Below are 144,179 nucleotides of genomic sequence, written 5' to 3' on the forward strand. Positions count from 1 at the left end.
GGTAAACATGGCCCTGAGCCACCTGTCCCTCCCTCTTCAATCTGACTCATCCTCTGCCATTGGGCCACTTTGTCATTTGGCCTTAGATAAGAGCAACATTTTAATTGTTTTAGAAAAGCAATGAACTCCACTTCTCATCTCTGATCTTCAACTGGCAATCATTATTTATTGTCCTCTTTTATTATTTTCAATCTCCTCCGTCATGTCTTATTTTTCTATGATCTGTTAGCCAATGGGTATGTAAAAGCCTTTCCACAAAAGTTACATTTTAGTGGATCTATTTACCAAAACTAACATTTAGTCTTTTAGGGGAGAGAAACCACACCATCAGACATAACAGAAATAAAGGCACAGCCTCCAACCAAATGGAATGCACTGTGGTTTCAAGCTTAGTCAAGCTATGTCCTCACAACAGAAGTCTCCAACGTGTTTCCTTAGCTTGTAATTATTTTTATGGAAACCTTTCAATTAATCATAACTAGGGGAGCAACTGTCATAAACACAGATATTGTGATTACACAGAAAGATAGAGAGAGAGAACGAGATCGAGAGAGAGAGAGATCGAGAGACAGAGATTGAGAGACAGAGAGATTGAGAGAGAGATCGAGTGCGAGAGATGCTTTGAGGTAATTATACATCTCTCAGAGAGCTAAGGCTTCGTTCTCTTTGTAATTGCGTCTGCTGACTGGCAGGCCCATCAAGATATATTCCTCCAGCCAAAGCAACACTTAGCAAAGCTATAAAACTGAGGATCCTAACTAATATAACCTCACACCAAACACCAGTCTAGGACTTGGTCAAGTTAAAGCAGACTTCCATATTCACCTGAAATCACCATGTGAGGCAATTCCAAATAGGCTACATGGAAAAGGGATTGAAGCAAAATATGTGTAAAGATATGCAGCTTTGGTAACCTCAACGATCAAAAGTATATCATGGAATGGTGAAAGGGGTTGAAATGAATAGTTGATGGACCAATGAAACTGGAAAAAGAGGATATTCAACAGGACAGAAATTCACACTGGAGAACAGAATGTTATTTTCACAACCTACACTACACTCTCATTCTGCTCACTCCCTCTCCCCTCTGGAAAGTATGAACTTTTCCGGTAGATTTGCCAGTTTGGAAGCGTTTGGAGGATATTAACCAGGGCACTGGCAGAGCTAGTTTCCTGTTACTAAATTGCACCGACTGCACCCAAGAGTGTTGGGACTATGTCAGCTGAGCACAATATAATATTATGGGGCACCTTGCAACAAAAGCTCATAATGCTAAGGGCTAGATGCTAGATGTTGTAGCGGTTGCCATTTAAAGGTAATTTCCAACTGAGCCGACATAGGCAGCTTTTACCGTGAATGTAGTCTCCGCTAACACGGGAATATTGCCTTTAAATGTCAATCACGCTTTACTCGGATATTTCGCGCTACGGATTTAATCTAGGCCTAGGTCATGATAGGTATTGCTAAACTGTACATAGGGTTAGGGTTGAGGCTTCATGTCCACATCCCGGTTCAACCCTAACCCCAGCCTCAACTACAACCCTAACCCTTGCTTCATGTCCACATCCCAGTTCAAGCCTAAACCGATCCTCAACTACAACCCTAACCCTTGCTTCATGTCCACATCCCAGTTCAAGCCTAAACCGATCCTCAACCACAACTCTAACCTTAGCTTCATGTCCACATCTCAGTTCAATCCTAAACCGATCCTCAACCACAACCCTAACCTTAGCTTCATGTCCACATCCCAGTTCAAGCCTAAACCGATCCTCAACCACAACTCTAACCTTAGCTTCATGTCCACATCCCAGTTCAACCCTAAACCGATCCTCAACCACAACNCCTAAACCGATCCTCAACCACAACTCTAACCTTAGCTTCATGTCCACATCCCAGTTCAACCCTAAACCGATCCTCAACCACAACTCTAACCTTAGCTTCATGTCCACATCCCAGTTCAACCCTAAACCGATCCTCAACCACAACTCTAACTTAGCTTCATGTTCCACATCCCAGTTCAATACCTAAACGATCCTCAACCACAACTCTAACCTTAGCTTCATGTCCACATCCAGTTCAACCCTAAACGATCCTCACCACAACCCTAACCTAGCTTCATGTCCACATCCCAGTTTCAACCTAAACGATCCTCAACCACAACTCTACCTTAGCTTCCATGTCCACAATCCCAGTTCAACCCTAAACCGATCCTCAACCACAAACCTAACCTTAGCTTCATGTCCACATCCCAGTTCACCCTAAACGATCCTCAACCACACCTAACCTTAGCTTCATGTCCACATCCCAGTTCAACCTAAACCGATCCTCAACCACAACCTACCTTAGCTTCATGTCCACATCCCAGTTCAACCTAAACCGATCCTCACCACAACTCTAACCTTAGCTTCATGTCCACATCCAGTTTCAACCCTAAACCGATCCTCAACACAACCCTAACCTTAGCTTCATGTCCACATCCCAGTTCAACCCTAAACCGATCCTCAACCACAACCTACCCTTTATGTCACACCCATTTAAACGACCAACTTAACCTTAGCTGTCCACAATCCCAGTTCAACCCTAAAACCGATCCTCAAACCACAACCCCTACACCTTAGCTTCATGTCCACATCCCAGTTCAACCCTAAACCGATCCTCAACCACAACCCTAACCTTAGCTTTCATTGTCCACATCCCAGTTCAACCCTAAACCGATCCTCAACCACAACTCTAACCTTAGCTTCATGTCCACATCCAGTTCAACCTAAACCGATCCTCAACCACAACCCTAACCTTAGCTTCATTGTCCACATCCCAGTTCAACCCTAAACCGATCCTCAACCACAACTCTAACTTAGCTTCATGTCCACATCCCATTCAACCCTAAACCGATCCTCAACCACAAAACCTAACTTAGCTTCATGTCCACATCCCAGTTCAACCCTAAACCGATCCTCAACCACAACCCTAACTTAGCTTCATGTCCACCTCCCAGTTCAACCCTAAACCGATCCTCAACCACAACCCTAACCTTAGCTTCATGTCCACATCCCAGTTCAACCCTAAACCGATCCTCAACCACAACTCTAACCCTAGCTTCATGTCCACACCCCAGTTCAACGCTAACCCTAGTCTCAACCACAACCATAACCCCAACCCTAACACTAGCCTCAACCACAACCCTAACCCTAACCCTTAACACCAACCCAAGCCTTAACACCCTCTTTGTGTGAATACACTGTAACAATGAGTAAATAGAACACAATACTTGTTTCACTGTATTTATATAAATAAGTACACACTAATAACACAGTAATAACAGTAATACCAACAATGCAATGTAAAGTGTGACCAACAATTAACATTTTAAACCCATTTTTGTAGCACTGGCAAACTCATCACTCTTTGCCCTTTGGAATCCATTTGTGATCTTCTACCTGTTTGTGGAATACTATTTTCTGGCTCTTGGTTTTTTCCAATGGTCTTTGCTTTGTACCTCACTTACAGACTCCACTCTCTCTCTTTGCATTGGGGTACTTAGTAACGGCACACCACCACGTCTTATTGATGATGATGTCCTTGGGCTTGTTCCCTCGGCTTGGAGGTGAGAATGGAGAGATAAGGGAAAGGTCATGCTGGAACAGAGGGAACAAAAGGAAAGGAAGGGAAAAGGAATGGAAAGGGAAAGCAAAAGAAAGGAAAGAACAACAAGAAAAGGGAAAGGAAAAACCTCATTCCTTTCTATTATTCCAGGTACAGTGACTTCAGAAAGTTCACACCCCTTGACTTTTTCCACATTTTATTGTGTTAAGCCTGAATTTAACATTTATTAAATCGATATGTTGTGTCACTGGCCACAATGTCAAAGTGGAATAATGTTTTTAGAAATGTTTGCAAATTCATTAAAAATTAAAGCTGAAATGTCTTGAGTCAGTAAGTATTCAATCCCTTTTATTATGACAAGCCTAAATAAATTCAGGAATTAAAAGGTGCTTAACAAGTCACATAATAAGTTGCATGGACTCACTCTGTGAGCAATAATAGTGTTTAACGTGATTTTTGAATGACTACCTCATCTCTTTACCCCACACATACAATTATCTGTAAGGTCCCTCAGTCGAGCAGTGGATTTCAAACACAGATTCAACCACAAAGACCAGGGAGGTTTTCAAATGATTCGCATAGAAGGGCACCTATTGGTAAAAATATAAAAGCATTGAATATCCCTTTGAGCATGGTTAAGTTATTAATTACACTTTGGATGGTCTATCAATACACCCAGTCACTAAAATGCGTCCTTCCTAACTCAGTTGCCGGAGAAGAAGGAAACCTCTCAGGGTTTTCACCATGAGACCAATGGTGACTTTAAAATAGTTACAGAGTTTAATGGCTGTGATAAGAGACAACTGATGATGGATCAACAACATTGTAGTTACTCCACAATACTAACCTAAATGACAGAATGAATAAAAGGAAGCTTGTACAGAATGAAAAATATTCCTAAACATGCATCCTGTTTGTGGCAAATAAATTAACTTCATGTCCTGATTACAAAGCGTTATGTTTGGGGAAAATCCAACACAACAAATCTCTGAGTACCACTCTTTATATTTTCATGCATGGTGGTGGCTGTATCATGTTACGGGTATGCTTGTCATTGGCAAGGCAAGGACTAGGGAGTTTTTTTAGGATAAAAATAAATGGAATAGAGCTGAGCACAGGCAAAATCCTAGAGGAAAACATGGTTCAGTCTGCTTTGCACCAGACACTGGGAGACAAATTCACCTTTTAGCAGGACAATAACCTAGTTGCTTACCAAGACAACATTGAATGTTCCTGAGTGGCCTAGTTACAGTTTTGACTTAAATAGTCTTGAAAATCTATGGCAAGACTTGGAAGTGGCTGTCTAGCAATGATCACCAACCAACTTGACAGAGCTTGAAGAATTTTTAAATAATAATGTGCAACTATTGAACAATAAAGGTGTGTAAAGATCTTAGAGACTTACCCAGAAAGACTCCCAGCTGTAATCACTGCCAAAGGTGATTCTAACATAAGTATTGACTCAGTTCTGTGAATACTTACGTGAATGAGATATTTCTGTATTTAATTTCCAATAAATGTTCAAACATTTCTAAAACATGTTTTTACTTTGTCATTATGGGGAATTGTGTGTAGATGGGTGAGAAAAACAATCAATTTAATCAATTTTGACACAACAAAATGTGGAATAAGTCAAGGGATATGAATACTTTCTGAGGAAATGTAGCCAAGGCTCTCTCAAGTCGGAGACTGTCTGTGATAATAATGAGAGAATCTTTACGGCTCCTCTCTCAGGTATGTTGCTGTAATGATGAAAGGTGCATTGCCATAGAATCATTTACAGCACCTTCTTCAGGCTGGTCTCAGGTGTTCTGCTAATGAACATGTCAACGTGCATGTTTTTGAAACTTCTCAGGTGTGCTGTGGGAAAAAATCAGGTGTGGAAATGAAAACCAACTCAAGCTTTCAATATCAAGTCCTGAACATGGTTTGCACATAAACCAAACCAGGCCACAAAGTGTTAATTGCACTACTTCTGCTATACAATTTTGTTAGCAGCATATTTTGTCAAAATAACCTTGAGTTTACTATGAGGATATTATTGTGATATCACAGAGGAAATGTATTGTATACTACAGCACTACATTATGCTGTGTGCTAAATCCCCAAAGTCACCTTAACCCTTTACTAAGCAGTTCAAAGATAAAACACAGAGAGATGGAAAAGCTGCATTATTTTGAGTTCAAAGCAGCCTTGAGTATCTTTCCCTTTTGTGTATAGTCAATGAGACATAACCCTGACTTCAAAAGCCGGCAGATTAACCTTCTCCCCTTGTTTCAGCGTTGGGGCATTTCTGCAAATATAAAAAAACTACTGGTGAGTTACTGCTCTCTTTAGGAGGAAAAAGAGCCACTGGTTTAACCCCATCTGAATACAAATAAGAAAGACACATCCATTCCCTCTGCAGTCGTACACACAGGCCTACATGAGCAATTCAGTAGCTGCTACCTGCCAACTTCTGACTTCCCTAAATAACATATTTTGCACGTTGAGTGGCTTGGCTTGTGTGAGGTTCACTGGTGGGACCTTGAGCAAACAAAAAAAAGTATATATTTCTACACCCAGGCTAGTCCTTTGTGACCAGCTGATTAGAGACAATGCGGCTGACGCCCTTATATTTAGACTGACACCAAGTCTGCATGGATAAATGGCTTTCCAGAAGGTGTATCCCCACCGCGGCTACCATCACATCAGGCTCACTTGCTGCTTCGCGTCATGGGGAGGGAGTAGAAGAGAAGAGTCCTAAAAATGTTATGATGAGCATCATCCCACAAATCATATAGTCACACTATATGTTATGTCTCTCCAGCTTGCTTTTACACTGGGTAAGGTGACAAACTCCAAACTTCTAGCGCTGAACGTTCTTCATAGCCACTGTGAGAGTTCTTCTCATTCTTCCTCCATTACAGCCATTCACTCAGAGGCGGAGTCCCAAATGGAACCCTATTTCCCACATAGTGCACTACTATTGAGCAGAGCCCTATGGTCAAAAGTAGTTCACTTTATAGAGAAAGGGGTGCAATTTGGGACGCACACTCATTCTGCTATGCTCTGCCACCCGGCTTCCCCCTGCCACTCCTCCACTCTGGGGGCAGGCCACTGTCACTTACCCCCATACGACGGTGCTGCCCATCTGGGCTTGTCAGAGCGCATCTCATCTCTCAGGCTAAGCTGGCAGAAAATAGCCCCGTGGAGAAGAAGGAAGGATGTGAGGGAAGAGAATGAGGGATGCCAGGAGGCGGCTTGTCTTCCAAGGGAAATGCAGGTAGTCTACTTTTCATAGGACAATGTATGATGATGAGACCAAGAGTGCATGCACTCACTTTCTGTCTCAGATGTTTGTTATAATTACATTTTGATGCAGTACAGTTTGTTCTGGGGGGCATGTGTAACAAAAAAACCTGTATGTATGGCCTAAAATATCTTTAGAGCCCAACAAAATGAACCAAGGTAATGCCCTTATTTAGAACCTAAAAATAAGCAGGTAAATACTGCTTTGAGTTTGATTCAGTCTAGGAGTATCAGTTATAGAAGTTATCTAGGTCGCTCTTCTTTTTCATGTGTGCAATTTACTTCTCAATCAAAAATGATTTGATTACATATGTAATATGAATGTAATTGCTTAGAATGATTATTCTCATGAGATGTTTGCCAGAGCTATGAAAAAGTACAAAATATACAGTACCAGACAAAAGTTTGGATACACCTACACATTCAAGAGTTTTTATTTATTTTTACTATTTTCTACATTGTAGAATAATATTGAAGACATTAAAACTATGAAATAACACATATGGAATCGTGTAGTAACCAAAAGTGTTATACATATTTTAGATTTTTCAAAGTAGCCACATTTTGCCTTGATGACAGCTTTGCACACTCTTGGCATTCTCTCAACCAGCTTCACCTGGAATAATTGTCCAACAGTCTTGAAGGAGTTCCCACATATTCTGAGCACTCGTTGGCTGCTTTTCCTTCACTCTTCGGTCCAACTCATTCCGAACCATCTCAATTGGTTTGAGGTCGGGTGATTGTGGAGGCCAAGTCATGTGATGCAGCACTCCATCACTTTCCTTCTTGGTCAAACCAAAAATCTCAAATTTGGACTCATCAGACCAAAGGACAGATTTTCACTGGTCAAATGTCCATTGCTCATGTTTCTTGGCCCAAGCAAGTATTTTATTCTTATTGGTGTCCTTCAGTGGTGGTTTCTTTGCAGCAATTTAACTATGAAGTCTCCTCTGAACAGTTGGATGTTGAGATGTGTCTGTGTGAAGCATTTATTCGGCCTGCAATTTCTGAGGCTGGTAACTCTAATGAACTTATCCTCTGCAGCAGAGGTAACTCTGGGTGTTCCTTTCCTGTGGTGGTCCTCATGAGAGCCAGTTTCATCAGAGCGCTTGATGGTTTTTGTAACTGCACATTTTCTGGATTGACTGACCTTCATCTCTTAAAGTGATGGACTGTCGTTTCACTTTGCTTATTTGAGCTGTTCTTGCCATAATATGGACTTGGTCTTTTACCAAATAGGGCTATCTTCTGTATACCACCCATACCTTGTCACAACACAAGATTGATTGGCTCAAACGCATGAAAAAGTTATAAGTTAATTTGTGGAATTTCTTTCCAAGGCACACCTGTTAATTGAATTGCATTCCAGGTGACTACCTCATGAAGCTGGTTGAGAGAATGCCAAGTGTGCAAAGCTGTCATCAAGGCAAAGGGTGGCTACTTTGAAGAATCTCAAATCTCAAATATATTTTTATTTGTTTAACACTTATTTGGTTAGTACATGATTCCGTATGTGTTATTTCATAGTTTTGATGTCTTCACTATTATTCTACAATGTAGAAAATAGTAAAAAATAAAGAAAAACCCTTGAATGAGTAGGTGTCCAAACTTTTGACTGGTACTGTATATAAAATAATGTTTTATTCAATAACTCACAATTACTCAATGCACATATTTTTTTTTATCATTATAGTAAACATAATACATGTACACTAGTTTCTGACACACTTCAGTCTTAGCAAATATAATTTATTTACTGGAGGTGGTATACACAAACTAACAAGCATTACAAACACACAAAATACAACATCACATTGAACAGTTCAAAATAATCTCTTGAATCCCAACACTGACAGAACTGCATTTGAGAACATATATTTTTTAAACAGTTCAAGTTGACTTTCAAACCGAAACATATCTCAATCAAAAACGGATACATTCCAGTTAATGAGGAATTTAGTTAATCGGTAAGATACCTCAATGGGTACAGCACAATGGGTAGGATATTCACATACTAGCCAGTCAGCACTACATTTAAATCCCTTGATTATTATGACACTATTAATGTCCATTAAATTATGACACCAATACACGCATTGCAAAGTCCATGAATTGACACTGGCAATCTATGTGTCACTCGTGCTGTTTTAAGGGAAGAGAGAAACCCAATCCAATGCTGTTGATTCACAGATTCCTGTCAGATTCCTGTCACCACTCTGTTGCCTCAAAACCGTCAAACTAGTTTCAAACCTGTGACCTCTGCTGAAAACTCAACCCCGGGACAGAAAGATCTGGGGCCGCATGTCAAGTGTCTCAGAGTAGGAGTGCTGATTTAGGACAGTTTAACCTTTTCGATCACAATACAGTGCCTTCAGAAAGTATTCACACCCCTTGACTTTTTCCACATTTTGTTGTGTTACAGCCTGAATTTAAATAAATTAAATTGAGATTTTTCCACTGGCCTACACACAATACAGCATAATGTCAAAGTGGAATAATGATTTTCAAAAAAAATCTAAATTACACTGAACAAAAATATAAATGCAACATGTAAGGTGTTGGTCCCATGTTTCATGAGCTTAAATAAAAGATCCCAGAAATGTTCTTTCCAATTTTGAGCACAACTTTCTTTAAGTCCCTGTTAGAGAGCATTTAACCTTTACCAAGATAATCCATCCACCTGACAGGTGTAGCATATCAAGAAGCTGATTAAACAGCATGATCATTGCACAGGTGCACCTTGTGCTGGGGACAATAAAAGGCCACTAAAATGTGCAGTTTTGTCACAACACAATGCCACAGAGGTTTCAAGTTGAGGGAGCGTGCAATGAGCATTCTGACTGCAGGAATGTCCACCAGAACTGTTGCCAGAGAATTTCATGTTAATTTCTCTACCATAAGCCGCCTCTAACATCATTTCATTTTTCAATTTGGCAGTATGGCCAACCGGCCTCACAACCACAGATCACATGTAACCATGCCAGCCCAGGACCTCCACATCTGGCTTCTTCACCTGCGGGATTGTCTGAGACCAGCCACCCGAACAGCTAATGAAACTGAGGAGTATTTCTGTCTGTGATAAAGCCCTTTTGTGCAGAAAAACTTAATTCTGATTGGCTGAACCTGGCTCCCAAGTGGGTGGGTCTATGCCCTCCCAGGCCCAACCATGGCTGCGCCTCTGCCCAGTCATGTGAAATCCATAGATTAGGGCCTAATGAATTTATTTAAATTTACTGATTTCCTTATAAACTGTACGTCAGTAAAATTATTAATTGTTGCATGTTGTGTTTATATTTTTGTTCAGTATAATTAAAAGTGAAAAGCTGAAATGTCTTGAGTCAATAAGTATTCAACCCCTTTTTTTATGGCAAGCCTAAATACGTTTAAAAAATATATAAATAAAATAAACAGACATTGAATATCCCTTTGAGCAGCTGTGAGAGGTGAAAACTGAGGATGGATCAACAACATTGTAGTTACTCCACAATAGTAACCTAATTGACAGAGTGAAAAGAAGGAAGCCTGTACATAATTAAAATATTCCAAAACATGCATTGTTTGCAACAAGACACTAAAGGAATACTTAAAAAATGTTGCAAAGCAATTAACTTTTTGTCCTAAATACAAGGTTGTATTTGGGCCAAACCCAATACAACACATTACTGAGTACCACTCTCCATATTTTCAAGCATAGCGGTGGCTGCATCATGTTATGTGTTTGCTTGTAATCGCTAAAGACTGGGGAGTTTTTCAGGGTAAAACATAAATGGAATGGAGCTAGGCACAGGCAAAATCCTAGAGGAAAACATGGTTCAGTCTACTTTCCACCAGACACTGGAAGATTAATTCACATTTCAGCTGGACAATAACCTAAAACACAAGTCCAAATCTACAGTCGTGGCCAAAAGTTTTGAGAATAACACAAATATTAATTTTCAAAGTCTGCTACCTCAGTTTGTATGATGGCAATTTGCATATACTCCAGAATGTTAGGAAGAGTGATCAGATGAATTGCAATTAATTGCAAAGTCCCTCTTTGCCATGCAAATGAACTGAATCCCCAAAAAACATTTCCACTGCATTTCAGCCCTGCCACAAAAGGACCAGCTGACATCATGTCAGTGATTCTCTCGTTAACACAGGTGTGAGTGTTGATGAGGACAAGGCTGGAGTTCACTCTGTCATGCTGATTGAGTTCGAATAACAGACTGGAAGCTTCAAAAGGAGGGTGGTGCTTGGAATCATTGTTCTTCCTCTGTCAACCATGGTTACCTGCAAGGAAACACGTGCCATCCTCATTGCTTTGCACAAAAAGGGCTTCACAAGCAAGGATATTGCTGCCAGTAAGATTGCACCTAAATCAACCATTTATCGGATCATCAAGAACTTCAAGGAGAGCGGTTCAATTGTTGTGAAGAAGGCTTCAGGGCACCCAAGAAAGTCCAGCAAGCGCCAGGACCATCTCCTAAAGTTGATTCAGCTGCGGGATCGGGGCACCACCAGTACAGAGCTTGCTCAGGAATCCGTAGCGCATCTGCACGCACAGTGAGGTGAAGACTTTTGGAGGATGGCCTGGTGTCAAGAAGGGCAGCAAAGAAGCCACTTCTCTCCAGGAAAAACATCAGGGACAGACTGATATTCTGCAAAAAGTACAGGGATTGGACTGCTGAGGACTGGGGTAAAGTCATTTGCTCCTTTCGATTGTTTGGGGCATCCGGAAAATAGCTTGTCCGGAGAAGACAAGGTGAGCGCTACCATCAGTCCTGTGTCATGCCAACAGTAAAGCATCCTGAGACCATTCATGTGTGGGGTTGCTTCTCAGCCAAGGGAGTCGGCTCACTCACAATTTTATAAATAAAGAATGGTACCAACACATCCTCAGAGAGCAACTTCTCCCAACCACCCAGGAACAGTTTGGTGACGAACAATGCCTTTTCCAGCATGTTGGAGCACCTTGCCATAGGCAAAAGTGATAACAAGTGGCTCGGGGAACAAAACATCGATATTTTGGGTCCATGGCCAGGAAATCCCCAGACCTTAATCCCATTGAGAACTTGTGGTCAATCCTCAAGAGGCGGGTGGACAAACAAAACCCCACAAAATTCTGACAAACTCCAAGCATTGATTATGCAAGAATGGGCTGCCATCAGTCAGGATGTGGCCCAGAAGTTCATTGACAGCATTCCACGGCGGAGAGGTCTTGAAAAAGAAGGGTCAACACTGCAAATATTGACTCTTTGCATCAACTTCATGTAATTGTCAATAAAAAGCCTTTGACACTTATGAAATGCTTGTAAATATACTTCAGTATTCCATAGTAACATCTGACAAAAATATCTAAAGACACTGAAGCAGCAAACTTTGTGGAAATTAATATTTGTGTAATTCTCAAAACTTTTGGCCACAATTGTACACTGGAGTTGTTTACCAAGTAGACAGTGAATGTTCCTGAGTAGCTGAGTTACAGTTTTGACTTAAATCTGCTTGGCAATGGCAAGACCTGAAAATAGTTGTCTAGCAATGATCAACAACAAATTTGACAGAGCTTGAATAATTTTGAAAATAATAAGGGGCAAATGTTGCACCATCCAGGTGTGAAAAGCTGTTAGAGACTTGCCCAGAAAGACTCACAGCTGTAATCGCTGGCAAAGGTGATTCTAACATGTGTTGACTAAGTGGGTTGAATACTTACGTGATAAAGATATACTGTATTAGTGTTATTTTTTTTTATACAAATGTTAGTATTTTTCTTCCACTTGACATTACAGATTATTTGTAGATGGATTTAATTGTACATTTTTTCAACTATTTTAATCCCACTTTGTAACAACAAAATGTGGAAAAAGTCAAAGGGTGTAAATACCTTCTGAAGGCAATGTACTGTATATACGCTCAGTAGGACAGGAGGGCTGCAGCAAGACCTGATCCTACATCAGCACTCTTTCTCTGGGGGCTTGGTACATACTGGGAAGCTAGTCATTACTTTGGTTTTGCACACCACAAGGCAATGAAAAGTAACAGGCAGCATTGCACACCACCATATAGACTTGGGCTGAGTCCCAAAATGGCACCCTATTCCCTATATAGAGCACTATTTTTAGGCTCTGTTCACCTTTATAGGTCTTGGTCAAAAGTAGTACACTATAAAGGGAAGAGGGTGCCATTTGGGATACAAACCCTACATCACGCATGGTTAGCAGCACTGATGAGCCATAGAATGGGTTATTCCTCCAGCTTGATTTGGGGCAGAGCAGTCATTACCACCCTTTCAAATTAAAAGCATCACAGGCTAATTATAGCACAAGTTTATGCATGCATATAACCTGTGCAAAATGTAAATGATCACAATCAGAAATGGTACCCATTAATAGTAAATAAGGAATTCTGATCATTTTCTGCAACTGTGTGGACTGAATAAAAAAAGAATAGGACAATTGAACTCAGAATTGCTGTAATGGGGACACTGAAGTGACATGAACCTTTTTGTATTTATCTTTTGACACACAGGGCAATGACAAAAAAACTGATTAAAGAAGCTCCAGTTTTTCTGAAAGAAATAGAACTACCCCTTGCATATCTAGTGACCACACCGCATAGCAACAGAACCTTTCACATAAATACATGATAATAGATTCTCTTAATTTTCATTTAGAGGAACCCTGTTCTTAAAAGACTGCTACATTTGAATGAATAATGCATGTTTTAGTCAGCATCTTTAGAAAACTGGCAACATATTTTCCTGGCCACACTCTTTGAAAGTTTTTATCTGCCTTGAATTAATATCTCAAATAATCTAGAAGGGGAAGAATGTATTATCCATGGGCCACAATAGTTCAAAACGGTAAATGGCAAATATTAAAGCCTCAATGAAGCACAAGATAATCCAGATCACAACTAATAACACATACTTAATGGTACTGTAGACTGGTGACCATATTTTCAAATTCACTTTGGTTGCTCTTAAAGGGATACTTCGGGATTTTGGCAATGAGGCCCTTCATCTCCTTCCCCAGGGTCAGATGAACTCATGGATACCCTTTTAATGTCTCTGCGTGTGGTTTGAAGGAAGTTGCTAGCGCTACTAGTGTTAGCGCAATGACTGGAAGTGTATGGGTATCTGCAGCAAGCAGGCCTGGGCAACTCCAGTCCTCGGGGGCCTGATTGGTGTCACACTTTTGCCCCAGCTAACACACCTGACTCCAATAGTCAACTAATCATGAGCTTCAGTTAAAAACGCAATTAGTTTAAATCAGGTGTGTTTGCTAGGGATGGGGGAAAAGTATCACACCAATCAGGTCCCCGAGGACTGGAGTTGCCCAGGCCTGAAGCAGATACCCAGCTAGCAGATACCTATAGACTTCCAGTCATTGTGCTAATGCTAGTTAGAATTGGCTCGCGAAACTACTTCTAACTTCCTTCATACTGCACGCAGAGGCATAAATATGGTACCCACGAGTTCATCTGACTCTGGGTAAGTAGAAAATTGCCAGAATCTCAAAGTATCCCTTTAAGGTTTTGGCAACATTCTGCAATTATGTAAATTGCCAATTATAAAGGCAACATGACAAAGCTACAACTTTGTGCAGGAGGGTAGGCTAAGCCACAAAGGTGTGATTTATCAGATAACTGTATAACAAATCACAAACCAATCAAATAAGTATGAAACCAAGACCAAGTCATCCTGAAGTCCCACCTGGGCTTTGCTGAAAACCTGCATTACATACTTAAATAAGTACAGGTATAGATAGGTTCAGTGTTTAAGACTAATAAAAAAAACATAAATGAATTTATACTATACATTTTTGCTCATAAATAAGTATATTAAGGAAATTCCTATATTTCAAAAAGACATGTTGTATAGCACTTTCTGCAGGTCCATGCATCCTTAAATCGTGACTCATGTATTCCTGCGTCCCATGCTAAATGCCATTGAATTTCTACTGCATTTCACTCTCCTCTGTGTGAGGACATGGTTGTCTCATCAAACAGCACAGTCTCTCATCCTAGATACAGATTACATCATATCAACTATCCTCAAATCGGAGACGATCCTCAATCACAGATGTTCCTTTTAAAAAGAGATTGAACGGGATCTTAAGCACTTACAAATTCGTAACATATCATACGAATTGCAGGAAACATACATTTATCGTGCAGGACGTAACATGTCATACAAAATGAATGACGTCTTATACAATTGTGCACCATTTTCTGGGACCCATATTGGCTCGTGAGCGCTACTTTCAAAACTACTGGCTGAAATTATACAGAACCTTTCTAGCATCACCTTCAATAATCCACAGCCCCAATATCTGATCATCTGGAACAAGCAGTCACATATTTGAAACTGTAAATATCAACTCAAATTATGTCCTGCACGTGAGTACATCTGCAAAGGGCCCCAGGAGGTTTTTGTTAAAGATGCAGCGCACCCACACCAGGTACGTCGTAAAGGGTTTGATGTTTTCAGAGAAGGTATAGTTCTGGTGGGGGAGAATATAAGGCATGTACGTGTTCTCTCCTTGCTCCTGGATCCACACTTCGTACTTCACCTCCCTGACCTTCAGGTACTTGAGGTTCCAGGGGATTTGCCACGACACAGTCAGCTTGGCCTCGTTGGTGGCCTGGACCGACGTCTGGCACTGGGGCTCTCTGACCTGGCCTGGGTGGACCGTGCTGGCAGGCTTGGCCTTCTTCAGGTTGGGCCTGCTTTTCACTGTCGCTCTGAGAGCCTCTAGTAAAGAAGGGATGTCCACTATGGTGTCCTGGTAGATGCGATAGAGCCACTCAGGGTTGCGGCAYCACAGGTGTCTYGGRACTTCCTTACTGGRCAGGATGTGKTCCTGSTCTTCCTTATCCAGGTGGGCTATACCACCCTGCTCCCAGGGCCTCTCTGGGTAGGCCACAGAGTTCTCCTCCACCATGTTCCTCCAGGCCACATACTGCAGGTCCATGCCTGGTAGAGAGGCCAGGGTTTTGTAAGGGGTGTACTGCTCTGGGTTGACCGCATAGGGAAAGAGCTCCACTACGACGGCCCCCCGGGAGAGGAAGAGAGAGGAGACCAGCTGGGCCCCGTGCATGCTGACCAATATGGAGGCCCCGCTGATGACCTTGACGATGCTGGGGAAGGTCTGCTCCTCCAGAGACACCGTCACCGCTCTCATCTGGAACTCCTGCGCTAACGCAAGGATCAGCTCCGCTTCGTTCAGGATGAGTCTGTTGATGGAGCGACTGAACACTACGATGTACTCGTCCTTTTCCTCCGCTGCGCTCTCCTCTCCTCCTCGCGTGGTGATATTGAGCTTCTCCATCAGCGATGAGGAAAACTGCCGGATCTCGTTCCCAGAGACCAGGATGTTGGCTTTGGGGCCCTGTGGTTGGACAAAGCCGTACTGGTACCATGTGGTCATCTTGGACAAGCCCACGTAGGACTTTGTGAAGCACATAAGTTTGCCAAAGTTCCTCAGCTGTTCTTTGAGAAGTGGCTGCTTGCTGCTCAGCAGGCGGTAGAGGTCAAAGTGTGCGCCCTCACCCCAGCCCTCCATGAAGACCAGGCGGGCCTCATCGTCCAGGTCCGAGTACTGCTGCATGGTGTAGAAGATGGGAAGCAGGTCATCGTGGAACACATGCATCAGATTATCCGGATTGAAACGGTTGAGGATGAGGGTGACGTCAGGGACGAACACAGGCTTGGGCATGAACTTGAGGGCAGCTGCGGGCAGCTCCAGGAAGTTGAAGTACTGGGTGTTGTGATCCTCCACAGAGGACAGGTCCAGCAGGGCCGGCTGGAATCGCCGGGGCCCCAGGTTGGGCAGCATGAAGGAGGAGTTGCTGTGGAAGAAGACAAACTCCTCGGCCTCGGTGCAGTAGCACAGGTAGTCGAAGCGGCAGATGCGATCAGTGTGCATCTTGCCGGTGCAGACCATACGGGTGCCATATTCCTGGAGGGCCAGCAGAGCAGCGTGGTAGTCTATCCGGGCCTGGGACAACTCCTGGGACTGGTGGGTCAGCTGCAGCTCCTCCTCCAGTACTGCAGCGTGCTCGCTTAGCCTCACGTACTTCCAGAGCAGTGCTGCCACCACCGACACCAGCAGGCCGTTCAGAATGGCCGCCGCGTTCATCCTGCAGCTCGCCGCACGCATCACAGCTCCACGTCCAATTTGATCTCTGACCTCACACGCATGCTCCGACTCCCACTAGCCAGGCGCCGATACACCTGGAGAGGAGAGAGAGAAGGGGTGGGGGGAGGGGGAGAGATTATTTTTAGCATATTACTGATATCATGTTTCCAACTGAACATAATATATTTCAGAATTTCCAAATTCAAATTACATTCAAACTCAAAGTAATCATATAAATAATATCAAACAAAGTGCAAGCCTATTATTTGGAGTGCTATTGATGAAGGTCTACATACCGGTAGAACAATTTAAATTTTAGGGATCAAAGCATGGCTCAGAGCCCCTTCCCTTTGAGAAGCCTTTGTCTGTGTCCCAAATAAAGGGATTTTGGCAATGAAGCCCTTTACCTACTTCTCCAGAGTCAGATGAACTTGTGGATACCATTTTTTTGTCTCTGCGTGCAGTTTGAAGGAAGTTTCTCACTAGCGTTAGCTCAATGGCTATCTAGCGTTAAGGCAATGACTGGAAGTCTATGGGAACTAACATCACTAGTTAACATTGGCTCGCAATACTAACTCTAACTTCCTTCATACTGGACACAGAGACATACAAATGGTATCCACAAGTTCATCTGACTCTGGGGAAGTAGACAAAGGGCCTCATTGCCAAAACCTCAAAGTATTCATTTTAAGTGCACTACTTTTGCCAAAACCTCAAAGTATTCATTTTAAGTGCACTACTTTTGACCAGGACCCATATGGCTCTGATCAAAAGTAGTGCACTGTATAGGCTAGGGAAAAGTGTGCCATTTGGGACGTATCCTTTGTTTACCTTTGTGGATAAGCACAGGCTTTCCTAGAACCTCAAATCACACTCCCCTCCTGGTTATGTCTTGATGAATGACATTGTGAGGAGAGAAAGGGGAAAAGAAAAGTTCCTCTTAAAACTACACTAATCTGCATATTGAGAGAACAGGTCATGTGGTGAGACAGACTACTGCGTCCTAAATGCTATTCCCTATATAGTGCACTACTTTTGATCAGTCCAGGACCCATAGGGCTGCAGTAAAAAGTAGTGCACTATCTTGGGAATACAGATTTTGGGATCCCAAGCAGCTGCTTCCAGACTATGTGGGTAAATAGTCATCTAAAGGTTGACTGCTACAAGAACAAATGTTTCAGTAGGCTAGCCTCTGCCTGGGATACTATAAATATCACTTTCCATAATAGCGGCTGAGATTAAAATAATATAATTATTCCAGTATAAAAAAGTTGAGTGTGTGTAAATAACAAACAGGTTTGAGACAAAATCAATTAATTTAAAATATGCTTTATATCAGCATAACTTAGCAATACTCAAAAAGAAGAGTCAAGAGAGTTAGCGTAGTCATTGGCATCTATAATATTCATCAGAATCTACGGACTATCTCCCTAACCTTCAACTTTGGGCTGCAGACACTAAATACACTCCCTTCCTCTCCCTGGAGCACGACTGTCTGCAGTAGGCTTGGTCGGTATACTGTATATGCCGTATTCCAGAGTATTTGGTAATAGCTACGGGATGGTTTTTCAATATCATTGAAACTATTTATTTTTAATATAAATTTGAATATTTTTAGCTACTTTAAGTAAATACCTGCAGTCAACTTGTGCAGTAGGTTAGGAAATAAAGCAGATCACGTTCTTCATTTCACCTGTCAGATTATTTTTCATTGTGAAGTTTAGGCCTACCGGTAGTCCCCAGTCACGTTTGTTTAGAAGCACACAAGAGATCGGAGCTTTGTGAGCACGCGCCAGGTGATCAGCACGTGCCAGGTGATCTAGTTAAAGTATGGAATTCACAACTAAATGTTTGCCAGCTAGATATCTTATAACTATTAAAGGAAAACTACACCCCAAAACTATCTTTTGGTATTTGTTTCATTAGTCCATTGTTGATATAGTCCCAAAATGTTTTGCATGTCAGCGATCAAGGTTTCAAGATATGTAACTTTCAAAATACAGAAATCTGGCCCATATGATGAATTTTGCATCATATGATGCTGTGTTTTGCAGCGCTAAATGCTCTACAGTTGTGCATTTGGTTTGCTAATTTAGAGTAGCTAGTTATCTATTAAAATGGAAGTATCAATGAACATGATTGTGGGAAATCAATTAATGCTGTTTGTCAGGCGGGGTACCACATACCGCTAGCAGCATTTTAGCCACAGACTTATGTGCTAGCCATCTAGTCTATGTTTTATAAATGTGCAATGAGCATAAAAATATGCATTTATATAAGGAATTAGCAACTCGTTTTCATTCTGAGAATAAGCATCTTATCCAGGTAGGCCACTTTATTTTTTATTTTTTTTCAACATCTAAACTTAATGAACAAAATGTTGTTCAAACAGTTGGAGGCAGACAGGAGAGTGTATTCATAAAAGTTCAACTGTTCTACCTTGTTAGCAAGCAAATACAGTGCCTTCGGAAAGTATTCAGACCCCTTAACCTTTTCAACAACAAACAAATCCTCATCAATCTACACACAATACCCCATAATGACAAAGCAAAAACACCAGTCTCAACGTCAACAGTGAAGAGGCGACTCCGGGATGCTGGCCTATCCTTCAATCCCAGGTTAAGTAAAATAAGTTTAGCCCTACCTCAATGCCTCTAATGCTTTGAGCAGCAGACATTATGGAGCACAAGATTCATACAGCAGATATCATGGAAACATAATGAAAGGTCACTGCCACTTCCAACACATATTTGCACACACACACACATGCACCTCTGATTTCTTCATTTTCTCCTTGGGTCAAATCACTCTATCCTAAAAACTCCTTGAGAATCCTCCTTTGCCACTAGCATCCCCAGAGAGCAGCCATCCCCCCACGGTCTTCCTGTCTCTCTCTCCTCTCCAGACTAAGCTCATAATGAACTCCAGTATCTCTGGCCTGACTCTGTCTAAATCCCAAATGGCACCCTATTTTCTATTTAGTGCAATACTTTTGACCAGGGCCCATTGGACACAGCCAGCCTTACACTCTCCTAAAGCCCCGGACTATCTCTCCTCTAACAGCCAGCCAAGCCAAGGGCCCTGGAGGAAGAAGCCGGATTGAACAAAGACATAATGGCTCCATCTCTCCCTCCCTGCTCTCTCTTTCACTTTCTCTCTTGCTGCCCTCATTCTCTCTTTCCATATCTGCTCTCATATGCTGCAATAGAGGCAGGCTAAAAAGTCCTCAGGCTATTTTGACATCCAAATACCTAGGCTACAATATGTCAGTGGTAGTAGTAGGCTCAGTCTTTGTGGTAATACCCTGCAGTTTTAGCTAAGTTACAGGAAAAAGATCAGTTACACAAGAGCTTTTTCCACTTGTTTTCATTACGACTTGAGATTTAGTTTACCAAAAGAGCATGATACTAATTCAGGTGAGAAAAGTATTGGGGAAGCCCTTATCTCCATCTATAGATACAATATGATAGCAATGCAGACGTATTTGTACTCATAATACTCATATGTGATATATACTCATATGTGAACTGCACTACATTTACATTTGAAGTTAAACTGAGTGAATCCCATTGTTCATTTGTCATCCAAACCCGGGCCTCCTTTTTTCTCCTCTCCCCAAATGTTTGACTAGGATTGCCATTCGCCAAGGGCACTGGCAGAGGAGACAGGTTTAGTTAACTCACCTTTGCCCACTGATCCATATTGTACTGACAGGGGGCTAAAGCCCATAATTAGACACTGCTGGTGACCTTGACAGCTGGGCCTATAGGCTTCATGACCTGGGTGTCATCAGGAGGACACGGTGTCCCAAATGGCACCCTATCCCCTTTACAGTGCACTACTTTTGATGTGACCTGATCAGAAGTAGTGCACTACAAGGGGAATAGGATGCCATTTGGGAAGCAACTCTGGCTGTCCCTAAAAAAAGATAATTACCTACATGGTTCCTCTGAAGTTTGACCAAGCCCCCTACATGGGATTTAGGTCCAGAAATTACTTCTAAGATTTTAAATGTACCTGTATAGGCAGATTGCACAAACCCCTCAGCTTTCCCCTCAGCTTTCCCTTTTAGCCTACCCATTTAACCAATTCCTACAAGCGGTTAAGTTGGTATGCCATTCAGACAATACCACTTAATTTTACTAATAGGCTAATAGTGCTCAATGCATTGTTTTGCTGCTTAAATGTCACAGCATGAAGACCTAAAGCAGCATTGCCCTCCAATCCATGAGGACAAGGGCAATGGTGCCAGTGCCAGTGGTGAGTGTTAATTCTCCTCGATGCACACAGGCGGCCCACAGGGATGCGTGCAGGGCCTATTGCAATTCCACTGTGCCAAGTACTGAAGGGCATTCCAAAGGTCAGCCTGCCTCTGTGATAAATTAGCAGGCAATTCCATGGCACCATCTTCAGCTAACACTGCACCGAGCCGTTGAGGTTTCAGGCTTGAGATTGAACGTTTTTGTGAGCGAAAATGTGAATCAAACTCCACTGCTCAGCTCTCCAGTGTTCTCCCTACAGAGCAGGGATGCAATCGGGTGAGGGCCATAAAAGGTGATTATTATTTTTTGCACTGCTAGGGGGAAATGCAGGTTTTAACAAATTAAACAACAAAAGAATATGATCTACATGCTCATTCTGTGTGTGTAAAATAAAAAGTGGTTAATGTGAACCTAACTCACAGCAAAAAATGTTAAAGAAAACAATCCAATGTTATTTTTTGACTAGACTTTACTGCAATGACACTCAAGTCTTGAGAAAAAAACAATACACTAATATTGTAGTTAGCCATGACAACCTTTATAATAGGAGGCTTGTGACCACACACATCTAAATATTGCACTTGGGAAAACAACATCTTAAAGTAGAACTAGAATGAAACAAACAGGCATCTATTTTTGCTCAAAAGAATTGCCCACTATAGTAGACATCGATCAAGTGCACAAGGCTACATGTGTGCAAAAATAACGTTCACTGAGTAAAACAAGTAATAATCCCCCTCTCTCACACACACAGACGTGTTACTGTCAAGTTCGTCACAACAAAAGCAATATCTTTGGGCTACACTGCACATTATTACATTTTACACTTTCTGCCTGTGGACATCTGTTCTACAATATGCCAGCAGAGCATAATACCCTTTGTTGGCATAATTGAGCTCTTTCAGGCAGAGTACACCTGCCATACCCCTTTTTATCCACTGTATTGACGAAGTGAGAAAGAGGGAAAGGGTGTGGTGTTCCTTTCACCTCTATAGCAGCATCCAGCTTAAGCCAGGCCCAGCTCCAACTACACTTGATCCCTGAATCCACTGGTTTAACAAGCAACGCCTCATTTTCACCTAATTCTCTCATTCTGAAAATTAACCACATATTGTAGAGGGAAAACATTAGTTCACAGATAGTAGTTAGTTCGTTAGCTTTGCCAGGGTCCAGTAAGCAACTAACGCGTTATAACTTGAGGAACGGTGTGCTGAAAAGCTCCCCCCTGCCAGAATCCCCCCCCCTTCACATGAACACGCACACACTCAATTCTTCATTGCTGCGACTTGCTTGCTAGTTGAGATTTCTGATCACGTTCGGCTGCGTTTCATTAAATTTTTTATGTCGGTTTGATCGCGGGGGAGGTACTAGTAATGTCTGCAGTTTTCAGTTTGACTATTTGTTTCAAGTGTGTTAGTCTATAAATAAATCACTGCCAAAATGTGTCATCTCTCCCATGTCTTATTCGACTAGTAGTTGTTCTGAAATGTTTATTTCTTGCCTACATTTTACTCCCTCCTCTATGTTTAATATAACACACATACAGTGGGGAGAACAAGTATTTGATACACTGCTGATTTTGCAGGTTTTCCTACTTACTAAGCATGTAGAGGTCTGTCATTTTTATCATAGGTACACTTCAACTGTGAGAGTAAGTAATTAATTTGCATTTTATTGCATGACATAAGTATTTGATCACCTACCAACCAGTAAGAATTCCGGCTCTCACAGACCTGTTCGTTTTTCTTTAAGGAGCCCTCCTGTTCTCCACTCATTACCTGTATTAACTGCACCTGTTTGAACTCGTTACCTGTATAAAAGACACCTGTCCACACACTCAATCAAACAGACTCCAACCTCTCCACAATGGCCAAGACTTTGTAAGTAGGAAAACCTGCAAAATCGGCAGTGTTTCAAATACTTGTTCTCCACACTGTACATTCATTATTAATTATTCATTGGGACTGCAAGGCCTGGCACACTTCAGAATCATTTTTGGTGACCTATCATGCCCTCTGATGTGTGCCACAGGAATTATTAGACTAGTCACAAAAGGAAGTGGTTATTTCAGCAATAATAGTTTTCAGAGCCCTCTACTGTTCTCTCTACCCATCCCTCAATCCCCCATCCCATCGTGCTTTTCCCTCTTATGGCTTTTCCTACATTGTTTTAAACTTTTTCTGTTTGAGTTTTTAAGAATGTAGGTAAAGTAGTAATAATAAAATAATAATAATAATACAATTTGTACTCTGCGCAAAAAAGTTCAAATATATAAGTCAACATGAGTACATATCCATAATCACAGTAAACTGTTATAATATAATTTTTTTTTTTAAATAAATAAATGTATAACAATATAATAAACAAAACTATGACAATGTGCCTCCATGAAGAATCCCCTCCCCAATAGGTCCCTTCGCCCTCAATAGGACACCCCCAGCACCTCCACCATCAACCTCCCCCCACCCCTCAACCACAATAATAGAAAAAAGTGTATATATATATATATATATATATATATACACACATACACAGTACATATGCACAGGACACTCAACTTATCTCTTTTCCTACATCAGATATACAGGTGACATTTTCACCTGGATGACAGCACATAATCAGCAAGACGGAGATGCTCTTCATCCAAGGAAATGCCTGCCCATTCTCAGATGTTAGATAATGATTATCACGTCATTTACATTCCAGCCCTTGTCAGCTCCATATTTGACTACTTCAACTCACACCCTGCTGGAATCCCTGCCTTCTCAGATTCCCTTCTGTTATTAATCTCTATATTGTAATCAATAAAGTGTTCCAAAATGCTGTACTTTTATTAACATACATGTTCAGATCATCCCTGAGAGAGAAGGGGTGTAATATCTCCAGATGGGCGTGTGGTACCCTTCCTCACCCATGCCAACAAGATGTCACTTCTTGTGGGGTCTTTGCCTTGAAAGTAAGTATGAGAGTATAAGTAATGTACAATTAACCTACTGAAAGTATACTGACTAAAAGGCAAAACAGAACTGTCATATTATATTATAGCTGTGTCGTTGTATACTTGCGAATTAGAATCTTAAGTGTAACATAATTTTGTTGGGGAAAACTGAAACGCCCATCAGATTTTTCCCCCAGTTTGCTAAATGTGTTCTGAAGGAGGAGTCGATTGTCTTTTCAAATATGGACAAAGATGTTAACATGAGAGAAGAAATAGCAGTCACTCTCCTCCAAAACACCGGTATGTTCAATTTCTAATTTAATATAATTGTAGATAAAAAAAAAAAACATTTATATGGATCTTTCAAGGTTATCTGTGATCCAACTTCTGACTAGACGGCCACTAAAACACATGTATTTAAATAATTATGGTACAAAAAAACTACACTATTCCCTTGTTCCCTGTTTTCTCAGAAAAATACATGTAAAGATATATAGACTACTTGACATTATGTTTTGCTAGATGACCTGAGCCAACTGTGCCACTTCTGTGGGGAGGTGGACAATAATGAGAAAGACACTAACTGGGTAATTGCTTGTTCACTTCTAAAGGCACATTTTTAGGAGTACGAATTAGTATAAGCAGTAATATTTCTAGAGGTAGTTAATGAAATAATTGTAATTCAAGAAAATGTATTGAATGTTTAATATATTTACATTTTTCATCATAAATTTCAGATTGGTTGTGACCGCTGCCCACGATGGTTCCACCAGTCCAAACCAAACCATCACATCATTGGAGGATTATGTCTGTGCTGCCTGTCAGGACTAGGTTAGGCTTGAGTTAAAGTGGACTAAATGTTCAGTCGAGCTGTTGCAGCTTTCCAATATTTGTTTGTTATTTGTCTTTTTATATTTGATTTATTATCATTTTATATCTTATTATTCAAATCGACATTTGTATTTCTTATTTAATGTTTGTTAACAAACTTAACTTTCTGTGATGTTTTTGTGTTATTGTGTGATAATAGTTGTGTATTATCATTATTTTCTTAAACATTACAAAATGTTTCTAAAATAAATGTTTATGTTTCTTTATACTCTAATTTTGTTTTCTGTGGCACACACTACTAGTCAAAATGAGCTACCAAAATGATTCTGAAGTGTGCCAGGCCTCGCAGTCCCAGATAGAAGGGGGGGAGAATTTCGGCAGGCAAGAAAATAGCCTTGCCGAACCCCCCCCCCTCTCATTTCCTTAATTTTGTGGCTAGTCAAATACTTTCTGTGGCACACACATCAGAGTCAAATACTTTCGATAGAACAAACTTCACGTCAGGATAGGCAACCGAAATTAATAATTAATATATGCGTGTTATATTAAACAGAGGAGGGAGTAAAATGTAGGCAAGCAATAAACATTTCAGAACAACTACTAGTCGAATAAGACATGGGAGAGATAACGAATTTTGGTCGAGATTTATGTATAGACTAATACAAATAGCCAAACCGAAAACGGCAGACATTACCGCCATCAAACCAATATAAAAAAATGTAATGAAACGCAGCCGAACGTGACCAGAAATCTCAACTAGCAAGAAAGTCACAGCAATGAAGATTTGAGTGCGTTCACGCGAGCTTTTCTGCACAAGGAGTCGTATGCCAGTTAATACTGTAATGACCTGTAATGACTAGATCATAAAGGAACAAGAGTCCAGACAGAGGTTTGAGTTTACAAATTTACGGTTTATTAACCCAACTTCACACAGGCTACTGTTTGCCCGTAGCCCACGCCAAATAAATGAAGGATACCCTATAAAACAACCGCGACCTTCTCTTGTGACGGCCAGACGTAAGAGAGAGAACAATGTCTAAACCCGGTCTTAAAACACAATGCTCCATCCCCCTGCCCAACCCCCCTCCACGCCACTCCGCCAACCACCAGGATGCCCGGCATGAGAACATTCGAGGTATTCCCGTGATACTTGTTCCACCACACTTTCTCCCTCACCTCAAACTTTCCAAATGCCAGTCGTTTTTCGGTTACAGCTCATGAAGTTCGCTTCCTCACCCCCATCTCCGTGGTCAGGTTTCTCACCTACCTCTTCGTTATCGTTCAAGGCCAGGGACACCCTGCTGTAAATTAACTGGCAAACTGCCATTCCACCCTCCCGCTGTCTTTCCAGAGTGCGCGCTGATGCTGTAACTAGCACATTGGTTGTCTATTCTCTCTTCAGTGGTGTGCTGCATTCTGTTGTTATGTGAATGATTGGCTGAGCCTTGGATACAGCCAGTATTGCTCCAAACGCGCATCACTCGTTCGCATACAGCCAGTAGTCATCCAAAGCCCCCCCACCCCAAAACGTTTCTCATCGGATTGACACGAATCACGTAGGTTCCATATTTTTTATTCAAAACGGCGAATTTCGCCGAAATATGACTAGTTTGCATCCCGGTACAGAGGCGCCCCATGATGCTTTCCATATAAAAATATCCTGTTGTGTAATACCTTATTTCAATTCTAAATGATACAGATGTATAAAAAAGGCTGGTAGGATGTATTTGGAGATGCTAGCACTCAGGACAAAACAGAACACTGTCTCAATTTAAGAAGTGTATTATTAATGATTACATAGCGTAATGGAAAGTCTGCACAGTTTGACAATAAAACCGAACTTTCTAAAAACCGTGACCAGCATGCATAAATTACAGAACAAGTTAAAAAAAGCTTGGTCATCCTGTTACTAGGAACACAGAACTAGAAAAATATTCTATATAAGATTTGTTGCACCACCATTCACTGTCATAACCATTCAGGCACAATGACTTCAATTAGCCTACATTTTGGTGCTCCAGATAATATTGCGGTACACACACTACTAAGAGACGGCCTTGAAGTCCATCAAATGTAGCTAAATACATGTTCTAATGTAAAGTGTAAAGTGTTTTTGTGAACAACAGACGAAGTAGGCTATATCTAATCTAGTTTATCTGACTAAATCAGCGGTTTTCAAAGTGGGGGGAGGGGTCTTTTGGGTGATTTTATGTGAAAAATTATTTTATTAATATTACTAGCTGCAACAGAATACCACCATGGCAGGGTTTCCGTTAGGAGAATGTGGCACCTGACATTTTGACCAGCAGCATTTAAATCTACCGGAAATTTACCAGACCCATATGCATTGGGTGCGTAACCTGATATCAATGCTGAGAATGACAGATCACATTTAGATTATGGTAATTCATATTAACAGAACATGCAAGTCGAGGATGCAGCAATGTGTGGTCCTTCTTACCTAATTCTGTTGCGCACTTTGAAGATGTTAGAATAACTGTCCAGGGCTGATATAAATACTATGCATGCCAGTCTCTCTTGCCTAAGAGTTGAGAGACTGACTGCATCACTTCTTTTTATAAGAAACATTCATGTGTTGAAAATCGCAAATTATTTGCATAGTCAATTTACACACAGCTCTGACACACACACTTAGCCCACCACACATGCCACCAGGGGTCTTTTCACAGTCCCCAAATTCAAGAAAGCGTACAGTATTATATAGAGCCCGTATTGCATGGAACTTTCTTCCATCTCATATTGCTCAAATAAACAGCAAACCTGGTTTCAAAAAGCAGATAAAGCAACACCTCGCGGCACAATGCCTCTCCCCTATTTGACCTAGATAATTTGTGTGTATGCATTGATATGTAGGCTACATGTGCCTTCTAATTTTTTTTATGTAGTTCTGTCCTTGAGCAGTTATTGTCTATTGATGTTCTGTATTATGTCATTCTGTATTGTTTAATGTTTTGTGTGGACCGCAGGAAGAGTAGCTGCTGCTTTTGCACCAGCTAATGGGGATCCTAATAAAATACCAAAATACTACATTTACTTTTCCTCAGCCAACAAGACAAGTAACGAACAGCAAAATCACTAGCCTATGTCAATCTACTATCTCCCATAGTAGAACAGTTTACCTATTCTATTGGTCAGCTTGTTGAGAAAGAAATAGCCTAATAGCGTGAATGTTTGTTCCATAATGCAATTAGCAGGAAAACCTGTCAAAAGCGCACTGCACATCCAAGCGGTTTCCTATGACAGAGATTCAAATATCCATCAGAAATGTAAAAAGAGGGGAGATGTAATATGCAACAACTAGCATGGGTTGCTAATATGACTAGGATTGTGCCTTTGGCTATGGACAATAAAAGAAAGTTGATATAAAATAATTGCCTCCATGGATAGTCTGATTTTGGCTAGGCTACTTTGAAGCAAGGTACGACCTACACGTCATAATATGTATTAAAACTTTCAGGTTTCAAACAATTAAGTATATATGTTTTCAAAATGCATACTGTCTTCTGCTCATTGCAAAGTGGTGTGTGACGCGCTGATGAAGCCTGCCTACCGTTGCCTATGCATTTGCTGTTTGAGATGCTGTAGCAGCAGCTCTCGCGCTGTCTGACAGATTTTCCGCTCAAAGGCTCTGTATATGTATCCTGAACGAGTGTGATAAGATACATAACGTATATACTGTACACGCCAATTTAATTCCACTAAATTATTCAAAATCACAGACTGATAAGCATGACCAGTCAAATGTACACTGAACAAAAATATAAAATGCAACATGTAAAGTGTTGGTCCCACGTTTCCTGAGCTGAAATAAAAAATCCCCCAAATCTTCCATAGGCACAAAAAGCTAATTTCTCTCAAAGTTTGTTCACAATTTTTTTTACATCACTGTAAGTGAGCATTTTTCCTTTACCAAGATAAACCATCCACCTGACAGGTGTGGCATATTAAGAAGCTGATTAAACAGCATTATCATTACACATGTGCACCTTGTGCTGGGGACAATAAAATGCCACTTTAAAATGTGCAGTTGTCACATGACACAGATGTCTCAAGTTTTGAGGTAGCGTACAATTGACACGCTGACTGCAGGAATGTCCACCAGAGCTGTTGCCAGATAATTGAATGTTAATTTCTTTACCATAAGCTGCCTCCAACTCCATTTTACAGAATTTGGCAGTACGTCCAACCGGCTTCAAATCAAATCAAATTTTATTGGTCACATACACATGGTTAGCAGATGTTAATGAGAGTGTAGCGAAATGCTTGTGCTTCTAGTTCCGACTGTGCAGTAATATCTAACAAGTAAACTAACAATTTCACAACAACTACCTTATACACACAAGTGTAAAGGAATGAATATGAATATATAAATATATGGATGAGCGATGGCCGTGCGGCATAGGCAAGATGCAGTAGATGGTATAGAGTACAGTATATACATATGAGATGAGTAATGTAGGTTGTGTAAACATTATATCAAGTAGCATTGTTTAATGTTAGTGATGGCTGTTTAACAGTCTGATGGCCTTGAGATAGAAGCTGTTTTTCAGTCTCTCGGTCCCAGCTTTGATGCACCTGTACTGACCTCGCCATCTGGATGTTAGCGGGGTGAACAGGCAGTGGCTCGGGTGGTTGTTGTCCTTGATAATCTTTTTGGCCTTCCTGTGACATCGGTGGTGTAGGTGTCCTGGAGGGCAGGTAGTTTGCCCCCGGTGATGCGTTGTGCAGACCTCACTACCCTCTGGAGAGCTTTACGGTTGTGGGCGGAGCTGTTGCCGTACCAGGCTGTGATACAGCCCGACAGGATGCTCTCGATTGTGCATCTGTAAAAGTTTGAGAGTGTTTTCGGGGACAAGCCAAATTTCTTCAGCCTCCTGAGGTTGAAGAGGTGCTGTTGCGCCTTCTTCACCATGCTGTCTGTGTGGGTGGACCATTTCAGTTTGTCCATGATGTGTACGCCAAATTGGAGTGGGTCTAGGGTGTCAGGTAGGGTGGAGGTGATATGATCCTTGACTAGTCTCAAAGCACTTCATGATGACGGAAGTGAGTGCTACGGGCGATAGTCGTTTAGCTCAGTTACCTTAGCTTTCTTGGGAAGAGGAACAATGGTGGCCCTCTTGAAGCATGTGGGAACAGCAGACTGGGATAGGGATTGATTGAATTTGTCAGCCAGCAGGTCTGCGCATGCTCTGAGGACGCGGCTAGGGATGCCGGCAGCCCTGCGAGGGTTAACACGTTTAAAGTTTTACTCAGGTTGGCTGCGGTGAAGGAAGCGGGCTGTGTCAGTGGCACTGTATTGTCCTCAAAGCGAGCAAAGAAGTTTAGTTTGTCTGGGAGCAAGACGTCGGTGTCCGCGACGGGCTGGTTTTCTTTTTGTAATCTGTGATTAACTGTAGACCCTGCCACATACGTCTTATGTCTGAGCCGTTGAATTGCGACTCTACTTTGTCTCTATACTGATGCTTAGCTTGTTTGATTGCCTTGCGGAGGGAATATCTACACTGTTTATATTCGGTCAACTGCAGACCATGTGTAACCACGCCAGCCCAAGACCTTCACATCCAGCTTCTTCACTTGCAAGATCACTTGTGCTGGGGAGTATTTCTGTCTGTAATAAAGCCCTTTTGTGGGGAAAAACTAATTCTGATTTGCTGGGCCAGACTCCCCAGTGGGTGCCAGGCCCAGAATTAGTTTTCCCCCACAAAAGTGCATTATTACTTGGCTGCAGGGCCTAATGAATTTATTTCAATTGATTGATATCCTTACATGAACTGTAGAATCTCAGTAAAATCTTTCAAATTGTCGCGTTTATATTCTTGTTCAGTATATTTCCAATGATTGGTATTTCCATCAATGAATAAGCTAAAAAGCATTACTTCGCAATGGGATTTTTTTTAAATTCTTCTCCCGGATAATTGGCCGGCACCAATTTTAATTATCGCTTTTCTATTATGATTTTTTTTTTTTTTTTTTTTTTATCGGCAAAAAGCCAGCCATTAACGGATAATGGAAACCCTGCACCGTGGATACCATTTGTGCCTTAGGAAACTATTCAGACCCCTTGACTTTTTTCACATTTTGCTACGTTACAGCCTTATTCTATAATTTAATACATTTATGTTTTTCCTCAATCTATACACAATACAATATAATGACAAAGCAAAAACAGGTTTTTAGAAATGTTTGCAAATGTCAAAAAAATAAATGAAATACCTTATTTACATAAGTATTCAGACCCTTTTCTATGAGACTCGAAACTGAGCTCAGTTGCATCCTGATTCCATTGATCATCCTTGAGATGTTTCTACAACTGATTGGAGTCAATCTGTGGTAAAATCAACTGATTGGACATGATTTGGAAAGTCTATATAAGGTCACACAGTTGACAAAGCAAGTCAGAGCAAAAACCAAGCCATGAGGTCGAAATAATTGTCGGTAGAGCACCGAGACAGGATTTTGTCAAGGCAAGGTCTAGGGAAGGGTATTACAAAACTGTTTGCAGCATTGAAGGTCCCCAAGAACACAGTGCCCTCCATCATTCTTGAATGAAAGAAGTTTGGAACCACAAAGACTCTTCCTGGAGTTGGCCGAGCAATCGAGGAGAAGGGCATTGGTCAGGGAGGTGACCAAGAACCAGATGGTCACTGACAGAGCTCCTCTGTGGCAATGGGAGAACCTTCCAGAAGGACAACCAGCTCTGCAGCACTCCACCAATCAGACCTTTATGGTAGAGTGGCCAGACGGAAGCCACTCCTCAGTAAAAGGCATGACAGCCCGCTTGGAGTTTGCCAAAAGGCACCTAAAGACTCAGACCATGAGAAACAAGATTCTCTGGTCAGATGAAACCAAGATTGAACTCTTTGGCCTGAATGCCAAGCAACACATCTGGAGGAAACCTGGCACCATCCCTACGGTGAAGCATGGTGGTGGCAGCATCATGATATGGGGATGTTTTTCAGCAGCAGGGACTGGGAGACTAGTCAGGATCGAGGGAAAGATGAACGGCGCAAAGTCCATTGAGATCCTTGATGAAAATCTGCTCCAGAGCGCTCAGGACCTCAGACTGGGATGAAGGTTCAATTTCCAACAAGACAACGACCCTAAGCACACAGCCAAGACAACGCAGGAGTGGCTTCAGGACAAGTCTCTGAATCTCCTTGCGTGGCCCAGCCCGGACTTGAACCCGATCAAACATCTCTGGAGAGACCTGAAAATAGCTGTGCTGCATCGCTCCCCATCCAACCTGAGAGACCTTGAGAGGATCTGCAGAGAAAAATGGGAAAACTCCAAATAAATCAAATCAAATTGTATTTGTCACATGCGCTGAATACAACAGGTGTTGACCTTACAGTGAAATGCTTACTTACAAGCCCTTAACCAACAAAGCAGTTTTAATAAAATACCCCCCCAAAATGTAAAAAAGATAATAACAAAAAATTAAAGAGCAGCAGTAAATAACAATAGCGGGGCTATACACGGGGGTACCGGTACAGAGTCAATGTGTCAATAAGCAGGGCACCGGTGATGTACTGTGACATACGCACTACTCTCTGTAGTGCCTTGCGGTCAGAGGCCGAGCAGTTGCCATACCAAGCAGTGATGCAAACAGTCAGGATGCTCTCGATGGTGCAGCTGTAAAACCTTTTGAGGATGTAGGTGAAGTTATTAAAATGACGATGCATAGATAATAAAAGAGTAGCAGCAATGCAAATAGTCTGGGTAGCCATTTAATTAGCTGTTTAGGAGTCTTATGGCTTGGGGGGGTAGAAGCTATTTAGGACCCTCTTGGATCTAAACTTGGCGCTCCGGTACCGCTTGCCATGCGGTAGCAGAGAGAACAGTCTAAGACTAGGGTGGCTGGAGTCTGCGACAATTTTTAGGGCCTTCCTCTGACACTGCCTGGTATAGAGGTCCTGGATGGCAGGAAGCTTGGCCCCGGTGATGTACTGGGCCATATGCACTACCCTCTGTAGTGCCTTGCGGTCAGAGGCCGAGCAGTTGCCATACCAGGCAGTGATGCAACCAGTCAGGATGCTCTCGATGGTGCAACTGTAAAACCTTTTGAGGATCTGAGGACCCATGCCAAATCTTTTCAGTATCATGAGGGGGAATAGCTTTTGTCGTGCCCTCTTCACGACTGTCTTGGTGTGCTTGGAGCATGTTAGTTTGTTGCTCCACTACAGCCCCGTCGATGAGAATGGTGGCATCCTCCTTTTCCTGTAGTCCACAATCATCTCCTTTGTCTTGATCACGTTGAGGAAGAGGTTATTGTCCTTGCACCACACGGTCAGGTCTCTGACCTCGTCCCTATAGGCTGTCTCATCGTTGTCGGTGATCAGGCCTACCACTGTTGTGTCATCAGCAAACTTAATGGATGGCGTTGGAGTCGCGCCTGGCCGTGCAGTCATGAGTGAACAGGGAGTACAGGAGGGGGCTAAGCACGCACCCCTGAGGGCCCCCCCATGTTGAGGAAAATAGTACAAATAATACAAAAACCTTGAATGAGTGTGTGATATTTATATTTATACACACACATACACACTTTATTTTTTATAATACCATCTTTGAGAACTAACAATAAAAGAAGCTATACTGTCAAGGAGAAAATAAACTGGGCATTCTGGGCATATGCACATTGATTTACTACAGCATTTGCCATTGCAAAATGCATAGAATTGCAGGAAATTAGCTTTAAAACTGCAAAATTGTCTCAGTTCCATGCAAAACTGTGTAGAATGCCTGGAAATTAGCTTCAAAATGTTCTCAGCTCAATGGAAACATGTGTAGAATTGCAGAAAATGTGCCTTACAACTAGAGGTCGACCGATTATGATTTTTCAACGACGATACCGATACCGATTATTGGAGGACAAAAAAAGCCGATACCGATTAATCGGCCGATTTATATATATAAAAAGAAAAATGCTTAATATATATATATCATACACACACACAAATTTTTGTAATAATGACAATTGCAACAATACTGAAAGAACAATGAACACTTATTTTAACTTAATATAATACATAAATACACACACACACACAGCATCTGAAGTGACAATGATACTGAAGAGTCTGCTTAGGAGACAAATACTTTCAACTGTTTGAATAAAAATAGAGAAAAAAAATAGAATTTAAGTTACCTGTGATGAATGTTGAAAACAAAAACTGTCATTTCTATATGCAGGAAATCCTATTTTAATAATGGGCATGGTAAGAATTGACGACCAAAGTGCGAGTCATAATTCCTATGACACCTTCTAGCAAAATCTGAAAAGCGGTTCCTTCATTTATTCCATAGGATATTTTTTAGATTCACTTAAAATAAGGTCTGTGTTTCGTGTAGGCTTACACCACCTTGCCGATTTTTATAACTGTGTAGATATCCATAGGACAAGGTAACTCTGATCAATATTGGCTAAATATAAGGGAAGATAAAAAAAATTGTAGAGTGGATTTATGAAAATATGTTGACAAACGTTACCTTGTCCTAGTGAGATTTACACGGGTATCAAAACATCGAGGCGGTTTAAGCCTGCACGAAACACAGACTTTTATTTGAAGTAGATCAAGACATTCTCTATGGAAGACATGAACGGTAAAATAACGAAGGAACCCCTTTCAAGTTCAGCCGCAAGTTATAACAGGAATTATAACGCGTCGACTATTTCTCTCTAAACCATATACCTTTTGACTAATCCGGAAACTATCACCTCGAAAACAAAACGTTTATTCCGTTCCGTATTTTATCTAACGGGTGGCATCCATGAGTCTAAATATTCCTGTTACATTGCACAACCTTCAATGTTATGTCATAATTACGTAAAATTCTGGCAAATTAGTTCGCAAAGAGCCAGGCGGCCCAAACTGTTGCATATACCCTGACTCTGCGTGCAATGAACGCAAGAGAAATGACACAATTTCACCTGGTTAATATTGCCTGCTAACCTGGATTTCCTTTAGCTAAATATGCAGGTTTAAAAATATATACTTGTGTATTGATTTTAAGAAAGGCATTGATGTTTATGGTTAAGTACACATTGGAGCAATGACAGTCATTGATTGATTGTTTTTTAAGATAAGTTAAGTTTAATGCTAGCTAGCAAATTACCTTAGCATACTACATTCGCAGCACAGGCAGGCTCCTCGTGGAGTGCAATGTAATCAGTGTTAGAGCATTGGACTAGTTAACTGTACGGTTGCAAGATTGGATCCCCCGAGCTGACAAGGTCAAAAATCTGTCGTTCTGCCCGCAGAACGTTCCTGGGCCGTCAATGAAAATAAGAATGTGTTCTTAACTGACTTGCCTAGTTAAATAAAGGTGTAAAAAAAATATATATATATATAAAAAAATAAAAATAAAAGTAATTTTTTAAAATTTTAAATCGGCGCCCAAAAATATCGATTTCCGGTTGTTATGAAAACGTGAAATCGGCCCCGATTAATCGGCCATTTCGATTAATCGGTCGACCTCTACTTACAACAGTAAAATTCTCTACACCGCCAAGATAACTTTCGAGCTAATAGATTATGTTAGTTTACATTTCCTCTTCCAATGAACTGTGGGGATCTGAAAACAATAACTGTCTACCAAATCTCTTCACTTTTAAAATGTTGATTACTTCTACTTGCCATTATCATTCAACTGATAAGACGTGATTTTATATTTTTGCTAACATATGATGAGGGTCCCTGGTTTGCCTGGCCGGGGGTCTCTGGGCAAAAAAAGTTTGAAAACCCCTAGACTAAATAATTTAAAAAATATATACTATAGAACTACACTTCTACTAAACAAATGATTAGGCCTAGATAGACATTGACAGCCTAGGTTGTTTGAAAACCGATGTCCTCACATAGCAATAGAAGTTAGGCTATGGGGAATAACACAATCTGAACGAGGAGTAAACAGAGCGCTTTTTGCTTGACATTTTCCGTGTGAGGAAGTAAATGTTGCCTTAAGAGTAACATGATCCAATTGGAGAAAGGTTAGCATAGTTTCCATCATAATCATATGCATGCATGAACTCGGGCTACAACTGGGAATGCTTCACATTTAAATTATATTTCTGTCTGGCGTAATGTTACTGCTCCAGCCCCACTTCAGTCTCCCTTCAGAGCTCCCACCCACCCACCACGCTTCTCAGTCAACCACCTCGCCCACATCTGCTTTCCCCTAATAGTCCCAAAATCTTTGTTATACTGAATGCTGCTTATAAATAATGAAACAGGCATTAAGAAAAGTAAATATTCCCTTAGAAGGCAGCAGGCAGGCGGTACAGTAAGTAAATATGCTGTGGGTAGAAAAACTGCTAAACAAGCCAGACTGGACAACACATTTCTAGCCTGATGTTTCACCTGACTTCTCTCTATGCTTTTACAGTAAAAAATGGCTTTCTGCTTTTGTCTCTCTGAGAAGACAAAAAGCCTGGAGTAGTTCTGTCTTTTTGAGATGTCCCTGGGTGACCTTGTAATCCCAAGGCTCTTTCTCAATTGTCCTCCTGATTCCTCACATCCTCTCTCTTTACCTCCTCAAAATGCACAGAAGATCCTAGGATCCTTTGTCTAATCTTCTCCTCCAATGCATTTTGAGGAGGCGAAGAGAGAGGACGTGAGGAATCAAGGAAAGACAATTCAAAAAGAGCCCTTGTTTCACGGAAGCTGAAAAGGTCTATGAAATAGTAAAGACAATTCAGCATCTGGGCAACTCCACAGTAGAGCTCAGCAGAGTACAGCACAGCAGAGTGCATTCGAGTACAGTACTATAGTGTATTTAACGTATGTGCTCTACTGAACTATACTCTAGTTATTTACTGAACAGTACAGCCCTGTGCTATACTTTTCTGTACTCTACTTTGCTGTCCAAACTTGTGAACCCAACTCTGGTTTGTGACTATTATGATTTCCCCCATTGTAGCCAATCAACTACAGAAATTCAGTTAGCGAACAAGTTATCGTCACAATAATTCATAAACAAAATTGATATCAGTAAAACACTGACTAATTAATAGATCTACCTTTATTTGTTACTTCTGAACGTTCATTATCCTCCCCTCCTAATGAGGGAGAGCAATTAGAAAATATCTTAAAGATATGTGGGTTTTTGCTAACAGAATTTTAAGGCACAAGGCAATTGTTCTTCAACGTACAGAAGGCAGACAAATATATTCAAAACTAAATATAAAGTGTTGATATTTGTTGGCAAGGGGTCTTTTACTTCAATATGAGTGTTATGTATTTCTAATACCTTTAAACTATTTTTGGTAGATGTTCTCCAAAAAAAGACCCCTTTTCCATCTTTGCTTATTCCTACATTTTAAGATGGAAAATTGTAAAAACAATTATATATCCCTTCATAAAAAAAGACTCAGCTTAAATTTGACATGCTCCTATGAACTTCACATGTTGCTGCTCATGGGTTCTTTTAGATGGAAAACACTATATCCTTTTCACATAGTCACCAATCTCTTTCATCTATACATGATCACACCTCTGACATTTGTAGTGATGGGAGCAGGAGACAGTAGTGTTTCCAAACTGCTCCTATATGGGTTTGGTTACAAAAGGGTGAGCAGTAGCAGCAGTAAACAAGGTAAATGTTATTAAGCCTCTCTCTGATGACATCACAGCTGTAGCAACTGAGCTAAGGCCGAGAGTGCCAGGTCTCTTCTATCAGGACTTGGCTGACAGGCCTTGCACGGCTCCCTAGTGTTTTGTATTGCCGTTTGCCTTGGAGACGATAAGCACCCTGATGATGGGGATGGGAGAAGTAGCGTAGAGCGGAGCAGCCTGGAGATTCTAATGCATTTTAATAAGGCTCCCGCTCCACGATAGGCAAACAGCGCTGTTAGTATCTTACTCTGGCATTTCTCCTCACTGCCTGTCGCTGGCTTGTCCCTTCAGGATCACCTTGGAGATTCCCTCCCTGCCTTGCATCCTCATCCTTCTGAAGGACAACTTGTTCACCTCTCCGCTATCACAAAGAACCACTTAATAGGCCTCTCTTCTCGGCTGCTTTATTGCCTGTGTCCTCCAGGCTTGTCATTTTTATTCCTGGCCCAATTGTGGCATGTCAGGTTGGATCAAGCCTCCTAGCGCTCATGTTAGCTAGAGCTACAGCCCAATGGACAACATTAGTGGCTGTACCATACTCTCCCTCTCTTTCTCACTGCTGGGGACACACTGTCAGCCTGCCACAACAACCCAGATACAGTTAAAGCCACTGTAGTCTGTAGTTTCCAATCATTTAAAATGCACCCCTTGAATTCTAAAATAACTTATAAACCCCTTAATAGCCTAGATTATTCTCCTTTAAAAACATCTTCCAGTTTCCTTAAAGTTAACAGTACTTTGTTTATTTTAGAGGTCAACCAATTAATCGACATAAAGGATTAATTAGGGCCGATTTCAAGTTTTTATAACAATCGGTAAATCTGCTATTTTGGACGCCGATTATGGCCGATTACATTGCATTCCACGAGGAAGCTGCGTGGCAGGCTGACCACCTGTTACGCGAGTGCAGCAAGGAGCCAAGGTAAGTTGCTAGCTAGCATTAAACTTATCTTATAAAAAAACAATCAATCTCCACATAATCACTAGTTAACTACACATGGTTGATGATATTACTAGGTTAACTAGCTTGTCCAGCGTTGCATATAATCAATGCGATTCCATATCATCGAATCTCAGCCTACTTCGCCAAACGGGTGATGATTTAACAAAAGCACAATCGTTGCACGAATGTACCTAACCATAAACATCAATGCCTTTCTTAAAATCAATACACAGAAGTATATTTTGTAAAACCTGCATATTTAGTTAAAAGAAATGCATGTTAGCAGGCAATATTAACTAGGGAAATTGTGTCACTTCTCTTGCGTTCATTGCACGCAGGGTCATGGTATATGCAACCGTTTGGGTCGCCTAGTTCGTTGCGAACTAATTTGCCAGAATTTTACATAATTATGACATAACATTGAAGGTTGTGCAATGTAACAGCAATATTTAGATTTAGGGTTGCCACCCGTTCGATAAAATACGGCACGGTTCCGTATTTCACTGAAAGAATAAACATTTTGTTTTCGAAATTATAGTTTCCGGATTTGACCATTGTGATGACCAAAGGCTCGTATTTCTGTGTTTATTATATTATAATTAAGTCTATGATTTGATATTTGATAGAGCAGTCTGACTGAGCGGTGGTAGGCAGCAGCAGGCTCGTAAGCATTCATTCAAACTTTACTGCGTTTGCCAGCAACTCTTAACAATGCTTGAAGCATAGCGCTGTTAATGACTTCAAGCCTATCAACTCCTGAGATTAGGCTGGCAATACTAAAGTGCCTATTAGAACATCCAATAGTCAAAGGTATATGAAATACAAATGGTATAGAGAGAAATAGTCGACGAGTCATAATTCCTATAATAACTACAAACTAAAACTTCTTGACTATATGTTCTGAGCAAGGAACTTAAATGCTAGCCTTTTTTACATGGCACATATTGCACTTTTACTTTCTTCTCCAACACTGTGTTTTTGCATTATTTAAACCAAATTGAGCATGTTTCATTATTTATTTGAGACTAAATAGATTTGAATTATGTATTATATTAAGTTTAAAAAAAGTGTAATTATATATATATATTCAAAAAAAATCAGCCGATTAATCGCTATCAGCATTTTTTGGTCCTCCAATAATCAGTATCGGCGTTGAAAAATCACAATCGGTCGACCTCTAGATTGTTTCCAGTCGTTGCCAAAGGGCCCATGAGAAATGGGTGTTGATGCATCTATTCTGCAGAGGGTGAGTAGAAATGTCAGACACAAGGGAGGACAGATCATCCTATGGAAACATTGCAGCATAGCACAGAATTCTGCTACATGACAGACTCCTAAAAGGCCAGAAAATTAAATGAAATAGTCCAGAAGAATATAAATAAAATTTACCTTTATTTAACTAGGCAAGTCAGATAAGAACAAATTCTTATTTTCAATGACAACCTAGGAACAGTGGGTTAACTGCCTTGTTCAGGGGCAGAACAGCATTTTTACCTTGTCAGCTCGGGGATTCGATCTTGCAACCTCCCGGTTACTAGTCCAACACTCTAACCACTAGGCTACCTGCAGCCCAATTTACAGGCCTAAGAGGAATTGTGTGCATTACATAGATCTTCCTAAAAAGCAGAAACTGAGTATTGTCAATAACACACCAACGAATTAGCTGATAGCAAATAGGCTACCTTCCTAATATTCAGAGATATATATATATCTCACACACCTCTCATCAACTCCCCCAGACTTCCACTTCATCTACCTCAACTACAGGCTGCCAGCTGAGCTCCCATTCATTATAGATGACCTTCCTAACAGAAGTGTGAAGGCAATGAAAATTAGGCATTCATATTTAGGATAGGTTGGCTATTTGTCACTACCATGCTCCCCCACTACATCATGATATGTAGGCTATAGCAGCACCCACTCATCTGAGACCAAGAGCAACTGGTGAAAGAGGTCCATATTGCAGAAGAAGTCATGATAGCCTACTTTAAAAAAAAGGAATCATTAATATTGTTGGCTAGACCTATTTGTGAAACTATCAACTTCATGTGTATTCAAAAGGGGGATTCAAGTGGGTCTGGGCAGGTGTAATGTTTGTAGGATGTAGTCGTGTGTATGTGTTGTATTGTTTATAAGAGATCAAATAAAATATCATAAAAATAAAGGTAGATTCAAAACCTATATGAGAACCTCAAGTTAATGCTGGTTTTCAATTTTAGTTGGTGGGATTTTCATAAAATTCATCCTCAGTCAACATAGATTTAGGTATTTCTTGAAAATCTAAGGGATTAATTACATGGTTTGTGATTGTCCTAGTGTAGCTAAATCTCTCCAGGATGAATGATTTGAAGGAAAAACATTCAATCCCAGACAATACTACCTGACCAAACTGTGTTAGAAGTTACCATTTAAGTCATCCTGAATTGAGATGAACACACGCAATGACAGATTTAAAGCAAGGACAAATGAGTGTTTACTACTTCAGTCTTGTTTAGGCCTAGACAAAACTGTGTTCATGAACAATCGCGATTGAGAACAATGTCGGGGGTTCAGATTACCATAGTTATGATTGAACACGTATAGCCTAGCCATTGTAGGAATAAGCTTGATTGATATTTATAAAGACTCCATGAGCTACTTAGAAACAACAGGTCCTGTTCATATTTGAAGCCATAACGTAATTTGTCCAGGCAAACTGTTAACGTTACATTCGTGCGTTAAATAAATTGGGTCATGCCCATGAGCAGAATGCATGGGTAGCGTCAAGATAATTCGCCAAGAGCCACAGTGCTTTTGAATTCGAAACTTTGTCCTGAAACTAAAAGTTTTCAAACAAACACCACATTGAAAACATGACATGCACCGATAAAAAACGTCTTTATTATTCTTACCGGGGAGTTTCGATAAAACGGAAAGGTATTTTCTTCACTGTAGCTGAAACGTTTCAGCTAAGGCAGCATTACTAGCTCCAGAGCATACGTTACTCTCCGCAGAAACGTTCCAGAGGATTGACGTGATCGAATGAACCTCCTTAACGATATGCCTCAATGTAGGTGCAACTGTAGGAAATATCAACGCATTCATTCAAGTTGAAAGTTAGACAGTATTTTTTTTAAATGCTGTCAAAAAGGCGATTTCGATTCTACTTGCTATCCTGTCTCCACCCACTGCAAAGTCAAATCCCATATCCAAACCTCGCGAGATGTTATCGGCGCTTTCTCCACACTCCCTGATGATGTGACCATAATGATAACATAAGAGGATATAAATTGAGGTCCCAGAATTTGTACAACGATTTGATTGCATAATTTATGGCGACAAAAGTAAGTAAAATGAATCCTTCTCTCTTGTATTATGTTTATCTTACATAGACCACTAGTTACAATTCACTCACATGCAAACTACTTTGTTTTTCAGGACAAGCTTAATATACACATATCACAAATTGCATGTAAAGTGTTTATATAAGGAAACATTTGCACATACTGCATTTCTCCGCTCTCCTCACAACTCCATAGTACCTTTGGCATTTAATTAATCCTAGCTTGCACCCTTCTGACAGGGGGTTAGGGGACACWAATTTTGCATTAATCATGCTCAATCTCTAAATAAATGGAATCTATGGATTTCACATGACTGGGAATACAGATATGCATCGGTTGGTCACAGATACNAATTTTGCATTAATCATGCTCAATCTCTAAATAAATGGAATCTATGGATTTCACATGACTGGGAATACAGATATGCATCGGTTGGTCACAGATACCTTAAAAAATATAAAAGAGCACACTCTTCCAGCGTGCCAGTGGCCATCAAAGGTGAGCATTTGCCCAATGAAGTTGGTTACAATGCCGAACTGCAGTCAGGTCAAGACCCTGGTGAGGATGATGAGCACGCAGATGAGCTTCCCTGAGACGGTTTCTGACAGTTTATGTAGAAATTATTTGCTTCTGCAAACCCACATTTTCATCAGCTGTCCGGGTGGCTGGTCTTAGACGATCCCACAGGTGAAGAAGCCGGATGTGGAGGTCCTGGGCTGGCGTGGTTAAACATGGTCTGCGTTTATGAGGCCGGTTGGACGTACTGACGAGGGGAGAGTGAAACGAATGCTCAAGTAGGACAGCTTTCCTAATGCCATATAGAAAAATACATTAATCTCTGCCAGAAAAAGATCAATGGAAATAAAATGCAGAAACAAAACAAATCTGTAGTGGTGACATGATCAAATACAACGACATCCACAGTTTTCACACATTCATCTCATATGTCAACATTGGTTGCATTGGTCTCTCAAGCAAGGCCCTTCCCAAGGGGACAAAGCTCCACACACGCCCCAACCCGGCTCCCGATCCAGGCATTGAAGATGTTAATAAAATATCTGTTTGTTATCTGCCCACAGGTGGAACAGTTGGCTACTCGGGCGAATTTCAATGATGTGCTGTCTGTCCATCAAATCGTGCGGCGTTGAATGATCATTGAGAGGCAAAATAACAGTTGTATGTTGTTAATACACACATTGTTTTACTCCAATGCAATGTGTAGACAAGACTGCATGTTAGGCTACACAGGTTGTCGCGGAGGCAGTGTGGTGCTGCTGGAGCACACATCAGCCGGGCCAAAACATATGACCCCTCGAGGAAGGCCCCAGCGTGATCTGAACTCACAACCCCTGATTTACAAGACCAGTGGTCTAACCACTGAGCTATGGAGCCATGACTGATGCCATAAAACCCAGTAACTGGCCACAAAAATGTAACAATAAATATAGATGCTCTTCTGGGTGTTTGTGAGAGAGCTTGCATCAATAATGTAATTTCTGTGCTGGATGTTCTGTTGACACGAGACATAAGCTACTACAACAACATAATTATTCACAAGGTATGTATGTATACATGGGGAGCAGAATTGAACACAAAACGGGATTGTACTGACCTGGATTAAAACATGTGATCCTTTAGTCAAGGCCCCAGCGAGAATTGAACTCGCGACCCCTGGTTTACAAGACCAGTGCTCTAACCACTGAGCTATGGAGCCTTACCTTCTCACACCTTAAGACAACAGGCCATTTACATATTACAACGGATCTTGCCAGTTAAAAGACAGAAGGCCACACCTCATGCCACTCAGCTGTTAGTGCAGTCTGGCCCAACCAGCTAAACAGGTTGTTAGCATATGAAGCAAAGTCAACTACTCTAGGCTTGAGTGTCTGCTGGTTTTCAGTCTTTCTGTTACATCATGATCTACATGAGATTTAGACCAGAGAAACATAATACACATTTTTACATGCCAATTGGACCTGTGCAATAAAACACACACACACACACACATCTGTGGCACTGCCAGGACTTGCCACTAGAGAGCAGCAACAGACCATAAAATCCTTTGCCATTGCCAGAGAACAGCCTACAAATGATCACTGCATTTTATTGTCTGTTGCTGCGCTCTAGTGGTGAGTCCTAGCAGTGCCACAGAGAGTGTTTATTAGTCACATGCGCAGGGTTGCAGATGTAAATGCAGGGTACAGTGAATATCTTAAGCTCCTACAGTGCAGGTCAAAGGGAAGTGAATGAAACAATAGCAACATAATAATAATTACATATTTACAACTAACATGATAAATGTCCATTGGGTGGGGGCAGGTAAAATGTCAGATGAGTTGGTGGGGGGGGCGGTTGGTTAGGGGGAGCATCAATGTATAAACTTTATCTCCACTATAAAAAGCATCTAGACATTATCTCACATTTCTTTTAGACTAGCATTTAGTTCTCAACAGTAGAGATTTGTATAAACTGGTCTGTCTCTCCGGCCTTCTCAATATTGAATTGCGATCTCCACCGTCTCATATAAAGTGAATGTGTCGGAACGAGACAGACAGCAAATTGAGCTGGTTGTCATACAGTAGCAACATACAAAACTTTTTTTCAGTTGGCTGGCTACTTTTTTTCAGTTGGCTGCCAAAACTAAAATGGATGAGTGGAACATTTTTGGCAGCACGACTATGGAATAATTGGGAAAAAGAGATGGCAATAATACACAGGCATACAGATTTGTGGGATACTGAATTGAATGACCTAGAGAAAAGCCGCAACGGGGGAAAAAACACAGTTAAGAATACAAACTGGGCTGTGCGTTGCTTCGAGGGCTGTCTAGCAGAGAAGAAAAAAGTTGTTGACTTCAAAACTGTCACTAAGGAAGAGTTTACCATTGTTCTCCGACAGTTTTATGGAAATGTACGAAATGGGAAGGGGGAAGAGAACAGCATAAGTAGCTACCTGGCACTCTGGAGTGTGCTCAACGGGTTTCTAAATGACCCAACCACCAGTCGCAGCTAGTTCCTTATGAAGGACACTGAATTTACCACCTCGAATCATGCATTTCTGGCCAACATCAAACAGCTAAGGCAAGGAAAATATATCACAAACAGCCACCCTCCCATCACTGATAAGGACATGGCCCAGCTCCAAAACTGCCAGGCTCTGAATCCCGGTACACCAAGGGGTCTGGTCCAGAAAGTATGGTTCGACCTCCAGTTACATCTGGGTCAAAGAAGAAAAGAGGGGAACAGACAACTAAAGCCCAACTCATTCCTTGTAAAAACAGACAAGAACAGTCTAAGGTATGATGTTCATAGCCTGTTTGTTTTATTTCTAAGTTGCACTCGTAATAGGCTACTGGAAAGCAATATTATAACAACGCATTCTCTCTCTCAGATGCGCCACTCTCGCATATAAACGAGGCCACAAAGAATCGTCTGGACCCAAGGGAGAGAGGCAGGGAGTCCAAGAGGGGATTCATGTTCGAGCAGCCAGGGAACCCACTATGCCCGGTGGCATGACTGGAGAAATATCTACTGAAATGCCTGGAGAACAGCCTTGCATTTTATCTCCACCCAAGGAGAGGAGTGTATCGGGGACTCGATCTGGAACATGTCAGTGCCGATGGGCGTGAACTATCTGGCAGCACTTCTACCCAAGATCTGCAGGGCAGCGGGAACAACTACATACACAAATCCCAGCATCAGGACCACGACAGTCCAGAAACTGGCCAATGCTGGTTTAGATGCGACGGAGATTATGTCAGTCAGTGGGCGTCGGTTCCAGTCAATGAGTTCAGCCCCTCGCTACTTGAGTGACAGCTAGCAAGAATCAGAGAAGAGCGAGAGAGAGAGCGCAATGACGTGGTGCACACATCTGATGTAGTACGCAATTGTCGGGGACAAGTTTTGGCTCATGAGTTCTACTTTCAGAACTACTGGCTAAAAAGTATTCAAAAGTACGGGAAAATCCCTTTAAACTATATGTACAGTAGCACCAAATGTTCCAATAGAATAACATTCTAAATGTTGATACTTTCGGTGCTTTTAAAAATATTAAATCTCAATCTAGGTTGCCAAACTCACACAGAAACAAGCCTGGGCAGGATAACGAATAGCTTTAACACGGGAATAGTGTAAAACACAAAAACAAGTTGAATCTTACATTTAATGAAGGAATGAATGAGTCATGGGGGTTCTGGTCCTCAAGGAGGGAGCTGTCGTTTCCCCCCGTGTTGTCACAATTAATTGTCACAAATGTATTAACTCACGGCCTGTTTGCAATTATATGGTGTGGTTTAGTATGGGTATAAGTGATTTTCTGTCTACATTGGTCTGGGTTTAGTTCAGCTGTCCTGTTGCACTTACCCAACATGACCACTAGAGGGTACCAAATATCCACAGGAGTGCCTGCTTTCTCCACCACACACTGAATACAGAAAACACAATGTTTTAGGTCTGAAAAATACAATTTTACCCCTCAGGGAGAGAAAAGTTGGAAACGCTTCCGGTTATGCGTGTCATCCTTGCGCAAGGATGACACGCATAACCGGAAGCGTTTCCAACTTTTCTCTCCCTGAGGGGTAAAATTGTATTTTTCAGACCTAAAACATTGTGTTTTCTGTATTCAGTGTGTGGTGGAGAAAGCAGGCACTCCTGTGGATATTTGGTACCCTCTAGTGGTCATGTTGGGTAAGTGCAACAGGACAGCTGAACTAAACCCAGACCAATGTAGACAGAAAATCACTTATACCCATACTAAACCACACCATATAATTGCAAACAGGCCGTGAGTTAATACATTTGTGACAATTAATTGTGACAACACGGGGGGAAACGACAGCTCCCTCCTTGAGGACCAGAACCCCCATGACTCATTCATTCCTTCATTAAATGTAAGATTCAACTTGTTTTTGTGTTTTACACTATTCCCGTGTTAAAGCTATTCGTTATCCTGCCCAGGCTTGTTTCTGTGTGAGTTTGGCAACCTAGATTGAGATTTAATATTTTTAAAAGCACCGAAAGTATCAACATTTAGAATGTTATTCTATTGGAACATTTGGTGCTACTGTACATATAGTTTAAAGGGATTTTCCCGTACTTTTGAATACTTTTTAGCCAGTAGTTCTGAAAGTAGAACTCATGAGCCAAAACTTGTCCCCGACAATTGCGTACTACATCAGATGTGTGCACCACGTCATTGCGCTCTCTCTCTCGCTCTTCTCTGATTCTTGCTAGCTGTCACTCAAGTAGCGAGGGGCTGAACTCATTGACTGGAACCGACGCCCACTGACTGACATAATCTCCGTCGCATCTAAACCAGCATTGGCCAGTTTCTGGACTGTCGTGGTCCTGATGCTGGGATTTGTGTATGTAGTTGTTCCCGCTGCCCTGCAGATCTTGGGTAGAAGTGCTGCCAGATAGTTCACGCCCATCGGCACTGACATGTTCCAGATCGAGTCCCCGATACACTCCTCTCCTTGGGTGGAGATAAAATGCAAGGCTGTTCTCCAGGCATTTCAGTAGATATTTCTCCAGTCATGCCACCGGGCATAGTGGGTTCCCTGGCTGCTCGAACATGAATCCCCTCTTGGACTCCCTGCCTCTCTCCCTTGGGTCCAGACGATTCTTTGTGGCCTCGTTTATATGCGAGAGTGGCGCATCTGAGAGAGAGAATGCGTTGTTATAATATTGCTTTCCAGTAGCCTATTACGAGTGCAACTTAGAAATAAAACAAACAGGCTATGAACATCATACCTTAGACTGTTCTTGTCTGTTTTTACAAGGAATGAGTTGGGCTTTAGTTGTCTGTTCCCCTCTTTTCTTCTTTGACCCAGATGTAACTGGAGGTCGAACCATACTTTCTGGACCAGACCCCTTGGTGTACCGGGATTCAGAGCCTGGCAGTTTTGGAGCTGGGCCATGTCCTTATCAGTGATGGGAGGGTGGCTGTTTGTGATATATTTTCCTTGCCTTAGCTGTTTGATGTTGGCCAGAAATGCATGATTCGAGGTGGTAAATTCAGTGTCCTTCATAAGGAACTAGCTGCGACTGGTGGTTGGGTCATTTAGAAACCCGTTGAGCACACTCCAGAGTGCCAGGTAGCTACTTATGCTGTTCTCTTCCCCCTTCCCATTTCGTACATTTCCATAAAACTGTCGGAGAACAATGGTAAACTCTTCCTTAGTGACAGTTTTGAAGTCAACAACTTTTTTCTTCTCTGCTAGACAGCCCTCGAAGCAACGCACAGCCCAGTTTGTATTCTTAACTGTGTTTTTTCCCCCGTTGCGGCTTTTCTCTAGGTCATTCAATTCAGTATCCCACAAATCTGTATGCCTGTGTATTATTGCCATCTCTTTTTCCCAATTATTCCATAGTCGTGCTGCCAAAAATGTTCCACTCATCCATTTTAGTTTTGGCAGCCAACTGAAAAAAAGTAGCCAGCCAACTGAAAAAAAGTTTTGTATGTTGCTACTGTATGACAACCAGCTCAATTTGCTGTCTGTCTCGTTCCGACACATTCACTTTATATGAGACGGTGGAGATCGCAATTCAATATTGAGAAGGCCGGAGAGACAGACCAGTTTATACAAATCTCTACTGTTGAGAACTAAATGCTAGTCTAAAAGAAATGTGAGATAATGTCTAGATGCTTTTTATAGTGGAGATAAAGTTTATACATTGATGCTCCCCCTAACCAACCGCCCCCCCCACCAACTCATCTGACATTTTACCTGCCCCCACCCAATGGACATTTATCATGTTAGTTGTAAATATGTAATTATTATTATGTTGCTATTGTTTCATTCACTTCCCTTTGACCTGCACTGTAGGAGCTTAAGATATTCACTGTACCCTGCATTTACATCTGCAACCCTGCGCATGTGACTAATAAACACTCTCTGTGGCACTGCTAGGACTCACCACTAGAGCGCAGCAACAGACAATAAAATGCAGTGATCATTTGTAGGCTGTTCTCTGGCAATGGCAAAGGATTTTATGGTCTGTTGCTGCTCTCTAGTGGCAAGTCCTGGCAGTGCCACAGATGTGTGTGTGTGTGTGTGTTTTATTGCACAGGTCCAATTGGCATGTAAAAATGTGTATTATGTTTCTCTGGTCTAAATCTCATGTAGATCATGATGTAACAGAAAGACTGAAAACCAGCAGACACTCAAGCCTAGAGTAGTTGACTTTGCTTCATATGCTAACAACCTGTTTAGCTGGTTGGGCCAGACTGCACTAACAGCTGAGTGGCATGAGGTGTGGCCTTCTGTCTTTTAACTGGCAAGATCCGTTGTAATATGTAAATGGCCTGTTGTCTTAAGGTGTGAGAAGGTAAGGCTCCATAGCTCAGTGGTTAGAGCACTGGTCTTGTAAACCAGGGGTCGCGAGTTCAATTCTCGCTGGGGCCTTGACTAAAGGATCACATGTTTTAATCCAGGTCAGTACAATCCCGTTTTGTGTTCAATTCTGCTCCCCATGTATACATACATACCTTGTGAATAATTATGTTGTTGTAGTAGCTTATGTCTCGTGTCAACAGAACATCCAGCACAGAAATTACATTATTGATGCAAGCTCTCTCACAAACACCCAGAAGAGCATCTATATTTATTGTTACATTTTTGTGGCCAGTTACTGGGTTTTATGGCATCAGTCATGGCTCCATAGCTCAGTGGTTAGACCACTGGTCTTGTAAATCAGGGGTTGTGAGTTCAGATCACGCTGGGGCCTTCCTCGAGGGGTCATATGTTTTGGCCCGGCTGATGTGTGCTCCAGCAGCACCACACTGCCTCCGCGACAACCTGTGTAGCCTAACATGCAGTCTTGTCTACACATTGCATTGGAGTAAAACAATGTGTGTATTAACAACATACAACTGTTATTTTGCCTCTCAATGATCATTCAACGCCGCACGATTTGATGGACAGACAGCACATCATTGAAATTCGCCCGAGTAGCCAACTGTTCCACCTGTGGGCAGATAACAAACAGATATTTTATTAACATCTTCAATGCCTGGATCGGGAGCCGGGTTGGGGCGTGTGTGGAGCTTTGTCCCCTTGGGAAGGGCCTTGCTTGAGAGACCAATGCAACCAATGTTGACATATGAGATGAATGTGTGAAAACTGTGGATGTCGTTGTATTTGATCATGTCACCACTACAGATTTGTTTTGTTTCTGCATTTTATTTCCATTGATCTTTTTCTGGCAGAGATTAATGTATTTTTCTATATGGCATTAGGAAAGCTGTCCTACTTGAGCATTCGTTTCACTCTCCCCTCGTCAGTACGTCCAACCGGCCTCATAAACGCAGACCATGTTTAACCACGCCAGCCCAGGACCTCCACATCCGGCTTCTTCACCTGTGGGATCGTCTAAGACCAGCCACCCGGACAGCTGATGAAAATGTGGGTTTGCAGAAGCAAATAATTTCTACATAAACTGTCAGAAACCGTCTCAGGGAAGCTCATCTGCGTGCTCATCATCCTCACCAGGGTCTTGACCTGACTGCAGTTCGGCATTGTAACCAACTTCATTGGGCAAATGCTCACCTTTGATGGCCACTGGCACGCTGGAAGAGTGTGCTCTTTTATATTTTTTAAGGTATCTGTGACCAACCGATGCATATCTGTATTCCCAGTCATGTGAAATCCATAGATTCCATTTATTTAGAGATTGAGCATGATTAATGCAAAATTWGTGTCCCCTAACCCCCTGTCAGAAGGGTGCAAGCTAGGATTAATTAAATGCCAAAGGTACTATGGAGTTGTGAGGAGAGCGGAGAAATGCAGTATGTGCAAATGTTTCCTTATATAAACACTTTACATGCAATTTGTGATATGTGTATATTAAGCTTGTCCTGAAAAACAAAGTAGTTTGCATGTGAGTGAATTGTAACTAGTGGTCTATGTAAGATAAACATAATACAAGAGAGAAGGATTCATTTTACTTACTTTTGTCGCCATAAATTATACAATCAAATCGTTGTACAATATCTGGGACCTTATTTTATATCCTCTTATGTTATCATTATGGTCACACCATCAGGGAGTGTGGAGAAAGCGGCAATAACATCTCGCGAGGTTTGGATATGGGATTTGACTTTGCAGTGGGTGGAGGCAGGATAGCAAGTAGAATCGAAATCGCCTTTTTGACAGCTATCATAAAAGAATACTGTCTAACTTAAACTTGAATGAATGCGATGGTATTTCGTACAGTTTCACCTACATCGAGGCATATCGTTAAGGAGGTTTGTTCTATCACGTCAATGATCTGGAGGTAGTAATGCTGCCTTTGCTGAAACATTTCAATACAGTGGAGGGTAGGTTCCATAAGGATAGGTCCCTAGGGGGGGGTATTCCCCTGCGAGGTCTGTAAAAGGGACAAAAGTCCCAGTTGCAGTGAGTTTTTTGTAAGACGAGAGTTCTAGAAGCTAATGAGTTAAAAAAAAAAAAGTGAAAAATAAGATATTTGAACATTGTTTGATTTACGTGTAGTAGCAGTATCGATATGGAGAGAGGTTGGTTTAATGCCCTATGGGGAGGGGGAGCCATGAGAGATGAGTTCAGAAGTTTACATACACTAAGTTGACTGTGCCTTTAAACAGCTTGGAAAATTCCAGAAAATTATGCCATGGCTTTAAAAGCTTCTGATAGGCTAATTGTCATAATTTGAGTCAACTGGAGGTGTACCTGTGGATTTATTTCAAGGCCTACCTTCAAACTAAGTGCGTCTTTGCTTGACATCATGGGAAAATCAAAAGAAATCAGCCAAGACCTCAGAAAAAAATTGTAGACCTCCACAAGTCTGGTTCATCCTTGGGAGCAATTTCCAAACGCCTGAAGGTACCATGTTCATCTGTACAAACAATAGTACGCAAGTATAAACACCATGGGACCACGCAGCCGTCATACCGCTCAGGAAGGAGTTGGGTTCTGTCTCCTAGAGATGAACGTACTTTGGTGAGAAAAGTGCAAATCAATCCCAGAACATTTACATTTTAGTCATTTAGCAGACACTCTTATCCAGAGAAACTTACAGTAGAGTGCATACATTTTATTACATTTTTTACATACTGAGACAAGGATATCCCTACCGGCCAAGAGCAGACGCTCTTATCCAGAGCGACTTACAGTAGAGTGCATACATTTTTTATTACATTTTTACATACTGAGACAAGGATATCCCTACCGGCCAAACCCTCCCTACCGGCCAAACCCTCCCTACCGGCCAAACCCTCCCTAACCACGCTATGCCAATTGTGCTTCGCCCCACGGATCTCCCGGTTGCGGCCGGCTGCGACAGAGCCTGTGCGCGAACCCAGCCCAGCCTGGGCACGAACCCAGAGACTCTGGTGGCGCAGCTGGCGCAGCTAGCACTGCTATGCAGTGCCCTAGACCACTGCGCCACCCGGGAGATATAGAGAACAACAGCAAAGGTCCTTGTGAAGATACTGGAGGAAACAGGTACAAAAGTATGTACATCCACAGTAAAACGAGTCCTATATCGACATAACCTGAAAGGCTGCTCAGCAAGGAAGAAGCCACTGCTCCAAAACCGCCATAACAAAGCCAGACTATGGTTTGCAACTGCACATGGGGACAAAGATTGTACTTTTTGGAGAAATGTCCTCTGGTCTGATGAAACCAAAATAGAACTATTTGGCCATAATGACCATTGTTATGTTTGAAGGACAAAGGGGATGTAACGAGTTTCCTCCTCGAGGAGCAGGGATTTGACCAAAACGCAGCGTTGTGACTTGACATATTATTTATTTAAAGACAAGATGGGAAAAACACGAAAACACTTTAACAAACTACAAAATAACAAACGCAGTCAACAGACCTGGACATGAGAACTTACAAACAACGAAGAACGCACGAACAGGAAAATGACTACATAAACGACGACAAACAACCGAAACAGTCCCGTGTGGCGCGACAACACCAGACACAGAGACAACCACCCACGACAAACAATGTGAAACCACTACCTAAATGGTTCTCAATCAGAGGAGATGAAAACCACCTGCCTCTAATTGAGAACCATATCAGGTCACCCATTTACCAACATGAAACACATAACATAGAAATGCCCACCCACACTCACGCCCTGACCGACTTAACACATACAAACAACAGAAAACAGGTCAGGAACGTGACAGGGGAAGGTAGGCAAGCCGAAGAACACCATCCCAACCGTGAAGCACGGGGGTAGCAGCATCATGTTGTGGGGGTGCTTTGGTGCAGGAGGGACTGGTGCACTTCACAAAATAGATGGCATCATGAGGGAGGAAAATCATGGGTATATATTGAAGCAACATCTCAAGACATCAGTCAGGAAGTTAAAGCTTGGTCGCAAATGGGTCTTCCAAATGGACAATGACCCCAAGCATACTTCCAAAGTTGTGGCAAAATGGCTTAAGGACAACAAAGTCAAGGTATTGGCGTGGCCATCACAAAGCCCTGACCTCAATCCTATAGACAATTTGTGGGCAGAACTGAAAAAGCGTGTGCGAGCAAGGAGGCCTACAAACCTGACCAGTTACACCAGCTCTGTCAGGAGGAATGGGCCAAAATTTACCCAACTCATTGTGGGAAGCTTGTGGAAGGCTACCCGAAACGTTTGTCCCTAGTTAAACAATTTAAAGACAATTAAATGTCAGGAATTGTGAAAAACTGAGTTTAAATGTATTTGGCTAAGGTGTATGTAAACTTCCGACTTCAACTGTATGTATTGCTGCTTTCATTTTGTGTTTTTGTTTCGTTACAAGTTTTACCAGATTGGGATACTTGAGTGTGGGATTATGCGAGGGGTTAGGGTGCTAACTTCATGATCTGGTAACTCTTCAGAGAGGTCACCAGTAGAATAAGGGAGTAATGACTAATGTTGAAAATGGTTTCAGCAATAACAGTATGTTGTTATGCTCTTTGACATTTGTTCGTAGAGATAATGTTATTAAGAAAAGGTAATAATTCTTCATATAGTCAATGCTTGTCTGGATTTCCTGAAACAGAATTGAATTGAACTAAACTGTTGTTCTGATCTGTGCTTTCTTGAGGTTATCGTGGAAGGTGACGTCAGATCATGTCTTAATGCATGGTAGGAATAATTTCACCACAAACAGTATGTGTGAACCCTCCCTGACCGGCTGAAGAAAGAGCGACGAAGGCGTGCAATGCGACAGTGACTTTTTAACACTTCTATCTGAGTCCGAGCCATAAACCAGAGTGCTGAGAACAGCTCAGGTGAGAGATTTGTGTACGTGGGAGAAACAGATGTATCTATTTGGATATTGGCAAGCGTTACATGTGCCGAAGGACGGGGGGACGGGGTCTACACACTGCGAACAATTTAGACTAAGGATCCATTGAGATACTGATCTTTCATTTGCAGGCCATTCGTGACAGGATAACAGGGACAAAGGGGGGCTGTAATGAGAAGAGTTATTACCGGCAATAAAAGGTTTCATTTATAAATGTACATTCTAACAGGGATGATGTGTGCTCAGTTTAGAAGCTGGAATTTGAGCCCTATACTCAAAGTAAGCACTAAGGACTGTAATTTTAAATTTGGGTTGGATAATTTATTAAATATTTTAGTTGTGATTTGGATACAGCGAGAGAGAGTTCTCTGCTCCAGGGGAGAGGTAGAGACAGAAGTGCATTTCCTACTACACTGTGACAAATACTCAGACCTAAGAGCATATTTCTTTCCCAAAATTATAATTCAATACAAAGAATTTGAAACTATAAAAGATGAAGAAAAATTCAAATATTTGTTGGGTGAAAAGCCAAAATGTGCAGTTTTGGCAGCCAAATATGTGTCCTCCTGCCACAGCCTGAGGGACAGCCAGTGAAAAATGCAAAGTAATGTTGATAATATTTCCCATTTAGCTTAGTTTTGTTTTGTCTTTCGTACCAGGTCATGTGTCTTCTCAGTCATGTTGACACTGGTCTACTACTGTTGCTTTAATGTATTGTTGTTCTGATTAATATTGTTGTTGTAGCTGTTATTAATGGTAATCCCATGTCCACTACTACTATTATTATTGCTGTTAGTCCCACCATTTATTTATATATAAATATATATATATTTTGTGTATATATATACATCTATATTTTATTTAAATTTTTCGATATGTATACTTTGACAATGTAAGTAATAATAACTTGCCATGTCAATAAAGTCAATTGAATTGAATTGAATTGAGTTGCTACAAAACGGTGAGGGGTGGATGCTAAAATTTATTTGGCCAAGGGAGGCTCCAGAAACCTTATCTGTAAGTGTCCTCCGACAGGGAGGTTGTTTGTTAGTGAAATCACTGGATGATAACTTTCATGGTTGACCCAAGCTTTTTTGTTCTCTTTTGTTTTACCGTGTAATCAGAATTTGAATGTTAAATGCATTAATGGGTGGTGTGAAATTATTAAACATGTACTTTTTTTCTCTTTCCTTTTCAAGTCAATATGTTTTTAGGTTTCGTGGAGCATGAGTGATCATTGTTCCAGAGAAAGGACTGATGTATATTGACTAATTGATTTGAGGATGTTTTAGTATGTTTATAACTGAAGAAGTGCATTAGGAGTAGTGACAAGTGTGTTATGGGTTAGATGGTAGTGTATGTGCAAATGTATCTGTAGCAGGAGGTGAGGTGTTTGAGACAGAATGTTTACATAGAGTTGTTAAGTGGGAGGGAACGTGACTGCAGGGGAGATCTGTGGGAGCTCATCAATTAAGGTTATGGTGAGAATAGAAGAGATAGTGGTGGCATTTCAGACACTATGGTAAACTTTCAAGAAACTGTGACTCAAGAGTTTTGTTAGGTTGGATATTCTTCCAACTAATTAATATCTTTCCCAATTTCTAACAGCAGGCGAACACTTGACAGATTACATGCAGAAGTTATTCTCACGTCAGTTGCTGTTGGGACCATAATTGAAGGAGTGTCACGATCGTGTGGTTGAGAGACGGACCAAAACGCAGCATGAGGAAAATAAGCCATCTTCTTTTTATTATTGAAGAAGGCAAAACGAAACAAAACACTTACAAACTACCAAAACAACAAACGATCGTGAAGCTAAATAACGTAGTGCACACACACATGCTACAAACGTTCTACATAGACAATTCCCCACAACAAACTAAAGCCTATGGCTACCTTAAATATGGCTCCCAATCAGAGACAACAGAAACCAGCTGTCTCTAATTGGGAACCCATTCAGGCAACCATAGACTTTCCTAGACAACTACACACAACATAGACACAGCTAGACAACTATACTAAACATAAAGCCAACTACTCTAAATAAACCCCCTAAACCTTACAATCACCCTGGACACTACAAAACCCACATAAATACCCATGTCACACCCTGACCTAACTAAAACAAAGAATACTAAGGCCAGGGCGTGACAAGGAGGCAATAGGCATGGGCCATGTTAGTAGTAGCACAGGTTACTTTAGTAGCAGTTGGGATATCAGTTTGAGGACTCGTGCCACATGGCTTAGTAACTGGTAACTGGGAGACCGATGGGAGTACAGAGGGGAGGCTGTTATTCAAATGTCACGAATTAGTGATCTTGCCATAAGAGTAGAGTATGTTGTCAGGAAATGACCCATGGGTTGCAGTTTGTAAATCCTCAGGTGAAAGCAGAGATAACCAAGGGCACGGGCTGAATTCTGGAGATTGAGTGTGCATCAAGATTGACCAGGCGGGGGTGTTGGGACTAGAGGTCGACCGATTATGATTTTAACGCCGATACCGATACTGATTATTGGAGGACCAAAAAAAGCCGATACCGATTAATCGGACGGTTTTATATTTTTATTTATTTATTTATTTGTAGTAATGACAATTACAACAATACTGAATGAACATTTTTATTTTAACTTAATATAATACATCAATAAAATCAATTTAGCCTCAAATAAATAATGACACATGTTCAATTTGGTTTAAATAATGCAAAAACAAAGTGTTGGAGAAGAAAGTAAAAGTGCAATATGTGCCATGTAAAAAAGATAACGTTTAAGTTCCTTGCTCAGAACATGAGAACATATGAAAGCCGGTGGTTCCTTTTAACATGAGTCTTCAATATTCCCAGGTAAGAAGTTTTAGGTTGTAGTTATTATAGGAATTATAGGACTATTTCTTTCTATACCATTTGTATTTCACATACCTTTGACTATTAGATGTTCTTATAGGCACTATAGTATTGCCAGTGTAACAGTATAGCTTCCGTCCCTCTCCTCGCCCCTACCTGGGCTCGAACCAGGGACACATCGACAACAGCCACCCTCGAAGCATCGTTACCCATCGCTCCACAAAAGCCGCGGCCCTTGCAGAGCAAGGGGAACAACTACTTCAAGGACGAGGCGAGTGACGTCACCGATTGAAACGCTATTAGCGCGCACCCCGCTAACTAGCTAGCCATTTCACATCGGTTACAACAGCCTAATCTCGGGAGTTGATCGGCTTGAAGTCATAAACAGCTCAATGCTTGAAGCACAGCGAAGAGCTGCTGGCAAATGCAGGAAAGTACTCTTTGAATGAATGCTTACAAGCCTGCTGCTGCCTACCACCGCTCAGTCAGACTGCTCTATCAAATATCAATTAATTATAACATAATAACACACAGAAATACGAGCCTTAGGTCATTAATATGGTCAAATCCGGAAACTATCATTTCGAAAACAAACGTTTATTCTTTCAGTGAAATACGGAACCTTTCCGTATTTTATCTAAGTCTAAATATTGCTGTTACATTGCACAACCTTCAATGTTATGTCATAATTATGTACAATTCTGGCAAATTAATTACGGTCTTTGTTAGGAAGAAATGGTCTTCACACAGTTCGCAACGAGCCAGACAGCCCAAACTGCTGCATATACCCTGACTCTGCAAGAGAAGTGACACAATTCCCCTAGTTCAAATAAATTCATGTTAGCAGGCAATATTAACTAAATATGCAGGTTTAAAAATATATACTTGTGTATTGATTTAAAGAAAGGCGTTGATGTGTATGGTTAGGTACACATTGGTGCAACGACAGTGCTTTTTTCGCTAATGCAATGCGCTTGTTAAATCATCACCCGTTTGGCGAAGTAGGCTGTGATTCAATGATAAATTAACAGGCACCGCATCGATTATATGCAACGCAGGACAAGCTAGATAAACTAGTAATATCATCAACCATGTGTAGTTAACTAGAGATTATGTTAAGATTGATTGTTTTTTATAAGATAAGTTTAATGCTAGCTAGCAACTTGCCTTGGCTTCTTGCTGCACTCGCGTAACAGGTAGTCAGCCTGCCAGTCTCCTCGTGGAGTGCAATGTAATCGGCCATGACCGGTGTCCAAAAATGCCAATTACCGATTGTTATGAAAACTTGAAATCGGCCCTAATTAGTCGGCCATTCCGATTAATCGGTCGACCTCTAGTTGGGACAGCGTTGGTTTGGTCCACACACAGTACTCCTTACAGCACCTGCAGCGGTAAAGATCGTCATGTCTCTCCTTGATGGGTCACAGTAAATTTGAAAGTGTTAAATCAACACTAAGTGTTAAATTTAACACTGTCAGCGAGTACATTTGGTCCCACTCTACACAGAGTAAAAAGTCCACTGATCAAAGTGTTACATTTCTAGTGTTGATTTAACACTGAGGAGTGCAAAAAGTTAACACTGCACTACACTGGCCAGTGTTGATAAAATGTAACACTAAGAGATAATCAACACTGAGTGTTATAGTGACACTCACTTGTGTTGATCTAGGGTGACTCCTATTAGAGTAAAAATGTGTTTACTCTATTCAGTGTTAATTTATTTACTCTTCCCCCATGTAAATGGAAATTATATTTTGTAAAAGCACTTGGAATTTCACAATAAACTCAAGCAAAGCTGTTTCAACATTAAAACATGTTTATTATGACCAAACCATAAGTCCCAGCCCTGGCTTAAACTGTTATCAAGTGAGAGTCGAATGTAGTCAAAGAATCCCTTGCTCCATATGACATGAGCAAATCAATAAGTTTGTTGGAAAATGCTGACATTTACACTAAAAACAAATATGTTTCTCACAACCTAACCATAAGTCCCAGCCCTGGCTTAAATTTATCAAGTGACAGTATGGGTCAATGTAGTCAAAAAAATTGTCCCAAATGACCCAGTCTGCGTCCCAAATGACCCAGTCTGCGTCCCAAAATGACCCAGCCATGCGTCCCAAAATGACCCAGCCTGCATCCCAAATCCATGAGGAGGTGCGTGTTCACACTTCCACTTGCCCCAGCCAACCTCGTCCTCTCCAGACCTCAGCAACCTTTGCTCACAGGAAGCAACCTTTAAGAGGAAAGAAGAAAACGAGACCAGAAGGGAACAGACAGGAGCGACAGAACAGGACAATACCAAACAAAATAAACAATGGTCAGTCACGTAGACATTCAGTAACGGCGCACGAGAGAGCGCGTCAGCAACAAGCTCCAAGGAAAAGAACGTCTCAGGCTCCTTCTCATTAAATTTTGGCAACAACCGTAAGTTTCCAACAATATCAAATGAGTCTGGGGTACGACCGAGAGAGGAGCGACCCCTGGTAAATATGTCATGCAATAAAATGCTAATTAATTACTTAAAAATCATACAATGTGAATTTCTGGATTTAGATTCCGTCTCTCACAGTTGAAGTATAACTATGATAAAAATTACAGACCTCTACATGCTTTGTAAGTAGGAAAACCTGTTGTTCTCCCCATTGTAGGTGTTCCTTTTGTCCAGGTGTGAAAGGGCAGTGTGGAGTGCAATAGAGATTGCATCATCTGTGGATCTGTTGGAGCAGTATGCAAATTGGAGTGGGTCTGGGATAATGGTGTTGATGTGAGCCATGACCGGGCTTCATGGCTACAGACGTGAGTGCTACGGGTCGGTAGTCATTTAGGCAGGTTACCTTAGTAACAGGCACTATGGTGGTCTGCGTAAAACATGTTGGTATTACAGACTCGGACAGGGAGAGGTTGAAAATGTCAGTGAAGACACTTGCCAGTTGGTCAGTGCATGCTCGCAGTACAAGTCCTGGTAATCCGTCTGGCCCTACGGCCTTGTGAATGTTGACCTGTTTAAAGGTCTTACTCACATCGGCTGCGGAGAGTGCGATCACACAATCTTCCAGAACAGCTGGTGCTCTCATGCATGTTTCAGTGTTATTTGCCTCGAAGCGAGCATAGAAGTAGTTTAGCTCGTCTGGTAGGCTCGTGTCAATGGGCAGCTCTTGGGTGTGCTTCCCTTTGTAGTCTATAATGGTTCGCAAGACCTGCCAATTCCAACGAGCGTCAGAGCCAGTGTAGTACGAATCGATCTTAGTCCTGTATTGATGCTTTGCCTGTTTGATGGTTCGTCGGAGGGCATAGCAGGATTTCTTATAAGCTTCCGGGTTAGAGTCCCGCTGTTTGAAATCGGCAGCTCTACCCTTTAGCTCAGTGCGGATGTTGCCTGTAATCCATGGCTTCTGGTTGGAGCATGTACGTACGATCACTGTGGGGACGACGTCATTGATGCTTTTATTGATGAAGCCAATGACTGATGTGGTGTACTCCTCAATGCCATCGGAGGAATCCCGGAACATATTCTAGTCTGTGCTAGCAAAACAGTCCTGTAGCATCTGCTTCATAGTGACCACTTTTTTATTGATCTAGTCACTGGTGCTTCCTGCTTTAATTTTTGCTTGTAAGCAGGAATCAGGAGTATAGAATTATGGTCAGATTTTCCAAATGGAGGGCGAGGGAGAGCTTTGTATGCGTCTCTGTGTGTGGAGTAAAGGTGGTCAAGAGTTTTTTTCCCCTCTGGTTGCACATTTAACATGCCGATAGAAATTTGGTAAAACGGATTTAAATTTCCCTGCATTAAAGTCCCCGGCTACTAGGATCGCTGCCTCTGGGTGAGCGTTTTCTTGTTTGCTTATGGCGGAATTCATCTCATTCAATGCTGTCTTAGTGCCGGCCTCAGTCTGTAAACAGCTACAAAAAATACAGATGAAAAGTCTCTAGATAGATAGTGTGGTCTACAGCTTATCATGAGATACTCCACCTCAGGCGAGCAATAGCTCGAGACTTCCTTAGATGTCATGCACCAGCTGTTATTTACAAAAATACATAGTCCGCCGCCCCTTGTCTTACCAGACGCCGCTGTTCAGCCACGACTCCGTGAAGCATAAGGTATTACAGTTTTGAATGTCCTGTTGGTAGTTTAATCTTCCGCATAGGTCATCGATTTTATTCTCCAAAGATTGCACATTTTCTAGCAGAATGCAAGGAAGTGGAGGTTTATTCGATCGCCTATGAATTCTCAGAAGACAGCCCGCCCTCTGGCCCCTTTTTCTCTGCCTCCTCTTCACGCAAATCACGGGGATTTGGGCCTGTTCCCGAGAAAGCACTATATCATTCGCGTCGGGCTCGTCAGACTCGTTAAAGGAAAAAAAGGATTCTGCCAGTTCGTGGTGAGTAATCGCAGTCCTGATGTCCAGAAGTTATTTTCGGTCATAAGAGACGGTAGCTGCAACATTATGTACAAAATAAGTTACAAACAACGCAAATAAACAAACAAAAAAACACAATCGGTTGGGGACATGTAAAACATCAGCCTTCTTCTCCGGCGCCATTTTTTCATATCTCCAGCAAACGTTTGGCATTGCACATGGTGATGTTAGGCTTGTGTGCGGCTGCTCAGCCATAGAAACCCATTTCATGAACCACCCGACAAACAGTTCTTGTGCAGTGTTGCAACCGAGGACAGATAATGTTTTACGTGCTACGCACTTAAAAAGAGAGGGAGAGTGAGAGACACAACTGCATGTGAGCTCTCACATTTTTCAAATTTTTTGTTGAGGTGGAGTAGCTCTGCAAGATTACGGTCGAACCATCTGGGTCAGATGGTTTAGACCCTTTCTTCTTTAACTTCTCTGGGATATGTGGGACGCTAACGTCCCACTTGGCCAAAAGCCAGTAAAAATGCAGAGCGCCAAATTCAAATAAATTACTATAAAAATCAACTTTCACGAAATCACACATGAAAGATACCAAATTAAAGCTACACTTGTTGTGAATCCAGCCAACATGTCAGAATTCAAATAGGCTTTACGACGAAAGCACACCAAACGATTATGGTAGGTCAGAGCCAAGTCACAGAAAAACAGCAATTTTTCCAGCCAAAGAGAGGAGTAACAAAAAGCAGAAATAGAGATAAAATGAATCACTAACCTTTGATGATCTTCATCAGATGACACTCATAGGACTTCATGTTACACAATACATAAAGATAAAGTATGTTTTGTTCGGTAAAGTTCATATTTATATCCAAAAAACTGAGTTTAGGCGGGACGCTACTGTCTCACTTGGCCAAAAGCCAGAGAAAATGCAGAGCGCCAAATTCAAATAAATTACTATAAAAATCAAACTTTCATTAAATCACACATGAAAGATACAAAATTAAAGCTACACTTGTTGTGAATCCAGCCAACATGTCAGAATTCAAATAGGCTTTTCGGCGAAATCAAACGATGCTATTATCTGAGGATAGCAACAGAGTAAACAAAGAGAGAAGCATATTTCAACCCTGCAGGCGCGACACAAAACGCAGAAATAAATATAATTCATGCCTTACCTTTGACGAGCTTCAGTTGTTGGCAATCCAATATGTCCCATAAACATCACAAATGTTCCTTTTGTTCGATTAATTCCGTCGATATATATTCAAAATGTCAATTATATTTGGTGCGTTTGATCCAGAAAAACACCGGTTCCAACTTGTGCAACGTAACTACAAAATATCTCAAAAAGTTACCTGTAAACTTTGCCAAAACATTTCAAACTACTTTAGTAATACAACTTTAGGTATTTTTTTACGTAAAATCGATCAAATTGAAGACAGGATGATCTGTGTTCAATACAGGATTAAAACAAACTGTAGCTAGCTTTCTGGTCATGCACCTCTACCTAACAGTACACTTCAAGTGACACTTCGTTCAAGATGGCCGTACTTCTTCATTACACAAAGGAAAAAATCTCAACCAATTTCTAAAGACTGTTGACATCCAGTGGAAGCGGTAGGAACTGCAAGAAGGTCAATTAGAAATCTGGATTCCCAATCTGGATTCCCTCGCCCTCCTGGTTTTGACCCTTGCCTGTTCTGACGCTGAGCCCACCTGCCTGACCCTGAGCCTGTCTGCAGTCCTGTACCTTGCCACTACTCTAGATTACCGACCTCTGCCTGACCTGGGCCTGCCTGCCGTCCTGCACCCTTGCCACACTATTCTAGATTATCGACCCCTGCCTGCCTTGACCTGTTGTTTGCCTGCCCCTGTTGCCGTAATAAACATTGTTACTTCAACACAGTCTGCATTTGGGTCTTTGGCCTATCTCTGACCTTTTTAACCCGTCTCTCCTCTCTGGGGAGGTTCCCATTGCTTGTAAGGCAGCCACGGTTAGTCCTTTATTTAAAGGGGGAGATCAAGCTGATCATAACTGTTATAGGCCTATTTCTATTTTGCCCTGTTTATCAAAAGTGTTAGAAAAACTTGGCAATAATCAACTGACTGGCTTTCTTGATGTCTATAGTATTCTCTCTGGTATGCAATCTGATTTCCGCTCAGGTTATGGATGTGTCACTGCAACCTTAAAGGTCCTCAATGATGTCACCATTGCCCTTGAGTCTAAGCAATGTTGTGCTGATATTTTTATTGACTTGGCCAAATCTTTTGATACGGTAGACCATTCCATTCTTATGGGCCGGCTAAGGGGTATTGGTGTCTCTGAGGGGTCTTTGGCCTGGTTTGCTAACTACCTCTCTCAAAGAGTGCAATGTATAAAGTCAGAACATCTGCCTGTCACCAAGGGAGTACCCCAAGGCTCGATCCTAGGTCCACGTTCTTCTCAATTTACATCAACAACATAGTTCAGGCAGTAGGAAGCACTCTCATCCCTTTATATGTAGATGATAGTCTTATGCTCAGCTGGCCCCTCCCCAGATTTTGTATTAAACACTCTACAACAAAGTTTTCTTAGTGTCCAACAAGCTTTCTCTGCTCTTAACCTTGTTCTGAACACCTCCAAAACAAATGTCATATGGTTTGGTAAGAAGAATGCCCCTCTCCCGACAGGTGTGATTACTACCTCTGAGGGTTTAGAGCTTGAGGTAGTCACCTCATACAAGTACTTAGGAGTAAGGCTAGACGGTAAACTGTCCTTCTCTCAGCACATATCAAAGCTGCAGGCTAAAGTTAAATCTAGACTTGGTTTCCTCTATTGTAATTGCTCCTCTTTCATCCCAGCTGCCAAACTAACCCTGATTCAGATGACCATCCTACCCATTCTAGATTACGGAAACGTAATTTATAGATCGGCAGGTAATGGTGCTCTCGAGCGGCTAGATGTTCTTTACCATTCGGCCATCAGATCTGCCACCAATGCTCTTTATAGGACACATCACTGCACTCTATACTCCTCTGTAAACTGGTCATCTCTGTATATCCCTGTCGCAATACCCACAGGTTGTTAATTATTTATTAAACCCTCTTAGGTCTCACTACCCCCTATCTGAGATATTTACTGCAGCCCTCATCCTCCACATACAACACCCGTTCTGACAGTCACATTCTGTTAAAGGTCCCCAAAGCACACACATCCCTGGGTCACTTGTCTTTTCTGTTTGCTGCAGCTAGCGACTGGAATGAGCTGCTTCAAACACTCAAACTGGACAGTTCTATCTCAATCTCTTCTTTCAAAGACTCAATCATGGAGACTTACTGACAGTTGTGGCTGCTTTGCGTGATGTATTGTTGTCTCTACTCTCTTGCCCTTTGTGCTGTTGTCTGTGCCCAATAATGTTTGTACCATGTTTTGTGCTGCTACCATGTTGTGCTGCTGCCACGTTATGTTGCTACCATGTTGTTGTCATGTTGTGTTGCTTTCATGCTATATTGTTGTCTTAGGTCTCTCTTAGTGTAATGTTATGTTGTCTCTCTTGTCGTGATGTGTGTTTTGTCCTATATAAAAAAAAAAATAAAAAAAAAATCCCCCGTCCACGCAGGAGGCCTTTTGGTAGGGTGTCATTGTAAATAATAATTTGTTCTTAACTTCTCTAGGGTAGCATTCGGAATTTTGGATGAAAAGCATACCCAAATTAAACTGCCTGCTTCTCGGGCCCAGAAGATATGATATGCATATAACTGGTATTTTTGGATAGAAAACACTCTAAAGTTTCCAAAACTGTTAAAATAGTGTCTGTGAGTATAACAGAACTGATTTGGCAGGGGAAAACCTGAGAAAAATCCATTCGGGAAGTAGTTATTTAGTTTTTTTAAACGTTTTTTTCTCAATGCCATTACAGTATCCATTGACTTAGGACTCAAATTGCAGTTCCTATGCCTTCCACTAGATGTCAACAGTCTTTAGAAATTGTTTCAGGCTTGTATTCTGAAAAATGAGGAAGTAAGAGCAGTCTGAATGAGTGGACCCTAAAGTGTCACAGAGCTTTTTCATGCGRGKGACCGAGAGAGTGCCTTTCTTGTTTACCTTTTATATTGACGACGTTATTGTCCGGTTGAAATATTATCGATTATTTAGGCTAAAAACAACCTGAGGATTGAATATTAACATCGTTTGACATGTTTCTATGAACTTTACGGATACAATTTGGATTTTTTGTTTTGACTGCGTTTGTTTTGACTGCGTTTGTTTTGACTGCGTTTGAGCCTGTGGATTACTGAAGAAAACGCGCGAACAAAACGGAGGTTTTTGGATATAAAGAGACTTTATCGAACAAAAGGAACATTTATTGAGTAAATGGATGTCTGCTGAGTGCAACCATATGAAGATCATCAAAGGTAAGGGATTAATTTTATCTCTATTTCTGACTTGTGTAACTGTTCTACTTGGCTGGTTACTGTTTGTAATGATTAGCCTAGTGGGCTATGTTCTCAAATAATCGTAAGGTATGCTTTCGCCGTAAAGCATTTTTTAAATCTGACACCGTGGTTGGATTCACAAGAAGTTAATCTTTAAACCTATGTAAAATATGTTTTGTTTTCTGAATTTTTATAATGAGTATTTCTGTATTTGAATTTGGCGCCCAGCAGTTTCACTGTCTGTTGAAGAGGTGGGACGCTAACGTCTCACTTACCCAAGAGAGGTTAACTGACTTGCCTAGTTAAATAAATGTTAAATAAATCATGTATAAATAAAAAAATTCAGCACTCTGCGATCCCGTTCTGTGAGCTTGTGTGGACTACCACTACTCAGCTGAGCCGTTGTTTCTTCTAGAAGTTTCCACTTCAAAATAACAGCACTTACAGTTGACCGGGGCAGCTCTAGCAGGGCAGAAATTTGACGAACTGACTTGTTGGAAAGGTGGCATCCTGTGACGGTGCCATGTTGAAAGTCACCAAGCAATTCATGTAGGCCATTCTACTGCCAATGTCTGTCTATGGAGATTTCATGACTGTGCTCAATTTTCTACACCTGCCATCAATGGTTGTGGCTGAAATAGCCAAATCCACTTATAGCCGAATCCACTAACACCTACTCATTCAAGGTTTTTTTCTTTATTTTACTATTTTCTACATTGTAGAATAATAGTGAAGACATAAACTATGAAATAATATATATGGAATCATGTAGCAACCAAAAAAGTGTTAAACAAATCAAAATATATTTTAGATTTTAGATTCTTCAAAGTAGCCACCCTTTGCCTTGGTGACAGCTTTGCACAGTCTTGGCATTCGCTCAACCAGCTTCACCTGGAATGCTTTTCCAACAGTTTTGAAGGAGTTCCCACATATGCTGAGCACTTGTTGGCTGCTTTTCCTACACTCTGCGGTCCAACTCATCCCAAATCATCTTAATTGGGTTGAGGTCGGGTGATTGTGGAGGCCAAGTTATCTGATGCAGCACTCCATCACTCTCCTTCTTGGTCAAATAGCCCTTACACAGCCTGGAGGTCATTGTTCTGTTGAAAAACAAATGATAGTCCCACTAAGTGCAAACCAAATGGGATGGTGTATCGCTGCAGAATGCTGTGGTAGCCATGCTGGTTAAGTATGCTTTGAATTCTAAATAAATCACAGACAGCGTCATCAGCAATCCCCCCCACATCATCACACCTCCTCCTCCATGCTTTATGGTGGGAACCACACATGCAGAGATCATCTGTTCTCTCAAAGACACGGCGGTTGGAACCAAAAATCTCAAATTTTGACTCATCAGACCAAAGGACAGATTTCCACCGGTCAAATGTCCATTGCTCGTGTTTCTTGGCCCAAGCAAGTCTCTTCTTATTATTGGTGTCCTTTAGTAGTGTTTTTTTGCCGCAATTTGACCATGAAGGCCTGATTCACGTAGTCTCCTCTGAACAGTTGATGTTGAGATGTGTCTGTTACTTTAACTCTGTGAAGCATTTACTTGTGCTGTGATTTCTAAGTTCATTAGAGGTAACTCTGGGTCTCCCTTTCATGTGGCGGTCCTCATGCGAGCCAGTTTCATCATAGCGCTTGATGGTTTTTGCAACTGCACTTGAAGAAACTTTCAAAGTTCTAGACGTTTTCTGGATTGACTGACCTTCATGTCTTAAAGTAATGATGGACTGTTGTTTCTCTTTGCTTATTTGAGCTGTTTTTGCCATAATATGGACTTGGTCTTTTACCAAATAGGGCTACCTTGTCATAATACAACTGATTGGCTCAAACGCATTAAGAAGGAAAGAAATTTCACGAATTAACCTTTAACCAGTGTCATGACGTTGGCCTGTGGGTAAGGTTTATGACCCCTCCATAAATACCTTTCTCCCTTCCCTCTCTCTCTTGACTCTACAGAGGGACTCTTGAAAAGCCTTTGTTAAACAGAGTCTAGGAACATCAAAGAAGTTGGGGGGAAATGAACCATATTTTGGTAATCCGACCAGTTGAACATATGCGTTGGTACTTAATGAATATGATGTCAGTTCGGTTGTCATCTGAGACATTCTCATCAATGATAGGATGACATAAACTCTACATTGGAAAGTCTACACATTATAGTTATCAGATTCACATGGAATTGTTGGGCAATTTAAATGTTTGAATATAAAATTATTGGTGAAAAGATTAAATGTAATTTTAGCTTCCAAATGAGAGATTTGGGTTTTCATAAGGTTTGGGCTCTGCTCAATCAGTGGCCCGCCCCTGTGAAGATACATGGGTTATAAAACTATGAAAACACACTCTTCTCACTCCACTATATAAAGCCCTTGACGAAAATGTAACCTCCTATTCCGAGGATGTGAGGACGACGGTCCAAACGTTAAAAGGGACTAACATGTCAACTACAGAACTAAGCCAACCTCAGCGTGAGCTTTGGTTGTGAATGGTATGAACTTTGAACTCTTATTCACTACAGAAGTGATACCTCCTAGCCGTTGAGTTAGCAACAGCAGCTGTAAACGTGGGCTAGGAAAGGACAGACGGAGTATCCCGTCTACACACAACGACGACACTACAACGTATCCCGTTCACCACCAGAGACACTCTTCAAAGGACAAAGGACTCTGTTGGGCAACACGGCCTTCCATCTACCACCAACCTATTGAAGCGCAGCTCAGAGTAAATATTTCTTGCATTTTCCTTTTCCAAATGGGCGGTAATTTAGAATGCATAAGATTCTGTATTTACGATAGAGTAGCTGCCTACGGCCTGATAGAGACATCACTTCTCCCTTTGTTCTTCAGTCTTCCTGCTCTTTCACTCAAACCCAGCCCCCTTTTCTTTGTGTAACCAGCTGTCATATGTGACGTTTTCCTTTATGACATAATTTGTAATCAAGGTATGATTCATTCTGTGTATATGTAATTCTGTGTGATTAGTTAGGTATTTAGTAAATAAATAATTAGACCCAATTTTGTATTGCTGATTCAACTTGTTAGCCAGGGTTCGTGAAGATAACCAAGAATTTACAACTTTCAGATGAGACTGAAATAAGGTGACGATTAACATTGACTGCTATTGATGTAAAATATTACTAGGTCTTTAAGAGTTTATTCGGAAGATAACAGCTCTATAAATATTATTTTGTGGTGCCCCGACTTTCTAGTTAATTACATTTACATGATTAGCTCAATCAGGTAATATTAATTACGGAGAAAGGATTTTATAGAATAGCATGTCATATCACTTAATCCGGCATAGCCAAAGACACGACACCAGGCACACCTGCTAATTTAAATGCATTCCAGATGACTACCTCATGAAGCTGGTTGAGAGAATGCCAAGAGTGTGCAAAGCTGTCATCAAGGCAAATGGTGACTACTTTGAATAATCTCAAATATAAAATATATTTTGATTTGTTTAACACTTTTTTGGTTACTACATGATTCCATATGTGTTATTTCATAGTTTTTATGTCTTCGCTATTATTCTACAATGTAGAAATTGAGAAAAACCATTGAAAGAGTAGGTGTGTCCAAACTTTTGACTGGTACTGTCTGGTGTATGTTTCTTGCTTTTTTTATCATGGGATGTCATGGGACGGATGATTGTTTCCGCCAATCTACAAAAAAGTACGAAAGAGTACAAAAATGTATGCACTCACTACTGTAAGTCACTCTGGAGAAGAGCGTTTGCTAAATTACTCAAATGTAAAATATATATATATATATATCTTCCCAAAAGGGTGTTTTAACATAGTAATTGTTTGACTTTTCTGACTCATCAACAGCTTTTACATTTGTAAATGTGGCTTATAGGAAATCTCACATGAAAGTATAACATTTCTTTTTAGATGTTTTGCAATTTGAGGGAAAACAATGAGACGTTTAATAGTTTTGAGACTATGAAATGTGTTTCAAAATGTGTTTCACCCAGTAAAATAGTACTAGAGTAAAAGTTAAAAAGTATTTGGTTTTAAATATACTTAAGTATCAAAAGTAAAAGTATAAATCATTTCAAATTCCTTATATTAAGCAAACCAGACGGCACTATTTTCTTATTTTTTAAAATTACGGATCTCTCACAGTCAGACATAATTTACAAATTAAGCATGTGTGTTTAGTGAGTCCGCCAGATCAGAGGCATTAGGGATGACCAGGGATGTTTTCTTGATAAATGCATATATTGGACCATTTTCCTGCTAAGCATTCAAAATGAGTACTTTTGGGTGTCAGGGAAAATGTATGGAGTAAAAAGTACATTATCCTTTTAGGAATGTAGTGAAGTAAAAGTTGTCAAAAATATAAATAGTAAAGTAAAGTACAGATACTCCAAAAAACTTCTTAAGTAGTACCTTAAAGTATTTTTACTTAAGTACTTTACGCCACTGTGTGTATCTAATTCTATGGGTTCCGCGTATAGACATAAAGACCAGGTTCTGCAATTAAAAAAGACGAATTAAAGTGCCTTGAAACAAGCAGACCAATCGCAGCTTCGTCCGACAATCATGTGACACCGGTATCTTTGATGAGGTCATTTTCTTGCGACTATTGCTGACAGCGCCATGTGAATGTCGCCTTCGTCCACTTGCTATCTAGTTTATTTATCAAGGTAAGAACAGTCCTTTAAAGATAGAAATGACATCTACATGTATTTATGTCTCCACAAGACCTGTTATAGGTGTACTTGTGAATGCAGAGAATGTTGCCAGTCTGAGTTTCATAATTGTAATGGCTAGAACGGCATAAACCCTCGTCGACAAGGTCAGAATACGCTTGATGGCATCTCAGCTTTTGAGACAGGAATGTTGCTAGTAACGTTAATTCAGGTCAGTCTACTATGACTAGTTGCCACAACCGTGTCTATTCATTGATTTCCTGCAAGTGTTTTGCTTGTAGTAGTACAGCCTACACGATTGTTGACACAATGTTATGTTACACAACACAATTCCCGCGTTACTGTTACTAATTGCTAAATCGTCTCAAGATAGCTAGGCTAAGCTTGTTGACAGCAGTCCGTGGCCGGCAGACTACGGAGAATAAGAATATATAGTCCTTATCATAAAGTTGCACATTATGGGGTTGTTTGGGCATCGCAACATGTGATTGTAGGTTCAGAATCCCCAAAATAATGAGAACCACTGAGTGATATTCACTATCTTGAATTAACTCTCTCTCGCTCTTTCCCTCTCTCTCTCACTCGCTCTCAGGTGTTAGCATGGTGACTCTGGCTGCTGTGTTGTGAATAGGATTCTCTCTGGTCTCGTGCTGCTCTCTATTCCTCCATGACCAGCCGTCTGCTGGGCCGATGTGCCCGTCTCCTCCCCAGGGCCACCCCCCAGGCCTTAGCCACCGCTGCCCGCCTGCCTACGCCTGCAGCTGGGCCAGCAAAGCCGCTGTGGGCCCAGGCCTGGCGGCAGCCTGTGGTAAGGGGACTATGTGAGGGCAGGAGTTTGGTCAAAGAAGAGTATCCCATCGAGCCCAAACGCACCCAGCTGGATGAGCTCTTAGAGAGGGCCCAATCTCCACAGGATGTCCTGCAGGCGTGGGCGGCACAAGGAGGAAAGGCCAATCAGGCGGCTAAGACTCTGGTTCAGCTTGTCAGATTGGCTGGGAGAGAGAAAGGTGGGGCTAAAATGGACCAATTTGAGCTGCTGAATGATCCCAGACTGCTGGACATAATGGACACAGTTATTGCACAGGTAGGAGAGGGTGTAGTAAGAAGGGGCAGGGGACAGGTAGGGTGAGAGTAGATAAGTGGAGGGTTGAGAGGGTATGAAGATGGGTAAGGAGGGGTGAAAGTAAGAGACATGGGGCAGGTTACAGTTAGGACAGAGGGTGGCTCAAAATATTCACAAAAACTTCGGTGCTCTCAGAGTTTCTTTTGAGTGTTTGTAAATTGACTGTCTCTTCCCCCAGGTAGCGTCAGTGTGGAATGGTACGCTGGTCTCTCTGCTGCGCTCCCTCTCTACTCTGGGTATTCCTCCTACAGCTGCAGTACAACGCTCCATCCAGACAGAGGTGCTGTGGCGTGTACGCAGACTCTCCTACAAACAGCTGTCTTTCCTGGCAGACTGGGGAGCAGGGCGGAACGGTCAGATGGAGGTGTTGCTGGTGAGCGCAGCGCTGAAACAGCTGGAGCTCCGCTGGACTGAGATCGCTGACGCCAGAACAGTCAGTACCCTGATGGCTAGGGCTGGACATCTCAGTCCTGCACTGATGGACAGACTGGAGGATAAGGTAACGAGCACCTACAGTGGCTTGCGAAAGTATTCACCCCCCTTGACATTTTTCCTATTTTGTTGCCTTACAACCTGGAATGAAAATCGATTTTTTGGGGGGTTTGTATCATTTGATTTACACAACATGCCTACCACTTTGAAGATGCAAAATATTTTTTATTGTGAAACAAAAAAGAAATAAGACAAATAAAACAGGACTTGAGTGTGCATAACTATTCACCCCCCCCAAAGTCAATACTTTGTAGAGCCACCTTTTGCAGCAATTACACCTGCAAGTCTCTTGGGGTATGTCTCCATAAGCGTGGCACATCTAGCCACTGGGATTTTTGCCCATTCTTCAAGGCAAAACTGCTCCAGCTCCTTCAAGTTGGATGGGTTCCGCTGGTGTACAGCAATCTTTAAGTCATACCACAGATTCTCAATTGGATTGAGGTCTGGGCTTTGACTAGACCATTCCAAGACATTTAAATGTTTCCCCTTAACCTCTTGAATGTTGCTTTAGCGGGATGCTTAGGATCATTGTCCTGCTGGAAGGTGAACCTCCGTCCCAGTCTCAAGACTGAAAAGGGTTTCCACAAGAATTTCCCTGTATTTAGCGCCGTCCATCATTCCTTCAATTCTGACCAGTTTCCCAGTCCCTGCCGACGAAAAACATCCCCACAGCATGATGCTGCTACCACCATGCTTCACTGCGGGGATGGTGTTCTCGGGGTGATGAGAGGTATTGGGTTTGCGCCAGACATAGCGTTTTCCTTGATGGCCAAAAAGCTCAATTGTAGTCTCATCTGACCAGAGTACCTTCTTCCATATGTTTAGGGAGTGTCCCACATGCCTTTTGGCGAACACTAAACATGTTTGCTTATTTATTTTCTTTAAGCAATGGCTTTCTTTTCTGGCCACTCTTCCATTAAGCCCAGCTCTGTGAAATGTGTACGGCTTAAAGTGGTCCTATGGACAGATACGCCAATCTCCGCTGTGGAGCTTTGCAGCTCCTTCAGGGTTATCTTTGGTCTCTTTGTTGCCTCTCTGATTAATTTCCTCCTTGCCTGGTCTGTGAGTTTTGGTGGATGGCCCTCTCTTGGCAGGTTTGTTGTGGTGCCATATTCTTTCCATTTTTTAAATAATGGATTCAATGGTGCTCCGTGGGATGTTCAAAGTTACAGATATTTTTTTATAACCCAACCCTGATCTGTACTTCACAGCTTTGTCCCTGACCTGTTTGGAGAGCTCCTTGGTCTTCATGGTGCCGCTTGCTTGGTTGTGCCCCTTGCTTAGTGGTGTTGCAGACTATGGGGCCTTTCAGAACAGGTGTGTGTATTTATACACTGAGATCATGTGACAGATCATGTGACACTTAGATTGCACACAGGTGGACTTTATATAACTATTTATGTGACTTCTGAAGGTAATTGGTTGCACCAGATCTTATTTAGGGGCTTCATAGCAATGGGGGTGAATACATATGCACGCACCACTTTTAGTTTTTATTTTAATTTTTTGAAACCAGTTATTTTTTTCATTTCACTTCTTCACCAATTTGGACTATTTTGTGTATGTCCATTACATTAAATCCAAATAAATAAATTTAAATTACAGGTTGTAATGCAACAAAATAGGAAAAACGCCAAGGGGGTGAATACTTTCGCAAGGCACTGTATACTATTAACCCCACACTACGCTTATTAAGTTATCAAATAGACATACACTACTGTCTATATGTATTTGGACAGTGAATAAAAATACATTTAAATTGTTGCTATACTCCAGCATTTTAGATTTGAAACAGAATGTTTCATATTAGGTGACAGTAAAGAATCTTTTATTTTAGGGTATTTTCATACATATCTGTTTTACTGTTTAGAAATGAAAGCACCTTTATGTATCTAGTCCCTCCATTTTTTTAAAAATGTATAAGTATTTGGACAAATTTACTTAAAGTGTGTTAAAGTAGTCAAGTTTAGTACTATTTGTCACGATATTCCTTGCACGCAATGATTAGGGATGGGCATTTTACATTTTTTGACTGTTCGAATACGCGCATAATTTTTTCCTGAGTACTACCATTTTTCTAAATATATTTTTAGAACACAAGGACCGCACTGGAAAGAAATGTGCGCATTTATCTATAGGCCTATGCCAACAGTGCTTGACAATGCCACATTTATCATAACCATTATAGATAACAAATCCTAATTGCTAAATTGCTCCATATACACAGTGTTCGTTCAATAAAAAAGCAAGTGCCATGAAAGATTAATTTATTGAAACCTTAATATTAACTGGTTATATTATATCATGGAACACGATCTTCAAAAAGGCAGTAACCTCAGCAGTGGCGCTTGCTTGTAGAAACATATGTCTGTGCAATGGCATAGGCTTGCTTTGTTAATTTAGCAGACAAGATGCTATTATTTCCCGAGCCCTTATCACAGTCAAGACACCTATTTTATAGTAAAAAAAGCCATGATGTTCTATAACTGAATATTTTTCCAAATGAAAAAGTTGCCTCTGCGAAGTGATGTGTATCTTGGGATCTGGAACAGTTATTCTCAGTGATCATTTGAAGACGGCTCAATAAATGTTTTCGAAATCTGTCTTTTCAATATAAAGATGTTCTATTTAGTTTATTTTGCCTGTTCTTTGTAATTGGATTCACAATTCCACTCTTTAACTTTATCAAGGACCGCTCTTTAACTTTATCAAACTAATGTTTTTGTGTATTTTCAGTGTGGAACCTGTCTATATTTAGATGGGTTATAGCTCAGGCTAAACAATTCTAAATGGCACTAGCAGTTCACAAAGTAGCCTCAGCAGAAAATAGACGGGACACAATTATTCCAGAACTGCAGATCGTTGTTGAAACATATTTTCCAACATCAATCAACCAGTCCATTTTGAATATGTGATAAAACTGTCGTCATTTGGCAAGGAATGTAGCTTGTGTATCCCATCAGTTAGATACGGTTTAAAAATGTTATCGAGATTTTTTTCTGTAGGCCTAACTGGAGCTTGTGTGCATACTCAGCACCCGTGTGTGTAGGGAGCGGTCGGAACACAATAAAGTGAATGAGACACGGCGGGGAAAGAGAATTGTGTGATGCTTGGTTTCTTTTTTGTTATGCTCTGCAAATGCACATGTACAAATAGAACATTAGAGTCAAAGCAAATTGACTTAGTCAAGAAAACATTTAGAAAAGATTCAGGCCAAAATGTTACTTGCCTGTTCGGGCAGCCACAAAGCACATTCTATCGAATAGTTTTACAGTATTAGATTTTTTTAATTCTCTGGAAAAAGATCAAGACTTGACATCCGTTTGAGTACTTGATTACTCATGCCCATCCCTAGAATATATCAAGCTTGTGACTCAAACTTGTTGGATGCATTTGCGGTTTGTTTTTGGTTGTGTTTTGGATTATGTTTTGCCCAATAGGAACTCAGTGGTGAATAATATCTTGTGCCATTTTGGAGTCACTTTTTTATTATAAGTAAGAATGGATGTTTCTGAACACTTCTACATTCATGTGGATGCTACGATGATTATGGATAATCATGAATGAATTGTGAAAAATGGTGAGTGAGGAAGTTAGAGGCACAAAGATCATACCCCCCCCCCAAAAAAATGCTAACGTTAGAGGTTACTGTTCTTCCTTCAGAAAAGCATGTGTCAAAGATATTGTGCAAATCAACAAAGTTATCGTTCACATCCGCTTGTAAATGTCCATATTCACCAAAAATGACATTTCGGTAGCTTCTACCTATATACAGTGCCTTCAGAAAGTATTCAGACCGTATTCTAAAATGGATAGAATATATACTCTACCGTTCAAAAGTTTGGGGACACTTATTTCCTTATTTTTGAAAGAAAAGCACTTTTTTTATTTTTCATTTAAAATAACATTACATTTATCAGAATTAGTGTAGACATTGTTAATGTTGTAAATGACTATTGTAGCTGGAAGACGCAGATTTCTTTATGGAATATCTACATAGGCGTGTGTTCCAATGGCACGTTATGTTTGCTAAGTTGATCATTTTGTAAATCCTTTTGCAATTATGTTAGCACAGCTGAAAACTGTTGTTCTGATTTTAAAGAAGCAATGAACTGGCCATCTTTAGACTAGTTGAGTATCTGGAGCATCAGCATTTGTGGGTTCGATTACAGGCTTAAAATGTCCAGAAACAAATAACTTTCTTCTGAAACTCATCAGTCTATTATTGTTCTGAGAAATGAAGGCTATTCCATGCAATAAATTGCCAAGAAACTGAAGATCTCGTACGTGGTGTACTATTCCCTTCACAGAACAGCGCAAACTGTCTCTAACCAGAATAGAAAGAGGAGTGGGAGGCCTCGGTGCACAACTGAGCAAGAGGACAAGTACATTAGTGTCTAGTTTGAGAAACAGCGACTTCAACTGGCAGCTTCATCAAATAGTACCCGCAAAACACCAGTCTCAACGTCAACAGTGAAGAGGCGATTCTGGCATTCTAGGCAGAGTTCCTCTGTCCAGTGTCTGTGTTCTTTGCCCGTCTTAATCTTTTATTTTTATTGGCCAGTCTGAGATGTCTTTTTCTTTGCAACTCTGCCTAGAAGGCCAGCATCCCGGAGCTGCCTCTTCACTGTTTACTCTATAGAGTTCCTCTGTGTGGAGATTGGAGAACTTCCAGAAGGACAACCATCTCTGCAGCACTAAACCAATCAGGCTTTTATGGTAGAGTGGCCAGAGGGAAGTCACTCCTCAGTAAAAGGCACATGACAGCCCGCTTGGAGTTTGCCAAAAGGCACCTAAAGACTCTCAGACCATGAGAAACAAGATTGAACTTTTTGGCCCGAACGCCAAGCGTACCATCTGGGGGAAACCTGGTACTATCTATACGGTGGTAGCAGCATCACGCTGTGGGGATGTTTTTCAGCTGCAGGGACTGGGAGACTAGTCAGGATTGAGGCAAAGATGAACGGAGCAAAGTACAGAGAGATCCTTGATGAAAACCTGCTCAGGACCTCAGACAGGGGCAAAGGTTCACCTTCCAACAGGACAAATACCCTAAGCACACATCCAAGACAACGCAGGAGTGACAAGTCTTTGAATGTCCTTGAGTGGCCCAGCCAGAACCCAGACTTGAACCCAATTGAACATCTCTGACAGAGCTTGAGAGGATCTGCAGAGAAGAATCAGAGAAACTCCCCAAATACACGTGTGCCAAGCTTGTAGTGTCATACCCAAGACGCCTCGAGGCTGTAATCGCTGCCAAAGGTGCTTCAACAAAGTACTGAGTAAATGGTCTGAATAGTTTTGGAAATGTGATATTTAAGGGCTTGTAAGTAAGCATTTCATGGTAAGGTCTGCACCTGTTGTATTCGTGGGCATATGACAAATACAATTTCATATTTCAGTTTATTGAAAAAAATTATCCAAAATGTCGACCTGTTTTTGCTTTTTTATTGTATGTAGATTGAAATATGATTTAATACATTTTAGGATAAGGTGGTAACGTAACAAAGTGGGAAAATTCAAGGTGTCTGAATACTTTCCGAGGGCACTGTATGTATAACTTTGAGCTGGATTGCCTGTCTTTGCAATTCATTTATTTTAGTTTGCGCTCGTTAGCATATTTAGCTAGCAGCCTCCATGGAAATTCTCTATTACTTGTGCTAATTTTGTTAGCATTCTGGTAATGGATGCCAATGGGCTTTTCTGAATTTTTCTTGTCGCTCCGTTGTGTACTAAGCCGGTAATACCGTAGATCCCAGGGTGAGAAAAGGACGTTATGACGACATGAAAATCTGGATACTGCTCAACCCTTCCATCTGGTCCTGTGGCCTTGTGAATGTTAACCTGTTTTAAAGGTCTTCATCACATCGGCTACGATGAGCGTGATCAAACTGTCATCTGGAACAGCTGGTGCTGTCACGCATGGTTCAGTGTTGCTTGCCTGGAAGCGAGTGTAGAAGGCATTTAGCTCGTCTGGTAGGATCGTGTCACTGAGCAGCTCGCGGCTGGATTTACCTTTTGTAATCTGTGATAGTTTGCAAGCCCTGACACATCCGACGAGCTTCAGAGTTGTTGTAGTAGGATTCAATCTTAGTGCTGTATTGACGCTTTGCCTGTTTGATGGTTCAACGGTAGGCGTAGCGGGATTTCTTATAAGCGTCTGGGTTAGTGTCCCGCTCCTTGAAACGGTAGCTCTAGCCTTTATCTCAGTGCTGATGTTTTCTGTAATCCATGGCTTCTGGTTGGGATATGTACGTACGGTCACTTTAGGGACAACGTCATCAATGCACTTATTAATGAAGTGACGATGGAGTTTACTTCATCGGATGAGTCCTGGAACATATTCCAGTCTGTGCTAGTGAAACAATCCTGTAGCTTAGCATGAGCTTCATCGGACCACTTCCATATTAAGCACGTCACTGGTTCTTCTGGTTTTTGCTTGTAAGCAGGAATCAGTTTCCGAGAAACATAGGATATTACAGTTCTTCAGGTCATTATCAGGATTAATTTAGTAGTGTTCAGAAACATCTTATCTACTCACTCAGACAGAAAATTACTCCAGTCATCATTTACCATTCAGTTACTATTGGGCAAAACACAACCAACTCAAACAAGCTTGATGAAGTCATTGCATTTAAGGAATTTGGGACCAAATGCTAAACGTTTGACTACTTTGATACACTACTGTATAAGTGAATTTGTCTATACTTCTTCACATGGGCAGACTAAATACATAGTGCTTTCATTTCTAAACACTAAAACATATGTATGAAAATACCTCAAAAGGTGACATTCTGTACAGTTGGCTCATATGAAACACATCTCAAAATCTGAAATGCTGGACTATATAGCCATTAAAAAAAAAAACGTTTGCTTCACTATCCAAATATGCAACTGCCACCATCAAATCTCTCAACCCAACGCTCCTTGTCTTTTCTCTCTGTTCCCACCCCAGGCGTTAGAGCTAGCTGAAGGGTTTGGGGCGGAGGATATCCGCAGGGTGTGTGTGTCTCTGGCATCTCAGGGACGCCGGTCAGTGCCTCTGCTCAGAGCTCTGTCCTACCACTTCCTACAGAAACCCTCAACAGACCTTACCACACCGCTACTGTTGGACCTCGCCTACGCATATGGTACACACACACCTGAGTAAAATATTTCACTTGTTGTGGATATTACATTTGTTTTATTTTCTAACTGTTATTTCAAGTCATTTCATCTCCATAGAGCTGCTGCCTATGCTGTCTGACAATCACTATTGGGTAGTTCTTCAAAGTAAACAAAGCATACTGGGGTTTTTTCTCTAGTGAAACTGCAATGTGCGCATTGAGCTCACAGGAAAAAAAATTGAAAGTAATGGAATTCAAAATAATTGAATCTATGTAGGTCAATAAGTTGTTTTAAAAACCGAACAATAACCAAAATGTCTTAATTGCTCAGCAGTAATATATACACACATAATCTGGAGATGTAAAAGGATGTGCCACAGGGTTGAATGCTGGTACCATTGTTATCCTCCTCCTTTGTTAACAATCTACCTAACATCAAACTACCTGCGGTCAACTGATATTTCAGCTGTGAATTTTTCAGTATTGCAACAGATTTAAAGGGGGTAAGTATATTTATATTTCCACACTGAGGTCGAAGTAACACTCTGTAATTGTGAAAATGATGATATGCCCTTTTGGTGTAAGAGCTGTTTGAAAAAAATACCTGTGGCCTCATTTATCAAAGTGCGTGCACAAAAAAACTATTTAACCTTGCGTGCGCCAGTTTTTCCATAAAGGTTGGTATTTATCCATTTTGAACTTGATGGGAAAGTGTGTGCATCTCCACGCAAATCTCAAACCATGTTGTGTGAACCACAACTTCTAGTGGTTCACACATGAGTAGCTCGGCAAACAATTCTGAATGTACATGCAATTTTCACATGCTTCACTGCAAATTTCTTCTGATGTAATTTAAGCATTGACATGGATTCTGAACATCCAATTTCGTTGGTTCTCTATGAACAATTGTAATTTTAAGAGTGAAAAATTAAACAGAACATCATTTGGGAAGATATAAAACATAATTGGGAGGAAAATGTCTGATTTTATAGGGGAAGAGTTGCAGGGGCATATCAGGATATCTTATAAGCATCTGGATTAGTGTTCCGCTCCTTGAAAGCGGCAGCTCTAGCCTTTAGCTCAGTGCGGATGTTGCCTGTAATCCATGGCTTCTGGTTGGGCTCCCGAGTGGCGCACGGTATAAGGCACTGCATCTCAGTGCTTGAGGCATCACGACAGACACCCTGGTTCGATTAAGTTTAAATTTAATAAATGTACGTCACTGTGGGGATGACATCGTCAATGCACTTATTGATGAAGCCGGTGACTGAGGTAGTATGCTCCTCAATGCCATTGGATGAATCATGGAACATATTCCAGTCTGCTAGCCAAATCAAATGTATTTATATAGCCCTTCTTACATCAGCTGATATCTCAAAGTGCTGTACAGAAACCCAGCCTAAAACCCCAAACTGCAAGCAATGCAGGTGTAGAAGCACGGTGGCTAGGAAAAACTCCCTAGAAAGGCCAAAACCTAGGAAGAAACCTAGAGAGGAACCAGGCTATGAGGGGTGACCAGTCCTCTTCTGGCTGTGCCGGGTGGAGATTATAACAGAACATGGCCAAGATGTTCATAAATGACCAGCATGGTCAAATAATAATAATCACAGTAGTTGTCGAGGGTGCACCAAGTCAGCACCTCAGGAGTAAATGTCAGTTGGCTTTTCATAGCCGATCATTGAGAGTATCTCTACCGCTCCTGCTGTCTCTACAGAGTTGAAAACAGCAGGTCTGGGGCAGGTAGCACGTCTGGGGAACAGGTCAGGGTTCCATAGCCACAGGCAGAACAGTTGAAACTGGAGCAGCAGCACGGCCAGGTGGACTGGGGACAGCAAGGAGTCATCATGCCAGGTAGTCCTGAGGCATGGTCCTAGGGCTCAGGTCCTCCGAGAGAGAGAAAGAAAGAGAGAAAGAGAGAATTAGAGAGAGCATACTTAAATTCACACAGAACACCGGATAAGACAGGAGAAGTACTCCAGATATAACAGACTGACCCTAGCCCCCCGACACATAAACTACTGCAGCATAAATACTGGAGGCTGTGACAGGAGGGGTCAGGAGACACTGTGGCCCCATCCGATGATACCCCCGGACAGGGCCAAACAGGAAGGATATAACCCCACCCACTTTGCCAAAGCACAGCCCCCACACCACTAGAGGGATATCTTCAACCACCAACTTACCATCCTGAGACAAGGCCGAGTATAGCCCACAAAGATCTCCGCCACGGCACAGCGCCAACCCAGACAGGGAGACCACGTCAGTGACTCAACCCACTCAAGTGATGCACCCCTCCTAGGGACGGCATGAAAGAGCACCAGTAAGCCAGTGACTCAGCCCCTGTAATAGGGTTAGAGGCAGAGAATCCCAGTGGAGAGAGGGGAACCGACCAGGCAGAGACAGCAAGGGCAGTTCGTGGCTCCAGAGCCTTTTCGTTCACCTTCACAATCCTGGGCCAGACTACACTCAATCATATGACCTACTGAAGAGATGAGTCTTCAGTAAAGCCTTAAAGGTTGAGACCGAGTCTGCTTCTCTCGCATGGGTAGGCAGACCATTCCATAAAAATGTAGCTCTATAGGAGAAAGCCCTGCCTCCAGCTGTTTGCTTAGAAATTCTAGGGACAATTAGGAGGCCTGCGTCTTGTGACCGTAGCGTACGTGTAGGTATGTACGCAGGACCAAATCGGAAAGATGGGTTGGAGCAAGCCATGTAATGCTTTGTAGGTTAGCAGTAAAACCTTGAAATCAGCCCTTGCCTTAACAGGAAGCCAGTGTAGGGAGGCTAGCACTGGAGTAATATGATCACATTTTGGGGTTCTAGTCAGGATTCTATCAGCCGTATTTAGCACTAACTGAAGTTTATTTAGTGCTTTATCCGGGTAGCCGGAAAGTAGAGCATTGCAGTAGTCTAACCTAGAAGTAACAAAAGCATGGATACATTTTTCTGCATCATTTTTGGACAGAAAGTTTCAGATTTTTGCAATGTTACGTAGATGTAAAAAAGCTGTCCTTGAAACAGTCTTGATATGTTCGTCAAAAGAGAGATCAGGGTCCAGAGTAATGCCGAGGTCCTTCACAGTTTTATTTGAGACGACTTTACAACCATCAAGATTAATTGTCAGATTCAACAGAAGATCTCTTTGTTTCTTGGGACCTAGAACAAGCATCTCTGTTTTGTCCGAGTTTAAAAGTAGAAAGTTTGCAGCCATCCACTTCCTTATGTCTGAAACACAGGCTTCTAGCGAGGGCAATTTTGGGGCTTCACCATGTTTCATTGAAATGTACAGCTGTGTGTCATCCGCATAGCAGTGAAAGTTAACATTATGTTTTCGAATGACATCCCCAAGAGGTAAAATATATATAGTGAAAACAATAGTGGTCCTAAAACGGAACATTGAGGAACACCGAAATGTACAGTTGATTTGTCAGAGGATAAACCATTCACAGAGACAAACTGATATCTTTCCGACAGATAACATCTAAACCAGGCCAGAACTTGTCCGTGTAGACCAATTTGGGTTTCCAATCTCTCCAAAAGAATGTGGTGATCGATGGTATCAAAAGCAGCACTAAGGTCTAGGAGCACGAGGACAGATGCAGAGCCTTGGTCTGACGCCATTAAAAGGTAATTTACCACCTTCACAAGTGCAGTCTCAGTGCTATGATGGGGTCTAAAACCAGACTGAAGCATTTCGTATACATTGTTTGTCTTCAGGAAGGCAGTGAGTTGCTGCGCAACAGCTTTTTCAAAAAGAAATGCGAGGAATGGAAGATTCGATATAGGCCGATTTAGTTTTTTAAATATTTTCTGGGTCAAGGTTTGGCTTTTTCAGGAGAGGCTTTACTGCCACTTTTAGTGAGTTTGGTACACATCCGATGGATAGAGAGCCACTTATTATGTTCAACATAGGAGGGCCAAGCACAGGAAGCAGCTCTTTCAGTAGTTTAGTTGGAATAGGGTCCAGTATGCAGCTTGAAGGTTTAGAGGCCATGATTATTTTCATCATTGTYTCAAGAGATATAGTACTAAAACACTTGAGTGTCTCCCTTGATCCTAGGTCCTGGCAGAGTTGTGTAGACTCAGGACAACTGAGCTTTGGAGGAATATGCAGATTTAAAGAGCATGGCTTTCGACCTTCGACTCTCCCGAGCCCGTACGGGAGTTGTAGCGATGAGACAAGATAGTAATTACTAGCAATTGGATACCACGAAAATTGGGGGTAAAATAAAAAAAATGTAGTTCCTCAGTTAGGTGGTTAACTGATTTTTGTCCTCTGACATCCTTGGGTAGGCAGAGGGAGTCTGGAAGGGCATCAAGGAATCTTTGGGTTGTCTGAGAATTTATAGCACGACTTTTGATACTCCTTGGTTGGGGTCTGAGCAGATTATTTGTTGCGATTGCAAACATAATAAAATGGTGGTCCGATAGTCCAGGATTATGAGGAAAAACATTAAGATCCACAACATTTATTCCATYGGACAAAACTAGGTCCAGAGTATGACTGTGYCAGTGAGTAGGTCCAGAGACATGTTGGACAAAACCCACTGAGTCGATGATGCCTCCGAAAGCGTTTTGGAGTGGGTCTGTGGACTTTTCCATGTGAATATTAAAATCACCAAAAATTAGAATATTATCTGCTATGACTACAAGGTCCGATAGGAATTCAGGGAACTCGGTGAGGAACGCTGTATATGGCCCAGAAGGCCTGTAAACAGTAGCTATAAAAAGTGATTGAGTAGGCCTCAGATTTCATGACTAGAAGCTCAAAAGACAAAAACGTCTTTTTTTTTGTAAATTGAAATTTGCGGTTTTAAATGTTAGCAACACCTCCGCCTTTGCGGTATGCACGGGGGATATGGTCACTAGTGTAACCAGGAGGTGAGGCCTCATTTCACACAGTAAATTCATCAGGCTTAAGCCATGTTTGTCAGGCCAATCACATCAAGATTATGATCAGTGATTAGTTCATTGACTATAACTGCCTTTGAAGTGAGGTGTCTAACATTTAGCCCTATTTTGAGATGTGAGGTATCACGATCTCTTTCAATAATGGCAGGAATGGAGGAGGTCTTTATCCTAGTGAGATTGCTAAGGCGAACACCGCCATGTTTAGTTTTGCCCAACCTAGGTCGAGGCACAGACACGGTCTCAATGGGGAGAGCTGAGCTGACTACACTGACTGTGCTAGTGGCAGAATCCACTAAGCTGGCAGGCTGGCTAACAGCCTGCTGCCTGGCCTGCACCCTATTTCATTGTGGAGCTAGAGGAGTTAGACAGGGATCTATGTTGGTAGATAAGATGAGAGCACCCCTCCAGCTAGGATGGAGTCCGTCACTCCTCAGCAGGCCAGGCTTGGTCCTGTTTGTGGGTGAGTCCCAGAAAGAGGGCCAATTATCTACAAATTCTATGTTTTGGGAGGGGCAGAAAACAGTTTTCAACCAGCGATGAGTTGTGAGACTCTGCTGTAGAGCTCATCACTCCCCCTAACTGGGAGGGGGCCAGAGACAATTACTCGATGCTGACACATCTTTCTAGCTGATTTACACGCTGAAGCTATGTTGCGCTTGGTGCCCTGACTGTTTCATCCTAACATCGTTGGTGCCGACGTGGATAGCAATATCTCTTTACTCTCTACACTCGCCAGTTTTAGCTTTAGCCAGCACCATCTTCAGATTAGCCTTAACGTCGGTAGCCCTGCCCCCTGGTAAACAGTGTATGATCGCTGGATGATTCGTTTTAAGTCTAATACTGCGGGTAATGGAGTCGCCAATGACTAGGGTTTTCAATTTGTCAGAGCTAATTGTGGGAAGCTTCGGCGTCTCAGACCCCGTAACGGGAGGAGTAGAGACAAGAGAAGGCTCGGCCTCAGACTCCGACTCGCCGCTTAATGGGGAAAACCGGTTGAAAGTTTGTGTCGGCTGAATGAGCGACACCGGTTGAGCATTCCTACAGCATTTCCCTCCAGAAGCCACGCATCCGACCACTTCCGTATTGAGCGAGTCACTGGTACTTCCTACTTTAGTTTTTGCTTGTAAGCAGGAATCAGGAGGGTAGAATTATGGTCAGATTTGCCAAATGATTTGCTAGGGAGAGCTTTGTATGTTTTTTTGTGACATGCTGGTAGAAATGAGGTAAATCAGATTTAGGTTTGCAACACTATTTGCCAAGAGTTTTCATCCATACTGTTCGTGGTTGTTTATTTACCAACACAGATGGATGCTGGCACTAAGACTGCACTCAGTCAGCTGTATAAGAAAATAAGCAAACAGGAAACTGCTCACCCAGAGGTGGCGCACCTAGTGGCTGGGGATTTTAATGCAGGGAAACTTAAATCAGTTTTACCTAATTTCTATCAACATGTTAAATGCGCAACCAGAGGGGGAAAAATTATAGATCACCTGTACTCCACGCACAGAGATGCATACAAAGCTCTCCCTCGCCCTCCATTTGGTAAATCTGACCCCAATTCTATCCTCCTGCTTACAAGCAAAAATTAAAGCAGGAAGCACCAGTGACTCGGTCTATTAAAAAAAAAGTGGTCAGAAGAAGCAGATGCTAAACTACAGAACTGTTTTGCTAACACAGACTGGAACATGTTCCAGGATTCTTCCGATGGCATTGAGGAGTACACCACATCAGTCACTGGCTTTATCAGTAAGTGTATCGAGGACGTCGTCCCCACAGTGGCTATACGTATATACCCCAACTAGAAGCCATAGATTACAGGGTAAAGGGTAGGGTAGAGCTGCTGCTTTCAAGGTGCGGGACTCTAACCCGGAAGCTTATAAGAAATGCTGCTATGCCCTCCGACGAACCATCAAACAGGCAAAGCGCCAATACAGGGCTAAGATTGAATTGTACTACACCGGCTTCGACGCTCGTCTTATGTGGCAGGGCTTGCAAACTATTACAGACTACAAAGGGAAGCACAGCCGCAAACTGCCCAGTGACACAAGCCTATCAGACGAGCTAAATTACTTCTATGCTCGCTTCGAGGCAAGCAACACTGAGGCATGCATGAGAGCTGTTTCAGACGACTGTGTGATCACCCTCTCCGTAGCCGATGTAAGACCTTTAAACAGGTCAGCATTCACAAGGCCGCAAGGCCAGACGGATTACCAGGACGTGTGCTCCGGGCATGTGCTGACCAACTGGCTTGCGTCTTCACTGACATTTTCAACATATCCCTCACTAAGTCTGTAATACCAACATGTTTCAAGCAGACCACCATAGTCCCTGTGCCCAAGAACCCTAAGGCAACCTGCCTAAGTGACTACAGACCCGTAGCACTCGCATCCGTAGCCATGAAGTGTTTTGAAAGGCTGGTAATGGCTCACATTAACACCATTATCCCAGAAACCCTAGACCCACTACATTTTGCATACCGCCAAAACAGATCCACAGATGATGCCATGTCTATTGCACTCCACACTGCCCTTTCCCACCTGGACAAAAGGAACAATTACGTGAGAATGCTATTCATTGACTACAGCTCAGCGTTCAACACCATAGTACCCTTTAAGCTCATCACTAAGCTAAGGATCCTGGGACTAAACACCTCCCTCTGCAACTGGATCCTGGACTTCCTAACGGGCTGCCCCCAGGTGGTGAGGGTAGGTAGCAACACATCTGCACGCTGATTCTCATCACTGGAGCCCCTCAGGGGTGCGTGCTCAGTCCCCTCCTGTACTCCCTGTTCACCCACGACTGCGTGGCCAGGCACGACTCCAACACCATCATTAAGTTTGCCGATGACACAACAGTGGTAGGCCACAACAACGAGACAGCCTACTGGGAGGAAGTCAGAAACCTGGCCGGTTTTTGCCAGAATAACAACCTATCCCTCAACATAATCAAGACAGAGGAGATGATTGTGGACTACAGGAAAAACGAGGACTGAGCACTCCCCCATTCTCATCAACAGGGTTGTAGTGGAGCAGGTTGAGAGCTTCAAGTTCCTTGGTGTCCACATCACCAACACACTATCATGGTCCAAACACACCAAGACAGTCGTGAAGATGGCACGCAAAGCCAATTCCCCCTCAGGAGGCTGACTATTTGGCATTGGTTCTACAGCTGCACCATCAAGAGCATCCTGACTGGTTGCATCACTGCCTGGTACTGCAACTGCTCGGCCTCCGACCGCAAGGCACTACAGAGGGTAGTGCGTACGGCCCAGTACATCACTGGGGCTAAGCTGCCTGCCATCCAGGACCTCTACATTAGGTGGTGTCAGGAAGGCCCTACATTTTTTTCGAAGACCCCAGACACCCCGGTCATAGAATGTTCTCTCTGCTACAGCATGGCAAGTGGTACTGGAGCGCCAAGTCTAGCACAAAAAGGCTTTTCAACAATTTTTACCCCCAAGCCATAAGACGCCATAAGACTCCTGAACAAGTAATCAAATGGCTACCAGGACTATTTGCATTGTCCCCCCCCCCCCCAAACCCCTATTTTACGCTGCTGCTACTCTGTTTATCATATATGCATAGTCACTTAAACCATACCTACATGTACATACTACCTCAATTAGCCCGACTAACTGGTGCCTGTATATAGCCTCACTACTGTTATTTTTCACTGTTGTTTTTTATTTCTTTACTTATCTATTGTTCACCTAATACCAATTTTTTACTTAAAAATCGTACTGTTGGTTAGTAAGTAAGCATTTCACTGTTGTATTCGGCGCACGTGACAAACTTTGATTTGATGCTTGTGTTGATTTACTAACTCGCCTACGAATCCTCACAAGGCACCCCGACCTTCGCCCCCTGTATTTCTGTATTTTCTTCACGCGAATGACAGGATTTTGGGCCTGGAGAAGCAGTATATCCTTCAGGTCGGACTCTTTTTAAAGAAAATATTTGTCCAGTTCGAGGTGAGTAATTGCTGTTCTGATGTCCAGAAGCTCTTTTCGGTCATAAGAGACAGTAGCAGCGACTTTATGTTAAAATAAGTTACTAACAGAATAACACAGTTGGTTAGGAGCCCGTACAACACAGCCATCCTCTCCGGCACCATTATTTAAGTGTTCAATGATTTTATATATATATGAATGAAAACGTGTATATGTTGCTTGCCTGTGACAGTTTGATAAATCCCAATAATTTGAGGTACATGCAAATCCTAGAATCTCCAAGTACGCCAGAATTGAGAAAGACATGTACACACGTTTGATGAATGAGGCCCCTGGAATTTCAGCCTGTTCAGGCGAGATGGAACTTTTGGCCCACATCATGCTTATAATCAGATGATCTGATTATAATAGACCAATGATTGTTCATCTGGGTAAGTGGTGGGCTCTAGACCATCCTATCAGCCAATCAGGGCTGTGTATGTAAATATCTTTATATTTTCTAATGCTCACACAATCTGACAATTTCAAGTGCCAAAGGAGGTTCAGGGAAATAAATGATAAAAAATATTTTCATTAATTGAACACAGTGATTTGTTAGACACAGTGTGATCATTTCAAAATAAAATTACAAAGACTGCATGGGGGCTTTAAATGCTCTCTCTCTCTCTTGCTCTCTCTCTCTCAGGGAAGTTGAATTTCCACCACTCCCAGGTCTTCCAGCGATTGGCAGCCGAGTTGTTACCCAGAATGCCAGAGATTAGTTCTGCCGATGTCACTCGCTGCGCCAAATCACTAGCCTTCCTCAAGTGGCTCCATCTCCCATTGTTTGAGGCATTCGCTGAGGTCCGCACACACTAAGACACCGTTAAACACATCTCAAACTGATAGGATCATCTCCTAGTCCTCTTGATTAACCAATGTTGCTTAACTCATCCTCTCTTATTTTCTTCCTTTGTTTGATTTTAAAAAACTATTCAGCACTACAGCGTGAACAGTCAGAAGTACAGCACACTGCAGCTTTGTAACCTGCTCATGTCATTGGCCAGGCTCAACTTCCAGCCCAGCAAAGGGGAGGAGTTCTACAAGAAGGTAAACAATGAGAGTAGCAATTTGTTTGTTTATTTACCTGATGCTGTTTATTTATTTTGTAACCTTTATTTAACTAGGCAAGTCAGTTATGAACAAATTCTTATTTACAATGACAACCTACCCCGGCCAAACCCGACGACGCTGGGCCAATGGTGCTCCGTCCTATGGGACTCCCAATCACGGCCGGATGTGATGCAGCCTGGATACTCAAGGATAAATATTGTGTAGAACAGACGGTTCTCAGTCATGTCAGTGTTGCACATTACATTTCTATCAACTTTAGCTGATGAGGGGAAGAGACTTTTGGCTAGAGTACCTTCCCAGAATGTAGTCCGTGTTTGTCATCTGTCTCCTCCTGTGTGTATGTAGGTCCACTCTGCCCTGGAGGGTGTTCTCCCCAGCCTGGAGGCGTTCCTGCAGACAGACGTGGTGTGGTCTCTGTGTGTGTTACAGCAGGCCAAGCCCCAGCACATCACGGCCCTCACTCAACACACACATGTTGCCAAACTCTCAGGTAAACACACACGCACACTCTAGTACTGGTCCACCCCAGGAGATGGCAGCAGAGGACCGATCCACTGATGTTCTGTGTTAATAGCCCTGTGCTTTCTCAGCTGTACAGACTTGGGTGATTCTGATGATTTTATGTTGCGTTGCTATATTGCTGTTTTACAGAAGGCAGTCTGTCTCGAGTGGAGAACTATCGCCTGAAGCTCCTCCACATCATTGCTACCCTCCAGTTAGAACACCCAGAGTCTCTGTCCTCCACCCTGCCTACAGAGGCCATGTTGCTTCCCTCCACCCTGGGCCGGGACTCCCCCCTCTCCCCTCTACAGACTGGGCTGAAGGGGGCCCTGGGTAATCTGGTGGGGGGGAAAGCAGAGGCCCTACGTACCGGGGTCAACACTATATATGGCTGGACCATAGGTGAATACACGCGCACACACACACATAAACACTTTAAGGCTGGAACAACAGGTGACTGACGTGTTGTGTCCAATAAGATGGAGAGCTGGTGGTGGACAGTGAAATTAAGCCAATGGACCTGGTGACCCTGACGGCCCCTCACCTGCCTGGAGGAGGCGGAGCCAAGTCCTTACCTGAGGGGGCATGCAGGTGAGGGAAGAAGGTTGTCTGTGTTGGTGGGTGTGTGCGCATGTGTTCTGACAGTCCTTCTCTTTTCAGGTTAGCATTCCTGACCTGGGAGTTTCCTAACTATGGCTCCAGGAGTAAAGATCTGCTGGGAAGATTCACCATGATGAGACGGCACCTCAAACTGGCTGGCTTTATCCTTGTAGAGGTATGGAGGGATGACTAGGAGAGAGGGGGCAGTGGACTGAAAGAGACATTCTGGCAGTCATTATGACAGTCACTGTCCATTGCACACACAAACCCTAACCACAGCATACACACCACCTCCACTTTGGGTGGTGACCATTCTTGATACTCACAGGAAACAAAAAGGAGGACCAAGGCACTCTTCATATAATGAATTAAAATACCTTTATTTGTATGGCATGTTCAATGGAAACAAAGTTGTAAAACTCTGACGCGTTTCGGCTGCATGGCCTTTGTCAGGGAGTACTCACGGGGAAACTGTTGAGTGTGGAAAAACCCAGCAGTTCTTGACACACAAATCGGAGCACCTGGCACCCACTACCATACCCTGTTCAAAGACACTAAAATCTATTGCACACATACACAATCCATGTCTCAAAGCTTAAAAATCCTTCTTTAACCTGTCTCCACCCCTTCATCTACACTGATTTGAAGTGGATTTAACAAGTGACATCAATAGGGGGTCACAGCTTTCATCTGGTCAGTCTGTCATGGAAAGAACAGGTGTTCTTAATGTTTTGTACACCCATTGTATAAAATATTGTGAATATAGCTTGGAAAATAGAACAATGGGACTCAGGGTAATGACAATGTTTGTTTCCAACTCTAGGACAGTTTTCCTCAAGAAATTAACTCTAGTGGCTAATGCTGGCTAGCGGTGTATCGTATGATGCTAAAGTTGGCTAGCTAATGCTATAGAAAGCGATCTAATGCTGATGTAATGCTGCATCATGCAGGGCCAGGTTGGTCTGTCTCCCTGAAGGATGCAAAGGCCTGATAGTCAGTCAGTAGCCTGGAGAATAGCAGCAGCTCTCTCATTTAGGCCAAGCTCCTTAGCCAATCCCAGCTCTCTCTCTCTCTCTCTCTCTCTCTCGCTCTCATCCAGAACAATCGCGTTAGCCAATCTTACTGCTCTCTCATATCTAGGCCAATTGCGTTAGCCTGAGAACTGTGGTGCATGCTGGGTAAACTAGTAAACTGATGAGACTGTCCTTCTCCCCTCGCACGTCATTAGGCAAATTACGTTTACAGTGGTGGATCCCAAAATAAATGTGTGAAGTGATCAAAACCAATTAGATAGTTGTGCAAGACTTTTTATAATTAAAATAATAAGTAGCATATCGTTTTACATTTTTCTTTTTTTATATAGATATATATATATATATACTGTACCAGTCAAGTTTGGACACACCTACTCATTCTAGGGTTTTTCTTTTTACTATTTTCTACATTGTAGAATAATAGTGAAGACATCAAAACTATGAAATAACACACATGGAATCATGTAGTAACCAAAAAAGTGTTTAACAGATAAAAATATATTTAAGTAGACACCCTTTTCTTGACGACAGCTTTGCACACTCTTGACGTTCTCTCCGGTTGTGGCTAGCTGTAACACAGCCTGGGATCGAACCCTGGTCTGTAGTATGCCTCAAGCACTGCGATGCAGTACCTTAGACCGCTGCGCCACTTGGGAGGCCCTATCATATCGTTTTTAAACGTGCATGTTTTTCTCTACTGACGAAACAAAAGCTGATTTTAAAGTTGGTGTCAGATTTCAAAACTTTTCCGCGGTAGGATACACATGAGTATCCTCGATGAAAGATGGCTATTGAGGAGGGGAGGACACTCGTCCTACTAACGAATTGACACACTCCTCAACCACTTATTGGTGTCTGGGGGATGGAGGACAGAAGACTGAGGATATACTTTTGCCCAAATGAGAAAACCCTCTATTGTTTCCAAACCTGATTTGCATAAAAACACTACTGGGTGTATGTCAGCTATAGTATTGCAAGGTAAAGAGTATTATTGATAGACAAACCACTGAATCTGTACTTTCTGTCCCTCCCTAGGTGCCATACTATGAGTGGCTGGAGCTGAAGTCTGATTGGCAGAAAGGGGCGTATGTGAAGGATAAGATGGGGAAGGCCATTGCTGAGGAAATGGCGAAGTGAACTAGGCCAAACAGCAGAAGTCTGGTTCAGTTCTAGACTCAATTGGACTGGAAAGAGGAGAGCCAGGATGCCAAGGACGGCTCACCAGAACCAATCTGGTCTCAAACAACTCTGAACAGCAACCGCACGCACACACACACACACACACACACACACACTAATCAACCCACTCTAAAACAAGCCGCTTGGTGGAAAATCTCTTTTGTTGTTTTATCTTTGGTTGCCTTGCCGATGCGTGGGGCTTTCCTTGTTACCATGGAGACGGCCCCTGAGAGTTCTGTATGCTGAAGAGAGCAAACAGAGGGAGAAAGAGAGAGTGGGCCCTACAGCAGAAAGCAAGGGAAGAAAGACCTCTGTTGCTAAGGATATGTGTCCCTAAGTGACACTCAAAGAGAATAGAGAGCAGCGTCATAGAATCAATGCCCCAATGAATGTTAAAAGCTGTGTATCACCTGTGAATAGAGTGGTCTAATGAAATTATCAATATGAGCTTTGAGTGATATGATTTAATAAATTATTTTACGCTTTAATTTTGATATACGTGGTCCACACACTGTCTTTCATGTTGGCACCGATGTTCCATGACTGTAACTTTGTCTGTATATGAGAGCATCAAATCTGTGATCCATTGTGGGTCAATTGTGACTGACTGATCTACAAATAACAATAAGTTGTTATTTATGATGCAAGGTTATTTGTAGATCAGTCAGACTTCATCCGCCTGCAAAGTGGAACAAGCTCATTATCTATGGCTCTGGTAGGTCTTGACTTCCCTCACAGTGTGTTTTAGAGAGGACATTGGGTTGGATGAGCTTCTATGGTATCATTGGTATCCTGATGGAGGTGTGATATTCAGCCTGAGGATGCTTCTCTTCACAAGTTACAGCTAATAATACGTATTTATTATCAAACGTCATTGGTCAGTGGTGTGTGTGTGTGTTGTGAATGTATCCAAAAGGGATCGGCTCACACACAGCTGTTGAGGTCTGTGCCGTACAGTGCCTTCAGAAAGTATTTTACATTTTGTTACAGCCTGAATTCAAATTTTTTTTTTATTCCCATCTACACACACTACCCCATAATGACAAAGTGAAAACACGTAAATGAAAATGTATGTCTCATTAACTTAAGTATCCACACCCCAGAGTCAATACTTTGTAGAAGCACCTTTCTGGGTAAGTCTCTAAAGCCTTGTTTATACAGCAGGTCTTAATGCTCAAATCAGTTTTGGGGTACAGACTGTCCAAACAGCAAGTTACAAGTGACCAAATTGGATTTGTGTGTGTTCGGATAGCAGTCATTTGATGACATGGCTATGCTAGTTGCCATAGTAACGACGGGTGTGCACGGTAGTGTAGGCTGATTGGTGGTGGTGCTCATGCTTCCTATCATGCAGAAGTTATCTAGCAAGCAAAGGTGACAATGCTTGCCATTGACTATTTTCCAGTTGATTTGAATATATAAAATCCAAGTGTAAGAACACCTTTAAAGCCTCAAAGTATAAGATTATCCAACTTTTGAAACGAGACCTTTTTGGCTAGCCAAGGCACTCCACTAGCTAGCTGGATAGCTCTTTAGCATTATAGCACATTCACTAATTTGTTTAAACAATTAACAAGCTAATTAGCTACCATGTATTCCTGTCAAACTGTCAACAGAGTAGCTAGCAACAAGATATGGAAAATAACAGTCTAAAAAGCCACCTTGAGAGCAAATAAATCAGATTTGACATTCAGACACAAGTCACATGGCCAGGAATCAGATTTGTATCGGGCTTCAAACCACCTATGAAGACATCATGTATGGCTAGATGCAGCCACCACCATGCTTGAAAATATGAAGAGTGGTACTCTGTGATGTGTTGTTGGATTTGCCCCGAACATAACGCTTTGTATTCAGGACATAACGTTTATTTCTTTGCCACATTTTCTGATGTTTTACTTTAGTGCTTTTATTGTAAACAGGATGCATGTTTTGGATTTAAAAAAATATACACTGCTCAAAAAAATAAAGGGAACACTTAAACAACACAATGTAACTCCAAGTCAATCACACTTCTGTGAAATCAAACTGTCCACTTAGGAAGCAACACTGATTGACAATAAATTTCACATGCTGTTGTGCAAATGGAATAGACAAAAGGTGGAAATTATAGGCAATTAGCAAGACACCCCCAATAAAGGAGTGYTTCTGCAGGTGGTYACCACAGACCACTTCTCAGTTCCTATGCTTCCTGGCTGATGTTTTGGTCACTTTTGAATGCTGGCGGTGCTRTCACTCTAGTGGTAGCATGAGACGGAGTCTACAACCCACACAAGTGGCTCAGGTAGTGCAGRTCATCCAGGATGGCACATCAATGCGAGCTGTGGCAAYAAGGTTTGCTGTGTCTGTCAGCGTAGTGTCCAGAGCATGGAGGCGCTACCAGGAGACAGGCCAGTACATCAGGAGACGTGGAGTAGGCCGTAGGAGGGCAACAACCCAGCAGCAGGACCGCTACCTCCGCCTTTGTGCAAGGAGGAGCACTGCCAGAGCCCTGCAAAATGACCTCCAGCAGGCCACAAATGTGCTCTGGCGAGCACATGGAGGGCTGTGCGGCCCCACAAAGAAATGCCACCCCACACCATGACTGACCCACCGCCAAACCGGTCATGCTGGAGGATGTTGCAGGCAGCAGAACGTTCTCGACGGCGTCAGGATGTTTAAGATTCTGTTTCCATGTATTGTTTCACCTACAATCAGTGGAGGAAAAAGTAACCAATTGTCATACTTGAGTAAAAGTAAAGATACCCTAATAGAAAATGACTAAAGTGAAAGTCACCTAGTAAAATACCTATTGAGTTAATGTCTAAAAGTATTTGGTTTTAAATATACTTAAGTATCAAAAGTACATGTAATGGGGCAGCAGGTAGCCTAGTGGTTAGAGCGTTGGGCCAGTAACCAAAAGGTTGCTAGATTGAATCCCTGAGCTGACAAAGTAAAAATCTGTCGTTCTGCCCCTGAACAAGGAAGTTAACCCACTAGGCCATCATTGTAAATAAGAATTTGTTCTTAACTGACTTGCCTAGTTAAATAAAGGTTAAATAAAAATTACAAAAATATTAGTAAGAGTATAAATAATTTCAAATGTATATTAAGCTAACCAAATGGCAACATTTTAATTTACGTATAGCTAGGGGCACATTCCAACACTAAGACATTGTTTACAAACAAAGCATGTGTGTTTAGTGAGTCCGCCAGATCAGAGGCAGTAGGGATGACCAGGTATGTTATCTTGATAAGTGTGTGAATTGGACAGTTTTCCTGTCTTTTAAGGAGGTAAGGCAATAAATAGGCCATAGTAGCGAAGTAATTACAATTTTGCAAATTAACACTGGAGTGATAGATGTGCGGATGATGATGTGTAAGTAGAAATACTGGTGTGCAAAAGAGCAAAAAAGTAAATAAAAACAATATGGGGATGAGGGAGGTAGTTGTATGGGCTATTTACAGATGGGCTATGTACAGCTGCAGCGATCGGTAAGCTGCTCAGATAGCTGATGCTTAAAGTTAGTGAGGGAGATATAAGTCTCCAACTTCAGCGATTTTTGCAGTTCGTTCCAGTTATTGGCAGCAGAGAACTGGAAGGAAAGGCAGCCAAAGGAGGTGTTGGCTTTGGGGATGACCTGTGAGATATACCTGCTGGAGCGTGTGCTACGGGTGGGTGTTGTTATGGTGACCAGTGAACTGAGATAAGGCAGAGTTTTACCTAGCAAAGACTTATAGATGACCTGGAGCCAGTAGGTCTGGCGACGAATATGTAGCGAGGGCCAGCCGACGAGAGCATACAGGTCGCAGTGGTGGGTGGTATATGGGGGTTTGGTGACAAAACGGATGGCACTGTGATAGACTGCATCCAGTTTGCTGAGTAGAGTGTTGGAGCCTATTTTGTAAATGACATCGCCGAAGTAGAGGATCGGTAGGATAGTCAGTTTTACGAGGGCATGTTTGGCAGCGTGAGTGAAGGATGCTTTGTTGCGAAATAGGAAGCTGATTCTAGATTTAATTTTAGATTGGAGATGCTTAATATGAGTCTGGAAGGAGAGTTTACAGTCTAGCCAGACACCTAGGTATTTGTAGTTGTCCACATATTCTAAGTCAGAACCGTCCAGAGTAGTCATGCTAGTCGGGCAGGCGGGTACGGCAGCGATCGGTTGAAGAGCATGCATTTAGTTTTACTATCGTTTAAGAGCAGTATTTTTACTTAAGTACTTTACACCACTGCCTAGAATGTAACACATGACAGTAATTAGCTGTAGAACTGACATGAGAGAACCATGACTGATCTACATATTATATTTCTGTAGCAGTTCCAACATATATGTAAATAACGTAAATATGTTATAATGAAAAAGGCTCAGATGGTTCCTTTTGAACTCTGGCCCCATGAGTGTTGAGCTCATGTTGCGGTATAGAGAGTTCGCTGCTAACTCCATTGATTGGTTGGTTTATTGACTGATTGATCATCACTGCTGAGCCCAGCCAGCCAGCAGTCCCAGTATTGACTGTTGTCATAGAGACTAGGTCCTGTCTGAGGGGAGTGTGTTTCTGTATGTTGCTGACCTCAGGTGAGCGAGGAGCAGGGAAATATGAGTAAGCAGATGAGAGAGGAGGATATTACCGCTGATGTATGAATGCCAGCCGGGCTGGAATTGACAGAGAGAGGAGACAGGGGATTCTGTTGAGCTGGCAGAGCAGAGGCAGAAACCCCCTGATACACACACATACTCACACACCCAGCGTGGGAAGCTTGGGGTTGCCATGGAGACTGCCATTGATCTGTGGGGTTTGGGGGGAACAAATGGAAAGGGGGAAGGAGGAGACTGAAAGTCTCCCTCTCTTTTCTTTCTTTGTAACTCTCTCCTTCAATCTCCCTTTCACTACCGTTATTTCCTCCATCACTTTTTCTGCAATAGCCCATCTTCTCCGCACACCCTCTCTCCAGCCCTCTGTCTCTGCAGTACCTTCCTGTAGTCTCTTATACACCACTAGATGTGTATAAGAGACAGCTGCAGTACCTTCCTGTAAGGATGGGGGCAGCACTCAGACAGCAGCAGAAATCTGCTGACATCATCGCTGAGTATCAAGTCATCACCAGGGAGGGAGGGAGGGAGGGTAAGAGGGATGGGAAGGAGAGAGGGATGGAAAGGAAAGAGGGAGGGGAGGAGGGAGGCAGTGCTGCTCAGCTGGGGAATGAGAGAGAATACTGCAGCTCCCTCTCAGATTCCACACAAACATATGCGCCCACACACACGCACACACACTAGCAGCATCGCGAGATCCACACACACTCTCACTCATAGCATCATCACTGCTCTGCTGCACCACAGAGAGAGGCACACTGAGCATTCACCCTCTTTCTCTCTCTCTCTCTCTGCCCCTTCCTCTACTGCGCACTCTCTCTCTGTTCACCTTGGCTGCTGGGTGGTGTGGAGTTATTGTTGCGTCAGAGCCAAAGAGATCCAGAAACAGCCATGCCGGGGGAGAGCTCTCACAGATCTGTCCCCAAAGAAAGACATCCGGAGCTTGGAGCAGAGCAGACAGGCCTGCCTGAACCAGGTAAGGGGGTGAGGGGAAAATGAGAGAGGGAAGGAGGACAAGGTAGAGTGGAGGTGGCAGAGGAGAGACAGGGAGGGGGAGGATTATGCGAGGCACTAGGAAGGGGAAGAGATGTAAGAGTTACAGAGAGGCTGGTAAAGGAGGGATAATGGATACCTTCTATAATGCCATGTGGGAAGCAGACAGACCGACAGACCGACGGATTAGAGAGGTAGAGCTGGGTCATGTCTGTCTGTGTCTGTCTATCTGTGATCCCCACTCCAGTCCTAGTTCCAGCTCCAGCACCCTAGCCTTCATCCCCAGACCCCCCATCCACAACACCTACCCTACTTAACCCCACAAACATCCCCTTCACCCTACCTGACCCCCAGCTCCATATTCCCCGTTCCCCTCCCTAACCCCATACCCATACCCACACCCCCTTCCCCCACTCTCTCCCCAGCCCCATCTCACTGCCCAGTGGTGGTGTGTTTTCTCAGGGCAGAGTGGAGCAGCTCCTCCCTCCCTCTCTTGTACTTGACTTCCCTTCCCCCAGTCTCACCATGCAGGGACATGACACAGCACCGCACTCAGCAGCAGCATCCACACAGTAACAGCAGGGCCAGATACTGAAGGAACAGATTCAGACAGGGACGGATGTAGGGGTAAATCAGAGTATTTGAAAACGTATTCTTGTTAGATAAGACACCGACTACTGGAACTGTGTGTGTACATGTCACTATATGCTACTTACTGCTAACATAGCTATTGGTGTCCATATGGTTATTGGTATTGTTGTTATGTTGCATCTGGTAGGTTTGTATCTAGCAGACAATAGATGTATTCTGTGTTGCATCTCCCAGACTGTGTATTTACCTGTGTATTATGTTTGTGAGTTAATTGTGTTGAAGTGAAGAGGGATAAGTACACTCAGGGGATAAAATGTATGTGTCAGACAGTAGAGGTACAGTGTAAGGGTTAGGGCAGGGTTCCCCAAATGGCGTCCGAATTTGGCCTGCAGCTGAATGTAGTTGTTGATCCCTGGGTTATGGTATTATCTCTCCGACAGTAGAGGCAGTTGGGGTATAAGGTACAGTAGTCTAGAGGTTAGAAGAGGCGGGCCAGCAGCCGAAGGTTTCTGGTTCAAAAATGGCAATGGAACTGGAAGGCTGCTGGTCTCTGCCCTTGAGCAAGGCCCCCCACAATTTCTCTCCATCCAGGGTTCTGTGTAGGTTCAGACTGTACAGTAGAGGAACATGTGGTATAGGTAGGTCCAGGAGTTTTGAGGCACTGTGATTTTACCTGCATTGTCCACTAGTGTTGCTGCAGGTAGGAAATCCTAGGAAATGTTCGGTAATTGACACAAGCTGTCTCCTCCAATCAATCAATGTCTAGTTGTGTGTAGATCTGCAAACCTTTATCGCACCAAACCTAATATTTGGCAGGGAATACTATTTGTAGATGAGTGATTCTACACCTCAATTTGCTGAAGCTGACCCTCTCGAACGGAATTGGAAGTTGTAGCTAAAAATAGGACAATTAGGGGCAGAGTCAATGAAAGCAACTTTGGAAGTTTATTGTAGTGAATTCGGGAGGGTTTCCCCGTCCTGGACTTGAACCTAGGTCCAGTGATTGTCAAACCAACACCTTAATTGTTATGCCAATAGGAACTCTTGGTGTTGGCATAACATTTAAGGTACTGCCTTGACAGTCGCTATATCTGGGTTCAAGTACCGGTCAGGGCTACCCCCCAAATTTGCTACATTGGTGTCAGAAGTGGGATGGCGCCCGTGAGGCCATCCAAGAGGTGTGTACACGTGTGGGTAGACTGGGGACACACTCTCCTGAAGGAAGAGGCTAGTGAATCAACCTTAACCAAACACCTAGTGAGCCCATCAAGAGGTTCAAACCTCTTTGCGTAACAATGAAATTGTTGGCTTGACAGTCGCTGGACACACACACAACCAGACATTGATTGATTGATTGGAGACAACTCGAGTCAATTACAGAACATTTTCTAGGATTTCCTATCTGCAGCAACACTATTGGACAATGCTGTAAATGCACAATGCCTCAAAAAGTTCCCCAAAACACCTGGCCCTTGGTATAGGTTCTATAGTGTATATGTATAGTAAAGAGATTTATGGTATAAGGTGCCACACAAGTATAGTAAAGGGATTTATTGTATAAGGTGCCGTACAGGTATAGTAAAGGGATTTACGGTATAAAGTGCTGTACAGGTATAGTAAAGGGATGTACGGTATAAAGTGCTGTACAGGTATAGTAAAGGGATTTACGGTATAACGTGCTGTACAGGTATAGTAAAAGGATTTATGGTATAAGGTGCCGTACAGTAAAGAGATTAGATGTACGTCTCAGACAGCACGTATCAGCTCTGCTGGTCTGGCACTAATGCTGTGATGTAATCCAGATGGCTTTTTGGAGTAAGACGTCTAGTCTATGTATTATTGCACTGCCATTAGTTTTTCGTAAAATACCCATCCTACTAGTTTAGATTTAATATAAATCATATCCTTACATTGTCTTGTCTGTACTGTACTTGGAGTTTTCTGATGAAGTCCTTTAAATCCAAAACATCACTGTTTTGAAATGAGTGCATCCTGCACTGAGAACGCTATGGTTAGATGAGTAGAGAAGGCAGCAGAATAGGATGATGGCGGGAGAGAGAGAGAGTGGGAGGGAGGGAGTTAGGGGGAAAGGCAGAGAGCTGAAGAGAGGTAGTGTGAGGCATTTGGCTCCTGGGGCTTGTCTCAAGGCCTGGGACTGTCTTGAGCAAAGGCTGAAATAGAAGCTCCCTCTGGGGCCTGACAGGCCGTGGAAGCAGACTCTGTGACGCAGTTCCAGCCTGTTCCAGCCTGCTGCGGCCTGCACACTCCAAGCAGGTGTGTGTAGGCAGAGCTACACACACATTGATGCGCACACACACACCACCACACACACACACACACACACACACACACACACACACACACACACACACACACACACACACACACACACACACACACACACACACGGCGGTGTGCATCGGCGGTGTCGTACCCACAGCAACTATTAACACATTCCCACACCAGAAACCGTGGATTGATGGCAGCATTCGGAGAAACTGAAAGCGCGAACCACTGCTTTTAACCAGGGGCAAGGTGACCGGAAACATGACCGAGTATATAAACAGTGTAGCTATTCCCTCCGCAAGGCAATCAAAGAAGCTAAGCGTCAATATAGAGACAAAGTAGAGTCGCAATTCAACGGCTCAGACACAAGAGGTATGTGGCAGGGTCTACAGTCAATCACGGATTACAAAAGAAAACCAGCCCCGCGCGGACCAGAATGTCTTGCTCCCAGACAGACTAAACAACTCTCTTGCTCGCTTTGAGGACAATACAGTACTGACACGGCCCGCTACCAAAACCTGCGCACTCTCCTTCACTGCAGCCGACGTGTGTAAAACATTTAAACGTGTTAACCCTCGCAAGGCTGCAGGCCCAGACCGCATCCCCAGCCGCGTCCTCAGAGCATGCGCAGACCAGCTGGCTGGGTGTGTTTACGGACATATTCAATCAATCCTTGTCCCAGTCTGCTGTTCCACATGCTTCAAGAGGGCCACCATTGTTCCTGTTCCCAAGAAAGCTAAGGTAACTGAGCTAAACGACTACCGCCCCGTAGCACTCACTTCCATCATCATGAAGTGCTTTGAGAGACTAGTCAAGGACCATATCACCTCCACCCTACCTGACACCTTAGACCCACTCCAATTTGCTTACCGCCCCAATAGGTCCACAGACGACGCAATCGCAACCACACTGCACACTTCTCTAACCCATCTGGACAAGAAATATACCTATGTCAGAATGCTGTTCATCGACTACAGCTCAGCATTTAACACCATAGTACTCTCCAAACTCATCATCAAGCTCGAGACCCTGGGTCTCGACCCCTCCCTGTGCAACTGGGTACTGGACTTCCTGACGGGTCTTCCCCAGGTGGTGAGGGTAGGTAACAACATCTCCACCCCGCTGATCCTCAACACTGGGGCCCCACAAGGGTGCGTTCTGAGCCCTCTCCTGTACTCCCTGTTCACCCACGACTGCGTGGCCATGCACGCCTCCAACTCAATAATCAAGTTTGCAGACGACAATAACGTGGTAGGCTTGTATACCAACAACGACGAGACGCCCACAGGGAGGAGGTAGGGCCCTTGGAGTATGGTGTCAGGAAAATAACCTCACACTCAACGTCAACAAAACAAAGGAGATGATCGTAGACTTCAGGAAAACAGCAGAGGGAGCACCCCCCTATCCACATCGACGGGACAGTAGTGGAGAGGGTAGTAAGTTTTAAGTTCCTCGGTGTACACATCACGGACAAACTGAATTGGTCCACCCACACAGACAGCGTGGTGAAGAAGGCGCAGCAGCGCCTCTCCAACCTCAGGAGGCTGAAGAAATTCGGCTTGTCACCAAAAGCACTCACAAACTTTTACAGATGCACAATCGAGAGCATCCTGTCGGGCTGTATCACCGCCTGGTACACAACTGCTCCGCCCACAACCGTAAGGCTCTCCAGAGGGTAGTGAGGTCTGCACAACGCATCACCGGGGGCAAACTACCTGCCCTCCAGGACACCTACACCACCCGATGTCACAGGAAGGCCATAAAGATCATCAAGGACAACAACCACCCGAGCCACTGCCTGTTCACCCCGCTATCATCCAGAAGGCGAGGTCAGTACCGAGAGACTGAAAAACAGCTTCTATCTCAAGGCCATCAGACTGTTAAACAGCCACCACTAACATGAGTGGCTGCTGCCAACATACTGACTCAACTCCAGCCACTTTATTAATGGAAAATTTATGTAAAAACATGTATCACTAGCCACTTTAAACAATGCTACTTAATATAATGTTTACATATCCTACATTACTCATCTCATATGTATATACTGTACTCTATACCATCTACTGCATCTTGCCATCTTTATGTAATACATGTATCACAAGCCACTTTAAACAATGCCACTTTTATATTTTACATACCCTACATTACTCATCTCATATGTATTATACTGTACTCTATACCATCTACTGCATCTTGCGTATGCCGTTCTGTACATCACTCATTCATATATTCTTTATGTACATATCTTCATCCCTTTACACTTGTGTGTATAAGGTAGTTGTTGTGAAATTGTTAGGTTAGATTACTTGTTGGTTATTACTGCATTGTCGGAACTGGAAGCACAAGCCATTCGCTACACTCGCATTAACATCTGCTAACCATGTGTATGTGACAAATAAAATGTTGATTTGATTGATTTGACACACACAAACAAAGAAACCTTAGAGTGGCACTTGTCTTATTGTGTCCTTGTAATCATCTCTGTGACAAATGTGTGTGTGTGTGTGTGTGTGTGTGTGTGTGTGTGTGTGTGTGTGTGTTGTGTGTGTGCGCGTGCGTGCGAGCGTGCGTGTGTGGTGGCTGGGTGAATGGGTGGGGTGGGTGGTGTGTGGGTGTGTGCGCACGTGCAGGGGCTTATCTGTGACATGACTCAGCATAACAATCCAGTGATAACATCCCACCCTGGGCCTGGGCAGGGATAGACACAGTGCAGCTAAGTGCGTGACGCCATTAGCTATCAGCTAGACCACAGGGACAGAGAGAGGAAGGAAGGTAGGTGGTAGGGGAGACAGGAGAGAAAGGAAGAAATAGAGACAGGGTAAAGAAAGGAGGGAGGGAAAGAGGACAAAGAGAAATGCAGCAAGAAGAGGAGGATGGGCTATCAGAGAAAACAAAGAGGGAGGGAAAGAGAGTCCGCATACTCCATCAGTAAGTGATATCTGGGTTCCTGGTGGAGCAAGTGTGTGTGTGTCTCTGTTGTGTGTGTGTGTTGGTTTGTGGGTCTCGTGTGTGTGTGTCTGTCTTGTGTGTCTGCGTGTGTGCTGTGCTTGTTGAGTGCTTGCGTGTGTGCTTGTGTGCATACGTGCGTGTGTCTGAGGTCACTGTGCATGGCGAGAGAAGAGAATAAAGTCCTGTTCTCTGGTCAGTGTGTGTGTGTGTTGTGTTGTGTGTGTGTGTGTGTGTGTGTGTGTGTGTGTGTGTGTGTGTGTGTGTGTGTGTGTGTGTGTGTGTGTGTGTGTGTGTGTGTGTTGTGTGTGTGTGTTGTGTGTTTGTTGTGTGTGTGTGTGGTGTGTGTGTGTTATGTGTGTCGTGTGTGTGTGCATATCCCTATGTCTGTACCAAGGTTATTATAGTTTAGTGCTTTTCTATGAGTTTTTATTTCTATTCGTTTTTCGATTTGGATTTGCAATTCACTTTAGTTTCAGCTCATTTTCAGACCTGATTTGCTAGTTTTTATTGTATATTATTTAGTTAAATTTTTTAGGGAGGCTGAAGCCATTTGAAATATTATATATTTTCTTTTATGTTATATCGGAGATGTGCCCATTGTTCAACTGCGAATCTGCTATTTTATTGGCTAGAATGTTCCAGCCTCCCGCCTCCTCCCGCCTGCCTTCTGCCTTTCCGGACATTTATTCCTATTGTTAGAACATTGAGGTCCATCTCTTGTCAGTATATTGATACTCTTTGGTAAATACATTAGGTGATGGGTCAGGTCATAGGTTGGATTTGAAAGGAATAGTGCCAAGACCGGTGCAAAAAAAATATGGGAGAAGCAAACTCTCTCTTGGCCATTTTTACACCAGTCCAATTATTTTTTACTTTAGTAGTACAGTACATGCCCTAAGTTTAGAAGAAAAACTAAAACTGAAGATAATTCATGATGGTTTTTATTTTATTTGAGTTTGTTTTGGAGTCAAAGATAGTTTCAGAATAGTTTTAGTTTTTCAAACAGATTTGTTAGTTATTTTATTTCAGTTACTAAATTGTTTTTTCATGATTAGTTTTCGTTTTCTTTTTCGTTTCAGTTTTCGTTTACTATAATAACCTTGGTCTCTGCACTCACAGTACATGACAGGACTCAGTGTATTTCAGGGAAATCTCATAAGGAGTTTAGTGTGTTGTCTTAATTTCATCCTGCAGAACCGTAACGTCAGTAAGGAGCAGCAGAGCTGATCATAATAGAATGGAAACTACCCCCTTTGTCGACCCCTCTCTCATTTTCTCTATCTCTCTCTCTCTGACTGATCCAGACCCCCTTCTCCACTCGCACTCTTGCCCTAGTTCTTCTCCTCCATTCTGTCATTTTCTCTCAAAATGATCCTTCGTTCCTGTTGAAGCTTATGGAGACGATGGCATAGTCACTGGAGTGGAGTGTGTGATTAGAGAGAGAGAGAGCACAAGAGAGAGCAAAAGAGAGAGAGAGCTCAAGAGAGAGAAAGATGAGGTGGGACAGGAGGAGAGAGAGCGAAAGTGCAAAGACAAAGCAAGAGAGCTAGCAGCATTAGGCTAATTTCAAATAAGAGAAGGAGTAGCATAAACTAGCTACCATGTTGGCATAATTTTACCACCAAGCACTGAGAGCAGTGGTAGCATGATATTTTCAAATTGTACATGAAGTAGCTTGTGAAGTTATTTAACTGTGCTAGCTGTAGTACAATCAAGAAACGGAAGAGGGCAAACAGACACCCTGCATGTAGCTCCCCTTCAGGATCAGGGATGAATATCACACAGGACCAGCATGTTCTCAATGTTACCCATCAATCAATATGGATTCTTCTTTATTCAATTCCTTTCATTCTCTCTTGTCTTTTCTCTCTCTTTCTACTTTTCTCACTTTCTTGCTTGGCCTTTCTCTGTCACACCCCTTGACTTTTTGGACATTTTGTTGTGTTACAGCCTGAATTTAAAATAGATTAAATTGAGATTTTGTGTTACTGGCCCCAGACACAATACCTCATAATGTCAAAGTGGATTATGTTTTTAGAAATGTTTACAAATTAATAAAACATTTAAAGCATTCAACCCATTTGTTATAGCATGCCTAAATAAGTTCAGGACAAAACATTTGCTTAACAAGTCACATAATAAGTTGCATGGACTCACTTTGTGATTTTTGAATGCCTACCTAATCTCTGTACCCCACACATACAATTATCTGTAAGGTCCCTCAGTCGAGCAGTTCATTTCAAACACAGATTCAACCACAAAGACCAGGGAGGTTTTCCAATGCCTCACAAATAATTGTTAGACGGGTAAAAAAAACAGACATTGAATATCCCTTTGAGTATGGTGAAGTTATTAATTACACCAAGGATTGTGTATCAATACACCCAGTCACTGCAAAGATACAGGTGTCCTTCCTAACTTAGTTGCTGGAGAAGAAGGAAATCCCTCAGGGATTTCACCATGAGGCCAATGGTGACTTTAAAACAGTTACAGAGTTTAATGGCTGTGATAGGAGAAAACTGACATTGTAGTTACTCCATAATACTAACCAAAATGACAGAGTGAAAAAAAGGAAGCATGTACAGAATAAAAATATTCCAAGAGTACCTCTCTTCATACTATAAAAAAATTATATTCAGATGTTGTACAATCCAGGTGTGCAAAGCTCTTAGAGACCTACCCAGAAAGACTCAAAAATGTAATCGCTGCCAATGGTGATTCTAATATGTATTGACTCAGGGGTGTGGAAAACCTATGTACATTCAGAGGTGAAATTAGCATGTAAATCTTGGTGGGGCAAAAGAAAAAGAAGTGGGATGCATGCCAGCAAAGCCACTACACAACACTAAACAATACATTAATTGCACTATAACGGTGACAAACAGTGCCCACAAACTGTTAGTGCCTACATAAAGCTGTCCCAACAGCAGTCCCAACATCTTACCACTGATACAACTGGCTATCAGCGGAGCCTTGTCTGGCAGCGAAACAGTTCATTCAGCTTCATTTACAAGGCATATAACCTATGGCATAAGGGGACGACAAGCGGATTAGAGGCAATCTGTAATTTTGATTAAGACATTAATGAGAGAGCTAGGACGAATGTAACGTTAGTCAATATAACTATTTGTTTAGCACTTTTGAAATGTACAGCAACATAATTCAGAACATGGGCCATTCTTACAGTGTTCTTCCTGTACACTAAGTCAGAACCGTAGGATTAACAAAGGGGGCATATAAGCAGACAATGAAAGCTCTTACAATATTCGATGATTATATTTCTCTGAAACAGGTTATAGGCTACAGTAGAACAGTCAGAGCAGTAGGCTAAATTAAGAATGGTAAATAGACCAAATTATTAGGTTGAAGCACACGGGCTACGAACATTTTACTACACAACATACACTTAGCTACAGTATACATATCTCCCTAGCATATTGCATCATGCATGCAGCAGCATACAATACATTTTTGGACTCACTATGCTCACTTAAACAGGAAGGTGGCACGGTGGTCCTTCGTTGGCAAGTTTTGTCATCAAAGTCTGGCATTCTCTGGATTTATGGTGCTTTCATCGGAGGCCAGATTTACCATTCCGAATTGGAGGACCGTTCAAAATGTATTTTCCCAGTCGGAACTCATTTATTGCCGACTTCCCAGTTGTCTTGAACTCACTGAAGTGAAGTGAAGTTTTCGTAGTTCCAAGTTAACAGTTGTTTTGAGCGCAGCACAAATAATGCTTCATTGACAGCATGTCCAATGTTGAATGTTTATCGTTTTAAACTTGGAAAAGAGACCCTTAATCCCAGATTTGGGACCACACAGCCACTGTCACTGATTCCTTCCAAACCACTCGTTGAATTTGCGATTTCCAACTTGTTTTGTATAATGTTTATGTGCAATGGCCAATGAGCACCAATACATATCTATAATTTCTCTTCATTATTTCTCTTCACATGACAAAGATTAAAAAGGATTTACCAGTGGATTGTTGACTTGATTCATGATGATGACTGCTAGCTAAGATTGTCAAAGTATGATGTTGACATGATCAGTCCAATCAATGCTACTGTACATATAATGTGATTTGACGTCATTTTATCTGTGGCCAATGACCTTGAGCCTTCTTGGATGGGCACTTCTAATGTAACACCCAAAGGGCTAGTATTTTCAAGGTGTCCTCTTACACTTGGCAGTGACATAAAGTCCCCATGAGTGACCGAACACTGAGCCAATCACGGCGCAACGCTAAATATTTTCTGCTGGCTTGCCCACCACCACAGAAAGCACTGAGCTACTGTAGGCTGAAACACCTGCATTTTGTAGCTGCCTTACTCAAGAAAACAAAAAAGAGACCATGTTTGTATGCGGCTATATTAACTCCACGATATATATTATTTTTTACATTGTTTGCAAACTGATATGTGACACGTATTAATGCCAAAATAACATGCACAATTAAAAACATTTCTAAAAACATGTTTTCATTTTGTCATTATGGGGTATTGTGTATAGATTGGTGAGATACAAATATATATTTAATCCGTTTTGAGTTCATGCTGTAACACAACAAAATGTGGAATAAGTCAAGAGGTATGAATACCTTCTGAAGGCACTGTATATACTGTATATTTGAATCTATGAGCTCTGCTTATTTTAATCCATGTGCTCTGCTCTGCTGTATGTGTGTGTGTATGTGTGTGTGTTTCTGTTCTGCTGACTTTGCCCTATGGCGACAGAGCTGTCAGTCTGACTTTGCTGATAGGATAAGAGAGGGGGGAGGAAAGATGAGAGGAGGGGCAGAGGGGAAAAACACCAACATGCACAGTGCGGGCTCTACTGCCCTAGCAGCAGGTACCACAGCCAGATATGCAGACTTCAGCAAACTAAGGGTGTATTCCATTCCTTTGGGGGTCAGGGGTTACTACTGTGGAAGGGAAAGAGCCTGAGTAATGAACTACCCTGGGCAGTGAGCCCTGTAAATGGAGGGAGCACACATTTCTTTCATTCAGAACTGCCAGTAAATGGGCTCCATTCACCCAGCTGTAGTTGATGGACTGCAAGCAATGACAGTAGGGGCCTTATATATTGATATGTTGATGCCACTTGATGTGTACCCTGCTGTGAGTGTGGTCTTTTCAGTCAAATGTTATCTCTGACATTTAGGTGACATTCTAGATCCTCTAGGTATGGCTGTGTGTGTAGCGGTAATGAAGAGACAACAAGCTTCAAGGAGAGAGCTGAAAGGACTGTTTCTATTCAACAAAGGCAAAGAGGCTACAGCATCCATTACAGATCTTTTTTTATTTTATTATTTTTAATACATTCAGGAGGTAAACTGAAATTCCAGTTGCCTTTTCTCCATTACAGTTACTGTTGCCAGGTCATAAAGCAGCTAGTGATTCTGANATTTTTAATACATTCAGGAGGTAAACTGAAATTCCAGTTGCCTTTTCTCCATTACAGTTACTGTTGCCAGGTCATAAAGCAGCTAGTGATTCTGACCTCATGGACATAACATTACAGAAACAGTTTCTTCTTTTTCGCTCCTCTTTCAGACATGACCAGACATGCCTCCACTGACTCCACCCCTAGTGACAGTGGCTCCACCCCTAGTGACAGCGGCTCTAGTCCCTCCCCCAGCACCCCTCAGAAGCTGCTCCCATCATGCACCTCTCCTTTTGGGCCGCGGCTGGTCCGGGCCACGCCCAGCTCCTCCGCGACCCCGCGACCCCAGCCTGAAGGTTCCGACCGTCGCCACAGTAACACGATCCGGCTTAGCGGAACGTTTGGAGGTCACGGACCCTGTGGACGCCGCAGCGGACCCGTGAAGATGGAGAGAATCAAGGTGTGTGTGTGTATGTTTACCAATGTTCTCCTCTTCTCTTTATGTTTTTCCAATGTTCATCCAATGTTCTCATTATGTTCTCCAGGTCCTGATGGGCTCAGAGGTGGAGAGTGACTACAAGGAGCCAGAGAACATGGACACACGGGTGGTGATGGGCCAGGAGGCCCTGCTCAAGACCAAGAAGACCCTGACAGGGAAGTGCCCTTGCGTGCAGAGCAGCCAGGTGATACCCCTGCCCGGAGGCCAAGTCTTGGAGATCCCTAACCATCCCTCAGAACCACAGGCCGAGTCTGGGGAAAAGGCCCAACTGGACACAGGGCAGGAGAGAGACAATTCACCTCTGACCCCAAAGATGGAGCAAGAGCAGGAGAGAATCCCTGTCCTGCCCATTAGCCCTCTCCTCACCCCTCTCCTAACCCCCCTCATCCCTGCCTCCCCTCCCTCCTCAGAGCCAGTCACAGTGGATGTTAGTTTGACGGGCAGCTTAAGCCCTTTGGAGGCAGGGCTGTCTCCCTATGGTGAAATGCCTTTTGTATGTGCCATGTATGCCATGCCCTCCCTGTCCGAGCCAGCCTATCCCCCTGCTATCCTATCCTTCACTGAGCCGGCCTATGCCGTGAACCCTCTGAGAGTGGGTGTTCCCTCGTCCCTGGATCCTGACCTGTACTACACCGCCCCCTCCACCCCCATCAAGATGGCTGCTCGCCCCTTACACCTCAAACARCGCTCTTACCCRGGCTCRCCAGCCTCTCCCCTCTCACKAAACTCCCCCTCYGACAGRGAGGACCTGTGCTCCCCRCTCACRTCCCCCTCTGGCTCCTACGTCACGGCSGAGGGYGGCAGCTGGACCTCTTCCACCTCCCCCTGCACCTCCCCCAARCTMCTCCTGGCAGAGGAGGTGCAGGAGGCACCTGCATGCTTTGTCAGCTCGCTGTCRGAAATCGGAGACGAYGTGGGYGAGGATAGGGGAGCAGTAGGGGAGAGGGCAGAGGAGAAGGGAGGAGGAGCAGCAGAGTGGCGGTTCTGCCTCTATAAGGGTCTAGCAGAGACTGTGATCCTGGAGGAGGAGGAGGTGCTGAGAGGGGAGGTGAGGGGGAGGAGGAGTGAGGAAGCGACAGTCTCAAGAGGTAGCTGTCGCCCTCGCTGGGTGACAGAGGACACTTCCCCATTGAGGAGCAGCAGTGGCAGAAGCACTGACTCCCAGGAAGAGGGAGGGGAGTCGGAGGGCTCGCTCTGCCCAGCAGAGGATGCTCTAGCTGGGGGACAGCAGTACTCTAGTCCCCTGCTGCAAAGAGGCCTAGAGCTGGAGCTGCAGGCCTGTATGGCTGAGGAACTTTACCCTCCCATTACCAACCCAGAGGGTGGAACAGACTCCCCACGGCTGACCTCCATCTCCTTCCCCTTCACCCCAGACATGGGGAACCTAAGCCATCACACCTCCAGTGTCAACCCTGCCTCCCCCAACCTTACCCTGGACACCTGCTCTCCAGATGTGTCAGACGGGGATAACTCCAGTCCATACGGAGAGATGGGTACCTTCCTGATGTTCCCAGGCTCCTACAGTGATGATGGAGAGATGGAGGAGGAGGAGGAGGAGAGGATGATCCCGGCCTCTCTGCTTAACTTTCCCCTCCACACCAGCCTCCTCTTTCAAGCAGACTCCATGGAGATCACTCTCTTCCCCACAGAGGAGGGGAATGAGGGAGGAGAGGGAAATGACAGGAACGAAGGGAACAATGTGGATGCATACGCGGCCGGAGAGGAGGAGGGGGACGTGGAGGATGATGATGAAGATGATGATGATGAGGAAGAAGTGGAGGCTAAGGTAGAGATAGAGGAGGCTAAGGTAGAAATAGCGATAGAGGAAGAGGTGGATGAAGAGGAGGGTGAGGATGTTGAGGAAGAGGAGGAGGAGGGTGAGGGTAAGGCTGTAAATGACCCAGCTGAAGAGGACAACTCGGCCTCCTTCCTTCATTCACTGTCGGAGACTTCCATCAATGAAGGTCTGGATGAGTCCTTCTGTTTTCATGATGACACTGACGACTCACTAGACTCCGCCTCTTATAATGGCGAAGAGGATGAGCGGCTGTACAGCACAGAGAGACATGCTGAACCCCCCACAGGACCACCCACAGGACCACCCACAGGACCACCCACAGAACCACACCAAGCCAAACCTCAGCCTGAAACTAGACCAGAGGCCCACAGCACTGAACTGTCCCAGTCCCAGAGCAGACCTAGCCTAATCAATCCCCCAGGAGACAAAGAGCCCCGGCATGAGGATCCTCCAGGACCCAAACCACCACAACCACAACCTGCACTTGCACCTGCCCAACTTGCGGAATCAGCCCACCCCAAGTCCTCAAACAGCGGCAGTGGGAGTGAAATGGGGAACTCCTCAGAGTCCTCTGACCCTCCTGTCCCCGCTCCTTCTCAGGAGAGCCCTTCTGTCTCTACCTTTACCCCTAAACCTTCTACAACCCCTTACCCTGCCTCGATTACCCCAAAGACTACCCCTGCTACCATGTCAACCCCTAAAACCAAGCCTGCATCTCTCTCTAACCCCAACACTAACTTTGCTCCTGCCCCAAATGCTAAATCTGCTACAGTCTGTACCACTAACACTAACCCTGCTACAGGCTCAACCCCACAAAATAACTATGCTACTGCCTCCACCCCCAAAACTAACCCTGCTACTGTCTGTACACTTGAAATGAACCCTGCTACGGTCTCTACCCCTAACACTAACAGTGCTCTTGCCCCTAACGCTAAATCTCCTACGGCCTGTACCACTAACACCAACCCTGCTACAGCCTCAACCCCCAAAACTACCCCAGGTACATGCTCTACCCCAAACCCTGTTGCTACTCCTAACACTAACCCTGCTGCTACAATCAAGGAGACAGCGTCCCACAGCAATCCTGTCACCCTGGCAACCCTGCCATCCCATAACAGCCCTGTGAGCCTGGCAACAGAAGCAGGGCAAGCCAAAGCAGCTGCAGAGGAAGTACAGGCTGGTACGGTGAAAGAGGAGGACAAAAGGAGCAGTGCAAAGAGAGAGAAAGACAAACAGAGCAGTGGGGAGAGAGGGAGGGACAAACAGAGCGGTGGGGAGAGAGGAAAGGACAAACAGAGCGGTGGGGAGAGAGGAAAGGACAAACAGAGCAGTGGGGAGAGAGGGAGGGACAAACAGAGCGGTGGGGAGAGAGGAAAGGACAAACAGAGTGGTGGGGAGAGAGGGAGGGACAAAGAGCGGTGGGGAGAGAGGAAGGACAAACAGAGCAGTGGGGAGAGAGGGAGGGACAAACAGAGCGGTGGGAGAGAGGAAAGGACAAACAGAGTGGTGGGGAGGAGGGAAGGACAAACAGAGAGTGGGGGAGAGGGAGGGCAAACAGAGCGGTGGGGAGAGAGGAAAGGACAAACAGAGGGGTGGGAGAGAGAGAAGGATGAACAGAGCACAGAGACTTCAGACGAGGACCACACAGAGGAGACAGACAGAGACTCGTTCAAACTACTCATTAAGCCACGCCCCTCTAAGTCAGACACACCCCGGCCTAAACAGAAGAACTCTGAGCCCCGTAAGCCCTCCCACGGGTGTTTGGGGTGGCAGCGGCTTCAATCCGGTCCAAACCGCTTCTGGTGTCAGTGCTGGAACTGGACCAGAAGAATGAGAACAGCAGCGCTGAAGGTGTGGACTCCCATCAGGTCCTTGAAGGGACCACTGCCACAAATGCCCTGAACAAGGGGGTCCTCTGCTCTCGACCCGAAAGAGCCTAACCCCAGCAACATCCCTGTCTCTTCCTGCCCTGAGAGCTCACCTGACCTGGCTGACAACCTGTCCCTGACCCTGACATCTGCCCATGTGACCGCCGGGAAACCTGAGGGAGAACACCCTGAGCACTGAGGACGGGGGCCCTGGGGCCTGGGCTCCCTCACACACCCCTGGCTGTCTCTCCCAAGAGGGAGAACTCAGACAGACGCAGGAGAGAGGAGGGGGGATGTGGGCTGGAGGGCTGATAAGAGGGGGTTAGGAGCAGGGGCTGGGGCCTGGGGGCAGGGAGGCCCAATCTCTTTCTCTGGGGCAGGCCTGTGGGTTGGAGGAACAGAACCTGTTACTGTGTGAGGTGGAAGGGCATGCTGTTGGACAGACAATTGGACAGACGATTCGACAGACACTCTCCGGGGCTGCCCAATGTCGGCACAGACGAGGATGAGGTGGATGATATAATGGGGGACGAAGAAGACAACAACAGCCTGTGTGGTCGGCCAGACAAGATGGCAGATGTTGAGCTTGTGGGAGAGGGAGTGCCAGAGTCCAACCTGTCCAGCTGGAGGTCCATCGAGGAGATATCAGAGGCAGGGGAGGAGAGGACGGAAGCTCCCAATTCCCAGAGGTGATGATTCAGCAACCTGCAGAGTCACCCGGAAAACAAGGAGGAGCAGGAAAACAACAACAATGACTCCATGTTCCTATCCTCTGGAATGCCAACCTGTGTGACTCTGAATGCCCTGTCAGAGGAGGTGAGACACACCAGAGCCAGGTGTGAGTCTGAGGGCGTCCCTCTCAAACATACACTCACAGAGGTGAGACCACAGGCTGCTGCAGCCTCCGATAGGCAACAACATCTAACGGACAGCTCAACACACCAATCAGACATAAGACAGGCTTCCTCGTCCATGGAAAGCCCTGGGCGTGTCTCACCACCAGGGGTAAACCACAGACTGTCTCAGACCAGAGCCCTGGTTCAGTAGAGGCAGCATTTCCAGACCCAACAGTACACAGATATTAACCCAGCAGTCAAACAGGCAGACCTTGCTCTATCTCTGCTGGGTGGGGGTTTGGATCCTTCAGCCATAAAATCAGACCAAGCAACTCCAAGTCAGGCAGACTGTTCCAAGAAACTCCCCCCATCAATGAGGAAAGACACAGTAGAGAAGGTCCAAGTTTCCCAAGAAACTTCTCTCTCAGTGGGCAAAGACACAGTAAAGAATGTACAAGTCTCCCAAGAAATTTCCCTATCGGTGGCAAAAACACAGTAGAGAAGGTCCAAGTTTCCCAAGAAACTTCTCCACCAGTGAGCAAAGACACAGTAGAGAAGGTCCACGTTTCCCAAGAAACGTTCCCATCCGCGGGCAAAGACACAGTAGAGAAGGTCGAAGTTTCCCAAGAGACTTCCCCATCAGTGAGCAAAGACACAGTAGAGAAGGTCGAAGTTTCCCAAGAGACTTCCCCATCAGTGAGCAAAGACACAGTGGGAAGGTCCAAGTTTCCCAAGAAACTTCCCTCAATGAGCAAAGACACAGTAGAGAAGTTTCACGTTTCCCAAGAATTTCCCCATCAATGAGCAAAGAGACAGTAGAGAAAGTACAAATTTTCCCAAGAATGTTCCCCATCAGTGAGCAAAAACATAGTAGAAAATGTCCAAGTCCCAAGAAACTTCCCATCAGTGGGCAAATACACAGTAGAGAAGGTCCAAGTACCCAAGAATCGTCCTATCAGTCGGAAAGACACAGTAAGAGAGGTTGAAGTTTCCAAGCAACTTCCCCATCCGTGAGCAAAGACACAGTAGAGAAGGTCCAAGTATCCCAAGAATCGTCCCTATCAGTCGGCAAAGACACAGTAGAGAAGGTCGAAGTTTCCCAAGAAACTTCCCCATCCGTGAGCAAAGACACAGTAGAGAAGGTCCAAGTATCTCAAGAATCGGCCCTATCAGTCGGCAAAGACACAGTAGAGAAGGTCCAAGTTTCCCAAGAAACTTTCCCATCAGTGAGCAAAGACACAGTAGAGAAGGTACAAGCATTCCAAGAATCGGTCCTATTAGAGGGCAAAGACACAATAGAGGAAGTCCACGTTTTTGAAGAAACTTCCCCATCAGTGGGCAACGACACAGTAGAGAAGGTCCAAGTTTCCCAAGAAACTTCCCCATCAGTCAGCAAAGACACAGTAGAGAAGGTCCAAGTCTCCAAAGAATCTTCCCTATCAGTGGGCAAAGATACAGTAGAGAAAGTACAAGTTTCCCAAGAAACTTCCCCATCAGTGAGCAAAGACACAGTAGAGAAGGTCCAAGTTTTCCAAGAAGCTTCCCTATCCCTATCAGTGGGCAAAGACACGGTAGAAAGTGTGAAAAAACTGTGTTCCCAGCCTCAGCCAGAGGAGACAGAGCCACAGACGGTGAGCCAAAGAGAGGGCGGTGGCGGTCAGACGACTGACAGGCACATTGACCAACCAAAGATGAGCGTGGCCTTAGAAGGGCAGGAGAGCAGTGTTTGTATCTCAGGGGAAAGTGAGGTTGAGGAGAGAGCAGAGGAGAGATTCTCTCCAACAGAGAGTATTCCAGAACCTGCACAGCGTCAGACACCTGAGGGAGAGCTGAGCACAGAGAAAGCCATCACTCCTCCTCAGCCAGAGAGGAGAGGGAAGCAGAGGAAGCAGAGCAGAGACAGTCAGCTGCGCAGACAATCTACGTCAGGCCCTGGGTCTACTGATCAACCACAGGAACCAGCTCTCCCTGCCAAGACCCTAGCAGACGCCTCCCCACCAGGGAAACAAAAGAATAAGAACACGAGGGGACAAAAATCTGTTGCAGATACCAGACAGAGGACACCTGTGAAGGGCAAACCTGAAGCAGAGTCCGAGAGAAGAGGGGAAAACAGAAACGTCTCCGTTGCCCCGACTCCCCCTAGTCCTACCAGCCTCTACCCTATAACTCCCACTCTCCTAGTCAACCAGGAAGTGAACACGGAAGTGCACCAGAAAATGCTTGCTAACAGGCCGCTGCCTGGCTGCCAGACAGAAAGCAGGAAGGACATCAACGATAACAATGTGGGGAGTGGCCAAGCCTCCTCTACAGAACAGAATATATCTTCTTCTCCTCCACCTCTTCCCTCCTCCTCTCCTCCCCATCTCTCCTTCTCTCCTCATTCCTCATCTCCCCCACCTCTTCCCTCCTCCTCTCCTCCTCCTCTCTCCCCCTCTCCTCTCTCCTCCTCTCCTCCCCCCAGTACCTTCACGGTGCCGCCAGATGAGGACCTCCCCACCCCCATACAGGAGTCCCAGCCTCTCCTCACCACAGTCCAGCCTGTCACCCCACTCCTAGACACCCAGCCTCAATCAACCAATGTTCAGGCAGCCTCTGCAACCCTTTCTACTACCCCTATCGCCCTTCCTAAGCACCCCCCTATACCCACCGAAAGTGTCCCTATGTCCCCTACCCCCTCCTCATTTCTATCTCCACCCACGTTAGCCCTGCCCTCAACCCCCAGCTTTACCCAGCCCACCCAGGAGTTTCTGCCACGGCTGGAGCCTCCAACCACAATGCCTGTCCTAGACATCCGCAGGCAGGTCCAGCCCCAGCCCCAGCCCCAGCCCCAGCCCCAACCAAACATCCTCACCGAGCCCAACAGACAGGTCAAAACAGGTCAGTCACAAAGCCCACAGGACAGAGGTGAGTTACACTCAGGAAAGATATGGGTGTGGGGTGATTTGATTTTCTCTTTTTAGTAATCAAGAATCAGTGAATCATGAATCAGTCCAACCTGTGTGAACTTTTGTTGCAGATGGGATGGACACAGACAGTGATGATGATGACACTGCTGTTCCTCTACGACGTCACATGACTCAGCCCTGGGGGATTGTGGGAAACCCTTCTCATAAAGAGTCTGGTTCCTCCAATCAGCGAGAGGTACTGCTTCACTCCTCCTGCCAACCAACTGAGAGACAGACAGACTGTCCAATCAGCCACAAGAATTCACAGGAGCTGGACCTGTCCTTCAAATACAACTGTACGTGTTCTCCAAATCCAAATCTCTCTCTATGTCTGTCTGTTTCTCTCTGTCTCATTGAGAAAGGGATTCTGAGAAGTGACTCCACCTATGACCTTCCTCACACACACAGATGGCTCTGAATATGTCTAGTGGTCCTGCTATGGTCCTGATGAAGGACATACTTCAGATTCTAGGAAGATTCTCAATAATACCCCATCGACCACAGAACACTGCTGCAGCTACTGAATAATGGAGGAGAAATACTCCGAGAGAGGATCATTTTATCCAGGAGGAATACTGTTATTGCACATCTTTCAATAGAGGTTATTTCAGGGCAACCGTCAGTCAACCTGAAACCTCTGAGTCAATCTAGCTAGAACTGACCTCCCGGTAGATGATACGTACATAGAATCATGGATGGGGATTTATGTGTACTGTATGTGTGGTAGCACTGCAGCATAATGAACAATGCTACATGCGTTGAAACACAGTAGTACAGAATGTAATTGTACGCCATAACATGCGTGTTCCATAGCATAGAGATGAAATGTCATTGCTATTTAATGAGGTGATCTATTTCTTCTCTAAGATCAGTGATTAGGTTAGCCGTAGAGCTTTATGATGCTGTCCCATTACCAGAGTGCTAACGAGCTACAACATGTCCTCATCATCTACATCTCAGTCATTAGTTACCATAGCAATGAGGATGTGATGCAGTCCTCTGAGAGTAACAGTGTGTGTGTGTTCCACAGTGGGCTCCTGCAATGAGTCGGAGAGTGAGGGATCAGTGCCAGAGTTGGAAGAACCAGAGAGGGTGCCACTGAGATCCTCAGAACCCCAGGTGAGTCTACCGTGTGTGGGCAGAGAACACTCGAGAAGTCCCCTCACCCCCAAGGGTGGAAACCTTGCGTTCACTGTGTGTTATGTAATAACATATTGATGTCATTACCTTTAGGTAGGAAGGATGCGTGTTGTGGGCCTGTATTTTCTGAATGCGTCGCAGCTTCAGAGATATGTTCCATATTATCAGTCTGGATATGGGTAAACTACTGTAGAATGTTCTCAGGTTTGATGTGTTGAATTGATTTTGTTGTCCTCCCTTCTCTCTCTCAGCCCATCTCTCCTGCTGATGAGGGGATTAACAGACCTAAGCAGAGCCGCAGTGAGAAGAAGGCCCGCAAGGCGAGATGTGAACACAGAGCTGCTTCATGTGGCAGACTCAGCTAATCAAACACAGAGCAAATGTGTGTGTATTCTGTGTGTTTGGCCGCATCATGGTGTAACCAGTGTGTGTGTGTGTGTTTAGGCCATGGGTAAGCTGGGCTTGCGGCCGGTCCACGGTGTGACCAGGATCACTATAAGGAAGTCGAAGAGCATCTTGTTTGTCATCAGCAGACCTGACGTCTTCAAGAGCCCCGCGTCAGACATCTACATCGTGTTTGGAGAGGCCAAGGTGACATCCTAACCTTCTCTCACTCTCTCTCTCGCCCTCTCTAACCCCTATCTCTTTATCACCCTCTCTCTCTTTTCTCTCATCTACATTGTGTTCAGAGGCCAAGGTGACCTCTCTCTTCCTATTTCCTTCCTAGATAGAGGACCTGTCTCAACAGGTGCACAAGGCAGCGGCAGAGAAGTTTAAGGTCCCGGTGGAGGCCTCCCCACTGGTGCCCCCTGCACCACCCAGCCTCACCATCAAGGAGGAGAGCGAGGAGGAGGAGGTATGGAAATGCATGCTCACTCATTATGTCAAGGAAAAACACCAATCTTTACCCTATTCTTACTCTTTCATGTACGGTAGTTCTTTTAGATCTTAATATGAAACAATTCTATCTAGTGTTGTTACATTTCAGTCCTCTCTACTGCAGTGGTGGAAAAAGTACCCAACTGTCATACTTGAGTAAAAATAAAGATACCTTAATAGAAAATGACTCAAGTAAAAGTGAGTCACACAGGAAAATCCTGTATTTGGTTTTTAAATATACTAAAGTAAATGTAATTGCTCAAATATACTTAAGTATAAATCCTTTCAAATTAGTTATATTAAGCATACCACACGGCATGCTTGCCAGGGGCACCCTCCAACACTCAGACATAATTTACAAACAAAGCACGTGTTTAGTGAGTGCCCCAGATCAGAGGCAGTAGTGATGACCGTGATGTTTTCTTGATAAGTATGTGAATTAGACCATTTTCCTGTCCTGCTAAGCATTCAAAATGTAACGAGTACTTTTGSGTCTCAAGGAAAATGTATGGAGTAAAAAGTACATCATTTTCTTTAGGAATGTAGTGAAGTAAAAGTTGTCAAAAATATAAATAGTTCAAGTCACGTACAGATACCCCAAAAAACAACTTAAGTAGTATTTTCAAGTATTGTTACTTAGGTACTTTACTGTAGTTAGCCTGATGMCATTTTTTTTATTTGACCTTTATTTTACTAGGCAAGTCYGTTAAGAACACATTATTTTCAATGACGGCCTAAAAACAGCAGGTTAYCTGCCTTGTTCAGGGGCAGAACGACAGACTTGTCAGCTCGGGGATTCGATCTTGCAACCTTCCGGTTACTAGTCCAAAGCTCTAACCACTAGGCTACTTGCCGCCCCAATGCTACAGTTATGAACTGTAGCCTTTTTTTTCATGTTCAGAAGTGTTCCATAGTGCAACTGACTTTGACCTCTGTCTGTCAGGTGGACGAGGGAGGTTTGGAGCAGAGGGATATAGAGCTGGTGATGGCCCAGGCTAACGTGTCCCGTTCTAAAGCTGTCCGCGCCCTCAGACACAACACCAACGACATCGTTAACGCTATCATGGTGAGGAGGGAGTGATGAAGGAAGGAATCTGTTGTAACACACTATGTCCACGTTGGGCCTACAGTTGTTGTTATGACCTGCTGATGATTGCAACAGTGCTTTTTCAACAGGTTTTGAAAAAAAAGCTTAACAATATACGTTCGGCACGCATCCAACCCAAAGTAATTGTCTTCCTCTTTCTTCTCTCCCACAGGAACTGACAATGTGAGAGGACCCCCACCAAGCATAAATGCCACAGTCACATCTGTATCGCTGCTATGTTGCATTCTCCCTACCTGCTAATAAACAGTCTGTTATAACCACACTAGTGGGCGATACTGTTAACCACCCTAATACTTTACGTCATGTCCAGTATATACAGTTGAAGTCTGAAGTTTACATACACTTAGGTTGGAGTCGACAAAACTCATTTTAGAGCCACTCCATAAATTTCTTGTTAACAAACTACAGTTTTGGCAAGTCGGTTAGGAAATCTACTTTGTACACAACACAAGTCATTTTTCGAACAATTGTTTACAGACAGATTATTTCACTTATACTTGACTGTGTCACAATTCCAGTGGGTCAGAAGTTTACATATACTAAGTTGACTGTGCCTTTAAACAGCTTGGAAAATTCCAGAAAATGTCATGGCTTTAGAAGCTTTTGATAGGCTAATTTACATCATTTGAGTCAATTGGAGGTGTACCTGTGGATGTATTTCAAGGCCTATCTTCAAACTCAGCGCCTCTTTGCTTGACATCATGGGAAAATCAAATGAAATCAGCCAATACCTCAGAAAAAAAATTGTAGACCTCCACAAGTCTGGTTCATCCTTGGGAGCAATTTCCAAATGCATGAAGCTGCCATGTTCATCTGTACAAACAATAGTACGCAAGTATAAACACAATGGGACCACACAGCCGTCATACCGCTCAAGAAGGAGACACATTCTGTCTCTTAGGGATGAACGTACTTTGGTGCGAAAAGTGTAAATCAATCGCAGAACAACAGCAAGGACCTTGTGAAAATGCTGGAGGAAACAGGTACAAATGTATCTATATCCACAGTAAAACGAGTCCTATATCAACATAACCTGAAAGGCTGCTCAAGCAAGGAAGAAGCCACTGCTCCAAAACTGCCATAAAAAAGCCAGACTACGGTTTACAACTGCACATGTGGACAAAGGTCGTACTTTTTGGGGAAATGTCCTCTGGTCCAATTAAACAAAAATAGAACTGTTTGGCCATAATGACCATCGTTATGTTTGGAGGAAAAAGGGGGAGGCTTGCAAGCCGAAGAACACCATCCCAACCGTGTGGCAGCATCATGTTGTGGGGGGGGGGGGGGGGGGTGTAGGGGGGACTGGTGCACTTCACAAAATAGATGGCATCATGAGGGAGGAAAACTATGTGGATATATTGAAGCAACTTCTCAAGACATCAGTCAGGAAGTTAAAGCTTGGTCGCAAATGGGTCTTCCAAATGGACAACGACCCCAAGCATACTTCCAAAGTTGTTGCAAAATGGCTTAAGGACAACAAAGTCAAGGTATTGGAGTGACCACCACAAAGCCCTAACCTCAATCATATAGAACATTTGTGGGCAGAACTGAAAAAGCATGTGCGAGCAAGGAGACCCACAAACCTGACTCAGTTACACCAGCTCTGTCAGGAGGAATGGGCTAAAATTCACCCAACTTATTGTGGGAAGCTTGTGGAAGGCTACCCGAAATGTTTGACCCAAGTTGAACAATTTAAAGGCAATGCTACCAAATACTAACGGAGTGTATGTAAACTTCTGAACCACTGGAAATGTGATGAAATAAATAAATGCTGAAATAAATAATAATAATTCTTTCTACTGTTATTCTGACATTTCACATTCTTAAAATAAAGTAGTGATCCTAACTGACCTAAGACAGGGAATTTTTACTACGATTAAATGTCAGGAATTGTGAAAAGTAAATATAAATGTATTTGGCTAAGGTGTATGTAAACTTCTGACTTCAACTGTATAGTGAAAATGGGGCATTTTACAAGCAGTCACATTTATTACATAAAACTGGTTAAAATATCAAACTTAAAATACAAACAGAATACAAAACATACAGTCAAACACGTGTTCAGTTCATAAAACAGGTCAGTTTAAATCAAACCCACAAAAACATGCCCACAATAAGCAAAACATTATATATACCGTTCGTATATACACTACCATACAAAAGTTTGGGGTCACTTAGAAATGTCCTTGTTTTTGAAAGAAAAGTACATTTTTTCCCCCAATAAAAGAACATAAAACTGATCAGAAATACAGTGTAGACATTGTTAAAGTTATAAATTACTATTGTAGGTGGAAACGGATGATTTTTAATGGAATATCTACATAGGCATACAGAGGTCCATTATCAGCAACGATCACTCCTGTGTTCCAATGGCACGTTGTGTTAGCTAATCCAAGTTTATCATTTTAAAAGGCTAATTGATCATTAGAAAAACATTTTGAAATTATGTTAGCACAGCTGAAAACTGTTGTTCTGATTAAATAAGTAATAAAACTGGCCTTCTTTAGACTACTTGAGTATCTGGAGCATCAGCATTTGTGGGTTCGATTACTGGCTCAAAATGGCCAGAAACAAAAAAATGTATTCTGAAACTCGTCAGTCTATTCTTGTTCTGAGAAATGAAGGCTATTCCATGCGAGAAATTGCCAAGAAGCTGAAGATCTCGTACAACGCTGTGTACTACTCCCTTCACAGAACAGTGCAAACTGGCGCTAACCAGAATAGAAAGAGGAGTGGGATGCCTCGGTGCACAACTGAGCAAGAGGACAAGTACATTAGTGTGCCTAGTTTGAAAAACAGACTGGCAGCTTCATTAAATAGTACCCGCAAAACTGCAGTTTCAACGTCAACAGTGAAGAGGCGACTCCGGGATGCTGTCCTTCTAGGCAGAGGACTCTTGGCATTCTCTCAACCAGCTTCATGAGGTAGTCACCTGGAATGCATTTCAATTAACAGGTGTGCCTTGTTAAAAGTTAATTTGTGGAATTTCTTTCCTTCTTAATGCGTTTGAGCCATTCAGTTGTATTATGACACGGTAGGGGTGGTATACAGAAGATAGCTCTATTTGGTAAAAGACCAAGTCCATATTATGGCAAGAACAGCTCAAATAAGCAAAGAGAAATGACAGTCCATCATTACTTTAAGACATGAAGGTCAGTCAATCAGGAAAATTTCAAGAACTTTAAAAGTTTCTACAAGTGCAGTCGCAAAAATCATCAAGTGCTATGATGAAACTGGCTCTCATGAGGACTGTCACAGGAAAGGGAAACCCAGAGTTACCTCTGCTGCAGAGGATAAGTTCATTAGAGTTATCAGCCTCAGAAATCACAGCCCAAATAAATGCTTCACAGAGTTCAAGTAACAGACATATCTCAACATCAACTGTTCAGAGGAGACTACGTGAATCAGGCCTTCATGGTCGAATTGCTGCAGAAACCACTACTAAAGGGCACCAATAAGACGAAGAGACTTGGTTGGGCCAAGAAACACGAGCAATGGATATGAGACTGGTGGAAATCTGTCCTTTGGTCTGATGAGTCCAAATTTGAGATTTTTGGTTCCAACTGCCGTGTCTTTCTGAGACGCAGAGTAGGTGAACGGATGATCTCTGCATGTGTAGTTCCAACCGTGAAGCATGGAGGAGGAGGTGTGATGGTGCTTTGCTGGTGACACTGTCTGTGAGTTATTTAGAATTCAAGGCACACTTAACTAGCATAGCTACCACAGCATTCTGCAGTGATACTCCATCCCATCTGGTTTGCACTTTGTGGGACTATAATTTTTCCCCACAGGACAATAACTCAACACACCTCCAGGCTGTGAAAGGGCTATTTGACCAAGAAGGAGAGTGATGAGTGCTGCGTCAGATGACCTGGCCTCCACAATCACTTGACCTCAACCCAATTGAGATGGTTTGGGATGAGTTGAACTGCAGAGTGAAGGAAAAGTAGCCAACAAGTGATCAGCATATGTGGGAACTCCTTCAAGACTGTTGGAAAAGCATTCCAGGTGAAGCTGGTTGAGAGAATGCCAAGAGTGCAAAGGTGTCATCAAGGCAAAGGGGGCTACTTTGAATAATCAAAAATATATTTCGATTTGTTTAATTATCACTTTTCGTTTACTACATGATTCCGTATGTGTTATTTCATAGTTATGATGTCTTCACTATTATTCTACAATGTAGAAAATAGTAAAAATAAATAAAAACCCTTGAATGAGTAGGTGTGTCAACTTTTGACTGGTACTGTGTGTGTGTGTATATATATGTATCCTACAGCATTAGAAATTAATTGTTTGTATATGCTCTCTCAACTCAACTGTTTCCTTACAAATACAACCAGTCACCAAAGGTTTTAGCATTCATGAAATGTCTAAGTGAGTAGATTACTGTAGCAACATCACAGGTGAATCTCTATCCCCACTAACGATGGAATGAGTAGGTCGAAACGGAGTTTGGTCAATGGTGTGCATATACATTTTATGCATTTGTTAGTCACAGTGGTTTTGTCATACATACACACACACACACACACACACACACACACACACACACACACACACACACACACACACACACACACACACACACACACACACACACACACACACACACACACACACACACACACACACACACACACACACAGACAGACACACATACACACATACAGTGGCAAGAAAAAGTATGTGAACCCTTTGGAAATACCTGGATTTTTTGGTCATAACATTTGATCTGATCTTCATCTAGGTCACAACAATAGACAGACAAACAGTCTGCTTAAACTAATAACACACAGACAATTATACATTTTCATGTCTTTATTGAACACACCGTGTAAACATTCACAGTGCAGGGTGGAAAAAGTATGAGAACCCTTGGATTTAATAACTGGTTGACCCTCCTTTGGCAACAATAACCTCAACCAAACGTTTTCTGTAGTTGCGGTTCAGACCTGCACAACGATCAGGAGGAATTTTGGACCATTCCCTTTTACAAAACTGTTTCACTTCAACAATATTCTTGGGATGTCTGGTGTGAACATGCCACAGCATCTCAATCGGGTTGAGGTCAGGACTCTGACTGGGCCACTCCAGAAGGTGTATTTTCTTCTGTTGAAGCCATTCATGTTGATTTACGTCTGTGTTTTGGGTCGTTGTCCTGTTGCATCACCCAACTTCTGTTGAGCTTCAATTGGCGGACAGATAGCCTAACATTCTCCTGCAAAATGTCTTGATGAACTTAGGACTTCATTTTTCCGTCGATGATAGCAAGCTGTCCAGGCCCTGAGGCAGCAAAGCAGCCCCAAACCATGATGCTCCCTTCACCATACTCTACAGTTGGGATGAGGTTTTGATGTTGGTGTGCTGTGCCTTTTTTTCTCCACACATAGTGTTGTGTCTTCCTTCCAAACAACTCAACTGTAGTTTCATCTGTCCAGTAGCGCTGTGGAACATCCAGGTGCACTTTTGCAAACTTCAGATATGCAGCAATGTATTTTTGGACAGCAGTGGCTTCTTCCGTGGTGTCCTCCCATGAACACCATTCTTGTTTAGTGTTTTACTATCGTAGACTCGTTAACAGAGATGTTATTATGTTACAGAGATTTATGTACGTCTTTAGCTGACACTCTAGCATTCTTCTTAACCTCGTTGAGCATTCTGTGCTGTGTTCTTGCAGTCATCTTTGCAGGATGACCACTCCTAGGGAGAGTAGCAACAGTGCTGAACTTTCTCCATTTATAGACAATTTGTCTTACCGTGGACTGATGAACATCGAGGCTTTTAGAGATACTTTTGTAACCCTTTCCAGCTTTATGTCAACAATTCTTAATCTGAGATCTCTTTTGTTCGAGGCATGGTTCACATCAGGCAATGCTTCTTGTGAATAGCAAACTCAAATTTTGTGAGTGTTTTTTATAGGGCAAGGCAGCTCTAACCAACATCTCCAATCCCGTCTCATTGATTGAACTCCAGGTTAGCTGACTCCAATTCGCTTTTGGAGAAGCCATTAGCCTAGGGGTTCACATACTTTTTTCAACGTACACTGTGAATGTTTAAATGATGTATTCAACATAGACAAGAAAAATACAATAATTTGTGTGTTATTAGTTTAACCACACTGTGTTTGTTTGTTGTTGTGACTTAGATGAAGATCAGATCAAATTTGATAACCAATTTATGCAGAAATCCAGGTAATTCCAAAGGGTTCACATACTTTTTCTTGCCACTGTATATAAAGTCAAGGACACAAGTCAAAGTGCAAATGTCTTTTGGATGGTCAGCTCCTGGGGGATGGGGGTGATGGGTCAGTATGTTCCTCAGTCCTTGGGCGGCAGGACGTTGTTGTCAAAGTGTCCCTGGTTGGTGATGTTCCCTGCTGGAAAGTACCTGGCTACCACAAATGACGAGCCATCTGGCYCACTGGCCTTCCCCACACCCAGCTTCTTACTGCCCTTCCACACCATTGCTGTGAAATGACCTGGTTAGAGAGAGAGAGAGAGACAAGCTAAACACATTCACTGAAGGAAGCCGTCTGCAGCACTGCTCCTCTAAATATATACAGTTACAGAACCCTATGTTCATCTCCTCCCACCCTCTATCGTCCCCTACATATACACTCTTTTCCCTCTATTGCACACTCCCATCTCTCCCCCTCTCTTTCCTCTCCTCCTTTATTTGTCAGCAGCACATTCGTTGATAGGAGTCATCCTGACGCTGCAGGGTCGGTCACACTGAGCAGGAGGCTTCAGGAAGAGAACAGGAATGACAGAAAAGACTGGGAATGCTATAAAGAACTGTTATTTTCCACAGGAAGCAGTGTTCCATGCATGTTTGTGAGCAGAGTCACAGGTCTAGTCACAGAATGATAATGTCACATTTATAGAACAAAGACCACACAGTCCAACACTGAACCCAGCCTGGGTGAACACAACACTGTGGCATGCAGCACTACACAAGTCAGAGTGTGTGTGTCTGTGTGCATGCGTGTGTCTCACCTGTGCCAGAGGAGAAGCCGGGGRGGTTGAAGTTGTATTGTTTGACCTCGTCATACCAGCGGTCGGCCACATCCTTCCCTATACACAGAGGACAAAGGTTACAGGTTATCACATAACATTATACTTGTTTGTTGRCTTTGTCACTATTGTTTAACAGTAACTCGGGCCAAAACCCACAGAGATGACAGTGGCAAGGAAATATTATCCAAMATGGCAGCTGTCCAAGGCAACAGTGCTAACCGTATAAAAGCTGTCAAAGCTTGAGGTGGGTCAGAAAAACATGGAGAGGTTTGAGATCCCGAGTTTCAGAGGAACAGTCCAGAGAGAGATGAACTGAGCTTGACCCAGTGATAGTCTCCATAGGAGACTCCATATGAATCACAGCAGACTGTCAGGTCAGTGCACAGACATAGTTGTGCTCTGAGTCATGGTCTTGTTGCTGAAACACTCCGAACACAGAGCAGGGAAATGGACCCCAGCTGTTCCTGCCTGGGCCGCCACTGGACAGGATAGTCTATAGTTTAGACCTAACTAAACCCTACAGAGACTCTGGATCGCTCTCTTTAATGTTACTATCTGRACCGTACACAGTGAATAATGTATCTGTCCTCATTTCCATAACTACACATATGCAGGCTATGTCAATGTTTGTGGTTGATCATAGCATTAGGAGTCAGTGGGTTAGAGTGTGTGTACCTGGTTGGTCATAGGAGGCCCAGGCCAGGTTCTCGCCACAGCTCCCCTTACTGGACTCAACACTGTGCTTCAGGATCCGTGTGCTGGCCAGAGACTCAGCATACCTACAGGGTGGAGATAGTTGTGGTAATAGTTAGATAAAGACAGCTGATATATGGGTGCAGTTAGGTGAAGTGGAAGGAAGTAAGGGTTTGGGTGTAGTTGGCCATGTCTCTGATAAAGGTGGTGGGTGGAGGAGATAGATAAGTGTGTGTGGGGTGGGCCCAATGTGTGTGTGACCCACCTAGTGGCATCTCTACTCAGCTTGCTGCTCAGCTTTAGAGGGGGCGCCTGGTGCTTCCTACGATACTCGTTATGACTCTGCAACACCTCCTCCGAAAACTGCTTAGAAGCTGAGAGAATCACATAAAACGAGATGACATGAAAAAACTGAAGGATAAGTGTCTATTGTTTCCCTTGTTTTCACTATAATATACAATCAAACTTTCAAATCATTAATACAACTCAATAAAATGGTAGGCTGCAGATAATCAGACAGTAACTTAGGCAGTAGTAAATCTCCAGTAAGCCCCATACATATGGCTGTTCCCAGGCTTGACTGAGTCTATATACTACTAGACAGACAAAACCAGGGTATGAATGAATGGGGGACACATCCTCCCTCTCCCCCTCTCCCCAGCCTGGTGCCAATCACAGCCCTACTCGCGCATCTCCATTCTCTCTGGCATTCACACAATGAGGCGATTCTCACACACACACACACACAATTTTATTTGCTAAATACACATATTTAGCAGATGTTATTGCGGGTGTAGCGAAATACAAAGTCTGTTACGGTCTTGTGATGGATCAGTGGTTGCAGTCCTTGGGGCTGGATCCTTGACCCAGARTTAGCTTATTCCTAAACTAAATACCACTTTCAATGGAGGATAATGTTGTTCTGGAAACTGGCCCCTAAAATGTTATGTCAATCGATATCAAAACACACACACACTCACATAACCAGACACAGTTTGCAAATAGAGAATTCCCCTACTAGCACAGCTATTCCTGATACTCTCAATAGTGGTTTCATCTTTACCACAGAAGAGAAGAAACTGACCTAGCGCATAGGCGTTACAAGACCATGTCAAATAAATATGTACAGCTTTTTAAAATCCACCCCTTTTTCCTGTTGCATGATAACAGCCCATTGTCACAAAACTGAGAGCTAAGCCTCTTTTGTAATCACACCACACACACACACACACACACACACACACACACACACACCACACACCACAACAACACACACACCACACACACCACACACACACACACACACACACACACACACACACACAACACACACACCACACACACAACACACAACACACACACAACACACACACCACACACAACAATTAAATCTCATAGTTTACCTGATTTGCCCAGACCAGAAACTCTCTCCTGTTCCCTTTGCTCAGTTCTCTGATGGTCTGAACAGCTGCTATGACTTTGTTTCTGCTCTCTCCCTCTCCCTTTCTGTATTCCTATTTTCTTTGTACACTTTTCCTCTTGCTGACACTTCTCCCTCTAGTAAACTAGTCTTTCTCAAACCTTTTGCTTCTTCCTCTCTCACTCTTAACACCCTGCCTTTTCCTTGGCACACACACCAATATCTTCCTTCTCTGTATCCCTCTGTACACACACAGGCTCTCTCTTTCACTCTCTCTCTTTCGTTTCTCTCTCTCTCTCTTCTCTCTCTCTCTCTCTCTCTCTCTCTCTCTCTCTCTCTCTCTCTCTCTCTAACTGAAAGGGGAGACCGAGTACGCATGGCTGTTCTGATGACATCATCTCTATGAGACACATGCCCTTTTATGGCCTGAGATTCCTGCTTTCTGCTGGACATGATACTAACTGCTCTTAGTTTAGTATAAACTAAACTGTTTCATGTTATCTAAAAGGATGAGTGACTGTAACTGTTTTGGCAGAGTTAATATGCAAACCCTTGTCACGTGCGAACACACATACAAGAAACACCCACATTAAAGTCTTATTTGACTTCAGTCATAGCCGCTGCATTTTTTATTGAGCAAGCTAAAAAAACAATGCTATTTTTAAGTCTACATTTCTTTAAAAAATGACTTTCCTAAAGAATTGCTCCAGGACACCGTAAGCTATTCTACTTGCCAAGGGCATCTGGGGTGTCATGATTCCAAAGCCTGAACTCTCTCAGTAGAATCAGTTTGACACAGAAGGCTGGTAATTTGTTTGGTGGCTTGATCAGTGTAGTTGCACTGAGTTGGGGCGATGAGTCCGATAAGGTTGACGGCTGGAATCTGTGAGTTGGAGATATGGGAAGTGTCGGCAGTAGGGAGTGATCATTACCCCATAGTATTCCCAGTAGGCCGGAGGGAGGAGGAGGTGTCAGTGGATGGAGTAGGCAGGTGGGTGTTTGGAAGGGCAAAGTGGGACCAGTTTCAGGAGCTGAGTGAACAGGTGATGGCTCAGGTGGATATGAGAGGGGATGTGGGTAGTATGAATAACTGGGTGAGAACAGCATTAGTGGGGGCAGCTACTGTTGCTATACCTAGGAGTTCAGGGAGGAGGATGAGGAGTGTGGGGCAACGGTGAGGAATAGGAACGGGGCATTTAGAGTGCTGAAAAGGAACAGGGCATTTAGAGTGCTGAAAAGGAACAGGGCATTTAGAGTGCTGAAAAGGAACAGGGCATTTAGAGTGNAGTGCTGAAAAGGAACAGGGCATTTAGAGTGCTGAAAAGGAACAGGGCATTTAGAGTGCTGAAAAGGAACAGGGCATTTAGAGTGCTGAAAAGGACAAACAACATCTGATTCAGTATAAGCAGGCCCAGGCCCTGGTGAGGAGAACTATTCGTCAGGCAAAGCGATCATTTTGGCATCAGTTCTGTGACACCTTTGGAAGGGCGACACCTGTGGGAGAAGTGTGGGGGATGATCAAGAGGATGAGTGGGGTCAGAAGGGAGTGGGATTATCCAGTGTTGATAAGTGTGGAGGATTTGGCAGTAACAGATGAGAAGGCAGAGATGATGGCCGAAGTGTTTGTCCAAGTGCATAGCTCGGCTAATCTGTCAGAGGAGAGAGACGGGGGGATAGAGAGAACGAGAGAGGAGCACCCTGGAGTGCTGGATAGGGAGGATGTAAATGATCCGTTGAATGAACCATTTACCATGGAAAAAATGAAAAGGGCAATAGGCAAGGCTGGGAAAGATGAGTTGTGTTACGTCATGTTGACCCGTCTTAGAGATGAGGCACTGGATAAGGTATTGGGGTTGTACAACAGAGTGTGGGAGTAAGGGAAACTGTCAGGCAGCTGGAAGGAAGCAGTAGTGGTACCAATCCGGAAGCCAGGGAAGGACCCACGAGGCCAACAAGCTATGGGCCAATAGTTTTAACATCACATGTATGGAAGATTATGTAAACTATGATTATGGAGAGGCTAACTAACTTCCTGGAGAGCAGGGGGCTAGTATCGCCACATCAGAGTGGGTTCAGAAAGGGGAGAGGAACCACGGCCCAGTGCTCTGCTTAGAAGCAGAGGTCAGGAAGGCTCAGGTGAATAAGGAGACTGTTGTTGCTGTCTTTTTTTGATGTGCAGAAGGACTATAATATAATGTGGAAGGAGGGGTTGCTAATCAAGCTTGATATTATGGGGGTAGAAGGAAGAACGTACAACTGGATAAAGGACTTCCTGTTTGGAAGGTCTATCCAGGTGAAGGTGGGGAAGTCTCGATCAGTCAGCTACCTGGTGGATAACAGTACACCGCAGAGGAGTGTGATTAGTCCTCTGTTGTTCTCAATCATGATCAATGATGTTTACTCTCAGGTACGGCCGGATACTGGGAGTTAGTTATTTGCAGATGATGGAGCCTTATGAAAGAGGGGAAGAAATGTGCCATACATAGTCAGGAAGGTGCAGGAAGCAATTGATGAGGTATAATGTTGGGCGTTAATGTGGGGACTCTGATCATTACCAGGAGGAAGGTGGGAGATGAGGTACGCTGGAGGTTATATGGGAGAAACTTGGAGAGGGTGGGGACCATCAGGTTCCTTGGGGTGTAGTTTGACACTAGACTGACCTGGGCAAAACACATTGAGAGAGTGGTGGGAAAGTGTAAGAAGGTGCTAAATTTGATGCGCTGTCAGACAGGGAAGGAGGGGGGGCTGGGCGTGCCTCATTGAGGACCATGTATGTTGCATTCATCTGATCTGTAATAGACTATGGCATTATAGTGTATGATTCGGCACCCCGGACCTCACTGGAAAGGCTAGTTGTCATACAGGGACAAGGAGTCAGAATATGTAGTGGGGCGTTTCGGACCTCCCCAGTGTCCGCACTACAGGTGGAGATGGGGGCTATGACATTGCAGATTAGGGGACAGCAGCTGGCAAATAATTATTTGTTCAATCTACAGGGACATGGGTGTCTCATCCTGCAAAATGGATTCTACAGGCATGCTGGGAACATGAGCGAGGACAGAACACAAGCTTTTGGTGGGTGGGTAATACCCAGGCAAGGGAGATGGGACTGTATGGAAGGGAGTTTAGCCTCACGATAGCTATTCCTGTGACCCCACCATGGCTACTCGTATATACAGCCAGATCACCTGGCTGTATATACGGCAGAGCTGATGGCCGTACTGTTGGCCTTGCAATGGGTGGAGGAAGTCACGACAGAGTAGTTATTTGCTCTGACTCATGTGCAGTGTTGATGAGTCTGCAGTCCTATAGCAGACAAGACCTGCTGTATGAGGTACTACAAACCCATGGCAGGGTTAGACAGATGGGTATACAGACAAGATTTACTTGGGTCCTAGCCCATGTGGGGGTGAAGGGGAACAAGGCAGAAAATGTACTGGCTAAACAAGCACTTAGTAGGGTGGTTGTTGTTGTAATTTCAATGAGGAAGGCAGAGGAAAAAAGTCTGAAATGGACAGTGGTGGTGCAGAGATGACAGGAGCAGTGGAATAGAGACACTAAGGGCAGGCATCTATTCCAAGTACAGAGGAAAGTCAGGGATGGGAGGATGGCAGGAAGAGACAGAAGAGAGGAGGCTATTTTTACAAGACTAAGGGTGGGACACAGCCAGTTGAATAGGACTTTGAATGTGATAGGAAGCATCCAACAGGAAAGTGTGATTATTGCCAGGAAACAGAGATAGTGGAGCATGTACAGTACTGATACAGTATGAGAGGGAACGAGAGAGGCTGAGATCCAGTATGAGGGAGAAGGAGCTACAGGAAATTAGTTTAAACCCTACTGGCGCACGGATCCCTTTAATGGGATCATTTTCGTAAACAACCGCTGAATTGCAGAGCGCCAAATAAATAAAAAATACTACAAATATTTATTTTCATGAAATCACAAGTGAAATATARCAAAACACAGCTTAGCTTGTTGTTAATCCACCTATCGTGTCAGATTTAGAAAATATGCTTTACAGCGAAAGCAATCCAAGCGTTTGTGAGTTTATCGATCACTAGACAAAACATTACGAACAGCTAGCAGCAATGTAGATTGGTCACGAATGTCCGAAAAGCAATAAAATTAATCGCTTACCTTTGATGATCTTCGGATGTTTGCACTCACGAGACTCCCAGTTACACAATAAATGTTCCTTTTGTTCGATAAATATGATTTTATATCCAAAACAGGATCCGGCAGTCATGACGGGAAGACGAAAATTCCAAATAGTATCCGTAAAGTTCGTAGAAACATGTCAAACGTTTTTTATAATCAATCCTCAGGTTGTTTTTAACATAACTAATCGATCATATTTCAACCGGACGGTAAACTATCAATACTAGAGAGAAAGAAAATGTAGAGCAACAACTTTCGCGCGCATGAACCATGACACCTGGCCATCCACTGACGCGTTTTGATAAATCTCGCTCATTTTTCAGAGTAAAAGCTTGAAACTATGTCTAAGGCCTGTTCACAACCTGTGGAAGCCATTGGAAAAGGAATCTGGTTGATATCCCTTTAAATGGAGGATAGGCAGGCAATGGAACAGGGATTTTTCAAAATAAGAGCCACTTCCGGGTTGGATTTCCTCAGGTTTTCGCCTGCAAAATCAGTTGTGTTATACTCACAGACAATATTTTGACAGTTTTGGAAACTAGAGTGTTTTCTATCCTAATCTGTCAATTATATGCATATTCTAGCATCTGGGCCTGAGAAATAGGCCGTTTATATTGGGAACATTATTTTTCCAAACATAAAAATTCTGCCTCCTAGCGTCAAGAAGTTAAAGAGCACACTTAGTAGGACGCCATTAGATTCAGTCTGAAATATTTTATATTTGTGGGACTGTGATAAGGGAATTATATGCTTAAAGGTAATGATTAAAGTATTCCACCCAGAAACGTAATTATTAGTGTTATTAGTTTATGTAGCATGTATAATGAATGAATAAAGTACTAAACATAAGTCCAATAACGTTCGGTAGAGACATGTGAGGGAGAGAAATGTGTGTGTGTGTGTGTCTAAGAAAATACCGAGAACAATTCAACTGTGTTTGACCCGACCTGGCTAGAACTCTGAGAAACTTATGATAGGACAGGGCGTCTTTACAAGTCCTTTCAAGGTTCCTCTAATCTCGGGGGAATGGAACTGTCGGCTTGGTAGTCATAAACAGTAGATACAACTCACCTACTGTTCGTGTGTATGGATGTGCGTAAATAAGGAGTGAGTTATAAACTGGATGTCTTTGTATTATGGACTTCAGAACGTTCTCTGAATAAACTGTACAGACCTTTTGCATAAGCTGAGTCGTTGCCTAATTATTATTAAACCCAGGGTCTTACAAACCTCGGGAATTAGTCAAAGCTTTAATAATTGTTAGTTATTATCATTGGGATTGAAAATTCTCTTGACAGGCTGGCAGGTAGGATATTTGTATTTATTATGGATCCCCATTAGCTGCTGCCAAGGCAGCAGCTACTCTTCCTGGGGTCCAGCAAAATTAAGGCATTTTATACAATTTTAAAAAGATTACAATACATTCACAGATTTCACAACACACTGTGTGCCCTGAGTCCCCTACTCCACCACTACCACATATCTACAGTACTAAATCTATGTGTATCTGTGTGTATAGTTCGTATGTTATCGTGTGTATGCATGTGTCTGTGCCTATGTTTGTGTTGCTTCACAGTCCCCGCTGTTCCATTAGGTGTTTTTTAATCTGTTTTTTTAAATCTAAATTTACTGCTTGCATCAGTTACTTGATGTGGAATAGAGTTCCATGTAGTCATGGCTCTATGTAGTACTGTGCGCCTTCCATAAACTGTTCTGGACTTGGGGACTGTGAAGAGACCTCTTGTGGCATGTCTTGTGGGGTATGCATGGGTGTCCGAGCTGTGTGCCAGTAGTTCAAACAGACAGCTTGGTGCATTCAATATGTCAATACCTCTCATAAATACAAGTAGTGATGAAGTCAATCTCTCCTCCACTTTGAGCCAGGAGAGATTGACATGCATATTATTAATATTAGCTCTCTGTGTACATCCAAGGGCCAGCCGTGCTGCCCTGTTCTGAACCAATTGCAATTTTCCTAAGTCCTTTTTTTGTGGCACCTGACCACACGACTGAACAGTAGTCCAGGTGCGACAAAACTGGGGCCTGTAGACCTGCCTTGTTGATAGTGTTGTTAAGAAGGCAGAGCAGCGCTTTATTATGGACATATTTCTCCCCATCTTAGCTACTGTTGTATCAATATGTTTTGACCATGACAGTTTACAACCCAGGGTTACTCCAAGCAGTTTAGTCATCTCAACTTGCTCAATTTCCACATGATTTATTACAAGATTTAGTTGACGTTTAGGATTTAGTGAATGATTTGTCCCAAATACAATGCTTTTAGTTTTAGAAATATTTAGGACTAACTTATTCCTTGCCACCCACTCTGAAACTAACTGCAACTCTTTAAGTGTTGCAGTCATTTCAGTCGCTGTAGTAGCTGACGTGTATAGTGTTGAGTCATCCGCATACATAGACACTCTGTCTTTACTCAAAGTCAGTGGCATGTCGTTAGTAAAGATTGAAAAAAGCAAGGGGCCTAAACAGCTACTCTGGGGAATTCCGGATTCTACCTGGATTATGTTTGAGAGGCTTCCATTAAAAAAAAAACTCTGTGTTCTGTTGAACAAGTAACTCTTAATCCACATTATAGCAGGGGGTGTAAAGCCATAAGCTGCACTGTAGTCTAACAAGACAGCCCCCACAATCATTTTATCATCAATTTCTCTCAGCCAATCATCAGTAATTTGTGTAAGTGCTGTGCTTGTTGAGTGTCCTTCCCTATAAGCGTGCTGCAAGTCTGTTGTCCATGTTAATCCACTTTGGCAAGCATTGTGGACCACTGCAGTGCTATATATACAGTGCATTCGAAAAGTATTCAGACCCCTTGACTTTTTCCACATTTGTTACATTACAGCCTTATTCTAAAATGGATGAAATTGTTCCCCCCCTCATCAATCTACACACAATACCCCATAATGACAAAGCAAAAACAGGTTTTAGACATTTTTGCATATGTATTATAAATAAAAAACTGAAATGACATTTACATAAGTATTCAGACCCTTTGCTCAGTACTTTGTTGAAGCACCTTTGGCAGTGATTATAGCCTCAAGTCTTCTTGGGTATGACGCTACAAGCTTGGCACACATGTATTTGGGGAGTTTTTCCCATTTTTCTCTGCAGATCCTCTTAAGCTCTGTCAGGTTGGATGGGGAGCATCGCTGCACAGCTATTTTCAGGTCTCTCCAGAGATGTTCGATCGGGTTCAAGACCGGGCTCTGGCTGGGCAGCTCAAGGACATTGAGACTTGTCCTGAAGCCACTCCTGCGTTGTCTTGGCTGTGTACTTAGGGTCGTTGTCCTGTTGAAAGGTAAAGTTTTGCCCTAGTCTAAGGTCCTGAGCGCTCTGGAGCAGGTTTTCATCAAGGATCTCTTTGTGCTTTGCTCCATTCACCTTTCCCTAATTTTCCCCACCGTAGGCATGGTGCCAGGTGTCCCCCAGTCGTCACACTTAGCATTCAGGCCAAATAGTTCAATCTTGGTTTCATTATACCAGCCGGCTGTCATGTGCCGTTCACTGAATTAATGGGTTGTGTCTGGCCACTCTCCCATAAAAGCCTGATTGGTGGAGTGCTGCAGAGATGATTGTCCTTCTGGAAGGTTCTCCCATCTCCACAGAGGAACTCTGGAGCTCTGTCAGAGTGATCATTGGGTTCTTGGTCACCTCCCTGACCAAGGCCATCTCCCCCGATTGCTCAGTTTGGCCGGGCGGCCAGCTCTAGGAAGAGGCTTGGTGGTTCCAAACTTCTTTCATTTAAGAATGATGTCACTGTGTTCTTGGGCACCTTTAATGCTGCAGACATTTTTGGTACCCTTCCCAAGATTTGTGCCTTGACACAATCCTGTCTCGGAGCTCCAAGGAAAATTCCTTCGACCTCATGGCTTGGTTTTTGCTCTGATATGCACTGTCAACTATGAGACCTTATACAGACAGATGTGTTTTATGAAATCATGTCCAATAAATTGAATTTACCACAGGTGGACTCCAAGTTGTAGAAACATCACAAGGATGATCAATGGAAACAGGATGCACCTGAGCTCAATTTCGAGTCTCATAGAAAAGTGTCTGAATACTTATGTAAATAAGTTTTTTCTGTTGTTTTGTTTTACACATTTGCAAACATTTCTAAAAACGTTTTCACTTTGTCGTTATGGGGTATTTTGTGTAGATTGATGAGTTTAAAAAAAAATGTTCATACATTTTGAATAAGGCTGTAATGTAACAACATTTGGAAAAAGTCAAGGAGTCTGAATACTTTCCGAATGTAGTTTCTCCCTGCCAACCGCCGATAAACCCCACCAAAGAAGAAGATTCCTGTAACGGATTTCCTCTTCGTCTGAGGAGGAGTAGCAAGGATCGGACCAATGTGCAGCGTGGTAAGTGTCCATAATAGATTTTTAATAAATCAAAATGAACACAGAACAAAACGAGAAGAGAAGTAGTGGGAAAAAGAACTCTGTGTTACTGTTGGACAAGTAACTTTTTCAGCGCATCATTGATTTTATTTTTGTGGTTATAAGCGCATAACTGCTACCTGTTAGTCTCAACAATGACAGCCCCCACGATATCTGACTTATCATTAATTCTCTTTCAGCTCATGCATCAGTATTGTTGTGTAAGTCTGTGCTTTGTTTGTAGTGTCCTTCGCCTATAGTTAGCGTGCTTGCAAGTCTGTTGGTCCATGTTATTATCCACTTTGTGTCAATGCATTGGTGGACGCGACTTGGCGCTAATGTTGTATCACTAACGTAGTGCAATTCGAAAAGTATTGCAGTACCCTTGATTCTTTTTCCTACATTTGTTATCATTTATATCGGCTTTATTTCTTTATAAATGTTGTAGTGAAATTGTCCCGTCCCGTTCGATTTGTCAATCTATTGCATTCACTATTAGATCCTTCCATATAATGACATAGAGCGAAAATATCAGGTTTTTATGTTACATTTTTGCAGGTATGTAATTCTAAATAAGGATAAACTGTAAAGTGACATTTTATTCATAATAGTATTCAGGACCTTTTGCTTTGCATGTGTAGCTTGTGGTGATTAGCATTGGCCTTTGGCAGTGAGTTTAATGAGCCTCAAGTGTTCTTGGTTTAGTTTGACCTCGTTCTACATTGTTTTTTTGTTTTGAGCTGGCACATTGTATGTATTTGGGTTGTTGGTGAGTTTTTTTCTTTTTGCCTATTTTTCTCTGCAGATTTTCTTAACTCTGTCAGGTGGATTTGGGTGAAGCAAAGGATCGCTGCAGTATTTTTCAGGTCTCTCTTCAGAGATGTCGATGTGGTGGCGGTTTGTGTGTTTTGCGAGGGACCGGGGGTGGGTTTCTTGGCTGGGGAGTTTCAAGTGGATGGTATTGAGGTACTGGTGCCTGATGAGCACTTGCCTTGGGCGTTGTTGGCTTGGCTGTTGTGTGAGGCTTGGAGGGGTCGTGTGGGCCTGGTGTGAGAGGATGGTTTAAGGTGTTTGCCTTGCGTAGTCTTAATTTAGTCCTTTGAGCGCTTCTTTGGTATTGGCGAGTGTTTTTTTTTATCATAGGGTTTCTTTCTGGGTTTTTGTGCTTTGCGTGTCGGATTCACCTTTTTTTTGGCCTAATTTTGGTCTCTCCACCGGTAAGGCATTGGTGCCATGTGTGGTGCGTCCCCAGTCGGGTTTTCACAATCTTAGCATGGGCAGTGGTGCGGAAAGTTAGTTGCAGGAGTCTGGTTGTGTTGTGGGTTGGTTGGTGGTGGTTTGGGGTGGGTGTTGTTGTTCGATTGATTAGCGAGGCCGCTTGTTCGAGTGTGCGGTGTTCATCTGAATTAATGGTTGTGTCTGGCCAACTGTCGTCGTCTGGATAGTGAAAGCCTGATTGGGGTGGGGTTAGTTGGCGTGCAGTGAGTATGTGATTTTGTCCTTCTGGATAGGTGGTTTGCCTATCTGCTCGCGACCAGAGGAAGCTGCGGTGTGGTGAGCTCTGTCAGTAGTGTTATGGGATGGTTTTTTGGGTTGGGGTGGGTCTTGTCACCTCCCTACGGGTCAAATTGGCTATCTCCCTGGGCGATGTTAGTTGTGCCGTGTTGCGGTCGCGAGCTGCGTAGGAGAGAGTGTTTGTTTGGTTTCTCATAACTTCTTTCTATTTAATTTATAGAATGTGTTGTCAACTTGTGGTTCTTTTGTGTGCAACGGTTTTTGAATGGGCTTGTGGGATTGACATGTTTTGGGTGTGTACCTTTCTGTCTCCCAAGATTTGTGCCTTGACACAATCCTGTCTCGGAGCTCCAGGAAGAATTCCTTCGAGCTCTATGGCTTGGTTTTTTCGTCTGATATGCACTGTCAACTATGAGACCTTATACGACAGATGTGTTTTATTGAAATCATGTCCAGATTAATATTTGTTGATTTACCTACAGGTGGACTCCAAGTTGTAGAAACATTCATCAAGGTATGATCAATGAAGCAGGATGCCACTGAGCTCAATTTCGAGTCTCATGAAAAGTGTCTGAATACTTATGTAAATAAGTTTTTTTCTGTTGTTTTGTTTTACACATTGCAAACATTTCTAAAAAGTTTTTCACTTTGTGTGTTATGGGGTATTTTGTGTAGATTGTGGAGTTTGAAAAAAATGTTCATGACATTTTGAATTAAGGCTGTAATGTTAACACATTTGGTAAGGAATTTTAGTCAGGGGAGTCTTGAGGATACTTGTTCCTTGATATGTTAGTTTTTTCTCCTTGGGCCACCGCTTCTGATTAATTTAGCTCTTTTCTTCAGCTCAGAAAATTTAGATTTCGCTTGTATGACGGATATTTCCGTCTTTGTGCGATGGGAGGGGGAGGTGGAGCAAGGATCTTTTTGGACCTTAATTGGCTATGCTGTTTGGGATTAAGTGGTTGCCTTATAATTTAGAGGTTTTTTATATAAATGTGCATTATAATTTGATTAGCCACAGACAATAATGTTAGGGACTTTAAAATCTTATCTGGTTTGTTGGTTTTTTTTTTTTTTGTGTTTTTGTTTTTTGTTTTTGGTTGGGGGGTGGTTGGTGGGGGGTGTGGGTTTTTTTTGTGTTGTGGGGGTTTTTTGTGTGTGTTTTCTTTTTGGTGTGGTGGTGTTTGGGTTTTTGGGGGTGGGTGTTGGGTTGTTGTGTTTTTTGGTTTTTTGGTTGGTGTGTGGTTGGGGGTGGTTATTGGGTTGTTGGGTGTTTGTGTGTGTTTGGTGGTGGGGTGTGTGGGGGGTGTGTTTGGTTTTGGGTGGGTTGGGGTTTTTGTGTGTGTTTTGTGTTTTTTTTTGTTTTTTTTTGTTTGCTTGTTGGGGTGTTGGTGTTTGATTTTGTTGGTTTGGTGGTGTTGGTTTGTTTTTGGGTTTTGGTTGGTTGTGGTTTTGGTTTTGTGGTTTTGTTTTGTTTGTGTTGGTTTGGTTTGTGTGGGTTTTTTGTTTTTTTTGGGGGTTGTGTTGTTTGGGTTTTTTGTGGGTTTTTTGTTGTTTTGGTTTGTTTGGGTTTTTTGTGTGTGGGGGGGGTTGGTTGTGTTGTTTTTGTGGTGTGTGTTTGGGTTTCTTTGGTGTGGTTTGTTTTGGTTGTTGGTTTGTGTGGTGTGTGGGTGGTTTGTTTTGTGTGGTTTTTTTTTGGGTTGTTTTTTTTTGTGTGTTGGTTTTGTTTGTGTTCTGGTGGTTTGTTGTGTTGTTTGTTTTTTGGGGGGGGTGGGGGTGGTGTTTTGTTTTTTTGTTTGTGTGTGGTGTGTGGTGTGCGGTTTTTTTGTTTTTGTGGGGTTTTTTTTTTGTGGTGTGGGGTTTGGTGTTTGGGGGTGGGTTGTTGGTGTTTTTTTTTTTTTTTGTTTTTTTTTTGGGGGGGGGGTTTTGATTTTTGGGGGGGTGGTGTTATTTTTTTGGTGGTTTTGGTTGTGGGGGTTGTTTTTGTGTTGGGTTTTGTTCGGGTTGTTGTGATTGTTTTTTTTTTGTGGGGTGGGGGGGGGTGTGTTTTGTGTTGTGGTGTGTTTTTTTTTTGTGTTTTTTTGTGTTGTGATTGTTGGGGTTGGGGGGGGTTGGGGGTGTGTGTGTTTGTTTCTGTGGGTGGGTGTGTGGTGTTGTTTTGGGGGTGGGTTTGGTGGTGGGTTTCTTTGGGTTGGGTTGGTGGGTTGGTTGTTGGGTGGGTGGGTGGTGGTTTTGGGGTTTTGTTTGGTGTGTGTGTGTGTTGTGGTGGGGTTGGTTGGTGGGTGGGGGTTGGGTTTGTTTTGTTGGGTGGGGTGTTTTGGTTTTTTTGTGTGTTTTGTTTGGTTTGTTTGTGGGTTGTTGTTTGTTTTGTGGGTTTGTGTTTGTTTTGTTTGGTTTTGTTGTTTGTGTGTTGGTTTGGTGGTGTGGGTTGGGTTTTGGGGGGGGGGGTGGTTTTTGTGTTTTGGTGTTGGCGGGGGGTTGTGGTTGTGTTGTGGTTTTGTGTGAGTTGCTGTTGTTTGTTTTTTTTGTTTTTTTTTTGGGTGGGGTTGTGTGGGGGTTTTTGTGTTGGGGTGGGTGTTGTGTGTTGGGGGGGTTGTGTGGTTGTGTGGTGTTTGGTTGTTAGTTTTGGTTTTTTGTGTTGTGTTTTTGTGTGTGTGTTTGTTGTTTTTGGTGTTTTTTGGGGGGTTGGGTTGGTGTTTTTTTTTTGTTTTGGTGTTTGTTGGGGTGTGTGTGTTTTGTTTTGTTGTTGGGGGTTTTTGTTGTTTGTTTTTTTGTGGTGTTGTGTTTGTTGGTTGTGTTTTTTTTTGTGGTTTTGGGTGAGTGGTTTGTTGTGTTTTTGTGGTTTGTGTGGTTTTTTGTTTTGGTGTGGGGGGTTGTTTTTGTTGGGTTTTTGTTTTTTTTGTTTGTGTGTTGGTTGGTGGTGTTTTGGTTGTGGGTGTTTTGTTGTGCGGTGCGTTGGGGGTTTTGTTTTTGGTGGGTTTTTGTTGTTTGGGGGGGTGGGTTGGTTTGTGTTGTGGGTGGGTGTTGGGGGTTTGGGATTTGTGTGGGTGCTTTTTGGGGTTTTGGGTTTTGTGTGTTGTTGTTTAGGGTTGTTGGTATGGGTTTGTGGTTGTGTGGTGGGTTTGTATTTGCTGTTGTGGGGTTTGGTTTGTGTTGTGGGTTGGTTGGTTTGGTGGTGTTTGTTTTGGGCGGGTGGGTTTGGTGGGTGGTTTTTTTGTGTTGTTTTTAGCTGGTGTGGTGGTTGGTTGTTTTTTGTATTTTTTTGCTTGGTGGTGTGGTTTTGTTTGTGTGTTTGGTTTTTTTTTATCGTTTGGTTTTGTTGCGGTGGAGGGGTTTGGTTGTTGTGATGGTTTTGTTGGGGTTTGTTTTGTGTTTTTGTTGTTTTGTTTTTGTTTTGGTTGGTGTGTGTTGGGTTTTTTTGTTTGTTTGGTTATGTTTTTTTTTTTTTTTTGCTGTTGTTGGGTGTGCTTTTTGTGTTTTGTTTTGTTTTGTGTGGTTTTGGGGGGGGGGTTGTTTTTTTTGTGTTGTTTGTGTTTGGTTGGTTTTTGGGTTTTGGTGGTGTCGTGGGGTGCTGGTGTGTTGGTGGTTTGGTTGTGTGCTGTGTGTGTTGTTTTTGTAGTTGTTGTGTGGGGTGTTGTGGCTGGGTTGTTTGTTTTTGTGTGTTTTTGTTTGTGTTTTGGTGTTTTTGTTGGTGGGGGGGGGTTTTGTGGTGTGGGTGGTTTGGTTTGTTTTTGTGTTTTTGTTGTTTGTGTGTTTGGGTGGTGGGTTTTTTGTGTGTGGTTTTTGGTTTGATTTGTGTTTGTTTTGTGGTATTTGTTTTTGTGGGTGGTTTGTTTTTGGTTGTTTGATTTGTGTTTTTTGTTGCTTTGTGTGTTTTTTGGGGTTGTGTTTTTTATTGTGTTTTGTGGTTTGGTTGTGCTTCGGTTTTGGGTTTGGTTTTGGGTTTTTTTGTTTTTGGTGATGGTTTTTGTGTTGTGTGGTTTTTGTGTTTGGTGTGGGTGGGTTTTGGTGTTGTTGTTGGGTGTTGTTTTGTTTTGTGTGGTTTTTGTGTTGTTTTTTTGTTTTTGGTTTGTGTTGTTCTGTGTTGGGTTTGTGGTTTTGTGTTTTTGTGTTTGGTGGGTTGGTGGTTTTGTTGTTTTGGTTTTGGTGTGTGTTTGGTGTGGTTTTGGTTTTGTTGGTTTTTTTGGTGGTGTTTTGGGAGGGGTGGGTTGGGGGTGGGGTGGGTGTGTTGTGGTGTGTGTGTTTTGTGGTTGGGTGGGTGTTTGGGTGGGGGGTTTTGTGGTTGTGTGTTTTGTTTGTGGTATTTGTTGGTGTGCGGGGTTTGGGTGTTTTTTGTTGTGGGTGTGTTTGGTGTTGTTTTTTTTTGTTTTTTGGTTTTTGGGCGGTGGGGTTGTTTGTTGTTGTTTTGGTTTTTGGTTTGTTTTGTGTGTTTTGAGGTTTTGGGGTTGTTTTTGGTTTTTGTTGTGGTGTGAGGGTTTTTGGTTTGGGTGGGGGTGTGGTGTGTGTTTTGTTGTGTGTGTTGTATGTGTGTGTGGGTGTTTGTAGTGTGTGTGGTACTTGGTGTGTGCTGTGTGTGTGGTGTGGGTGTGTTGTGTGTGTGTGTGGTGTGTGTG

The 144,179-nt window shown here is 43.0% G+C and overlaps 4 protein-coding genes and 2 non-coding genes across 6 annotated transcripts in view; 3 read left to right on the forward strand and 3 right to left on the reverse strand.

Annotated features, from left to right (window-relative positions):
- Positions 1–15,171: 15,171 nt before the first annotated feature.
- Positions 15,172–41,774, reverse strand: pomgnt2 (protein O-linked mannose N-acetylglucosaminyltransferase 2 (beta 1,4-)). The gene is made up of 2 exons (XM_023988877.2): positions 41,513–41,774; positions 15,172–17,110 (listed from the first exon to the last, which is right to left on the reverse strand). The coding sequence occupies exon 2, from the start codon at positions 17,034–17,036 to the stop codon at positions 15,261–15,263; it is 1,776 nt and encodes a 591-aa protein (XP_023844645.1). The 5' UTR covers positions 17,037–17,110; positions 41,513–41,774; the 3' UTR covers positions 15,172–15,260.
- Positions 41,775–43,585: 1,811 nt separating this feature from the next.
- On the reverse strand, positions 43,586–43,658 carry trnat-ugu (transfer RNA threonine (anticodon UGU)). The gene has a single exon. It is a non-coding gene; the product is annotated as a tRNA-Thr (tRNA).
- A 5,618-nt stretch (positions 43,659–49,276) lies between these two features.
- trnat-ugu (transfer RNA threonine (anticodon UGU)) lies at positions 49,277–49,349 on the forward strand. Its single transcript has one exon. It is a non-coding gene; the product is annotated as a tRNA-Thr (tRNA).
- Positions 49,350–70,394: 21,045 nt separating this feature from the next.
- Positions 70,395–92,998, forward strand: tbrg4 (transforming growth factor beta regulator 4). The gene is made up of 11 exons (XM_023988878.1): positions 70,395–70,490; positions 71,089–71,580; positions 71,798–72,118; positions 79,067–79,241; positions 88,763–88,920; positions 89,056–89,166; positions 89,536–89,680; positions 89,842–90,093; positions 90,171–90,282; positions 90,352–90,466; positions 92,361–92,998. Exons 2-11 carry the CDS (start codon positions 71,164–71,166, stop codon positions 92,460–92,462), a joined length of 1,908 nt encoding a protein of 635 aa, XP_023844646.1. The 5' UTR covers positions 70,395–70,490; positions 71,089–71,163; the 3' UTR covers positions 92,463–92,998.
- Positions 92,999–97,764: 4,766 nt separating this feature from the next.
- Positions 97,765–120,626, forward strand: LOC111964977 (NAC-alpha domain-containing protein 1). The gene is given in 17 exon segments (XM_023988879.2): positions 97,765–98,057; positions 109,462–109,751; positions 109,837–113,006; positions 113,149–113,386; positions 113,388–113,500; positions 113,502–113,613; positions 113,883–114,145; positions 114,268–114,272; positions 114,828–115,054; positions 115,279–117,196; positions 117,309–117,533; positions 118,268–118,356; positions 118,629–118,697; positions 118,822–118,968; positions 119,105–119,233; positions 120,200–120,322; positions 120,516–120,626. Coding segments are annotated over 17 exon segments (7,218 nt in total). The 5' UTR covers positions 97,765–97,972; the 3' UTR covers positions 120,531–120,626.
- Positions 120,627–125,164: 4,538 nt separating this feature from the next.
- The window catches only part of glipr2l (GLI pathogenesis-related 2, like), a 25,698-nt gene continuing 6,683 nt past the window's right edge, over positions 125,165–144,179 (reverse strand). Inside the window, exons 2-5 of the mRNA XM_070443805.1 lie at positions 128,339–128,447; positions 128,056–128,159; positions 127,360–127,437; positions 125,165–126,842 (exon numbers count right to left, since the gene is read on the reverse strand). Coding sequence (XP_070299906.1) covers positions 126,682–126,842; positions 127,360–127,437; positions 128,056–128,159; positions 128,339–128,447 — 452 coding nt within the window. The 3' untranslated portion in view covers positions 125,165–126,681. The remainder of the gene's footprint in view (positions 126,843–127,359; positions 127,438–128,055; positions 128,160–128,338; positions 128,448–144,179) is intronic.

Source organism: Salvelinus sp. IW2-2015, linkage group LG6.1 (assembly GCF_002910315.2).
Source record: "Salvelinus sp. IW2-2015 linkage group LG6.1, ASM291031v2, whole genome shotgun sequence".
Classification (NCBI taxonomy): Eukaryota; Metazoa; Chordata; class Actinopteri; order Salmoniformes; family Salmonidae; genus Salvelinus; species Salvelinus sp. IW2-2015.

What these genes read in the sequence shown, in the direction of transcription:
- tbrg4 (XM_023988878.1), top strand. Translation starts at nt 71,164, where the DNA reads ATGACCAGCCGTCTGCTGGGCCGATGTGCCCGTCTCCTCCCCAGGGCC. An exon ending in TGGACACAGTTATTGCACAG is followed by an intron (nt 71,581 to 71,797) that starts GTAGGAGAGGGT and finishes CTCTTCCCCCAG; the next exon opens with GTAGCGTCAGTGTGGAATGG. An exon ending in CTGGCTTTATCCTTGTAGAG is followed by an intron (nt 90,467 to 92,360) that starts GTATGGAGGGAT and finishes GTCCCTCCCTAG; the next exon opens with GTGCCATACTATGAGTGGCT.